The sequence below is a fragment of the Antennarius striatus genome, chromosome 15, assembly GCF_040054535.1.
Source record: "Antennarius striatus isolate MH-2024 chromosome 15, ASM4005453v1, whole genome shotgun sequence".
In the NCBI taxonomy this organism is placed as follows: Eukaryota; Metazoa; Chordata; class Actinopteri; order Lophiiformes; family Antennariidae; genus Antennarius; species Antennarius striatus.
The window spans coordinates 20,420,855-20,559,329 of NC_090790.1; the positions used below are offsets into that span (position 1 = coordinate 20,420,855).

Genomic DNA, 138,475 nt, shown 5'->3' on the forward strand with positions numbered 1-138,475 from the left:
CCGGTGCAGACCCGGCAGGGGGCCGGGCAGCGCCCACAGCTGCTCTCTGCGGTGTGGTAGAAGGCCTCAGGACAGGCGTTCACACATCGGCCATCATGCAGGTAACGCTCAACCCCAAACTTATCTACAGGAAACCATGGCAACAAGTCAAAGGTGGTCAACGCTCCGATTGGTCCCCACAATATTACCCTCATCAGTGGATACTTTGGGCCGTGTAGCCGTTGGAGTCAGATGGAAGTGCGGACCAGATCCGAGCCAAACCCAGAGTAAATATTGACCTGGGTTTGTCACAAGGCCAGAACCACCACTGTAAATGAATACTAATGCGTCTGAGGTGCCTGGATGCCGACCAACTCAAAGTGCTTTTCCAAAACACTCCCACCTGCCATGGTGTTTTGTTCCACATTACCACCAGGGGTCGCTAACACCAAAAATTGTAAAAATTACGATTTTTTAAAAATTGTTTTCCTTTGGGGCGGCACGGTGGCGCAGTGGTTAGCGCTGTCGCCTCACAACATGGTGGACCCGGGTTCGAGTCCCGCTCTGTGTGGAGTTCTCATGCTCTCCCCGTGTCTGCGTGGGTTCTCTCCGGGTTCTCCGACTTCCTTCCACCTCCAAAAGCATGCGCTTCAGGTTGATTGGCCGGTCCCAAATTGACTGTAGGAGTGAGTGTGTGTGAGAGTGGTTGTATGTCTTTGTGTGTGGCTCCGTGGTGTACTGGCGTCGTGCCCGGAGTGTCCCCCGCCTCACGCCCTATGCCACTGGGATAGGCTCCAGCTCCCCGTGACCCACTGCGGCTGATGTAGCGGTGGTAATATGAAAATGACTGACTGACTGTTTCCTTTGTTGTTTTGTCTGTTAGCAGGATTAATGATTAATTCATTCATAATTTGAGAAAATTGGATGACAGGAAGAATACGAGTCACAAAACAATGCATTGAATTTTCATTGTGATCTGGAACTTTATCTAGATCCAGATTTTTGTTGTTATTGTTATTATTATTTTTACTATTACTGTCATCATTACTATCATATTAGTTATTATTATTAATTCATTCATTTTCCTGACCGCTTCATCCGCTTGTGTGGGTCACGGGGAGCTGGAGCCTATCCTAGCTGTCTTAGGGTGTGAAGTGGGGGAAACTCCGGGCATGACGCCAGTGCACTATTATTATTGATATTATTATCATTATTATAATTAATTTTATTATTATTATTATTATTATTATTATTATTATTATTATTATTATTATTATTATTATTATTATTATGGGGCAGAGAGCTTTGCCTCAGACTTTATGGAATATCCCTACAACACAATTTCATCTCCGTAAATGTGGGCAGCCTGGTTAAAAATTACACATTAAATTAGTTTGCTTGTCATTAATAAACAACTAGTTATTAAATAAAATTGTGGATAAAAATGAATGTACTTTTTCACATTTTAAAGTTCATGTCCATGTTAACACGTTAAGATGTTTATTTCATATTTACTGAGTGAAGGACGTTGTTCGTGTGTTCGTTGTGCGCATGCGCAGAGAGGAGAACTCAGCCGCCGTAAAGTTAAGCTGAGATGCGCAGGAAGCAGACAAACGTCGAGTTTAGCCTCTAAGACTTTAATTATATGTTTCAGATATTCAACCAGACCCTCTATGGAGGAACCAGCGGTTATTTTAGGGAAACAACAACAGAAAAGTGTTTTAAAGCGATTTTGTTCCACCTGTTGTTAATTCAGGCTAAGCTAATTGGCAAACATGGCGGATTTAGCCAAAGCAGCTAATCCAGTATGGTACTTCCGGTTTTGGAAACAACGTGACGTCACTCGTGTGGCGCTCTGGGCCACGGGGGTGGGGGGGCGTGGTGACAGAGTGTTACCGGTAACACGGAGAACACCCCCCCACTCCCCACCCGAGGACGCCGGTGTGCCGCCCTCCCTCTGCCCGGGGACCGAGGCTGGAGGACGGGCAGGAGTCCAGGACGATCCGGTGCTCCGAGAAGAGGTACCACTGATCGATTCAGCTGTGACTCACCAATGTTAGTATCGGTATTAGTATTGATCATGATTGATTTGTGTGTTTGGATGCTGATGAACAAACAGAGAATGTTAAATACCCTCCAGCCCTTGATTTTAATGAGAAATCAGAGGAATTTCGATTTATTTTAAATTTCATCTCCCCGTTTACTTTGAGTTAATTAAAAGGGGGAAATATTTTCACTCTGCTGAACTCAAAATATGTTCTTTTAATTAATTTTATATGTATATACTTTTCTAAATAGTCCTATATCTTTTTTTAATATATTTATGTACAGTAGAGTGTTACTTAGTGAGTATTATCTAATAATCTCGGCCTCTTGTTGGTCTGTTGATAGACGCTCACCGGTGTCACAGCTGGTACAGTTGACCGGTCCTGTGTCCAGACATGAGGCACAGGTGTGGTCACACAGGTGACACCGGCCTCCCGACCGGTACTGGCCTTTGGGACATTCCGTCACGCAGCGGCCCCCATCCAACACCCTGCAAGGTAAAGCCGGCGTTTAGCTGAAGAACCACAAAGTGAACGGTTTGAACGGCGTGGAGTCACACAGAGGAGCGGACGGCGTGGAGTGTTTAGAGCAGCACTTTTAACACCTTAAAAAGAGTAAAGATGTAATCAAGTTATAACCTTTAACTGTTTAGCATTTTTTAAATTAATCTATTGCTAAAAACATTCAGTGAGTCTCACAGGTCTGTAGCAGTCAGTGGTTTTTCTTCTTATCTACTCATCACCTGGTGATTTCAGGACGTTTCTTTAAGCAGAGCTCTAAATATGAACACGCTGCAGCGTGAATGACATCACAGTGGTGTGTGTCAGTGAGTTCAGGGCAAACTCGTTTTGCTCCAGGCCTTGAATCTAAAACCTCACCTTGAGGAGTCGCAGCTGATGCAGTCGTCTACCTGTGGCCCCGTGCACTTCAGACACGTCGCATCACATTCGTAACACTTTCCCTCAGCATCCTGGTACCGTCCTGAAGGACATGCACTGACACATTAATATACCACACACACACACACACACACACACACCATATCCATGTATTTATCACCCTGGTGTGTGGAGGTAAACATGCATATTTGATATTTATTCGGTTACAGCGACTATAATAAATCTAACAGCTAGACTCAACAAGAGGATGGCTGACTGACCCTCTGTGCACTCCGTGTTAACAACACACACTCCCCCCTGCAGGCTGTAAGCGCTGGAACAGCTGCTGCAGTCCCCCCGGCTCGCCCCCACGCAGGTGAGGCAGCTGGCGTCACACCTGAGGAGCAGAGCAACGAGCCTGAACACACGCGTGTGCCGAGATCTGCACCCAAACAGACACGCGGCGACAAATAGCAGTGCGCAAACACACCGCGAGCAGCCGGCCACCAGAGAGACGCCTGCTATCAGCAGATAAACACACCGCCCACACCTGAACACACACCGGCGGGCTCACCTCCTGCACACCCCGTGGCCGTCGGCTCGCTCTGGGTGGGGCTGAGTGGGGTAGAAGCCAGAACTACAGGAGGGCACACACCTCCACTCCTCCATCAGGAAGCCCTCTGCGCAGCGGTCGCACGCTTCAGCGCCGGCGCCTGACGCCGCGAGGAGGAGGAAACAGATTTAGCAGACGCCACGCACCCGCCTGGCTTCCTTTGCGGCGGCCTTTGCTCTCACCTGCACAGGTAGAGCAGGCCTGGTGGCAGGGCTCGCACGTGCCTTCCTGCTCGTCGTGGTAGAACCCAGCGGTGCAGCTCTGCTGGCATCGATTCCCCTGCAGACTGGAGCATGTAGCACGTCTGGTCATGTGACCCGATGCTACTCCACACACTCCTAACTTTTTAACAACGTGCTGTTTGGCAGACGCGTTTTCTACTTTGCAAAATGGAAACGATCCATTTTTGCTTCTCAGGGATGTGCTGAACAGGTTGGTTTGAGTTAAAATCGTCGTGGCGTTCTCTAATTGTTGTGGCGCTGCTGTGTGTGTGTGTGTGTGTGTGTGTGTGTGTGTGTTTGTGTGTGTGTGTGTGTGTGTGTGTGTGTGTGTGTGTTTGTGTGTGTGTGTGTGTGTGTGTGTGTGTGTGTGTGTGTGTGTGCAGAGGGAATCAGTATTCTTGGCGGAGGGAAGAGGAGAGACGGAGCGGTGTTTACCGAGCAGTTCATTCCAGCGCCTTCAGAGAATTTGCCTCACCTCGTGTCTGGTTTGCATTCCGTGCAGATGCTGTAGGAGGTGCACTTAAAGCAGTTTTCGCTGCACCTTCTGCACATATTTGCATCTGTGGTGGGGGGGGATAGAAAAACGAAACGCACAGAATACACATCAGAGCGATCCATCTCACCCACACACCCCCCTCGACTGCAGTTCCAGCAGCTGACTATTCATTAGCAGGCTCGCGCGGAGCTGCTTCCAAACAATGATCCTCTACGCGTCCCTCCCCAGTGTCGACTGCACGTTATCGTGCATCAAAAGTGACAAGAGTGTGAGGTGATTGGGCGGATTGGACCCGATAAATCTGACCGTGGTCCAGGTAGTGGTCGTCCCCGCAGACAGCCGTGCAGGTGTTGGTGCCCTCGGTCAGGTGGAAACCTGGCTGACAGGAAGTGCACTGGTCGCTACGACTCCCCGTGCAGCTCTCACAGGAAGAGTAGCACCTCTTGCACCGCCGCCGGTCCTCCCAGAAGCCTCTGGGGCACTCAGACACGCACATCCTGTTTCACAGACATGGACCGGAGCACATAAAGGACAGGAGGTGTGACCATGTGAAACCACAGGACACTTTCTAGCTTCTCACCGATGTACCACAACACAAACACTCGGTTAAACGACAGCTGATTGTTTATGTGTGTGTGTGTGTGTGTGTGTGTTGGTGTGTGTGTGTGTGTGTGTGTGTGTGTGTGTGTGTGAGAGCCACACGCTTTGTCTCATGCAAATGCTGCACAGTCACATCTGGATCTGTTGTGTGCGTGATCATGCTAACCTTGTGCTGTTCTTGAACTTGAGAAAAAAGTGTGAACACGTGACGCACCGCTGCGGGCCGGGCCCCTCGCACCCGTCGTCACTGCATTCTGGGTCACAGGGTCCTGCAAGGGCAAACGCTCGCAATGTCACAGCATCGTCATGGCGACAGCGGAGATGCTCTTGAATCTGAACTGCCTGAACTCGCCACCGCTCGGAATCTGCATCAGGAGCGAGCGTTCGATGACTCACCGCTGAATTCCTCCGTGACGTCACCGTCCGGCGGCGTCTCGACCGATCGGGCTCGCCGGCGACGCGCGGGGTACGGCGGCTCGGCTGTACCGTAAATCACCAGCGACCAGTCCTGGAGCGTCCCTGAGGACCCGACGGGCAAACGGAAAGGGAGCGAGATGAGAGGCCTGCGTTTATCTGCTGCTCTGTGACGTCACAGAGAGGAAGAGCTGACCTCGACCAGCGCCGGCTCGCTTTGGGGACGGAGTATCCTGGATTTTCAGAGTCCATTCTCCCACTGCCTGCTCCCCCCAGCAGTGAGTAGTCATGAATTCCCAGTTCCGAAATCCCTTGGTGGAATCATCAAGAGGCCTACAACACAACCAGAGGACTCAGGAATATCAGAGGCATCTAGACACACGTGCTAGCAGCGCTAATGCTGATCCTTAAACTTTCTTGTCCTGTGACTGTCAGTGCATTGAAGTTATTCATATTTTGAGCGTCCTTTTTTAATTTGTGGTTAATTGAAAGTAAGCAAGTGCAGAAACTTGGCTGCTAATTCTGCAGTTGCCTGATTCCCAGTGATTTTCTACTGGTTGTTACCAAAATCATCAGTTTCCCTCAAAACGAAACAAGATGCCAAATTGCAACGTTTAGTGCTCGGTTGTTGTGGAAACAAACAAAAGTCTCAGGATCCGAACACACGGACATGCAGACATGTGGTGAAGGATGGGGAAGGATGGAATATCTGACTTCACAAATATTGTGCTGGTGATTGAGCATCGCTCTGAGTTACCTGTTATCTAGCAGCTGCGACACTGTGCCGGAAGGTGATGTGAGTGTGATGGAAAGGTCGCCGCGGCGACAGTGAGCGATGGTGACACGAACGACGACATGCTCTACGTAAACAACGTGCTGCTGATGCTCGTCAGCGCAGCCCGAAGTCTGGAAAACGGACGTCACCGCCGAGCCAGGATGGATGGTTCTGTCAGGACAGGAGACGAGGAGGCAGGAGACGAGGAGGCAGGAGACGAGGAGGCAGGAGACAAGGAGAGAACAAGGAGGCAGTAGACGAGGAGACAAGGAGAGAACGAGGAGGCAGTAGACAAGGAGGCAGGAGACGAGGAGGCAGGAGACGAGGAGACAGGAGACGAGGAGGCAGGAGAGGAGGAGGCAGGAGACAAGGAGAGAACAAGGAGGCAGGAAACGAGGAGGCAGGAGACGAGGAGGCAGGAGACGAGGAGGCAGGAGACGAGGAGGCAGGAGACGAGGAGGCAGGAGACAAGGAGGCAGGAGACGAGAAGGCAGAAGACCAGGAGACAGGAGACAAGGAGAGAACGAGGAGGCAGGAGACAAGGAGGCAGGAGACAAGGAGGCAGGAAATGAGGAGGCAGGAGACGAGGAGGCAGGAGACGAGGAGGCAGGAAACGAGGAGACGAGGACAGAACGAGGATGAAGAAGACGAGGAGGCAGGAGATGAGGAGGCAGGAGATGAGGAGGCAGGAGACAAGGAGGCAGGAGACGAGGAGGCAGGAGACAAGGAGGCAGGAGACGAGGAGGCAGGAGACGAGGAGGCAGGAGACAAGGAGGCAGGAGACGAGGAGGCAGGAGACGAGGAGGCAGGAGACGAGGGGGCAGGAGACGAGGGGGCAGGAGACGAGGGGGCAGGAGATGAGGGGGCAGGAGACGAGGGGGCAGGAGATGAGGGGGCAGGAGACAAGGGGGCAGGAAGGACATGACGCCTGTCAAAGTGTGTGAGACTCTCAGAGAGGAATCCTCTGAGATGTGAGGCAGGAACGGATAAAAGGAGGAACAGGAGGAAGCTCGTCTTCAAAGTGCAGTCGGTGCCATACCTGCTCAGGTGGGTGGGGGCCTCCTCTGCACAAACATGCTGGGGAGGGACTCGTGTCCAACGCTCAGCCTCCTTCACCATCCTCTCAACATCTAGCAAGCCAAAGCCGTACAGATGGCTCACTAACACACACACACACACACACACGTAAATACACCACATTAGCTGGGGCATAAAAGGTGCTCGCTTATGAAAGACATCAGACACTCCTGGGATTCGTAGGCGTTTATTACCGCTCTGCTCTCAGTCTCTCATTATTCTGTGTTCGCTGTTTGATAGTCGCCCAAAAAAGAAACGAAACAAAATACGCCCGTCAAACCTAACTTAGCTTTGAAAAGTTATTTTTTTGCGGGGGTGTGTGTGTGTGTTACATTCAAAAGTGACTTCATGCAATTATTTGGGTTCCGGACAGCCACCTTTGTGTCCCGCTCCGTTAACATGCCAGTCCAGAGCGCTGAGACGCTGAGCTCGTGATGTCCGGACAATAATGTGCTGCACATCCCTCCAGGTTAGTAATGGGCTGGGGAAAGGTCAGACAGAGAGAAACGTATTTTCGTTAGCAGGCTGTCTGGACTGTGTGTGTGTGTGTGTGTGTGTGTGTGTGTGTGTTTGTGTGTGTGTGTGTGTGTGTGTGTGAGAGCTGTTTACTTGGCCTCCAACATGAGCGCGATGGCGCCGGCAGCCGTGGAGGAGGAGAAGGAGGTGTGAGGTTTAGCCAAGCTGCAGCTCCGCTCCGGACCCGGCGTCACCTGTGGACGACACCAGAGCGTTTTAACGGCGTTCACCTGCTGGGGTGTTAACCTGTCCTGAGTCGACACATGAGCTTCAGCTCCACAGCGCCGTCGTCTGCCCTCATATTAGGAGGCAGGATCATAAATGTGAGGTGATGAAGGTAGCTCCAGTTTCCCCTTCGAAAAAAGTGTGATTTGATTCTATTTGAGGCGTGTGATTATGAGTTTATTGTTTTTATTTCCTCATAACTATTTCTGCACAGCAGCCTGCATTAGCCTCAAGCTGTTGTGTTTTGTATTCTGGTCGAGCAAAGCTAACAGACTCAATAAGAGTTTAAATGGACGAGATATTAGTCGATGTGTTTTCAACAGTGGCAGTGGGGGTGGTGTGTGTGTGTGTGTGTGTGTGTGTGTGTGTGTGTGTGTGTGTGTGTGTGCTGATTTTGTTTAATTTTTTTTAACCTTAATTCTTTTTTACATACTTGCTGCTTGTAAACCCAGTAGTCATGGTAAAGTGTATTGTGGATAGTATTGTATAGATATGCTTACCATTGCATTTATATGGCAGCACATGACAATATACTATAGGATTGTAATTGTATAGTATAGTAATAGTACAGGATAGTATTAGCATCTTGTAGTATTAGTGTAGTATATCGTAGTGTTAATATAATATTTAATATGAGTTTAATATTTGTACAATAGCATACTATAGTGTAGTGTTTGTGCACTATTAGTTTAGTGTAGTATTTAGTGTAATGTTTGTATAGTATAGTGTAGTATTACTGTAGTGTAGTGTTACTATAGTATAGGGCAGTATTAGTATAGTGTAGTATTAGTTTAGTGTATTATTAGTTTACTCTAGTATTAGTTTAGTGTAGTATCAGGTTAGTGTATTATTAGTTTAGTCTAGTATTAGTTTAGTATTAGTTTAGTCTAGTATTTAGTGAAGTATTAGTTTTGTGTATTATTACTATAGTATAGGGTATTGCAGTAGTGTAGTATTACTATAGAATAGGGTATAACAGTAGTATAGTACTGCTATAGTATATGAAATTTTTATCACAAATTTCCGCACTGAGGGATGATTAAAGGTTATCTGATCTTAGAGTATTACAGTAGTATAGTATTACTATAGTACAGGGTATTAAAGTAGTATGTAGTTTATAGTATTACAGTAGTATTGTCGTGGACATTGTGTGAAACCCTGACGATCTTTCTTTGTGACTGCGGATCACATTTATTTAAACTGGTCTTCTCAGTGATCAAAGGTGTGTGTTCCTGATGGAGGTGTGAGTCGGTGTGTCACGTATTCATCCACCCAGAGTCCACAGAATCACACGCTGTGCAGGATCATTACTGTCCGTCTTCCTGCTCACGCAGAAACCCTCCTACCAGTGAAGACAGTCCAAAGTCGAGCAGGAAGAAAGCTGCTCACCGTCCAGTTGGTGCTGCAGGCCCCTAACGCCGCAGGAGTCGTTAAATCTCCTTCAAAGGAAGTCTTCTGATGTGGTACAAACTTTATCTTTGTACCACAAACTTCCTGTTTGTCCGGGGCATATTGGCGTGATTGACACGTGTCTCACATCATCACACTCAACAGCAGATGTTGTTGCTTGCAGCTCCTACCTCATTTCTCAAATGTGTATTTTCTGACTTTTAGCAGCTGGTTTTCACGTCTAAAATAAACTCTCCTGACATTCCTGAAAGTTCAGCCAAAGTCAGGAATGTTATCCAGTCATTTAATGAGATTAAAACATCAACGAGCCTCCATCTCTTATCATTTATTTGTTAAAGTAATAGCCTTTCTGTGGTCACATTCTATTTAACCCTTTGTCCAGCGGGGTGTTGGATAACCACAGTGTCGTTCACAGCTGTACTCACTATTTGCGTCTCCTCGGCGGTGAGCGCTGCCGCTAGCGTGGCGGCGCAGCGCTCCAGGTGGCCCTGCTGGCCTCCACGCAGCGCACCGCTGCTGATGGAGATGGTGTAAATGCTGCTGCCGTAGCCGTCACAGGAACAGTGGTCGCCTCTCTGCCCTCCATTCCCCGATGCCCAAACGAAGATGGAGCCCCTCCCACGCCGGCCCTGCAGCAGACGGCGGTGATTCATGTATTAATGGCATTTGCGCATCGCTCAGGAGGAATAAACAGCCGCGGGGGGGGGGACACAGATGCTAACAGCATCGACATGCTTCTTTCACACGCCAGGTCGTCGTCGATGTTTGTTCCTCACTGTTTTGATGCCGCTGCGTAAAGCGAGACGAGCCAGCGTCCCGGGCCCCTCCACAGTGGCGCCGTCATCCCGCGGCCCCCAGCTGGCTGAGTAGATATCAATATACTGCTTTCTGAAGCTGAGTGATTGGGCTTCAACCATGTCTGTCACGTCTCCATCCAGCATACGGATGCCTACGAAGCAAATGAGGGGGCATACGAGCAATTACAATGTTTGGATCCATTACGGGGACAACTCTGACCTCCAAAAGCTCTTCCGGCGTTCCGGCTCGGCGGCGTCACGTGAACTCACCGCCCAGCCGAACCTGGAAAGCGACGCCGACCGTGCAGAGAGAGTTATTTCCAGCTGCAGCAATCACTCCTGCACACTGAGTCCCATGGCTTTGAAAGAAAGGAGGAGAACATCACAACGTGAGGTTAGATGCGTATGCATGAGGAGAAGATGGGCTATTTCCATCACATCAAACCAGAGAAAAGACGGATTTCTGACTGGGGAATTTGCATATCCATACATGCACGTAATTACTGAAAAAAATTGAAGGGAAAGTGTGCATTAAGTAAGACTACGAATACGAGGAGGAAAGGAAACGGGACTAGAAGTAAGAAGTACTCACAAGTTGGAAATATTGGAATAATCGGGAGAAGGGTCCGGGTCGTGTCCGTTCACATCATAGCTGGCGAGAGGATCCTAAAGCAGACGGATGGCAGAAGTAGCTCGTAACATTGTGAGACACCAGCAGCTATCCGTCTCCGTTCCATCAAGCGGAGCACAAAGAGCCTTATTGAGTGGATCAGACGTCTAATGTCCAGTCCCATACTCTTGGCTGGCCTTTGCAAATCTTTGGCCCAAAAGCTTTGCCTGCAATATCTGTCTGGGCTCGGCGCTCCGACATGGCGAGCGCTGCCAAATGACTTATGATTAATGTCCCCGTCCCCAGAACGGCGTCCCATCCCAGAGCACTTACATAATTTGGCTTCAGATCTGGATGTTCCGTCTCAATTCCGTCATCCAGGACAGACACCACCACACCCTTCCCAGTGTAACCCCTCCTCCAGGCACCAGCGACGTTCATACTCGCCGGGCAGCGCTGGGACTCGTCGCTGCAGTCCTGGGGAGCAAACAGCAGGACGTTCAATTCAGCCAATGGGGGAAGAGAATAAATCGGGGGCTATTTTAGTTGTTGTCTGTCTGGGTTTATGTGTCCATGTTTCAGACTTGGGTGTAGTAAAGGGAAGAACTCCCGACTCACGATGTACCAAAGGCTGGTCCGCATGGATCCGTTATGGAGCGGCAGCTGGAGGCGGCCAGAGGGGGGCTGGGCGGCGTGAAGGTTTCTTGTTTTTGAGTGAATGGAGACAATGTTTCCGAGTCGGGGGTTCCTCTTCACTCTCTCAAGAACCACCTGCTGTTGGAGCCAGTCCACCTTTACAGGAACACATTGGGGACAGGTGTAGGTGGAGTTTGATTACCGTTACCTCCATACTATGACCTACTGGATGCTTCCTGTAACTTATCCTTGTTAGCGAGCACACCGCTAATAAAAATGGAACGTTTTCACAGCATTAACTAGAAAACTCTGCATGGAACTGTGGTGGTAGATGTGTCTACGTTGGAGTCCTATACTGCACATTCTGTTCTTGTTCGCAGCTTGAGGTCTTGTGGTTGTGCCAGTGTGTGTAAAAGGTCATGATGTAAGATTAATGTGTGTGTGCTTTGGTGTATACATCTGCAGGCAGGCCTGATCAATTATCCAGTAGTCTCCTGGCGCCCCCATATCCTTTTACTTTACCTCTGCCTCCTTGGCGATGGCAGCGGTCACCTCTTCGCTGGGCGCCGTGGATCGCGTCATCGTCCTCTGGTGTCGAAAACTGTAATAACTCTTCAGTGTTCCTATCTGGAGAAAGAGATGCCAAATCCTCTATATCAGCATATCTTCTTCATGTCTCAGGTGAGGGCGTCGCCCCTGCAGCATCATCACCTCTCTGAGCAGCTGTTAAATTATGGAGCTGCCTTCGGTGTCTTTCATGAAGGCGGCTACCGGACACCCGTGATACCTTTCCAGGCAACGCGATCTGGCTGTGGCGCCGCCGCCGCTCACGCGTGTCTACAAATCCATGACGTCAACCCATTCCGTTTAATAAGATGAGCTAAAAGTGTTGTCGCTTGGACTTTTTCTGTCACAGGCAAAAATAATTTATGGCCTTAATTTAGTCACTGATGGCTCTGTTATGGAATTTGCTTTTGACCTCTGACCCCTGCAGTTTAAAGCGTCTTTGCAGGGTCTTCGTGGTTCATTACAGCCATGATGAAACAAGGACCCGGGACAGACCTGGACTTTATTACAGCCCCAATCCCCAGAGAGCCGGTGTTAGAATTTTATGAGAATTTTCCTCTGTATTATTTATTTGCTTTATTATTTATTGACTTGCTTTAATTTGTTGTTTGGAGGCGGTAAAAACATTCTGACCCCATTGATTTTCTGTTTTTATTTCATCTTCACGTGAGTTTTGACAAATTCTCTATAACCTGTATTGACGTGGCAATAAAGTCCTGGATCGGGTTTCTGGGATACACGTGGAAATGTATTTAAATCCAAACACAAGTACAGCGGACCGCCTGGGAGTGTTTGTCACCTACCTGACCCATGTTGGTGAATCCATACTTGTGGGCTATCCTGTCGACGGACTCGCGGCCGGCTCGTATTCTGACGGCCCAGTCGTTGGTGTAAACGATGGCGTGGCAGAAAGGGAGCAGGGTTCCCATCCACAGTAGGGACGCACACAGGTGCCTCATCGCGGCTGACCGGATCATCCTCTAATCACACACCGCTGTGGAGTCTTGACAAGCAGCCGGCGCTCCTGCAGGGATGGGTTCGCATCACAGGAGAGGTTTCAGTCCGAGGTCCACCGCCATAGAGAATGAGACGCTCTGAACCTGAGGGAGTGCCGCTACCTGAAGCCGACTCGACTGTCCTCACGGGGAACGGGCCGCGATCAGATTACAGCTCAATATGGGAGCCGGGGATCAGCTGTGGGCGTCTGTTAAGATGCTGTAACATGTGTTTACGGCCCCAAACGTCTCCGTGGCCGTTCCAGGGACAACAGCCGTCACAGTTCTGATGGAAGGCTGCGGCGTCGCTGTCGTCCTGCTGGGACATAGAGCCCCCTATGACTCACTATATTTTCTTTTTTATATGCTCTCTGATTAAATAAATGTTCTGCTAAACACCCCGGATGGTATCAATGTACAAGTGAACCTCGGCCAACACCGTTAACTAGTTCCAGGAGATGTTAGTTAAATTAACTAGAACCCATACTAAACTGTAGATAAACATTCAGTTCTGTACTGACCTTTAGTCATGAATGCATTTTAATAATATTAACATGAGCCTATTTGAAGCTGACACTAGTAAACCATTACATGCACATAATATAATGGTGTACAATATATCACAATAAAATATATACTATTGGCCCGTAGCAACCCCTGTGACCCACAATGAGGAAGAAGCAGCTGAAGACGAGACAGAGACATTTTTTCTGGACTACATTAAAAAATGAAATGTAATTGATGTCAGGTGGAAGGAAATGACGTCAACTTGATTTTTATTTATCCGTGGATAATCTACGTCGAATCGAGAACGACGTGATCCAAGGTTTACCTGAACTTTACTCGTTGTGACTTCATAGCTGGAGTAACTCTGGTTGCTTTTGGGACATGACAGAAGGAAGGAAAGTCATTTCAATCAGACTAATGAGAGTAGAAGAGCGACAGAACTGAGATGAGAGACTTTGGCTTTCCAAAATAAGAGCTGGAGACGGAGCGCCGGCTGGGATGACGTCTGATTGGAGGATCTGATTGGAGGCTGGTGGAGGAGGGTTTACTTCCTAATGTTTATTCCTTCTTTTGCACTGTCATATTGGAAGTCTGGGCTTTGGTGGAGGAGAGTATTTCTCTCATGTGTTTGATGAGCAAAGGATCCGAAAAAACCAAATAAATGATTCCAAATTTGTGGAGCAGAACTTCAGCTGCATCTGGAATCAACAATGAGGTGCTAACAAACAATAAAACACGTCCAGGGGCCCATGTTTGGGGCCCATCCCTCCTTTTGGTTGTAATAGAGTATTTATAGACTGGTTCCTTTCATGAAGTTGGCTTCAGTCAGAAGAGCTGATCACTCTTCTCTTCTATACACTCTTCTCAACCATCTGAAATGTATACATAATGAGATGTTCAGTCTTGTTCTGTGTGTGTGTGTGTGTGTGTGTGTGTGTGTGTGTGTGTGTGTGTGTGTGTGTGTGTGTGTGTGTGTGTGTGTGTGTGTGTGTGTGTGTGTGTGTGTGGGAGGGGGCAATATTCCAGGAGGCAATTGATTTTTTAAATTCCCTTTTTATTAGACTTTCTTTGGCCGAACGCCGCTCCTCTTGGCACGGCGGAAGTCAGTGCATTGTAAAGCAACACCCCCCCCCCACACACACACACACATTTAACAATTCACTGCTTTAACTGGGTCAATATGAAGCAATCAGAAAAAAATCCTTCATGGTGTTTAAGAAGGCCGTCAACTTATTTTGAATTTTTAATGTTGCAGCTCTGCACTGAACTCGAGTGGTGAAAATGAGCGGCGAGCAAACGGAGAAACAACCCAGAGCGTGTTTGTGCAGGAACGTAACGATGCAAGGCGGTGTGAGCTCGTTAACAATCCAGTATTTTAGAGAACGCTCGCGTGCTAAACAACTTGTTTTGCATGCGGTTTCTGGTAAAGAAGAGCTGTGAGGGAAACTAGAGGAGAAAGCCAAGCCTTTGTGTGATCTGTGAAGCTGGCTGGATTTTCTTCTTCTATTTATGATGCAGAGAATCCCAGCATCAGCTCTTCGCCCAGTCGTGAAGCTCATCTGAGGCGATTCACGCCTGCGATGCTGCCACGAAGGGCTGGAGTCGGAAGGGATTGAAGGATGACCAGAGGATGTGATGCAACACCTGCAGGTGTTTTCAGGGTAGATTCTATGTGGACCAAACCTGGTGACTTTATTTAACTAATAATGGTGACCGGTGACAACAAACGATCATGTGATCAATGGGGCGGAGCTTAAACATCGTGAAAAATCCTCCCAAAAAACAAGAACCAAGGCAGTCATAGACTGCAACATCCCACAACACCCCTGAATTCAAAATTTTACCCTGACCTACTTGCATAGGTCAAAGATCAAAGCTAGTGCTCTGACCTACTGTCATTGATCAAAGCACTAGCTTTGACCTATGGTCTTACTCACACTGGCCTTCTCCCTCGTCTTTCTAATCCGGTTACTGAGTGTGCAAAAGCTAAAATTTGACCTTGACCTAGTTTTCTTAAGGTCAAGGTCATCATCTCATTTTCATCCCCTTTGCTGCCTGAGTCATGTGCTTTTTGTTTCGTCGTTCTAATGGACGGACGAACACACGAACACCGACAATTACAGTACACAATACAATACATTACATGAAGCGGAATGTAATCAAACCACGCTGGCATCTTGATGCGCTTGTTTTGTGTCACAGCGCAGCGACAGAGGGGTGGAGACCTGCCACCACCATCAACGCTTCCATACTGTTATTTTCTGGTGCGCTCCAGGCCTGAACATCCACGGGTGGTCCTCTTAGATCCTCTCCTCCTGATCTCTGGGGACAGTAATTACCGTTACCATGGCGTTGGTCTTATAATGATGTCACCAGAGACCGTCCAGATCGCAGGTGTACGACGCTTGTGCGAAATCGTGAGTTGTTGGAGTATCCCACGCTCATTAAGATAAATTGGAGATGCCAGGCTCTTGTTGGTGGTTTGATGCTGTGGGAAATAAAAAGGGAACGTTAACCACAAGGCGACAGCTGGTCGTGTCGAGCTGCGAATCATCACTCCAATAGGTACTGAAAAGAAAATCCTAAGGGCTTCCATTATCAGGAGTGGAGCATAGAAGTGTTATCCAGCCTGTTACCATCCATATGATGCTGCAGCCATGTAGCTTAGCTTAGCATGAGGACTAGAAACAAGGGGAAACTGCTAGCCTGGCGCTACAGGCATCAGAAGATGATCTGCCTGACAACACCTCACAACTGAATTCATTGATTTGTTGAATCTCCTTAATTAAATTAGGAAAAAATGTCTCAAAAAATGTTTTCCGCCTGCAGCCGCCGCCGCGCTGTGGGGAAATCTAACGTGTTAATGAACGAGCTTTAGACAGGCTGGTCGACGGGCGTGATTCGTTAGTTCTCCCCCTGCTTCCAGGCCTCAGTGGTTCAGCGGGTTTTCGATCCGTTTCAATTGATTTACACATAATTTAATATAGAGAGAACCTTTGTTCACAACAAGGACGTCCTGGAGAACGTTTCATCATCTAATGTCTAAATGATTATGGAGCGCTAGCGGAACGATGCGGCTCTGAAAAGAGCAGCCAAGGCCTTTCCTGTGAATTGCTGGTCAGAAATTGAATCCCTGTTTGTGAAAACGCCTCTAATGAGGAGGATGAACATTCAGAATCAAACCCCAGAAGGCTGGACAACCGCTTTGTGTTTGATCATACAGCAATTTATGGCTGTTATTGAGTAAGAATAACAAGAAGTCGGTGTTAAAACGGTTCCTCCGAGCTTTTTATTCGGTAGCCAAGCTTCCGTGATGTCATGTTCGATGTCCGTGTCCTTGAGTGGTGACATGATGAAGAGCAGGTGTGTGATGCAACCTGTGCTCACAGTCTTTGTCAGCGACTCCACAGCGGAGAGGAAACAAACCGGCGGAGCGAAACAAAGCGGAGAGCCGTGCCGCTTTGATGTCATCTAACGCGTCTTCAGAGAGGTTGGCTTTCATGTCGGGAGCGCTCGTCTCGCATGGCGACACGTCGCCTGAAAATAATTGTCGAGCGTGTTTGAGCGCGCTGAAGGCCCTGCAGGCGGCGCCGGATTGAACCGTAGTTTATTCTTTGTTCGACCTCTGACGGTGACGTAAACTCTCACCGCTCGGTGTTTAACAGCGTCGCTGATTTTCTTTCTTTTGCTTGCAAACTGTCGGATTTTGAACTTGTTTGTGTCATAATAAGTCGTGCAGTTTGTGTTAGCTTCTTCACTTCCGTCTTGTAAATGAGGTCAGATTTGTTACTGGTTGGTAGCAGCAGCAATAGGGTCGTACATGTAAACATCGGTTTACTAAGTTTAACTTCCATCACTATATTAATATGTTTTATTACATAGAACTGGAATACGTTGATGTTTTCAAGCGAAGCCGGATCAAACCTGGAATCTGATCTGATTCCCAGCAGGAACCAAATCTGCTGTGGGAATGAGGGACCTGACAGTTGTAGAACAGAACCGATCCACTGAGGACCGGGTTCAGAATGATGGTGTTAGATGCTGGTGTGGTCGTTGGGCTGCATCCCCTTTCGTTCAGGTCTCCGTTGGAAACGGCATCCTGTTTGCTTCTCTTCTGCTGATTCATCGTTCGATCTCTCTGAGCACGCACACAAACACACACACACACACACACACACACACACACACACACACACACACACACACACACACACACACACACACACACACACACACACACACACACACACACACACTTCCTTCCCATCTCAGGTGTTTTTGGTGTTTTTGTGGCTGTACGGTGAGGGTGTAACCATGGCGACGTTCTCCTGCGGTGACGCGCCGTTTGTCCCTCATGCCAGTCTGCGGGTTGGTGCACGTCACCCCACTGTGTCCACAGGCTAAATTTAGCTTCAAGCTGCTGACCAGCTGATGCCCCTTCTGTTGGAGCCACGATGGAAAATATGGAGGACAAATCCGCTTCCTGTCAGAGACCTTCCCAAACATCTTGTCCCGTTCCTTCTAAGGACCCCCGTCTGGACGCAGCGTTCCACACCCGTCAGGAAACCGGATTTCTTTGGTTTCCGTCCTGCAGGAGAGCTCTTCTGACAGAAGGTGTGTCCCGTATGGAGAGTGCGGGTGTTCTGTGTCGGCCATGTTTCAGCCTGGCTGTCCTGTGTTCACGTGTCGCCGCCCATTTGGGGATCAGCGGTGGCGACGAGGGAGAATTTAGCTCATATTTTATTTAACAGACTCAGTAACTTGGCAGGTCGTGTGGAAATGAGTACTTTTAATTCATTATTTATACACACACACACACACACACACACACACACACACACACACACACACACACACACACACACACACACACACGCACAGCTCAAGTTCATCCTTCAGAATTTTCAGTGTCCCAAGTATTTTGTGTGTGTGTGTGTGTGTGTGTGTGTGTGTGTGTGTGTGTGTGTGTGTGTGTGTGTGTGTGTGTGTGTGTGTGTGTGTATTCCTCTTGTGTTTGGTACTAATGAGGTCCGATCCGTGTTCAAAGCACACAGAATTCTTTCAAGTATTGTTCCCACGTGTTTTTCAGCATCATTATCGAGTCGTTTAGAAGCGGCGCCGACTGTGTTGTGTTATTTACTGGCTCCGCCTCCAGATGGGACCCGTTGGCCTTCGGACTCGGGGACGAGTCTCTGCCCGTCTGCCGGTGAAACGAGGCGTCACACGGCGGCCCGAGCGGCGTTAGCTTCGCTGCTCCGAGTTGTTTTCCCGTTTGCTTGTTGACGCCTCCGGATGCGGCCGCTGTTTTTTTTTTCTCCGTCGTTTTCATCCGAGCCGCCGCTGATGTTGCGCTGAATTGCGTGAGCCAACTTTGACCCTTGATGTTCCTTTGAAGAGGCCTCTGAATGGGCTCCTTCTCCTTCTCGCCATCCCGTTCACCCCGTGCTTTTTGCTTTACACACCAGTGGCGGGGATTTCTTTTCACGTGAGTCGATGCTCCTTTTTTTTGTGTGCCAGTGTTGTTGAGCAGCAACAGCAAACCTGACAAAAACTGTTCACGACCTCGCCCTGAATCCCGGTGCTGGCATCCACACACACACACACACACACACACACACACACGTCCGCTGTCTTTATGGATTCAAAGCCCATCTTCGGCGGCGCCTTTGTTCGCCACTCCAGGCTGGCCGCAGATCCTCTCTGCTCCCCGTAAACCCGCTCTGCTCTGTCATCAGGATTACAGGCTGTGCTCCAGCAGATTAATGACTGACAACACACTCCTCTCAGCATCGGGAGGCGCTGCTGGGAGGAGCTGCTTGTGAGGAGAGAGGAACAACGGCGGGGGAGATAATGCATTGTGTCGCCCCGGGAACAATATGTCAGCCGTGCGATGGTTTGCGTGTAAAGACGGTTGTTACGTGCAGCCAAAGCGATTTCCACCACGGCCAAGTTGAGACATGCAATGCCTGGGCCTAATCCCAACACGCATGTGTGTTTAGACACGGATCGGTTCGCCATCCAGCAGATCAACCAAACAGAATCCCTGAGTCGGAACCGCTCAGGAAAGTCACACACGTCCCTCCAGGGAGGCAAACAAACCGAGAGCCAACGCTCCCCAAAGTCTGGAAGGGATTGGCCCGGATCTCTCAGCACCGCCGAGCCTCCTGCAGGCAGCTGATGTGTGTCATGAATCACTGAGGACTCATATGTGGGGCTTCTCGCAGCATCAAACAGCTGAGGCCTCATTTCCTGACGCCCTGAAGTGTCCAGGAAAGTGGGCGGAGCCGCCATCTGAGGCCTGACAGACATCTGTTCCTGTCTCACATCGTCCATGTTCCGCCAGAGGTCCGTTCTGTCGCTCCTTCAGAGACCAGCGGTGCCCCGGGTCCGATTGTGTTCCATCTACAGCTAGTCCTCAAGATACGAACATCTGACTTATGAACAACCGCATGCCCACAATCCCCACCGAGCATCGTAGCATCAACACCCCATAGGTTCAGATTTCACATGTCATGTTAACACGACTCAGCAGATCACAGACTCATTGACCAGTTTACTCTGACGTCACTTCCTGTGGTCTTTTTGGTATTTCCTGTTGGCGTCATCTGCAGCGTTTCATCCGTCTTATCTCCACATCTCTGTGAACTTCTGAGCAGGAAACGAACCCACAATGCATTTCTGTTCTGTGTATTTCTGTTTACTTTAGTATTTAGAGTAGTAATGACATTACTTTAGTATTTAGAGTAGTAATGACATTACTTTAGTATTTAGAGTAGTAATGACATTACTTTAGTATTTAGAGTAGTGATGACATTACTTTAGTATTTAGAGTAGTGATGACATTACTTTAGTATTTAGAGTAGTGATGACATTACTTTAGTATTTACAGTAGTAATGTCATTACTTTAGTATTTACAGTAGTAATGACATTACTTTAGTATTTAGAGTAGTAATTTCATTACTTTAGTATTTAGAGTAGTAATGACATTACTTTAGTATTTACAGTAGTAATGACATTACTTTAGTATTTAGAGTAGTAATGAGATTAAAATGATCTCAGATGGAGATTGAAGTTTAATCAATAATGACTTAAAAACAATTCATCTTATGAACAACCTCTCAGAACCAGCTGTGTTTGTAGGTTGAGGACATCCTGTATCGGTCTTGTTTTTTATTATTTTTTACATTTTTATTTTTCATACTTGTAGACAGGATTTTATAATAATTAGCTCTTACATGTGAACACGATTCACCATTATGTCAGCGTTTATATTGAAATGGAAAAGAAGAGAATTTTAATGGATTGACGTTAATTTGATGATGCATTTCAACACAACCTCACAAACTATCAGGTTCTTCCCCGCATTGAAGATAGAAGATGTATTTTTCATTGAGATTGTTGTTGAACATCCCAAAATATCAAAAAATTGTGCAGGAGGAAATATATAAATGTATGAAGTTTTGAACAAAACAAACAATTTCGTTTTTTGCGGGTGATCCTGGAACGCATTAACCAGTAACAAGGGATTACTGTGGTCCAGAAACCAGTAATAATAATAATAATAATAATAATAATAATAATAATGAAATGTCAGCTGTTTGGTGTGAAAGCACATCGAGCCAAGAATAAAAAACTCACAGCCGGTTGTGTCAAAATACTTTTATAGAGCAGGAATCATATCTGAAATATAGCTTTCAAGCAGAACGGCTCCGATATGTACAGACCTCCCTTCACGTGTGTGTGTGTGTGTGTGTGTGTGTGTGTGTGTGTGTGTGTGTGTGTGTGTGTGTGTGTGTGTGTGTGTGTGTGTGTGTGTGTGTGTATGTGTGCAGCAGTTTTTTAACAATTACAATATAATAAAAGTGTTAAATACAGCTCATAATTCTGTTTTGAAGTCTCTTATAAAAGCTGGTGTTCTGACCCTCATTATTCCAATAATGAAGATGAATCCTTCTCTTTTATTCTCTCTGCTATAAACTCTGTTAAAGTCGTCTTTGATAAATAAACTTGTATAAATTGCCTTTTGTCACGTTGCAGCCGCTGGACGCTGGAATCCGTCCGTCTCACCTGATCGCTCTCCAAGTGAACTTCAGCTTTCATTTGACTTCAGCACTTTTACTTCCCTGCACCAGGATCAAAACTAGATGTGCTGAAGAAGCGTTTTAAGAGCAGAAACGTCACGCGTGCCCCCGTCAACCGTGAGCATCGACGGCTCCGGCTGTGGCTCCTCCCCCTCCCACGGTTGAATGCTCACGTTTAAGTTCTCAGTTCGTCCCCCGGGTGTTTCTTGTGGTTTATCGGTTGTCGTGTTCCTCTTGGCTCTGTCCTCAGAGGAACCAGAAACATTTCTTCCTGTTTTTCTTGGTGGCGGGGGGTGGCGGCACCGTCAGGGGCGAGTCTTGCTCGTGGTGCGTGGCGGGCTGAGGGGCGTCTTCAGGGGGGTCGCCCACCTTCCAGGTGCGTACCACCTGACCTTCCTGCAGACGGAAGTCGTGCTCCACGCTGGTAACAGACAGAGGAGATGTGGTTTTAACCTGATGGTCAGTAAACACAACACCGTGTCCCTTTAAATGGAACAGCAGCTTTTATAGTCTTTCAGCTCTGATTTTGGTCACCACCGACCTTTGAGGTACAATGTTAAATGCTACATTAATCTAATATATGAAGAACGCAGAGCTTTGCTTCGTTTAATAAAAGGCGCAGCATAAAACCAAGATATTAATACAATTAAACCTCGACTGACGGCGTGTCAACTTCTGTCGTTCTTGATTTTACGTCTGTTTTCAAAAATACAAGGAAAAATAAAATTAATCAACTCGCCATTAAACCGTTAAAAACACGTAACATCGCGTTTCTGTACATTAAATCAGAATAAAACATGTCAGCCCGTAGCAACCCCCGTGACCCACAATGAGGAAGAAGCAGCTGAATACAACATGGAGAAGTTTTTTCTGGACTATTTTAAAAAATAAAATGTAATTGTTTGTTAGTTAAAATGGATTCACATTAATAAATATTATATTAATAAAGTTCAGTACAGAACTGCGAATGTTTATCTACAGTTTAGCCCGAAGACTAGTTAATGTAACTAACTTCACGTCTCCTGGAACTCATTAACGACGTACGCTGAGGTTTACCTTTATTATTATTATTATTATTATTATTATTATTATTATTATTATTTTTAGCGCTACGCAGGTAGCATACGCTAAACAATGAATTGAAATCACATCAGCGCTCTATGAAGCACAGATGAGCGACGCGTCAAAGAGAAGCAGCGATCCGCCGCACCTGGAGACAAATAATGGAGCCGGTGACAAAGTGAATCAAGTGCTGAAATGCTGAGTATCACAGAATAATGCAACACCAGGAAGGACACACTCACACACACACACACACACACAGACACACACACACGCTCTGAACAAAAAGTCAGCGAGGTGCATTATCAGTCACATGACAGCAGCTGCGGGGCTTCGCCGCTGAAATGAGACGTGAACTCTGATGCACCTCGGCAGGTTCAGGTAAGCAATAATAAATGGATGCATCTGCAGTAAAAGACAGAAGGACAATATTTGCTCGCTGAATTACTTTTGTCAGCACTTGAACCTCCCCCCTCCTCCCCCATGAACTGATTCTTTTCCCCCACTTTTCTTTTTTTTATTTCTTTCACTTTGCTGCTATTCTTGCTTATTATGCGGTGGCCTAGTTAGCTGCTGTTTCTCATCTCAGCACAGATGCTGGAAGTAGAGAGGACTCCCTCGGATGCTGCAGAGGCGCTGGGAGCTCGGCAGCAACAGGGCCTCCAGTTTTCAGATAGGAACAGTGAGCACCAGCGTTAATATCCATCCGCTCCCACCGCCTCTTCACACTTCAGCCCGGGGGCGGTGCAGGTGCGGCGTGGACGGGGTTAACGGTAGAAGGTGAGTGAGGATTCCTCTGATATTAAAAGCAGGTAATAACCATCTTTTTGTGGAGGTGTTGTAGCTTTTTGTGTTGTAGTTTTAGGTGGCAGTTGACAGGAATGCTTGTTCCCCATTGGTTCCTGTATGTCAGGTGCCTCATCGCGTTCCACCGCTGTGTGATGGATGTGCAGCGGCTGCTAACGCTGCTGGTGGCGGAGCGATGGCTGACAGCTGGTGAGTGATAAAGAACGAAAAGAAACGCAAAAGTCAGGAGAACACACGAGCTACGACTTTACTCCACCAACGAGAACGAGATCCGGTCTCACTGGTGTCGTATCCATCCGCCAACACGTGGTTAAAAAATGAGATCAGGTCTCACTGATGTTGTATCCATCCGCCAACACCTGGTAAAGAACAAGATTCGGTCTCACTGATGTCGTATCCATCCGCCAATGCGCTTTGGTGACCTGAAGCGCGACTCGTACCTCGGGTCTTTGCTCTTGTGGAACAGGAACACGGACAGAGCGACGGCTCGTATCTCTAATAACTCGTGTCTCAAGACACTTCTACACTTTTAAGGCCTTGAATTTAAACAGATTCACATCTCAAGGATCTCAGGCAGCGATGATGAACTCGGGTCTATTTTGTTCATTCGTCTGAACACACACGCAGCCAGTCGTTGGTGTGTCTGATTGTGTTTCTCTTTGTGTTGATTGTTAAACTCTGACTTTCAGTGGGAGGATAAAAGTCCACACATCAGCGCCTGAGTTCACATTTGTTTCGGTGCAGCTCGCGTCCGTGAACCATCCGTTCTCACTGAGTGACCTTACTCTGAGCGGGGTTTCCCGTCCTCTGAGCTTTGGTGTATAAATCTCATCTTTTTTTAAACGTCGTGTTTGGGGAGACAGTGACCTTCACCAGGGAAGCTGCTGTGGCGCATCTCAAGAGGGGATCGAATCGACAGTTTTTCAGTTACCACATCATCCAGACTCAAGAAACTGATTTAAAATTACCAGGAAAAAGAGCAGCAGTGCTTTAAATAAAATCCTCCATACTACTGGCACTACTTCCTGTCTGTAGTGTATTTTTGTGCAGCCAGATGAACTTGAAACATTAAGATGCTGATATCAATGTCCTGAACCAGTAAGTTAATGTAATATAAGCGTAAAACATTAGGCTGTGCTGTCAGGTATTACAAACCCCCTCCCCTCACACACACACACACACACACACACACACACACACACACACACACACACACACACACACACACACACACACACACACATCCATCAATTACGTCCCTAATCTGTGGTCTGGCTGCTCAGATCCGTCTTCGATACGGCGGCAGCGACATTCAGAGTGAGACGTAAACAGACGTGTGCAGCCTGTAAAAACAGCACCGGAGACGCTGAACAGCTCCTTCCTGCAGGACGGTGAATTATCCAATCAGACGTCACTTTGTTCAGCTCGTCCAATCCAATAAATCTGCAGCTGCATGACAGACTTTAGAATAAAGATCGTCTAAAATCCTCATTCATGCGCCGCCTCACAGCGCAACACTTTAATTTGTGTTTGTACTTTTTATATTGTCATTGTGTGATTAAGTGTGTATGTAACCACGGCGACTGGTCAGCGTGCGTCGCTTTCCACCGCCTGATCATGAATGCCAAATATTTGCATTTTCACATCCATTATGCAGACGGCTTTTCCTGGAGCGACCTTATTAGCGACCTCTGCTATTTTCAACAGCGCTCTGCTTTTCCAACAAACGAACAGCGCCGCCTCTTCCCGGCGAGTGAAGGGCAGACGTTCACCTCGCTGGCGGTTCTGTCCGAGCGCGTTGATGAATGAAACCAGATCACGACCGCGGCAGGTTGGAGATCAGAGAAAACTCTGCATCAAACGGCTTCGTAAATAAAGAGCAAACGAGGTTACAATTGATCGCTGAAGATGGGATGACGGGAGAAGAGCCGATGTCGGCCAGGAGCTCACCATCCCGTCAGAGTTGGTCTGCTCCGGCTGAAGATGCAAACAGCATGTGTTCCGTCCACCGGGAATCCTCCTCCGCGCTTCAGGACGGGAGTTCCTGAGTGTCGTTATCACACAGGGTGATCAGTGGACGATACTCGATCAATATCTAACCAATAAACCCCTCATGTCTCTGGCTCCGTCCCTGAAAGGAAGTTCCTCTGTGTCCGTTAGCGAGGTGCTAACTGTTTCTTTGGTGCTGGACAGGAATTCTCCCATGGAAGTTTAGAAACGGGCTGCTTTGAAAGACGTTCAGTGATTTATTCTCAATTCTCGTTCTTTACCACGTGTTGGCGGATGGATACGACATCAGTGAGACCGGATCTCGTTCTTTACCACGTGTTGGCGGATGGATACGACATCAGTGAGACCGTATCTCGTTGTCGTTGGTGGAGTAAAGACGTAGCTCGTGTGTTCTCGTGACTTTTGCATTTCTTTTCATTCTTTATCATTGTTTACGTAACTTCTATATAATTAATTATACGCAGGTAAAGTCTGTGTGTCTGTTTGTTGATAAATTTTTTGTCAGAATTTAGGGGTTTGGTTCTTGTTTTCAAGGCTGAACGGATTATAATGATTTTAGTTATTTTAAATGGTTAAATGTTCTTTGATTTACAGCTCAGTAATGGAACAGATCCAACTCGTATCTCAGGTTCTACTCTATATAACATATATAATATAATTGTATATGATGCCTGCATTTGAAGTGGGATGACATCCTGTTATCGGTGCCACAAAAACAGATGATTTGAAAGCTGTTAATAAGGTGATTAGTTCATAACCCTAATAAAGAGCAGCCCATAAGCGCTCCTTTAGAATTGCTAACGAGGCCACAGTAAGCAGATAAATATTTCCCAGCATGCCATATCTATTTATTGATGAGTCAGGGGGGAGTGGGCGCCAGTGGAAGAGCTTCGGGGAGCTCATTTATCTGTGGGTGTGATTCTACAGTGATTAGTATTTATGTGACACATCATCCACATGAGGCTGTTCCACATGCCACTCCTGATCTTCCTCTCCTCCCCGTTTCAAAGACACGGCACATCGTTGATGGGCGCCATCTGGCACTCGCTGTTGGCATCGGATCATCCCTGTGATTATTGCCAAACAGCATGAACAAGCCCCCCCCCCCCCCAATCCGCTCACTCCGTCTCTCTCGTTTCCTCCGTTTCACACCCGGCCCTATATTCGTCCTTCCTTCATGCAAGTGGAAGGATACGCGTAGGCGAGGACGTGGTTTCCAGGTGTGTGCGCCGCCGACACTTCACCAGACACTTGATTCATTGTTAGGAGGAAAACAGACTGCACGCAGCAAATAGCACACTTGTTTTGCGTTGTTGTTGTTGTTGTAGTGTTGCCGTGACGACGCGGCGCCCCGCTGGCTGAGGGTCTCGTCCGTGAGGTTCCACATCAATGAGAAACACGCCGACATATTCTCTCCTCTCTCCTGACGTAAAGACGGATTAATGCAGAAGAGCTGCCTGCCCTGCCCTTTAACACACACACACACACACACACAGACACACAGACACACACACACACACACACACACACACACACACACACACACACACACACACACACGGCTCCGACAGGGTTGTTAGCAAAAGGTCATTGTCAAGGATCTGACAAATCTTTCTAGAGAGAATCATCATATCCAGTTAAACTGAAAACACACCGGCGTGTTTTCCTGCGTTGTTGTCTTTCAAGCCGTTTGAATTTATCTCATCGTCTCCCCGTCTCAGCTCCTCTACCCATAAATCTGTCTCCGCAGCAGGGAGGAAGGAGCCTTCTCAGATTGATGTCCTCTGTTCTTCAGAAGTTCTTCACCACGTACTGATCAATTCCATCAATTCTTTCAAAATCAAAGAATCATAAACCAAGATCTAACAAACTGCAGACGTGCGGTTGGGGTTGTTTTGTGATCAGGTTCAGTTTGCAGTTCTGATCAAAAATGTCTCTTTTCTAAACACTCAGCCACGAAGACATTTCCCTTTGGTCGTCTGCCCTTTCGTTCCTCCCGTCCTCCTGGTGACTCATCTTGCACTTCCGTCTCTTGAACGTTGCCTGGGCAGAAATTTTGCCACATGATGTTTTCCTACAAATGGCAACTGGGAAAACAATCAGGGTGATGCGTGGCGCCCAACACGAGGGTGCACCCCTCTCCTCCTGTCTGTTAACCTCGTCTTCCTGGGAATTGGTTTCCGTTCCATTCAGCGCCGTCTGTTCGCTCCCGTTATCATAATGGCAGCGCGTTGTTAATATTTGATGAACGGCTGGAGGCTGGATACAGGTTTAGAAATATCCCTGTGACCGTGAACATGAGAAGTTCATCTATAATTCGCCTGCACTTCTCCGTGTTTCTGATGGGCGGGGCTAAATGTGAGCGCACAGATTTACTTCGGCTGGGTTTCTGCTCGTTTGCACGCCGCGTGTCGGCTGCTGATGTTCGTTTCCCTGAATAAACCGCGAAGAAACGGCGGATTTGGCCACCGGTCTTCCCTCTGACGCCGCGCCGACACCCAATCCGGAGCTGCAACTTTGCACCACTTCTCATCCCCTTTTAGGTGTGAAATGTATTTATATTCCAAGTGCAGAAAATGGAAGGGGGGATGGGGGGGTGACACAAGCAATCTCCTGGAAAAGGTGCCTCTTTCTGATGTCTGTAGAGTCCCGTGTTCCTCTGAATAAAACCAGAACAATGAGGAGCTGTGGGCTGCAGGGCCCGGTCTCAACCGTTGGGGGGGGGCGTCTGAATTGGACCGCTATGCCCTTCCGGTCTGCACAGGATCGCCGCTCCATCACGAGGATCGACCTCCACCCAAACCAAGCCCACAGAGAGACGGCACCATTATTACTATTTAAAATCTTTTAAAGCCGACGGAATTCATTTTTAATGCAGGTGAATATTTCACCGTAGCGTCGAGTTGTTTAAAAAAAGAAGTGAATGAGACTGGGTGGGAGGGAGAAAGCTCCGGACATTAGGATGCATGAGGAGTCAAACCCAATCTCCATCCTGGCGCTCGGTCTCTGAGGCTCCGCCCACACGCTCACCGGTCGGATCGGTGACCGGAGTAGGGCTCCGCCCATCTGCCGCCACCTGCCATTCACACGTGAGCGAAGAGGCCTTCATCCACCGTATTTAACGTTCAGGCAGGACGAGAGACGAGACCTCCTCAGTAACCGTCTCCTCAACGACCCACCGATGACGCATCGGACGCCTCAGGACACCACCACGTGTTGGCGGATGGATACGACGTTGGTGAGACCGGATCTCGTTCTTTTACTCTAGGTTCTACTGTAGATTCTATTGTAGGTTCTACTGCACTGTATGACTATATTATACTATGGTATCCACCCACTCCACACATAGCAATACGCTAAGGATAAGCTAGTTTCTGCTTGCGCTCCCTCAGTGATACCAACGCATAAGATGCAGGGAGCTCGGCATCATGGGAGTTGTTGTCCTCATCGAGATCATTCAGTGTGTGTAATTCATGTTGGTCACAGCTTCTTTCCTCACTCTCACCTCACCAGGTAAAACATACAGGTAAACAGTTCTATTCATGTGACAGCGGCTGCAGAAACAGATCGTTTCATTTCCTGTCAGTGAATTAAAACATTGTTTTCGGAGGCTTTAGAATTCAGCTGCTGGATGATACGTTCAGTCGGGTCAAATTTTTAGTGGCTTATTTGGCGAGCAGAAAATAAATCTGCATAAATTCCCGTCTGAGCTTTTCAACTTGATTGATACCGTGTGATGTGCTGAATTGTGCTTTTCTTCAGGGCTGAGACGTTTTCAAGAGGCTTTTTAATTGATGGAATCTCGCCCGTTTGATTTTATGGCTTTTCCATCACTCACTCCTTTTTTTAGGCTTTATATATTTTTCTCTCCTCCGGTACCCTTTTCTCTCGCTGCCAAATTCTCCTTTTAAACTCCGCTCAACTTGAGCCTCAAAGAAAAGAAAACCTCTTTCCCTTTCAACGCCAGAAAATCCTCTCCGCCACACATGAAAGAAGCGTGTCGAGCTGACAGGTCGATGCAGCGATAACACCTCGTCTGACCGTCAAATGTCAAGTGTCCGTCGGTGTAATATTAAGCGACGTTACGACACAGAACGCTCATTTATCCTCCGTCACGTTAGCCTCCTCCTCTTTTTATTCCTCATTCCCTTTCTTCCAGATGAGGAGCCGTCGCTGCTTTGTACTGACATTTCTGAGCCGTAACCTCACTGTAATATTCTAATCTTTGCAGATGAAGCTGTATTTTGTTTCTGAATGACTCATTTTCTTTGTGGGCTTCTTCTCCCTCCGCTCCCATTCTCTCTTGTTCCATTTCTAAATCTCAGATCTTTCCTGGCAGATCTTTCTCCTCTCTTATCCTCAGCCGTCTTTCTTCCTGTCCTCCCCCACTACCGTCTTTGTTTCCCCCGTTGAAGACGGTTGCACGCAAGCTATGAATAAAATTAAATAATAAGCAAATTAAGACGATGGTTTGATTGAATCATTTATGTGGGTTACGGTAACTCAACCCGCAACGATAGCATTTGTTTGCTAATCTAGAGGATGTGCTGCAGCTACAGGAAACACCTCATTAGTGCTCTGAAACAAATAGATGAGTTTGGAGGTGAGCGAGCGACATCCAATCAGGGAGAGCGATCCGTCTCTGGTGTAAACACGCCACATTTCACATCTCCGGTCCACAATTAAAACAACTGATGATGAATCGGGGCCTGCTAATTGGGTTTCTCTACATACGTGAGTAACAGAACTGGGAGTAACAGTCCTAGTGAACTTCTCATGTTCACTAGGACTGAAGGTGGCCGGTTCAAGACCCACGTGGAAGTATGGAGTGTGAACTGTTCACTTCCTGAGCACTGCCGAGGTCCCCTGGAGCAAGACCCCCCACAATCTGTTCCTAAATATACAGGTTAATCTCGGCTCACGTCGTTTGGAGTGAGTCGAGATTAGACGTCGAGATTCTCAATCAGACGGCGGTTTAAAAAAAACACGGTGTTAAAAACACATAATATCATGTTACTGTACAATAAATCAGAATAAAACATATAATATCTTATTATTATCCCGTAGCAACCCCCGTGACCCACAATGAGGAAGAAGCAGCTGTACTATATTAAAAAATATATATTAAAAAGTAAAAATAGATTGATATTAACCAAATATTATTAAAATACATTCATGAATAAAGTTCAGCACAGTACTGGGAATGGTTATCTCCTGTTTATTCTGGAGTTAAATCAACTAAAGTCTCCTGGAACTAGTTAACGACGTGAGGTGAAGTTCACCTGCAGAGTGAAAAAATAATTTCCCAACTGTGAGATGAATGAAGGAACCCTCAAACACCAGTGTTACGCTGACATAATGGGATGTAATGACGTGCAGTGTAATCTAAAGTCGTGTCGGAGCAGAATGTTTTAATAATGCAGCAACGTTTCAGCTGAATAGGGACATAAATATAGATCTGCTCCTATAGGGTCTCTGTGTGAATGTATAATTAATTAGGATTAATAAATACATGTGTACGACAGCTCCTTAATAGATATCACAATACGTCCAATCACACACATACGGAGTGTGTGATATGTCTGTAGTGAGGACTGTTGCATCAAGTGTTGAGCTCCAAAGTTTAAATAATTAAAAGGCAGCGCTGAATGTCATCCACTCACTTTCCTCCTTGTGTGCCTCTGCAAGGCTTCTGCTAATAAGCCTTATTTTTTAAAATTGAAATTCTGACATTTACAACTAAGAGACAAGGAATTCAATTTCATAGTAATCCACAGTTTCCCTTTTTGCCTTTCTTCCCCTCCTGTAAAGTGTGAAATCCTGTTTGTTAATTGATTGATTTCAATTCATATCTCGAAGCGGAATGATTAATGCAGCCACTCTGCTTGTTTGTTTGTGTGTGTGTGTGTGTGTGTGTGTGTGTGTGTGTGTGTGTGTTTGACACCGTGTGTGTCTGTGTCGACAAGAGATAAGGAGGGAGGAGGAATCCGAGTGGGCACACGGGTGCTCGACTTAAAAGTGTGTTGTGTTGCTCACCTCATTAAATGTGAGAGGCAGCGCTGGAGTGTGTGTGTGTGTGTGTGTGTGTGTGTGTGTGTGTGTGTGTGTGTGTGTGTGTGTGTGTGTGTGTGTGTGTGTGTGTGTGTGTTAAGTCTTAATAAATCTTTTATAATGATGTTCCGTGATCAAACCTGCAGTGGTTTGTGCTGTCACTGAGCAGAACCGTCCTACCCGGCCGTAAAACCCAACTCCCAAAACTGATGTGATTCAAAATGACAGCGCCGATGCACACAGCGGCCCCCCCCTTGCGCAGGCGTGTAAAACAAGGGATGCATATGCAGAGTTTGTTGGAGGGGGGGTACCTGTAGATGATGCAGGCGCAGTCCCTGCAGGTGCCGCAGTTCTCGATGTCCTGTCCGGTTCTGTAAGAATGTCTTCTGTTGAGAAGCACAGAGATGACATATCAGGGGAAAACGGCGACATGGTGTGTGTGTGTGTGTGTGTGTGTGTGTGTGTGTGTGTGTGTGTGTGTGTGTGTGTGTGTGTGTACTTACAAATATATGTGTGTGTGTGTGTGTGTATATATATACACACACACACACACACACACACACACACACACACACAGTATATGTATATACAGTATATACAGTATATATATATATATATACACACACACACATACACATATATATGTACATATATATGTATATACATATTTATAAATATATATGCATGTATAGTCTGAGTATAAAAGTAATTTCCCTTTTGGGGATTAATAAAGTGGACTTTAATCTTTAATTTCTCATCCCCACGACTCCACCAACACCCCCTCCTGATCAGCCCTGATCGCTCTATAATGAGCAGTGTCCCTCCCAGCCGTTACGTAAAGCATGAGTCACGGTACGACTCCAGGCATAAAGTGATGCTTATGAGGTAGAACCAATGTCTGCACGCACGCTACCCCATCGTTCAAGTCTCACACGCAAGACGTGTCACTGCGGCGTTGCCGTCACATGTTCAAACGTGAGCAGAGTGACGTCATCGTTAAGGCCTCTGGATTATGCTGCTCAGATATCACATCCGTGTCCGTCACCTCCCGTTCGCCTGTCACATCCCTGGATCTCGTATATTCGTACGATAAGGCGGGAGGAATTACTAAGCAGCTTACGATGTAGGCAGCAGATTAATTATTGATGAGAATGGTAAAGGGTTTACACCAAGAGGCACGCCGCGTCTCAAGCCACCAACGCCGTGACAGCCAAACGATTCCGATCTGATGCCAAGTCGGCGGAGCCCGACCAGGAGCGGGTTCCAGACTTCCACCAGACTCCATGGAACCACATCGGCTTTTCTGCCGAGTTTACCCGGCGTTCTGTCCACACGGCGGTGATGCCAAAGTATTTACGAAGCTCACAATGCAGGGATTGGCTATAAATAGAGGAGCTTCATCGCAGCCGAGCTCAGGCACAACAGCCACATATCTGTAATAGTCACAGCTCACGTTATTAACGCTGGGTTGTGTATTCCCTTTCTGAAGAATCATCTGCCCACAACAACCCACTGGTGTTCTCCATTTCAGGAGCTCAATGCTGCGATCGCATCGTCACGTCTTTCCCTTCGTTTGTTTTCGTGTGGAAAGAAGCGGATTTTCGCTTGAGAAATTAACTGTCTTGGAATAAAACAGCAAGTAGTTCAGGCCGCATGCTGACATTTACTTTCCAGGTCTCCAAAATACCAGGCGCTCGTGATTTACATCGTCCCATTGTTTGTTCCCCTCTCGTCCTCCCTCTCTCTCTCTCCGTCTCCCTCTCTGCTTTTCTTTACGTTTTTTCTCTCAACACGGACTCCGACTGTGTGAATCAAGTGAAACATAATGAAAGTGCTAATTTGCTAATCTTCTCTGACATACAGTACACTCAGCTGAGGATAAGAAAAGTAACACTTCACCTCATCAATTTCATGGATTTTTAAAAAAATTTGTGTTTTTTCTGAATTTGGTGCTAACCCAATTCAGATGACAAGTCCTCTAATTTGGGTTGTAATTCCGTAAGGATTGACAGAACACGGAGATTGGAACTACAGTAGAACCTCGAGATACAAACTGCTCAATTTATGAGGTATTTGAGATACGAGCCATTCTTTACCACGTGTTGGTGTATGGATACAACATCAGTGAGACGGGATCTCGTTCTTTACCACGTGTTGGTGGATGGATACAACATCAGTGAGACGGGATCTCGTTCTTTACCACGTGTTGGTGGATGGATACAACATCAGTGAGACCGGATCTCATTCTTTACCACGTGTTGGTGGATGGATATGGCATCAGTGAGACCGGATCTAGTTCTTTACCACGGGTTGGTGGATGGATATAACATCAGTGAGACCAGATCTGGTTCTCTTTGGGGGAGTAAAGACGTAATTTTTTGTGTTTCTTTTCATTCTTTAATGGTTAAACATTGTTGACTTGTAAGCTCAGTCATGGAATGGATTCCAACTCGTATCTTGAGGTTCTACTGTAGGCCCCAGATTATCTGGTGGGGACCCCCCTTGTTGGCTCTTGCTTTGCTGCACCATTAGCCTGTAGCCGGTAGTCGTTTCACATTTTTAACTTTCACACCACATCTACATGCAGACAAACAGAAAATACTTTTAACTGTGGTGATGCAGCATTTCATACAATTACTAACGCTACCTCTGAACGCCACCTTGGACATTTGTTGCCAAGAACACTGTGATTCTTGGTCTTCTGCCCAACCATGTGGAATTCTTAAAATAAACACGAGATTCACCTTTGAAATCGGAGCTGTGGTTGAATTTCAAACTCAGGTTAACACTTATAAGAAAATGCAAGTGGAAGGTCTTTATTAAACACCCCCACCCCCCAACAGAGTGGAATCATCACTGTGAAGACTTTTCAAGGTTAGCACCACAAACATATGGACGAGGTCGTTTTGTGTTGTGTGTGCAACATTTCTCGCATCAGTTCAATGAAGATGCCAGACTCGCGGCCCAATCAAACTGCTGTGATATGTTCGCGTACTGCTGTGCCAGAATCCCTGCTGCCAAAAGAATGACAGGACTGGCTTTCACTCCAGGTACCAGCAAGGTGTGAAATGCCCTCATTCATTTTTTGACAAAACTGAATCGAGTAAAAATACATGGCTTATCTCGCAATCCTGTGGTTGTGTGTCTTTGTGTGACGGCATCGCACCTTTGGTTTTGTTGAACTGGAGCTCTATGCTTTGGCAAGAGTCCACAGAAACCAATGAAACAATGAGGGTCGGTCTAAATGTGACCTTCTGTCAGTCGGGGGGTAATCGGATGCGAGAAAAACCTTGAGAGCAACTAATGTCAGCAGTTGGGTGTTGGTAATGTCAGGTAAGCATCATGAAATATGCATTACAACCTGACGAACGCCTGTTGAGCTCAAAAACACTGGTGATTAAAATAGATTTGCAATTTGGCGTCAACGTGCATGCATTACGTTTTCGTTGTAAGCAGTCATACCACAATGAAATATTGCCTCACCCATCTCTCTCGGCTTCCTTCTTCTCAAGGTCTTGAATGACATCCAGCAAGACCTTAATGGTGTTCTGGCTGGTCTCCAGGACTCCTTCAAGGCTGTGGAGCTGGTTCTGCAGGCTGCGAATGTCATGCAGGGGTCCATCAGGACCCAGGAGCCTTTCTGTCACCTTGGAGGGGTCCAGTTTACACCTGGCCCCAGACACCAACCCTCCCAGGATTTCCTGGACTTGTCTCAAGGTGTCAGCCTGGGTGGCAGTCAGGGGCCCGGCTACAGGATGGTCCCCTGGAGCAGAGCAGCGCCTGGCTCCTGAGCAACCCTGCTGGTTTGGATGGAGCGGTTGTTGGCTGTTGGGGGTGTTGGGTCTGGCTTTTGCCCCCGAGCAGAGCATTTTGTGTAGCACGCCGAGCTGAGCCTGGGCTGAGCTAAGACAGCTGGATTTAAAACAGGCCTTGGCAGGTGATGAGGAGGAGGATTGCATCTCTGCCTTCATCATAGCAACCGGTGGAGTTTGAGCTCTGTGCTTCAAAGAGCTGGCTTGCTGGCAGTTCTTGGGAGAGTCTGTACATTTTACATTTTCCTTTTTCTCCTCTGTTTCTTTATCTTTCCTGCCTGCCTTACTGTCTGCCCTGAGCATGGGTGTTCGGATTGCAGGACCTGGCGGATCGCTTCCCTTTTTGCGTGGTGTGTAAGGTGGAGGTGGTGGAGGTGGAGGTGGAAGCCGAATGCCCCTCTTATCCTGAGCGTTGTAAGGGGCCTGAGAGGGGGGAGTATATGGGGGAGCTGCTCGAAATGTGGAAGAATAGGAAGGAACAGCTTTAGTAGGTGTTGCACAAGGGTGTGCGTTTGGAAGAGTGGTCACAAATGTTTTTACAAGTGAGGGTGGAGAAGTGCAAGATTTCAGTTGTGGGACAGGGGACGAGTAGGGAGTCATCCCTGTGGTGACAGCAGACGTGTTTTGCATTGGGATGTTGCAGTGAGAAATGGTTTGTATGAGGGTGGCGTACGATGCCGAAGCAGAGTTTTGTTGGGGGGTGTGGGGACCAATCGGATGTGTGGTCGAGTAATATGATATGGAGGTGCACGTCATTGTCGTCTGAGTTGCAAAGGTTGTTGCTGTTGGATTCACAGGAGCCGTGGTGTTGAGTGCATCGTGTGGTGGTTGTTGTGTTACATGTGGAGCAGTGGTTGGATGTATGGTGGGATCAATGGGAGTGGCGCTGGGAGGTTGAGTGGGTGTAGGGGTGGGAGAAGACACAGATCCTGAGTTGGAGATGGGGGAGGCCCAGTTTTGGGTTTGGCAAGGTGGTTCAGTCAAGGAAGGAATAGAACAGACAGCAGTGCTGGGGGTTGTCGGTGGCGACACAACGGTATAATATGGAATAGGGTTCTGGATGGCAGGAGGTGCACAAGTGGAGGAAGGAATTGGAAGCGCCTGGGGTGGAGATGGAGTGGGGCTAGGAGACGAGCCAGGTGGTTCCAAACAGTGTTCAGGGGTCTGTGTTGGTGCACTTGTGGGTGTGGGAGAAGCACAGTAAGGCACGTGAGTTTTTTGGGTGTCTGGGGGGTCGTGAGTTGCGCCTGGGGGTGCAGGACTCTCTGCTTTCAGTGGTGGTGAAGCACAAGGGCTGCCAGTTTGGTGATTTGTAGGCGAGTGACAGGGAAAGTCTGTTTGTCTTTGGATGGGGTATTGCTCAGTGTTTGGAGGTAGGGTTGGACAAGAATTTTGGAGATGAGTTTCAGTTGTGCATTGTTTGTCACATGAAGGTGAAGACTGACTCTGATGCTCTGTTTGACTTTGGGTGGTGCTATACTTTGAATTTGGAGGTGTTGAAGGGCTGTCGGTCTGAACTTGAGTGGTGCACCGTTTGGTATCTGGGGGCTGTGGTAATGAACTGGGCCGTTCAGTCTGAGTGAGAGTGGTGCAGTACTGGACTTCTTTCCCAGGATCACTTGTTGTCCTACTTAGTCGCTTTCTCCTCCTGACTATCAAGGGTGTGCTACTTCCCTGGCGTTTCGGACCATCTCGACAGGATACAGAAGAACAATGACCAGGATCCGAGCTGTGATGAACTGAAGTGGAACAGCTGTGCCTTGAGTTTTTTACAACACTAACAGCTGATTTAATGTCGGTCCTGGAGGATTTAGTCCTCCGTTCGACCGAAGTTCGATCCCCAGGTCCAGGAGGACCATTTTGATCCTTGTGCCCGGGCAATGACACTTGGTTTTGCGTAAGATACTCATCTTGGGAGTCATGTTCGTCATCCCCATCCACTCCCACTGAGTCCCCCAGGCTGTGACTACGTGTGTGCGTGGAAGTGAAGGACTGGGGCTTTTTCAGGCATGGAGAGGTTTGGATGGCTGTGCTGGTGCTAGTACTAGACCTGCGTGTCATTGGCAATGTTAAGAAGTTCGTCTGTGGTGGCGCCCAGCATCGGCGTGTTGGACCCGGGGTCAGTGGATGAGGAGGGGCCCTGGCTAAGAAAGCAGCCACCACTTCGATAGTACTTGCCATGTCCCCACGAACAGCCCCTACAACAGAGGTTTGGCCGGGCAAACCACCGGTTCGTGGCCCATCCCTGTCAATCCACGGATGGGGGGACCTACTGTTGTGTTTGCGAAGAGGATGTGGACTGTCACAATCTGTGGCAGGCCTCTGATGGCTATTGTGGTCTCCGGTTCCACTGTTGCCGCTGCTGCTGCTGCCATCCTCTAGGTCTTTGAAACGGACTTGGTGAGTGCGGTTGCGGCGCCGCTTGAGGCGGCTTTCTATATCTGGGGAGTCTCTATTGAGCAGCACAGAGCGCACGGTCATTGTTCCAGGCAACTTGTCCGCCAAAGTGCTCTTGCTGTTGGTTTGGCCTGTGAGCAAGTGGTTGGGCTCTTTACTCACCATTTCTCCTGCCTCTCTCGCCCCCCCAACATCCAAAGGCTCTAGGGCCAGGTTGATGTTGTGTAGGCTTAGCTATGGTAGTGCGTCAACAAGAAAAGTAATCTTCACTTTAAAACAACCACAGTACGCTGAAACAACGCTGTACAACCAAAGGAGTTCCAATTTGATCGTTAGCACTGTGTGAAGCTACTCGGTTCATCTCAAACCTGTTTGCCAAGGACCTGCTTTGAACCACGATCATCCTCTAGAAGGGATGGATTATCGTATTCACAGTTCAAGGTGTCGTGAAACACCAAGTGAAAATGTAGCATAGACCACAAACAGGTGAACCCTACATCTACTTTTACCCTCGTACAAAAATAAATATATGTGCAGCATCAAATATCCTCTAGAATGGGCGCGTTAGAAGTGTCCACGCATCTCCATGTCTTTCGACGCTCAGAACGTTTGCTTGTTATTTGTTATTTATCTTTAATTTTCCAGAGAGATGAACTCTTGAGGCCAGAGATGCTACAGACAAATGAGCAGGAGGGAAGAGAATTCAGCCTGTCCATCCTTTCTGTGTCCATCACATTGCCTTCCTGACTTGGCAGGCCTTCCTTCTCCATCTGCTTTGTCCCACGGGAGATTGGATGGCCGGCGTATGGGATGGGTCTTCGAAGCACCGCATAATGGCCTATCTGTTTCAATTTTTTTTTTGTTCTTTCTCTCTCTTCCATTTGATTGAATCACGATCTCAGCTTTTCTGCCGGTGACTCATTCTCTCGCAGTTGAAGGCAGGACAAACTTCTAAAAAGAGCAGAAAAGCAAAAACAGAAGGAAGAGGAGTAAGAGGCTATGCTTGTTTACATGTTCTCAGTCAAATACAATGAGCCCATACCTTGAGATAATGAGGAAGGTATGAGATAGATAGATGGATGGATGGATAGATAGATGGATGGATAGATAGGCTCTTTTAAGAAGGCATGAGAGTCGAGGTCAAGACGATGGAGAAGGAATAATGAGAAAAGGTTGAGAAAACCGCAGACATGAACAAGGAAACGACAGCAGCTATGAAAACGAGTCAAAGACGGTCATGAAGACGCATCACATCGGCTGAACGAATACCAACGGATTGGATTGTCCTCTCCGATGTCCACCTACTGCACATACGTGTATTTATCCATCGCTAACCTTGTGTTATAAAACAGCTGGACTGGTGCATACTGTCACGCAGCGTGACTCCCATCATATTCCTAATGTGCATGTGTCTCCCAGATTTTCCTTTCGCTCCGTGTTTAACAGTGTGCCTCCGTTATCGGTGGTTGATGATCTGGCGTGGTGACATCCTCTCTGATTCATCTGGTCACTGTGGGACAGTCTGTCTGCCTCGCTCTATTTAGTAGCATGTTCTCGTCAGGCTGATTCCTCGCTCTGTTTCTGAAGATCTATGGCCCGATACGTACATATATCACTTCCATTTCCCGTCGGTGCCACCGGCAGTCAGGCGTGATGCTGTCGTTCGCCTTCACACAATCTATGGATCTGCGCCTTGTTATCTCATCGTGATTGCCTCCGACATCGACGGGGCTCGGCTAATTCTGTGTGAGTGTGACTCGCCGCTACTCTGTTCCCCTGCCTTCCGTGGGAGGGGTAATTAGTGACTCCTTCACAGCTATCAGGTTATTTAGGGAGAGAGACACCCGAGGGACTGCCACTTTTATTTATGTCCACTGTTCTCCGCTCTTTCTCTGCCCGGCTCTGAACGGGAGGGTCTTTGTTACGGCTTCCTCTATCAGCTCCTCTGGAAAGACGCTGATGGGAGGTGTGATGGAGTTCCATCAACCAAACCCTCTCAGAAACATGAGCGGATTCAGAAACAAACCGCTTCCTCCATGTTTTACTTTCTTCACGAGAAACAACTTCGCTTTATTGACCCGGCTTCCTTTCTTTCTCTCTATAATCATCTTTCCACTCCTGTTTTTTCATTAACATCCCAGAATTGACTTCGTTCCTGGCATGCAGGTGCGATCTTACCCTTCTTATATCTCTATTCTATCTACCGGTTCTCTTCTTCTTTCCATCCCTAATCCCTGTTTCATCGTCCCTCTTCCTCCACCTCCATCTCTTTCTCGTCCCACATCCTCCCGGATCTGCAGACGACACTCGGATCAGAATTTACGCTGACAGTTTAATGAATCCAGGCCGTCTTAATGCTGCATGGGCTCACTCGGCTGGCTGAGGCCAGCTCTTTCCCACATGTGACATTTCCATGTTGGGCTTTATTGGCAGACCGGAGATAAATCACCGAGCAGGAGGAGGAAGGTGTGCAACAGCATAATGCCAGCGAGGGTCATAACTCTTTGTGGATATTATTTAAGATTTACTACAGCTGCCTGCCTCCCTGAGAAGGCATTACTGAGAACATGGAGTGTGTGTGTGTGTGTGTGTCCTATCCAGTGTGTGTTTGTTCCACGGCTGTCGTGTGTGTGATTCTAAAGCTGTGGTCCCTCTGTAAGCTGTGCTGACTCCCACAAACATATCTGATGCATTCATAATACAGGACCCAGGTTGTGCAGATAATAATAACAACATTCTGATCCTTCCAGGGATGCTGACAATTGCATACGTGCCAATAACACACCTTTTTTTGGGGGGGGGGTTGGATTGTTATGTAAAGGCATGTCAGATCGGATTGTCGAGCCACGCTAACATTTGTCAGACAGGACTGAGATGAAGAGGAGGCAGAGAAAGGAAGAGGAGGCAGACGCGTTGGGTTCTATATAGAGATGCTATGAGACACACCGCAAACAGAATAAAGTAGGAGGGTGGGGGGGGTAGGGTGCGACGCAGGAGGGAACAACCCCTGGCAGCAGAGGAAATGTCATCGTTGGAGTTCAGTGAAGTGGTAAATCGGGAGCATCGGCATGTCAGCGCGTTTAAGGAGGAACTGGAGAGGAACTGAGCAAAGCTAGATTATCAGTTATTGGCCTTGTGAGCAAAAGGAAGGGTGAGAGTTCTACCTGTTCTCTGTCAAAGGGATTTACAGCACAGTTTACACACACAACCTGCAGGAGGCCTGGCGGTGTTTGCATTCAGTAACGACGCCTTCAGGGTCGCCTGCAGACGGGCGTTTGGTTCAGCCAGCGTCGTGCGGAGCGGTGCGAACAGAACATATTTGGTTTTATTTGGCGACATAAAACCAGCAGGAGACGTGAGCCCGTAAAGGACAAGAGATTTATACTCAAACAGATTCGCGTGCATACATTAGCAAAGCAGGAGTCACGACACGCGTGTGAAACCAGGAAGGAAGATCTGGGAGGTGCTTCAGTCTGACTTATGAAATATTTAGCCTGATCAGACTCAACAGCAGAATTAAGCTTCACAAACAAACACAAATTAAATCAGGAGATACTGACGGTGGAGCTGCTGCTGGTTCGGTTCTGCAGCTCCAGTGAACAGTAATAAAAAAGACAGACAGTTAGCGACGAGCTGCTGAAGCATTAAGCATCTAAAGAGCCAGATATTTCCCTCAGGAGCAGCTGGGAGGGGGGGGGGAATCAGACGTCCATTCATCAGGTGGATGGATGGAGAGTCCGAATGATAGATGCTGTGTCTGCCGGACATTTGGAAGTAATTTAGCAACTGGAAGAATCAGTTGTTGGAGGTTTAAAGAGTCGTTTATGCAGCTTTTTGGTGGAAAGGGGTGAGAAGACTGGTGTGTCGGATAAATCCAACAAAATAAAACCATACGACCAGCTTTTAACTGTTATATTCTAACTATAATGATAAAGGTGAATCCAGTTTGTATCAACTTTATTAGCAGCGTCCTCGTAACGTCACACCAATGTTTGTTTCTTGTTGGTTCTGCTAGCTTGGGAGTTTCAGTTTAGCGCTAATGTATTCTGTGTTAGCGGCCTGGAGCGGCCCCTTGAAGGAGGTAGTCATGTGACCGAGGCAAGCATCTCCACAAGCGTCAAGAGTGAATTCATAGACAGATGTGCAGGAGAGAATCCATTCATTTAAAACTAAACATCGTTCAGAAAGAAAACAGAAGTAATGGAAGTTCTGGGGTCTCTCCATCCTGGTCGTTGGAGGTCGTCTGGGGGTCACTGAGGGTCGCTGGGGGTCTCTGAGACAAAGCTGACACAGAGTTTTCTTTTTAGCACTCAATCTGGTTTAACTGTGTTTGGTTGGATGGGTTCTGGCTGGTGGTATGGGAACGTGTCCCAGCTCCCGTCCCCAGAGGTTGTCATGGCGACCCGTAAAGACACCCGTGAGCCAACGGATGGATTGTCAGACCGGAAGCCACGCGTTAGTAGACGGACGGCGATAGCACGGTGATGACATCAGAGAAGATCAAGGCGATGACATCAGAGAAAAGATCACGGTGATGACATCAGAGAAGAACACGGTGATGACATCAGAGAAGAACACGGTGATGACATCAGAGAAGATCACGGTGATGACATCAGAGAAAAGATCACGGTGATGACATCAGAGAAGACCACGGTGATGACATCAGAGAAGACCACGGTGATGACATCAGAGAAAAGATCACGGTGATGACATCAGAGAAGACCACGGTGATGACATCAGAGAAGACCACGGTGATGACATCAGAGTAAAGAGAATACATCAGTGGAGCAGAGGGAAGCAGGATTAACAGCACAGCATTTCCTCACGCGATGTGTGTATGTGTGTGTGTGTGTGTGTGTGTGTGTGTGTGTGTGTGTGTGTGTGTGTGTGTGTGTGTGTGTGTGTTGATATGCATCCCTGCTCGTGTGCTGGTTCAATTACACGCGTGGCAACAACATGGAGTGTTTCTCCTGAACGAGCCAGAGCGCATCAGCGTTACTGAAACACGTTAACAAATCCCCACATTAATTAAAAGAACACACACACACACACACACACACACACACACACATCCGTACAAATGGAATTCCCTCACTCAGTGCCGCCTCCCCAAACTTTCTGCGTACACTCACTCACACACACACTCACACATACGCATGCACACACACACACACACACACACACACACACACACACACACACACACACACACACACTCCTGCTCATGACAAATATGCAATGAAAGCTGAATTGTGTGAAGCTGTGTCGCTGACGGACCGATCCGAGACTCACTCTGTCAAAAAAAACCTCCCACACCTGCAGTAAAACAAATACACACACACACACACACACACACACACACACACACACACACATCACTGCAGCCACACTGCTAGCACGCAAACACACATCCATCATCAGAACAGATATGTGTGCACACACCTGGTAAACAAATAAAATACATTGGTGCACACACACATATTTCTCTCTCTCTCACACACACACACACACACACACACAAACACACACACACACACACACACACACACACACACACACACACGCCTCTCGCTCAATCCGATGGTTTATCAGGAAGTGAAGGAGCCAAACAAACAGGAAGTAACGGAGCGGACGCGTCTGTCAGACCTGTTCTCTGATCGCTATGGAGACGCTCCTCTTCATCAGGACACACACACACACACACCTCAGTCTCACACACACACACACACACACACCTCCTCCTCTGTGTCCGCTCCTCGCTCCTTCACGTCTCCTCCGTCCGCTCCTCCATCCCTCCGCTGTGGCTGGACGCCGTTCCTCCGTTCCTCCCTCCGTTCTCCGGTCCGTCAGCGCCGCTCCTCCTCGCCGTTCCCTCCTTCCATCGGCTCCCCTCTCCTCCTCCCCTCTTCTTCCTCCCCTCTGCTGGTCTTCCTCTACCTCACCCCCCTCCTGCGTGGATCCATGCCTTCACGTGGGAACCGCTCCTCCGTTCCTGCTGATCCGTCGGAGCGCTGGGGGTGAATGAATGGAGGGGGGGGCACTTATCCTCTCGGATGCTCCTCTCGCTTCTCCCTCTCTCCCCCTTCCTCTCCGCATCTCACCATCATGACCCCCACTCGGTGTCGCCACGCACGCCCATGTATCCTCGTAAGCGGGGGGAAGCGGTGGGGGGGGGGGGCTAGTGAGTCAGTCTAATTAAAAAGCAGAGTATGTGCAGCTGCAGAGGGCAAAGTGGGGGGGGAGCCATCCAGGGGGCGGAACCAAAGCGACAGCGGCAGGCGGGGGGGGGGTAGTGAGGGGCACGGGTAGGTTCAGGGGGCTGATGGGACAGGAAGGGGGGAGGGGCGCTGGAGAGGAATGCAAAAAGGTCACGCATAATGGGGGGGTCGAGGAAGAGGGGGTTGGATTAGAACAGACAGGTGGAAGGATCGCTCCCATATGAGGAGGAGTCTGACCAGGAGGATGATAGAGACTTCCAGGGGGCGGGGCCACCTGCAGAGGCCACGCCTCTTGGTATGAATATGCATGAGTTTCTTGTTGGACCAGAACAAACGGATTGTTTTGGGTTCTATTTCTTTGCGTCCCGTCGTCTCCTGAGGGCCACAGATGAAGCGGCCCCTAAACGCCTCCAGGGCGGCGACATCCATCTTATCAGCTGCGATCAGCCCCCCCCCCCCCCGTAACATCGCACACATTCTGCTTCTACATCACTTGATTGGATTTTAGAGAGAATTTCATGGAAAGAGCAGAATTTACCCAGAAGTCTCTGCTGCGGAGGGGCAATTTAAAATACAATAAAACGACGGCATGCTCATGGATGGGGAGGGGTCCACCAGGGGGCAAGGTAGCAGCTGTTAGCTACAGCCACCCCTGACATGTATGACATGCTAACGTGAGAACGCTAGTAGCTAGCATGTTGTTCATCAGAAGAGCCAGCTGCTCTATGTGTGTGTGTGTGTGTGTGTGTGTGTGTGTGTGTGTGTGTGTGTGTGTGTGTGTGTGTGTGTGTGTGTGTGTGATGATGATGATGATGACCTGATGCTGGATGTGATTGGGGGGATGAAGGAAGGTCAGGGCAATGTTACACTAACAGAGTGGGGAGAGAAGCAGAGAAGATGATTGGCTGAGCGTCACAGCTGTGACCCCGCCCCTACGTATTTTTTATCTCCTTGGCGTAGCCTTTAGCATGTCGTTGTGGTGCAAATGAAAAGTGATTATTATTGATCCTAATAATCCATACCCCCCCGGAGAGGCTCAGTCCTCATCCAGGAGACACAGAACACATGAAGCGTTCTGATGATGCTCCAGGAAGAAGCCTCCATCGGCGCCTTCTGGTCGCCCCCCACCAGGTGGCGTCCTGGTTCATCAAGTATGGAGGGTCAGAGTAGATCTCAGAGAACATCTGGATCCTGCCCCCCCCCTGTTCTGGTCCAACCTGCATTTCGATGCTGTCTCGATTTTGTCACTACTGATAGACATCAGCTAACAAAGCTAACTAGCCTCCAGGCTAACCTGTATAATATTTGTTAATATGAATATTTGATCCCTCGTTCTTCGCCGTCAACGCGTTCCAGGAACCACACGCGATTAACGATTTCCACGATAGAGCAACAAACTATTGATCTTATTATTTACAGTAATTTAAACGTTCATGACCCCCCCAGCTGCTCATATAGCTGCTTCTTCCTCATCATGGGTCACGGGGGTTGCTACGGCGATAATAATATGAAATTATATGTTTTATTGTACAGTAACATGATATTATGTGTTTTATTGTACAGTAACATGATATTATGTGTTTTTAACGGTTTAATAGTGATTTCATGATTGTAATATTTGTGTCAGACAGACATAAAGTTCTGATTCACCTTTTTGAAGGTGTGGGTCCAAACAAACACACAAACAAGCGTCACGTGACACGCCCTTCTACCTGCCGGTCCGTGTTGACTTCCGCTCTGAGTCACGTGGGGAGGGGGGGGGGGGGACCGGGGATTAGCGGCGGGTTTTCCGTCACAACAAACACCGAAAGTACTGCAGAGCACCGCGGCTGTCCGCCTGTGGTCTCCGGTCGGAGGCAGCGCGTCTCCGGTTTCCGGTCCATCCGTCATGTCTCAGCCTCCGGCGGACGGACTCCACGGTGAGGGACGGCCCGCTGCTTCTCCCGGTAACATCACGTGCGTTTGTTTGTCGTTGCGCTCGTGACGTAGGTGTCGTTTACCCGCACGCGCGTGAAGCCGACAGGAACACTCGCGCCCGAATTTAATTTGTCAACATCGTGTGTTTGCTCATCGGCAGGTGTCGTGACGTCACGAAGGTGTGTCGTTGTTCCCTGACTCACCTGTTCATAGGCTACTTAAGACGTGATAAAGCGTCACTGAGGACGTCAGCTGAGGCGTGTGTGTGACGTCATGAAACAGGAAGTCGATCCTGTCCTTTAATTGACTGAATAAACCATCAGAAGAGAATTTAAATTTATCCTCAGATCCACAAACTGAAAGAGATTAGCGACTGATTTAAAGTAAAGCTGGTGAAATGTGTTGTTGTTGTTGTTGTTGTTGTTGTTGTTGTTGTCTTGTTTATCCCTCAGTCTGATGTAAACAAAGCAAAACAACTGGACGGTCGCCGGTTCGACTCCACGTTACGTAAAGCTGATCCAGGAAAAACACTTGTTATGTCATAACTCCCCTCTGTGCAACAAGAACTGGGGCATTGGCACAGTTTGCCCCCCCTCCCCCACCGGCTCTCCGTCCAATCACTTCACGACCTCCTGTTGTTGTTGTTGACGAGGCTTCGTAAACCAGACAACACAGTGGAATGGAGACGGCGGACGAGGACGTGTCGGCGGTTTGTGGTTGTGTCACAGGGATGGAGAGCATGATGGGGGGGGGCGAGCTAATCTGACAGAAATAAGGTCTTACGTAAGCGAGCGCGCTGTCAGCACGTGTTAGTCCAGCCTACCGGAGGAGAGCTCTTCCTGCTCACGCACCCTGTGAACCTGTGTGTGTGTGTGTGTGTGTGTGTGTGTGTGTGTGTGTGTTTCTGGTCGTGTGCAGAAGCACACGATGCAACATCAACAGAGGTTCAGTCTGAAGTCGCGTCAGGTCGTCTCCGTGTGCTGACACACCAACTTCCTGTCTGAACGAACCAATCACAATCCGTAACGGTGTTTCGCTCCCATTGGTGGGCTCAGCCCCGCCCCTCACGTGCTCTTCTGGTCTGTCCTCAGGCTCCTGGGTGGAGCTGGAGGGGGCGATGGCGGGCGTTAGCCACGGCGACGGCCAGGCGGGGCAGGAGGACGGTGCGGCCTCCAGCCTGCAGGGGGAGCTAGAGAGGATCCTCCTGGAGGCGCAGCTGGAGTGTGAGCGGACCCAAGACAGGTGTGAACCTGGCATCTCTCTAATAAACGATCTCCTGTCGCCCTTCCTCCTTTAACGTCTTCTGTCCTCAGTCCTCCTCAGTTGGGGGGGACCCCCCAGTCCTCCCAGGGACCCCCCAGCGAGACGGACGGCGACGGCGCCCCCCTGCAGGTGCATGTCGGGATCAGAACCTCTGCTGATCTGTGGAGGGTCGGGTGTTGATCTTGTGTTTTTGCTCACCTGGCGCTGCAGGACGGTGGGGGCCGGGGGGGGTTCACCGACTGGGTCTGGGACTGGTCCAGTCGACCCGAAAACGTCCCGCCAAAGTAAGAGTCCACTGCAGTCCTGCAAGGCCTTCAGTTTTATACGTCATTATGTTTGTGGAGAAGCTCTGCAGCTAAAGGAATGAACATTATTAGCTTAGCTTAGCTGACCTGTTCCCTCTAGCTTCGCCTCAGGACTCTCATACCTGCAGCTTAACCAGGGGTCATGACCTCTGACAGAGAAAACAAAATTCTTATTCCATAATAAACACGTTTTGATCTCTTGAAATTTTAATAAAAACACAGCAAGTTGAACGTCTGTTAAAAATGAATTATAAAGCTGAACTTAAATCATGTGACGCGTATTTTGAGTGATGAAAAATAAAAATAGTAAAATACAACTTTAATTGAATGTTTCAAGATTACGTTAATCTTCCAGTTTAAGAAATAAAACACACTTCAAATGTAAATTTTATATTTTATTTTCCGTTGCAGATAGAAAGATGAACCAAAAAGCACATGACTCAGGCAGCAAAGGGGATGAAAATGAGAGGATTACCTTGACCTTGAGAAAACTAGGTCAAGGTCAAATTTCTACTTTTGTACAGTTTTTTGCACATATCTGAGGAACCGGATAAAATAGAAAGGCGTTATATTCAGGTTATTTTCTCTGCCGCGCTCGACATTTAATGTTAAGTTCAATAAGTGTGTTTGAGGGGCGGGGCTGTGGGGGTCTCGTCTCCACGTTTGTCTCTCGTCGTCTCGTCGTCTCTCCTTCTCTCTGCAGAGAGTTTGTGTTCCAGCACCCGAAGCAGCAGCAGACACTCAGCATCAGGAGGACCCACGTGATGAAGAGGGGCATCTTCTCCTCTGATCTCCTCCTCATCCTCGGCCCGTCGCTGCTGGTGTCTCACCTGTTCATGCTGGGAGTCGGGTGAGGCGTGCCCCCCCCCCCCCTCCGGACCCGCTCCCCTCCGTCTGAACCTCGCTGGACGCCTTATTCATTACTTCTTCTTCATTCAGGATCTACATCGGGAAGCGATTGGCCGCCTCCACCACCAGCACGCTCTGACATCATTCACTCGTGCCCAATGAGGTCCTCCCTGCTGACCTCATGACCTCACCTGTCTGTACTGGTGTCTGTAGATGTTTTGGGCTCTGATTGGACGGACGCCAAACAACGAGGTCACTGTTGGGTAAAAGTTTGGACAACCATCTGAAAGACCGACCTGCTCCTAGCTAATGTGGGTGTGGCTACTGAATGTGGGCGTGGCTTTGTGGAGCGCTTGGCGTCCGACGAGGGCGATGATGATGTGATTAAACGTCCCTCCTCACACCTCCACCTGCCTCTGGCGTGTTCTGTTCTCCCGCGTCATGCCGGCACGCGTGTTGGTGACATCACAGCATCGGCGACCGTCTGCCTTCGTCATCTTCCTCTTCCTCGTCTCGTTTGTGGAAGCAGCTGCAGCCTCGTCCCGTCCAGGTGGGGGTTTTACTGCTTTCCCGTAAAGCAGGACTTCCTGTTCGCACCTCGTTGGGTTCTGAACCCGCCGCCGCTCCGGCTGTTTGATGCCAGGCGTCCAGCTGCGCTCGTGAACTCAACGCCTCCTGGTTCCCACTCACATTTGTCCTGGATTCACCCCCCAACCTGTCCGGTGGTGATTGGTGGGAGTCAGAACGCAGGTCGGTGTGCATTACGTCTGTGGGCGGGAATCGATCCAAACCCCTTCCTGTCCTGAAGCGGGTGAAGAAATCCCTCCACTTCCTGGACGACGTGTCAGGTTGTCCGTCTGTCTCTGGGAAAAACATTACTCCCCCCCCCCCGTGATGCATAACACACGAACTGGACAGGAGCGTTCACACCAGGATCCAACAGGATCCATTTGAACCACATGGAGCCGCTTCCCGTCCAGACCGGCGGAACAGGAGAACAGGGTGACGTGATGTCGCCACCGCAGAGGAAGTGGGTTGGCGTTTCAGACGGGGGGGAATTTCCTGCTGTAACACGAGTGGGTCTGAACCCCCGACCGCACCGTCCCGGTCCAGACGGACCCGGCCTCAGGGTGATTGATGGAGCGAGGCGGTGCTGATGACCCTGATTGGTCGGGTTCAGGTCTGACAGGAAATGAGACGAGGGAATATTTCTGACGTTTCGGGGTTGTGAGGCGTTTAAGGACCGGTCCAGGGTGAGGCGTTTAGGGACCGGTCCAGGGTGAGGCGTTTAGGGACCGGTCCAGGGGTGAGGCGTTTAGGGACCGGTCCAGGGGTGAGGCGTTTAGGGACCGGTCCAGGGGTGAGGCGTTTAGGGACCGGTCCAGGGGTGAGGCGTTTAGGGACCGGTCCAGGGTGAGGCGTTTAAGGACCGGTCCAGGGTGAGGCGTTTAGGGACCGGTCCAGGGTGAGGCGTTTAGGGACCGGTCCAGGGTGAGGCGTTTAGGGACCGGTCCAGGGTGAGGCGTTTAGGGACCGGTCCAGGGTGAGGCGTTTAGGGACCGGTCCAGGGTGAGGAGGTTTAGGGTGTTTTTGATCCCTAATAAGTACAAGGGGCGGGGTTTGATCCTAAATGAGTTGAGGGGTGGGGTTTGATTCTAAATGAGTGTGCGAGGCGGGGTTTGATCCTGAGTGATGTCACACACCCATAGTGGGGGTTGATAGTACGTCTGTCCATAAGGGGGGGGGTTGCGTGGAGGCCGGAGCAGCAGCTGCGTGAGGTTGAAGTCACGCTCCACACATGGCGAAAGCATCAGCCGCTGCTTTTACTCTCCAGGGGGTGGTGGGGGGCTCTGTAGGGGCCCCCACTGGGAACTGAAAACTTCACGCTGAAACTAATTGATGTTTGCGCCGCCGTCATCAATCAGGTCTATGTTCCAGAGCCTCTGAGTGATTCCAGAGGCTGCTGTGAAGTGGGGGGGGTCCAGGAATCAAAGAAACGGTTTCCTGTCATTTTCTGGTTTCCTGTTTGAGTGTAAAACTCTCTCTGTCTTCATGAGCCCCTCCAGGCAGACGTGACTCCATCACCATCCAGAACGCTCTGGCGGCGCCGCGTCCCTCAAGACGTCGTGCTCCCGACACATTTCCTGATTCATCGTGAACGTCTGACTTTTGCTTTGTAATTCGTGTCCATGCCCTCCGTGACGCGTTGGACGATTCCAGGAAACCCGACAGCTTCATCCAACGTGACGCCAGTCTGGCTGCGGAGCCACCATCCTGAATCCGTGAACCATCTATTCAGCTTCTGCCTCCAGTCCAGGGTTACAACCCGTCTAATGCCCCAGACGCTGCCAATTCAATGCTGTCATTGAATTGGGGTTTGGAGCGAGTTGCCCTCCTCCAAACGGGGCGGGGTTGTGATCGATGAGGTGTTGGATCGGACTCCTCCCTCCTCAGGTGAGACCGGGCCGAGCAGACTAACGGTCACCAGCTGTGGTCGTCTGGGGCTCTGATGGACGCCCTGATGAAAGGCCGTGTTGTGGCGAGCAGCCTTCACGTGGTCAGAGCCGTTTGTTTCCTTTGGCTCCAAACGGTTTCCTCAGACGCTCGGCGTCCACAAATCTTTCTCATTTATGCCAGAAAACATCACGTCAAGACGAGTTCTGTCTTTAAATCCATCGCTTCGTGTCGTTTCTGGCAGGAATCATAAACGCTGGACCTGACGTGAGCGAAGCGGCTGTTTTGGATCATATAATTACTATAATTATACGTCTGATGAATAAATCAATCTGAGTGATTTTGTTTTTGAGGCAAAACAGCAGAAGTTGATTAATTTTCTTCTCTTTCTTTCTGGATCGGTTCTAGAAGGCGTCCCTTAAACCCTCTAATCCTCCTGCCTCAGATCATCTGGGTTCTGGTCGTCGTGGTTACGGCAGAGCTAATCTTCAGAACCCTGAGGCCTGTGTGGCGGTATCACACGTGACCCAGGAGGGAGATGTCATCATGCGTGTGGGCGCGCCCGTCTGACCTCATGTGGGCCGCCGGCGCCGACCCGCAGCTGGAACGACCCGGTGGATCCAGAACCTGAATCACCGTGGAAACACACAAGGAGGGCGCCCCCGTCGGGACCTGGAGGGGGTCCAGATCGGACCGTGGGAACACCTGTGGTAAACATGTGGAAACTATGACTCATGCGCTGCTGCCTGTTGCCATGGAGACCAGTGTTTACCCCCTTAAAGTGGGAACATCGTCTGGCACCCGCAGAGCCTGGGCTTTTATTGGGGAGCGGGGAGTCGGGATGCAAACATCGGGGGTGGGGGTGGGGGGCAGACACGCTGACGACCAGGAAGTGGTGGTCTGAGGCCCCGCCCACTGCTTCACACAGCCCGTTAAAGGCGGGGCTTCCTGAACGCTCATTTCCGGAGGATGATGACGACAGGGGGGTCACATCTGATCCCTGGAAGGAGAGTGACATGAACGTTACCCCCGGCGACAGGAAGAGTGTGTTCTGAGTCCCCCCCCCCGGTCACTCCTTCTCTACATGGGGCCGTCTGAGGAAGCTTTGAAGGCAGTTTCAGGCCCTCATGCTCCTCCTTCTGCTCGACTCCTACAACCCCCCCACCCCCACCCTGTTCACACACACACACACACACACACAAAAGCAGCTTCTGTTCGGCTCACCATGACATTCTCCTCTCCCCCCTGACTGAAGGAGGACGCTCCGACTAGAGACCCGTCCAGGACGCGATCCGGAGCCGGCTGAGGACACGACATGGTGGGGGTTCGGACGGTCCTGGCTATCGCCTGGACGCTGCTGGGGGCTCTGGGCTCCTACGTGGACGCCCAGGCTCTGGGTGAGTCACAACTATTTAACGGGTCACTGGCGGGTGTTTCCACAGACCAGAACCTGTAGGGGGGGGGGGATCTGCATGCAGACAGGATCAGACCTGGGGAGGGAATGAAAGCTAGATACCCCCTTTTACCTGAGACAGGAGATAAACAACAACTTGGACCCTCCTGACCGTCTCTTTACCGCCGAGTCGACTCGTCCTGGTTTTCCCGTCTGGTCCCGGCGAGGTCACACACATGGGAACAATCAGACACACTCCGCTCCCCACACACACACACACACACACACACACACACACACTCAAACCAGCGCTTCAGAATTCACCACCTGATGGCGTCGCCTTCACGCACCCGTTTTCAGTCTGAAGCCTTTTCACCGCTTCGCAGCAAATGCTAACGGACTGCTAGCGTTTAGCGGCTGAAGCCGTTAGCGTCAGAGAGCCGTAAGTGGCCCTCAGGGGCCGCCGGAGACCGGAGCTCATTACCAGGTGGCCCGTGAACACACTGGAATGTTCTGGCGAGCCGGCGGCGGCGTCAGTTAGCGGCTAGCGGGTCCACGTGCTGACCCAGAGCTGGTCTCGTGTTAACCCTTTGGAGCTCTGCTCCCATTGGTCGGTTCCTCGTGTTGGTTTGTTTGAAGGTCGTTCTGATGCTGATGGTCGTGACATCATCGGCGTGACCAATGGAGGGTTTGGCCACACCTCCATCGATCCGCGCGGCGTGAAGGGGGGCGGGGCTGTCATGGAGGGGTTAATCAGGGGGTGTTGAACATCTAAACCCGACCGGCACCACGCCTCATGACGTCACTGGGTCACTGGCTCCTCCTCCTGAGGTGATGTCATTCACCCCCCCTCCCTCTCTCCCTCCAGTCTACGACCTGCTCACCTCCCCCGACTGCCTGCCGGACCTCCTGCAGGGGGGGCTGGCGGGACAGGGGGTGGACGAGGCCTTCATCCTGACCACCTTCAAGCTGCAGCCCAAGACCGGGACCTCGGTGTTCGGCCTGTACAACCCCCGGGACAACAGCAAGCACCTGGAGTTCACCGTGATGGGGAAGCTCAACAGAGGTAGGAGGGGCTGGGGGGCAGCAGGGGGGGGGGGGCATTTCTGTCTGAACCCACAGGAGTTAACACGAGACTCTGCCCCCCTCCCCATCTGGGCGTCTCATGTGTTTCATGTTTGCGTGTTTCTGGCTTCCAGCTGCTGCAGCTGTTAGCATTTAGCAACAACAAAAATCAAGGAGTCCACCTGATTAGCAGCTAGCTGGCTAGCATCAGATCTGAGCCCCATTGGCCGTCAGCGTTTCAACCTGTCGTCCTGTTGGAGATGCGATCAGACGAGCGTGGAGGACGACTGGGAGACGGACGGAAACAATCCAATCCACTTTCTGCCTTTTGGCTTCGCTCTAAAAAAAGCAGTTGACAAGAAATATGTGAGTTTAAAGAGACGCTTTTAATCAGGAACAAAGGGAAATGGTGATGCTGCTAGATCTGACTTCCTGCTCAGCTGATTTGAGGCTAAATAAACCAGATGAGGCCCTGCAGGACGGCCCAGGTGAGGAAATCAAGCGCTCTTTGAAGTCGAGGCAAAATGACAGGTTGTATTATTATTAGTGTGCACCAATCAACCAGTGAGTGACGATGGGCGGGACATGTGAGGAGGAGGACACGCCTTTGATCACATACCTGCTGACATATACGGGCGTTACTATGGTTACCAAAATACTCCGGTTATATCACCTCCTTAAAAGGTGATCGTGACGGTATGCTGGTTGGTGATTGGTCCGTTGGCCTTGAGTTTTATCCCACATCGACTTCTGCGTTTCCCACAATGCATTGCGGGAAACGCTGCGGGTGTTTCAGACAGTCTGAACGCTGCTTGTTGCTCACAGCCGTGTTGCGCTACCTGAGGACGGACAAGAGGATGACCTCGGTGACCTTCAACAACCTGGTGCTGGCGGACGGGCAGCAGCACCGGCTGCTGTTCCACCTGAAGGGGATGCGGCAGCAGGGCCCGGGGGGGGTGGAGCTGCACCTGGACTGCCGGCTGGTGGAGACGATCAGGGACCTCCCAGCTGCCTTCCAGGGTCTGCCTGCAGGCTACGGGCTGGTGGAGCTGAGGACCATGCAGCCCCGAGACCAGGTGACCACCGCTCCCCTCATTACCATACAATAGTGAATAGACGGGACGCGGTCCAAAGGTTCTGGACGGTTCTGACCGGTCCTATTCTCACAGGAGAGTCTCGATGAGCTCAAGCTGGTGGTGGGAGACTCGTTCGAGAACGTGGCCTCCTTGCAGGAATGCCATTTCCAACAAAGAGACTCCGTTCAGACTCTGGGTAAGGTCCTGCCGGGGGAAGGACGGCCAGATGATTCAGAGGGACGTGACCCTTTCCCCCGTTCCCTTTCTCGTAGGGATCAACACCAAGCAGCTGTCCAATCAGATGCTGGAGTTAACGAAGGTGATAAACGAACTGAAGGACGTCCTCATCCAGCAGGTAACGCCACGCCATCGCCGGTTCCTTCCTCCGGAGCTCCAGGCTTCCGGTCTGACGTTTTACGTTTGACCCGCAGGTCAAAGAGACGTCGTTTCTCAGGAACACCATCTCCGAGTGTCAGGCCTGCGGTAAGATCCCAGTCACCCACCGTCTGATGCTCCTGCAGACACAGGAGGAACTGGACCGTCTCCCCTTTGGTCTCTGAAGGTCTCGGAGGGACGGAGGAGCTGAAGCAAACCTGTGGCCCCGGCATCTGTTTCCGTGACGATATGTGCATAGAGACGGAGGAAGGCGTCGAGTGTGCGCCGTGTCCCGACGGCTACACCGGAGACGGTTTCAGCTGCGACGACGTGGACGAGGTTAGAGTCAGCGGTGCTGCCCCTGCAGGGGTTGTGGCAGAAAGAGGAACTGCAGGATGATAGTTGGATATGGTGAAGCGTGTTTGTTCTGTGTGACCAGACGACAACGACTCCAACAAGGTGTCAGCCAAGACTGCTGCAGGTTTAGCTGCAGGTTTAGCATCGAGTTTAGCTTTGGGTTTAGCCTCAGGTTCAGCTGCAGGTTTAGCATCGAGTTTAGCTGCAGGTTTAGCCATGGGTTTAGCTGCAGGTTTAGCTGCAGGTTTAGCTGCAGGTTTAGCCGTGGGATTAGCTGCAGGTTTAGCTGCAGGTTTAGCTGCAGGTTTAGCCGTGGGATTAGCTGCAGGTTTAGCTGCAGGTCCGACTGAAGACAAACTCCACTCATGTGTTTTGTTGGTGGTGCTTTCCTGTTTTCTAACCGGCGGTGTCGACGGCACCTGAAGGCGACGTGTGCTTCTTCCTGCAGTGTCAGTTTAACCCCTGCTTCCCTGGAGTGAAGTGCGTGAACACCGCCCCGGGTTACCGCTGTGAAGCCTGTCCAATGGGCTTCACCGGGCTGCCGGTTGAGGGGGTGGGCGTGCTGTATGCCCAGGCCAACAAGCAGGTAGAAGAACGGATGAAAGCTGGTTTAAACAGACCAATGAGCACTCCACTCTAACACGTCGGCCATCTTGAATCGGTCGTTCTGCTTCCACCAGGTGTGCGACGACATCGACGAATGCAAGGGACCCAACAACGGCGGCTGCACGCCGGACTCGCTGTGTCACAACTCCGTGGTAAGACCGCTGTCAGATAACCGAGTGCTAGTCGCGTCCCGTGAGGGGCCGTCCTGGAAACGGCATCCCCTCCGTCCTGCAGGGGTCGTACCGCTGCGGAGGGTGCAAGACGGGCTTCACCGGCGACCAGGTGAGCGGCTGCAGGCCGGAGGTCGGCTGCGGCAGCAACCTGAACAACCCCTGTGACATGAACGCCGAGTGCAGCGTGGAGCGGGACGGCTCCATCTCCTGTCAGGTGGGGTCACAGGTCCTGGACACACACACACACACACACACACACACGCTCTGAACGCCTCGTCTCGTCCCGTCAGTGCGGGATTGGCTGGGCCGGGAACGGGTACCTGTGTGGGAAGGACACCGACATCGACGGATACCCCGACGAGAAGCTCAGGTGCAAAGATCCAAGCTGCAAGAAGGTAGGCGGATCGGCCGACGGTCGGCGAACGCAACGTCGTTTAGAAAAGCGAGGCTTTGCGTATTCATGGGCCGTCGTCTCCTCACAGGACAACTGCGTCTACGTTCCCAACTCCGGTCAGGAAGACGCCGACCGGGACGGGCAAGGGGACACCTGTGATGACGACGCCGACGGCGACGGCATTCCGAACGAGCAGGTGGGGGGGACACGTGTTCACGCTGACTACGATAAACAATATTAATGAAATTATCGTCATGACAACAGATGCCTTTGAACCGTCTTGGGCGGGGCAGCGGGAGATCGTTCAAATGTGGACGTGAACTAAAAGTTGATTAAAAATAAAGTGGCCCTCCAGGGTCACACCTGACGTCGTCCATTCATTCACGGGGGGGTTTGCTGGAGCCCATCCCAGCTGACATTATCATGAACATATTTTAAAATCGACATTGCTCATTCATTTAATCGTAATGTTAATGTTTCAGAATGCAGGCTGGAGCGACTTTAGGTGTGGGGGGGTTTGCCTTTAAGCGCGGTGTGGGTGTTTGTCTGCAGGACAACTGCTGGCTGAAGCCCAACGTGGAGCAGAGGAACAGCGATAAGGACGGCCACGGCGACGCCTGCGACAACTGTCGCACAGTGGAGAACCCCGACCAGCGAGACACCGACGGCGACGGCAAAGGGGACGCCTGCGACGACGACAAGGACGGGGACGGTAATGGATGACGTCGCAGCGCCGACACTCGTGTGTTGTCACCGGCCTCACAGGAGGTGGCGCCCAGAATGGTCCCAGAACCTTCAGATAGTGGAGAAGCAGGCAGACGCCCTTTAAAGTAAATTAAAAATCCCTCTGAGTCCTAAAAGAGAAATATATGGCTGTGGTGTGGATGTCCTGAAAATGCAAGGTGAGGCAAGAGATGCCAAACTGAAAAAAAATATTTATTTTTTTTAAAAAGCTAAGTTCAGTGGCCGCCTGACCCAGAGCCAAACTTTAATCATTCTCCGGTGTGATTGCTCCTCAGAAAACCCCCCAGGAGAGAAGATGCCTTCTTATCGCTTCTGCTTAACCTTTATAAATTTGTGCTGCTGCTGCCTCCATGCAAAGAATAAGAAACAGCTTCTGAGCTCCAGTTTCTGCTCGGCTGCGTAGCAAAGGCAACAGTGTCATCTAGTGGCGGAAGTTGGAACAACACCGTATTCTGTTTTAATTACTATGCATCAATCAAATTACTTTAAATTCCCTGTTTGACTCCACAGTGTAAATTTCTCAACATGAAACCTACCTGAACGTAAAAAACAGATCTTGTTCGTTCTAATGCATTATTTTGATTGATTTTCAAAATAAAAGCTCAGGTGTGGTGAATAAAATCGATGAACTTTATATCTGTGTGTCGGTAACGTTTAGTGAAGGAACGTCATCACTAACTGTCTCCTGTCTTGTGCTCTGGCCAACAGGCCTGAAGAACTTCCTGGACAACTGTCCCCTGGTCCAGAACAGAGACCAGCAGGACCGGGACGCAGATGGGGTGGGAGACGCCTGCGACAGCTGCCCCGACATCCCCAACCCCAACCAGGTGGGTCAGAACCAGAACTGGAACCCGGATGAAGACATTTTGTACCATTTTAAATGAAATGATGTTACAGAGAAATATTGTTCCATTCATCAGGGGACTAATTATTGATTATAATTCAGTTGAGTTTCCATCACAAGTAGTGAAGGGTTAAACTTAATTCCATCCGAAGCTCAAAATATTTGGGAAAAATTTTGGAAAATGTGACAAAATATTTTCAAAATTTCTCCATCAATTCTCTTCCAGCTCCTCAGACCTAGAGTTATATTCTACTACTATTTATTGTTATTTTAGTTTTTTTAACCTCGATCTAGATATTTTTCATTGTTATTATTTATTTTATATACATCAGGATTTATTTATTCAATTTTTAATCTTGATATTATCATTGATATATCATTTATTGTTATTTTAGTTTTTTTAATCTAGATCTCGATTTATTTTTTATTATTATTTAGTATTTTAGTGTTTTTAATCTACATTTACATTTCTCCTGTGACCCCTTGGAGACGTCCGGGGGTCAAACTGAAGCCAACTTCACGTTGAATTCTTTCTGCTTTCAGTCGGACGTGGACAACGACCTGGTGGGCGACTCCTGCGACACAAACCAGGACAGGTGAGCGTGTTTTTTTGTCCTGGGACACGCGTGTGCTGACGTCATCTGATCATGTGACACCCCACCCCCCACCCCCTAGTGATGGCGACGGTCACCAGGACTCCAAGGACAACTGCCCCCTGGTGATCAACAGCTCCCAGCTGGACACGGACAAAGACGGCCTCGGTGACGAGTGCGACGAAGACGACGACAACGACGGCATCCCGGACGTGGTGCCGCCCGGGCCCGACAACTGCCGGCTGGTCCCCAACCCGGAGCAGACGGACGACAACAGTGAGTCCAGAACACAGAGGTGGAGCCTAACCCGTCTGTAACCGGCGGTAATGGGGAGGGGAGTGGTTTCATTTGAACGCCACGCCTCTCCCCCTCAGACGACGGCGTGGGCGATATCTGCGAGTCCGACTTCGACCAGGACAAAGTGATCGACCGGATCGACAACTGTCCCGAGAACGCCGAGGTCACGCTGACCGACTTCAGGGCCTATCAGACGGTGGTGCTGGATCCCGAGGGCGACGCCCAGATCGACCCCAACTGGGTGGTGTTGAACCAGGTCAGCTGACCCTGAGTGTTTCTGCGTCCTCCTTGGGGGGTTTTTCACACAGCTTCTGTCCTCACAGGGGATGGAGATCGTCCAGACCATGAACAGCGACCCGGGCCTTGCCGTAGGTGAGCCACGCCCCCTTCAGGTCGGTAATCACCAAATGCTCGACGGTGCGCTCGGTAACGGTGGCCTCGCTCGCCGCTTTCAGGTTACACCGCCTTCAGCGGCGTGGACTTCGAGGGCACCTTCCACGTCAACACGGTGACCGACGATGACTACGCCGGCTTCATCTTCGGCTACCAGGACTCCTCCTCGTTCTACGTGGTGATGTGGAAGCAGACCGAGCAGACCTACTGGCAGGCCACGCCCTTCAGGGCGGTGGCCGAGCCCGGCATCCAGCTGAAGGTACGCGCGGCGTCCGGTCCGACTTCCTGTTGACGTGTCGGCTCCCTGGACTCACCCCCCCTCCTGCCCTCAGGCGGTGAAGTCCACATCAGGCCCCGGGGAGCACCTGAGGAACTCCCTGTGGCACACCGGTGACACCAACGACCAGGTCCGCCTCCTCTGGAAGGACCCGCGGAACGTGGGCTGGAAGGACAAGGTGTCCTACCGCTGGTACCTGCAGCACCGGCCGCAGGTCGGCTACATCAGGTAGGACCAACCCGCAGAGCACCCCCCCATCTGGCACTGTCTGTTATTATTATTTCAATTTTTTCATCTATTTATTTATCTTTTTTTTTCATTATTATTTACATCATTTGAGTTTTTTTAATCTAGATCTCATTTTATATTTTATGATCATTTATTATTTTAGGTTTTTTTTAAAAATCTGGATCTAGATTTATTTTTTACAATCATTTATTATTTTCGTTTATTTAATCTAGATCTAGATTTATTTTTAGGATTATTTATTATTTTATTTATTTTAATCTAGATATATTTTTTATTATCATTTACTATTTTACTTTTGTACTCTACATCTAAATTTATTTTTATGATCATTTATTTTAGTTTTTTTTATCTAGATTTGCATTTATATTTTATTATCATTTATTATTTCAATTTTCAATCTAGATTTATATTTTATTATCACTATTTTAGTTTTTTTAATCTCGACCTAGATATATTTTTTACCGTCATTTATGTTGATAATAAAACCCCCCGGATCTGTCCAGGGCCCGCTTCTACGAGGGCACCGAGCTGGTGGCCGACTCGGGCGTGACCATCGATACGACCATGAGAGGAGGACGGCTCGGCGTTTTCTGTTTCTCTCAAGAAAACATCATCTGGTCCAACCTCAGATACCGCTGCAACGGTAAGCCCCGCCCATCATCACCACACCACCCCTGATTGGTTCAGGTGTGACGTGACAGGTTAAATGGGGGTGGGGCTAGCTCGCCGTGACGTTGTTCTGTCGTCACCGAGGTGTGACTCATGTGTTTACTTCCTGTCTCCGCCCACTCCCCCCTTCACCCCCCCTCCAGACACCATCCCAGAAGACTTCCAGGAGTTCAGCGCTCAACACACTGGAGACTCGCTCTAAAGAGGGTGTGTGTGTGTGTGTGTGTGCGCGTGTGTGTGTGTGTGTGTGTGTGTGTGTGTGTGTGTGTGTGTGTGTGTGTGTGTGTGTGTGTGTGTGTGTGTGTGTGTGTGTATGTGTGTGTGTGTGTGTGTGTGTGTGTGAGTGTGTGTCTTCCTGTTTAATCACCATCAGCTGTTTGTGTTCAATGTTGTAAAATATTATTTTTTAACAAACTTAGTGAAACAAAATCCAGTCACATGACCTGCGGTCACATGACCCGCGGTCACATGCTGGGTCCACCTGAACCGGTTCTCCTGTTTCTGGTCCAGCTGAGCATTCCTGCAGGTCGATGGTGAACCGTGTGGACTCACCAGGACCAGTTAGTCTCCAGGTGGTTGTGTTCTCTCTCCGTCCTTCAGCGTTTAGAATCGTAGTCGTGAACCGGGTCCAAATAAAGGCTTTAGAACCTACAGACCCTCCGTCTGAACGTGTCGCTGCTGATTTCTGTTGGTTCCTCTAACGTAGAACACAGTAGAACCACACAGTAGAACCACACAGTAGAACCACACAGTAGAACCACACAGTAGAACCTGTGAAGAATCCACACATTGTCATGTTTCAGGAGGAGATCTCATTGTGTTTTCACTTCCTGGATCAGCCTTGGAAGGCAGGAAAAGGAGGCGGAGCTTAAAGACGACTGGCACCAGGTTCCTGTCCAATGAGAGACCTGAACTGCTCAACCGGTTAACCTACCGGTAGGATACGGGTTGACAGTCTTCCTCCTCCTCCTCCTCCTCCTCCTCGTCCTGGGCCTTCGTCCCAAATGTCTGTTCTGCTTCTATTCTGGGCTCGGCTGCCAGCGCCGCCAGAAACACAACCTCCATTTGCATAAGGAGATGCGTAACGGCAGCAAGGGGGGGGGGGTGGCTTGTTGAAGGGCATCATGGGATTATGATGAAGGATTCTCAGATCGTTGTCTCCAGCCCACGGTGACGGATGACGACCTCTGACATCTTTCACGCCTCAGCGTCAGTCCAGAAGAAGAAACGGTCCTCCTGAGTCAGAACGGATCAGCGTCACTCGGACGTTCCTCGTGTCATCCGTCGTGTCGCCCGTCGTGTCGTCCATCACGCCCTCCTCTCATCCTCCATCAGCGGTTTGCACGTGGCCTTTCTGCCTGTCTGCTCTCGTCCTCCTCATTTCCTCTGAGAGCCCCGCCATCTGCTGACTTCCTGTGGCTCCCCGGGACAGGGAGCCAGAGGTCCAGATGGCGGCGGTCAGAGGGAACGCTCCCCAGGAGCGTTGGGACGATGGTCCTGATGGTGGAGCAGGTCCAGAGTGTCTCCTGTCTCACTGTCAGCTTCATGACATAAAGATGTCAGGTCTAAACGGTAAATATTCCCCCTCCAACATGCAGGAGCTTCTTTCAGCCAGCAGAGGGCAGCACCGCCCGACGAAAGGAACAACGTCAGTTCCTGCACGAAAGTCTGATGAAGCTGAGGAGAATATTGATTAGATGTGAATGATTTGAGGTTCTTATCAGATACAGCCCTAAAACAAGGTAGTGAGAGACTGTAACATCCTGCGACACCCCTGAATTCAACATTTTACCTAGTTTCCTCAAGGTCAAGGTCATCATCTCATGTTCCTCCCCTCTGCTGCCTGAGTCATGTGCTTTTGGTTCGTCTTTCTGTCTGAACGGTTGTGGAGACATTTGGTGGACGGACGGACGGACACACCAACACTGACGTTACCACACATCACTGCTGTGAAGCGGGATTAAAAAACTTTTGTTTTTTATAATCATTTCTCTGTTTCTTCTCATTTCTGGCGTCTCTCCTCACCTCAGATGTCTGCTCAACCGTTAGCCTCCACCTCTCTTCTGTCATCTCCCGTCATGTCGTCGCTTGATCTGATTGATTGATTGATTGATCGTTCGGTGAGCCCATCTGGCTCCGTTTCTTTCCACGACTACATGTTTGTGTGCTCTGGTTGTGTTGAGTGGCTCCAGTCCCCCCCCGCCCCCCCTGTGGACGTGTGGGAGGCAGAACGTTGGGTGAGAGGGTGAGAAGGTGTGAGACGACAGACTGAGTGAACCTGAAAATCAGAACGTCTCGTTTTCTGTCCAACCAGACAAACAACAAACCGACTCGTTATGAAAGACCAATCAGAATCTACTTCCTCTGCGTTCCGTCTGAACCAGAAACTCCTGAAACGTTCGATCTTTAATATTCTGAAGGCGGTGGAGAGACGGGTGGACTTTTCTCTTATCCACCAGAGTCTGGAAGAGGGTAAAATAAAATCCGTGGCTGAAATGTTTGATCTGGACAAAGAGACCATCGATGAAATGCTGTTCTTTGTGCGTAAATGGCACAGACAGCTGCCAATCACCTGTGGGATTAAAACCAGTCACGACTCCAGTGGAAACACCTGTACTGGACGCACAATGGCTACGATCGATTGGCGGGAGAAGTGCAAACTTGATGGCACACACACACACACACACACACACACACACACATTGCACTTGAACCCTGTGAATAGAAAGTGGGACACTGGCAGCAGAAAATAGTGTGTGATGAATATTTTACTGCTGGCGATGTGAGAAAACCAAGCAACACCACGGGAACACTGGGCTGTCCATCATCCTCTCAGAATAACGGTGTCAGTTCTGCTTGGAGCCTCAATTAGCATCTCTTCTCAGCGACGGGTGATGGATGGATGGATGGATGGATGGATGGATGGATGGAGAGCTCTAACGTGTGAAAGGCACAGACTGTTCCCGTGGGCAGGAAGGAGGACTTCTATGTTGGGATCTGCTCTGATTCACTCCGTCGGAGCTGGAGCTGCGATCTGACGCTCCGGGCTCGACGTGTTCCAACCAAATATGTCCCTGTTTCCTGTAAGACGAAAGGAGAATCCCCAGGAAACTCCGTCCCCCATTGGACAGTTGCAGCATCACACCAGGAAGCATGGCCATGTATGTACCGTCGCCGTGACATCGGTCCGTATCCATGGCCACCGGCGTCTCGGCGTCTCGGTCTGGTAGGATGAGGAGTTTCATGTCTGAATAGAAACATGGTGATATTCATCATGAAAGAGAGAAACGGATCCATCTATTTATTCACGTCCTGAGATGAAGATGATCAGAATCACCGTCTAGTTTCTACTTTTCCTCCTCGCTTCTGATTCAGAAAGAAATGAAGTAGAAACAGTTCATATTCATTCCTTTACTCATCCCTTCTTTTTCCTTCCATGTCAACTTTTTCTTGCGTTTCTTAACTCAAAAAAAAACAACGGAAACATCTAAAGGGAGAATAGAATATCAAATCAAAGTGTTGAGTGCTGCTGCTTTAGTACGTTAATAAAAACAGAAACACCCAAGAAGACTCCAAAGAAATTATAATAACTAGTTAGAAATAAAGGAAAAAATATACAAGATATATAAACAATAAGTGAAGTTTTCAGGGGTCAGGGGTCAGTGGTCTGGCTCCCACCTCGTCTCTGCAGGGATCTGTACTTTGAGGTTTTGGGGGCTGCAGATGAATGCATGCAGGGTTTGACGGAGATGTTTACATCTCTAAAGAACTTATACATTCACCAGGAACGGGAGGTCCGGCCTCATCCCAACGGCTCTCGTTGGCGTCCATCTGCCCCCGATGGCCCCCATCTGCCCCCGTCAGTCTCCTGTCTTTCTGGGTGAGGAAAACGGTTCCAGTAACACAACGTGTTCAGACACATGACAGGTTCAGCTGTTGGAGCGAACGACGGTCGTCTGGAGGCGGTCGCCGGGCAGAACTGTGTGGTCGCCAACATCACCTGATGGTTTCCAGGACGACGGAACGACACCGGCTCAGTGGAGCGGGTCTGGTCCAACCCAGCCCCCCTATGACCAGGGTCCGACCCCCCCCCCCCCTATGACCAGGGTCCAATCCTGCCTTTACCTCCATGAGCATCGCCCTGGAGTTCCACCTTAAACGACCTACTCCTCAGGTCATTTAAGGTGGAACTGCAGCAGCAGAGCTGAACACGGAGGGGCCCCCACCTGGAGACAACAAGGAGTCGTCTGAGGACACTGAGTCTGGTGGGGGGGGAGACGCCACCCCCCCCCAGCAGGCTCGGTACCGTCTGTGTGTTTAGACCGACCAGATGTTGTTGTTTATTATTATCATTATTATTATTATTATTATTATTATTATTATTATTATTATTATTATTATTATTATTATTATTATTATCATTATTATTATTATTATTAATATTATTATCATCATCATCATCATCATCATCATCATCATCATCATTATTATTATTATTATTATCATTATTATTATTGTTGTTGTTGTTGTTGTTTACTCGCGTGCGTCGGGACGCCGTGTCCGTCTGGTTCTGGTTCTGGTTCTGGTTCTGGGTCTGGTTCTGGTTCTGGTTCTGGGTCTGGTTCTGGTTCTGGTTCTGGTTCTGGTTCTGGTTCTGTTCTGATTCTGGTTCTGGTTCTGATTCTGGGTCTGGTTCTGGTTCTGGTTCTGTTCTGGGTCTGGGTCTGGGTCTGGGTCTGGTCGTGACTGTCTGGTCCGCTCCGTGTCCCAGAACACCGGAAGCGGTGCCGCAGATGGAGAAGAGGCGGAGTCATCCGCGTCATCACCACCGGAGAGCCAATGGCGCGCGCCGGACGCCGGTATCCCTGCAGCGCGTGAAGGAACGGGGCGGTCCCGGGAAAGCTCGGTCCCGGTGCGTGGGAGGGGGGGGCTCTAAAGGAGCCGCGGCGGCTGAGAGACGGCAGAACACCGGAGACAGCAGCGGCCCCATCCCGGACTACCCACCGGACACCGACCGCCGCCGCCATGGTTCTGATCTGGACTCAGTTCGGCGTGAAGAACAACAACGTTAACGTCAAATGCAAAGTGCGGGGCATCCACCGGGGGGACAGCTCGGGCTCCTCGTCCTCAGCGGTAAGTCTCACCCCCCCACGGAGAACCGTTTCAACCCGAACCGCATCACTCCTGCGCGTTCAACCCTCCGCTGTCTGACGCCGGTTCGGCCAATCACTGGAGAATCCCGGTCGTCGGGGGAACCTTGACCCCCCCACCCGCATTAGCGGGTAAAATGGGGGGGGGGGGTTGTTCTCCCGGGATCGGGGTTTCCGCGCGTCGTGAGTCCTGGAAACCACGTGACCCCCGGTTCCACCTGTGTCCTCAGGAGAGCAGCCGGTCCGAGCCAGACGCGCCCCCCCCGCCCAGCAAGCCCGCCGGTAAGGACTTTTACAAGGTCCTGGGGGTGTCGGCCGAGTCGGACGAGGACGAGATCAAGCGGGCGTACCGGCGGCTGGCCCTCCGGTTCCACCCCGACAAGAACAGCGACGCGGACGCGGAGGAGCGCTTCAAGGAGATCGCGGAGGCCTACGAGGTGCTGACCGACCCCCCCCGGAGGAGCGCCTACGACCTGTTTGGAGAGGAAGGTGGGTCAGAACCTCAGCTACATGTAGAGATCCTTTTCATTTCCCTATAACTTCCTGTACTGACTTATTGGAGCAAAACAGACACACAGTCAAATCTGGAAATGGAACAATTATATTTTATTTCACAAATAAACCAAAAACATGTTCATGGAACGGATTTGAGCTCCAAAAAGGTTTCCATGGGCTTCTAACATGATTATATACAGTTTGTGTCACTTATGCCGCTCTGCAAAGGAGTTTTCTGGGCCAAAATAGACACACCGTCAGTTCGAAAATGGAACAAATTGTATTTTATTGCACATAAAAACCAATTTTTTAAAATTCAATTTAATTTTAGATTTAATTTAAAAAATGTAATTTTTTTAAATAAAAAAATTTAAAAAATAAAATATTTTTTCTCAAATTTCCCCACTGTGGGAATATAAAGGATTATTATTATTATTATTATTATTATTATTATTATTATTATTATTATTATTATTAACATAACTGTATAAAATCTGTGTCACCTGTGCCGCCCTTCAAAGGAGTTTTTCAAACAAGACTCGTGAATTGCACGAATTACGAACATGTTTACATTTCGTGACAAAATGCACGAATCGCTATCCACGTGACAGAATTATTAAAAACATGTGATCTGAACGCGCAGTCGCGACCCCGGGGCTGTAAGGGTTAACCCTGTGTGTTCTCTTTGTTCCCAGGTCTTAAAAATGGAGCTCCAGTTTCCACCAATGGCAAAGTGTTCCGGAACACCTTCCAGGGCGACGCCCACTCCGCCTTCTCCTCCCGCGGCTCCGACCACTTTGACATCTTCTTCGGCCCCGACTTCGACGTAGACGACGACCTGTTCAACCCCTTCCGGCGCTTCCCCTTCAGCCACGTGGGCGGGCCTTCGTTCCACGAGGGGGGCGTGAAGAGGCGGGGCCAGCGGCGGCTGCAGGACGAGGAGGCGGTGCACGACCTCCCGGTGACCCTGGAGGAGGTGATGCACGGCTGCACCAAACACGTGAAGGTGACACGCAGCCGCCGGCACGCCGACGGGGGCGTCCGGCCCGAGGAGAAGGTGCTGAACGTGGTGGTGAAGAAGGGCTGGAGGGCGGGGACGAGGATCACCTTCCCCAGGGAGGGGGACGACACGCCCAACGGCCCCCCCGCCGACGTCACCTTCGTCCTCCGGGACAAGGAACACAGCCAGTACAGGAGGGACGGCGCCAACATCGTCTACACAGCCAACATCACCCTCAAGGAGGTGAGTCTGAGGCCCCAACGGTGGGGGGGCGGGGTCACACCCACAGGGGGAGGAGTTAGGCTTCATTTACATAACATCAGGTGATGCTTTCTGGGGAAAGATAAGAAATGGAGAAATGTTAAAGAGGAAACGGTCCGTCTGAGCATGGGGGGGGTGATCTGAGCCATCCAGCTTAAAGCAGGCTGACAGCCCCCCCCATCCACTCGGTTGCCCCCGCAGAGCGACAGAGCAGGAGCTATATTTAGCTTCAGCGCCGCCTGCCCCCGCAAATCTGAGCCACAATTCCGATGCCTCAGCCTGGCAGCCCCCCCCCTCACAGTTTAGCAGCGCCCCCCACCTCCTGGAGCGCCAGCCTCCCACACAGAACATCTGCAGCCTGTTGTGTAACACTGAAAAGTGATTGGCCTCATTCACGCCGGTTACACAATGAGCTTCACGCCTGGGGGGCTTCACGCCTCGGGGGGGCGGGTATAGAACCTATGTATAGCAGGCTGACATAACTCATGTTTTTTTCCCTGCTGTTCGTCTGCAGGCTCTCTGCGGCTGCACCGTCAGCGTCCCCACGCTGGACAGCCGGATGATGCCCCTCCCCTGCAGTGATGTCATCAAACCGGGGGCTGTGCGGCGGCTGAGGGGCGAGGGCCTCCCCCTGCCCAAGAGCCCCACCCAGAGGGGCGACCTGGTGGTGGAGTTCCAGGTGACCTTCCCGGACAGGATCCCCCCCCAGTCGCGTGAGATCATCAAGCACAGCCTGGGCCAGTGCTAGCCTGGCGTCCTCACCGGGGTGTAGCCTGTTGGCGGTGATCCAATCACAAGCAGCCCCACCCGAGGCACCTGGTTCACAGCCAATCACGGCCTCTTATTGTGTCGGGAACGAGTGAGAGGTGGTTCAGGGAGGGGCTGGGCTCCTGCAGGGCGATGGGGCCACTGATGTGGGGGCCTCACATCTGGGGGCCCCTCAGAGAGGGGTCACCTGTACTGTTCTACCTGTAGCAGGGGACCAGTGTGCTGTTCAAGTCTGTAGAGACTTATGGAAGTGTCGCCGTAGCAACGCTCCATGTGACTCTGGTTATATGTGCTCCATATGACTGATCTCTGCTTTGGTTTATTACAACAGCAACATTTAGACTTGTGTACAAAGAGTTCCTTTGTGTGCAAAACGCAAAAACATTGTCTCTAAGAGAGATTCACCCGTCAAATGTTCTATTGAATTACCTGAAACGTTTGTATAGATCCTGCATTGTTGATTATTATTATTATTATTATTATTACTTAAAATGTCTGGAAGCATGAAAAATAAAGAAAAACAGATTTTGACTTCAGTTCCCTGACTTTCTTTGTGTTTTTAGTACTTGTACTCCAATATTTGAAGATTTCTTTGCTACCCCCCCCCCCTATAAATGCCTCACATCTCCACATTTGATGACTTAAAATTTTCCAAACCAATCCACTGTATTTATATAGCACAATTTTAAAAAACACAAGGTTACCAAAGTGCTGCGCAGTAACTACATAAAAACAACAGACATGCCACAAAACCGTGAACATAATGCATGATGCAGTTAAATTAAATATCAAATAAAAATCCGATAAAATACTTTAAAATAGGTTAAAAGCGGAAATAAAATCAGATAAAGACAATTAAAATAATGTGAAAATAATACACAAAACACTCTAAAGGGTGTCAAACGCCACGGGAAATGTCTTTTATGAGTTGAAAACAGTTCAGATTAATGAACCTTGGACAGAGTAAACCGAGTCAGACCGGAAGCGGAAGTGTTTCGGATTTGTCTCGCTGCTCTGGGAGTAAAAACCTGCAGAATTTAAATCAGTAAAATGATCGCAGGACAGATCTGGCCCGTGATGAATTATTTTTGCCCCCCCCCCCGGAATGATTTTTAATTACTATTGGAACCAGCCCACAAGCCGCAGCCGCTCGCTGGTGTTTTGCACGCACCAACACTACATTCCCCACAATGCAACGGTAGCGGAAATCCTGCAGCGCAGCGAGAGGGCTTTGATTTCATTGTTGATCAGCAGTCAGAGTGGAGGGTGGATTTAGTTACCCCCCACCTCAGAAATGGATAAAAGGAAGGTGGACGCTGAGAGGAGGGGGTTTAAACCAGGTGGGGGTCAGAGTCACGTGATGTCTCCTTGTAGGAAGTATTGTTTTGTTTGTTAAAGATTCTGGCTCCGCCCACTCCACCTGTTCCCTCCCCGGCTCCTGATTGGTGCAGAGTGTTCTCCTCAATCAGAGCAGGAGTCCTCAAATCGTCTTCAGCTGTTCAGACCTGGGGGGGGGCTGTTTGCTCCTGGAGATGTTTGAACCAAACTTGTGACCACATTGTGAAGAGTGGGGCCGAGTTAGTCACTGGATTGTGTTAGCATTAGGAGTGGGGGGGGGGCTGCTCACTACTTTTTTAGTACAACTGTAATCAGATTACTTTGGGGGGGTTTTTTCACTAGTAATTTCCAGAGGACTCCAGCGGTCCTCTTGTGGTTCTGTTCCTTTGAGCAGCTTCCTTTGGTCCTTTAGTTAATCTTGAAAACCTTTACTCTGTCCAGGGATTAAGATAATCTCTGGTTTATCAAATATTTTAACGTTAACCCTTTACGTTGGTTTCTTCTTGTTACGACTCTTTCTAACGATCTGGGTCGTAACAGCGATCCGTCCTGGAACTGGTGGATCATGTAGAGCAGCGGTCCCCAAACTAAGGCCCGCGGGCCGGATGTGGCCCGCCTCCACGTTTGGAACGGGGAAGTTGAAGAGAGCTGGAGACAGAGTCCACGAGCCTCCTGGACCCGACAGAAGGGTCGGTCAGTCCAACAGGAAGTTAACGTCCAACGGGAAGTTAACGTCCAACGGGAAGTTAACGTCCAACGGGAAGTTAACGTCCAACGGGAAGTTAACGTCCAACGGGAAGTTAACGTCCAGCGGGAAGTTAACGTCCAACGGGAAGTTAACGTCCAACGGGAAGTTAACGTCCAACGGGAAGTTAACGTCCAACGGGGGGTTTAACGTCCAACGGGAAGTTCACGTCCAACGGGAAGTTAACGTCCAACGGGAAGTTAACGTCCAACGGGAAGTTAACGTCCAACAGGAAGTTAACGTCCAAGACCTTTTTCTCTGTAGATCCCAGAGAGGTTCTTTGGTTCTCATCTATGTCATCAATAGTGTCTCCATCCTGTTCATTCAGTCTACTGGTAGACGTTACTTCACCTTCATGATGGTAAAATATCAGCTGTGTTTTTTTGTTTATCACATCACAGGTTCTTCACAAAAAAAAAAGGATCATTTCCTACAAACTTCACCTCATCGAAACGTTTTTCGCCTGGCGGCAGCAAAGGGACGTTGAGACACCTTCAGACATCAGGTCAGCCTCGGAGCAGTGAGCCTCAGCAGCAGGAACGAGTTTCAACATTTAAATTCGGTTCAATTTGTACTTTTGTTTCTACAAGACGTGAATGTCTTTGAAGGAAGAACAAATGTTTTGTCTGGGTGCCATAGAGTTTAGGTTTTATTTTATTTATTTCAGTTGAATGGACTCGGGGGAAATTGCAGAGAAGAGCCATGGTAACATGTATTAATATTTATTATTTTACTATTTCAAAGCAGTGATTGGTCGGATCGTAGAGCAGCATAATAACACGTTTTCAGTTTATACCGAGTGCGATTTCATTTATGTGTTTATCTTGATATTAATGTTTCCCCTTGAAGTGACTGACATAATATTGCTTTATTCATTTAATCATTAAATAATACACACTGTGTTCAATGGGCTGTGTTCACTTCAGTATGTTTAAATAAACACGGAACCAGGAGCAAATTTTTTATTTTGGCCCTCCATGTATTTGACCTTAACACCTCTGCCTTATGTGATGGGGGGGTTTGGTTCCCTAGTGACGAGCGTTGTGACCGTTTGGGGGTGTTTTGTGTTGAACTAACAACACATCTGTGTGTGACTGTTACGGGTTTGCATGGGCGTGTGTGTATTTCTGATTGGTTCCCTCCTCCCAACGCTGCACCACCCTTCAGTCCTGGCTCCGCCCACTCCACCTGTTCCATCCCCGGCTCCTGATTGGTGCAGAGTGTTCTCCTCAATCAGAGCGGGAGTCCTCAAATCGTCTTCAGCTGTTCAGACCTGGGGGGGGCTGTTTGCTCCTGGAGATGTTTGAACCAAACTTGTGACCACATTGTGAAGAGTGGGCCGAGTTAGTCACTGGATTGTGTTAGCGTTAGGAGTGGGGCGGGCTGCTCACTACTTTTTTAGTACAACTGTAATCAGATTACTTTGGGGGGGGTTTTTCACTAGTAATTTCCAGAGGACTCCAGCGGTCCTCTTGTGGTTCTGTTCCTTTGAGCAGCTTCCTTTGGCCCTTTAGTTAATCTTGAAAACCTTTACTCTGTCCAGGGATTAAGATAATCTCTGGTTTATCAAATATTTTTACGTTAACCCTTTACGTCGGTTTCTTCTTGTTACGACTCTTTCTAACGATCTGGGTCGTAACAGCGATCCGTCCTGGAACTGGTGGATCATGTAGAGCAGCGGTCCCCAAACTAAGGCCCGCGGGCCGGATGTGGCCCGCCTCCACGTTTGGAACGGGGAAGTTGAAGAGAGCTGGAGACGGAGTCCACGAGCCTCCTGGACCCGACAGAAGGGTCGGTCAGTCCAACAGGAAGTTAACGTCCAACAGGAAGTTAACGTCCAACGGGAAGTTAACGTCCAACGGGAAGTTAACGTCCAACGGGAAGTTAACGTCCAACGGGAAGTTAACGTCCAACGGGAAGTTAACGTCCAACGGGAAGTTAACGTCCAACGGGAAGTTAACGTCCAACGGGAAGTTAACGTCCAACGGGAAGTTAACGTCCAACGGGAAGTTAACGTCCAACGGGAAGTTAACGTCCAACGGGAAGTTAACGTCCAACGGGAAGTTAACGTCCAACGGGAAGTTAACGTCAAACAGGAAGTTAACGTCCAAGACCTTTTTCTCTGTAGATCCCAGAGAGGTTCTTTGGTTCTCATCTATGTCATCAATAGTGTCTCCATCCTGTTCATTCAGTCTACTGGTAGACGTTACTTCACCTTTATGAGGGTAAAATATCAGCTGTGTTTTTTTGTTTATCACATCACAGGTTCTTCAAAAAACGACCTGATCTCGTTTCCTACAAACCTGACCTCATCCGAACGTTCTTCGCCTGGCGGCAGCAACTCCTTCCTACACACTACATCAAAATGTTGTTCATGAAAGCAGTAAAAGGTCAGCCGGTTCTGGCCCAGGGCTCCATAACCCTCTCTTTCTACACTCCAGACAACGCGGAGGGGACACGGCCCCCCCCGGGCCTCGTTACTGCGAGACACAGTTTTGATCCAGAACCTGCAGCGCTGGGTTGGGACTTGAATGTGACACCGGGGGCTCAAATGGTTATGGGCTAACCCACCACGCTACCGATTCCTTCACGCTCACACCTTTTCTCCGGGCGTATTTGTCTTCGTCGTTCAGGAAACGGCCAGAAAAATGAAGGGAGGGGTGGGATTTGAACCCATAACCTCAGGTCTGAGTTCCTCCTCTCATCTCTCTGAGCTAAACCTTCAGCTGCTGGATCTGGTTTGGAACTTGTATTTATGGGTTCACAGGTGGAGGAAACCACCAAAATGTTTGTGTAACCAGGTTTAGAACCAATTCCCACTACAATGACCCCCCAGGTGTGTCCTCACACCCTCCTTCACACCTATGACCATTTTAACTATGCGCATGTTTTTGGAGCCACCAGACACGTGGAGAACATGCAAACTCCTCACAGAGAGGCCCTCAGTGGGGTTTGAACCCCAGACCTCCTGGCTGTGAGGCCACAGCGTTACCGCTGCGCCGCCGTGCTGCTCTGGTGAGAGGACGAGGACGACTACCAGAACAGTTCACGCTTCACACAAAACCTTCTTTTACCGCCTGAACTCTTTAACTGGACCAACTTCTGCTTTATTTGAAAATATCTGGACCTTCTTGGTTCTGACCAAGCATAAAATTAAGTGAAATAAAATAACAAACAAAAATGCAATTGAAAAGTAGCAGGAGGCCCACACGGTGGGTAAGGTGCACCCTTCTTACAATGTATGGCATGTCACTATCTAGTGTCACATCATTTTCACTAGTATGACAACGAAATTAACTTCCCTGAAGGAAACCCCTTAAGGGATCAATAAAGTTATACTCTACTCTTCTCTCTGCTGCCATCCGGCAGACAGCACGGGTAACATGTGGTCTGCTCTCTGCTTCCCACTAGTGGACAGAAGTGGTAAGACGTGGTCTGCTCTATACTGCCACTCAGCGGCCTGCAGTGGTAACACATGGTCTCTGCTCTCTGCATTCCCCTAGTGGACAGCACTGGTAAGACGTGGTCTGCTCTATGCTGCCACCAGCGGCCATTAGTTGTAGCACATGGTCCGCTCTCTACTGCCATCCAGTGGAGAACAGTGGTAACACATGGTCTGCTCTCTGCTTCCCACTAGTGGACACAAGTGGTAAGACGTGGTCTGCTCTCTGCTTCCCACTAGTGGACAGAAAAGTGGTAACACATGGTCTGCTCTATACTGCCACTCAGCGGCCAGCAGTGGTAGCACATGGTCTGCTCTCTACTGCCATCAAGAGGAGAATAGTGGTAACACAAGGTCTGCTCTCTGCTTCCCACTAGTGGACAGAACAGTGGTAACACATGGTCTGCTCTATACTGCCACTCAGCGGGCAGCAGTGGTAACACATGGTCTGCTCTCTGCTTCCCACTAGTGGACAGCACTGGTAAGACGTGGTTTGCTCTATACTGCCACTCAGCGGCCTGCAGTGGTAACACATGGTCTCTGCTCTCTGCATTCCCCTAGTGGACAGCACTGGTAAGACGTGGTCTGCTCTATACTGCCACTCACCGGCCAGCAGTGGTAACACATGGTCCACTCTCTACTGCCATCCAGTGGAAAACAGTGGTAACACATTGTCTGCTCTCTGCTTCCCACTAGTGGACAGAAGTGGTAAGACGTGGTCTGCTCTCTACTGCCATCAAGAGGAGAATAGTGGTAACACATGGTCTGCTCTCTGCTTCCTACTAGTGGACAGAAGTGGTAAGACCTGGTCTGCTCTATACTGCCACTCAGCGGCCAGCAGTGGTAGCACATGGTCTGCTCTCTACTGCCATCAAGAGGAGAATAGTGGTAACACATGGTCTGCTCTCTACTGCCATCCGGCGGAAAGCAGTGGTAACACATGGTCTGCTCTCTGCTTCCCACTAGTGGACACAAGTGGTAAGACGTGGTCTGCTCTATACTGCCACTCAGCGGCCTGCAGTGGTAACACATGGTCTGCTCTCTGCTTCCCACTAGTGGACAGCACTGGTAAGACGTGGTCTGCTCTATACTGCCACTCAGCGGCCTGCAGTGGTAACACATGGTCTGCTCTCTGCTTCCCACTAGTGGACAGCACTGGTAAGACGTGGTCTGCTCTATGCTGCCACCAGCGGCCAGCAGTGGTAGCACATGGTCTGCTCTCTACTGCCATCAAGAGGAGAATAGTGGTAACACATGGTCTGCTCTCTACTGCCATCAGGTGGAGAACAGTGGTAATACATGGTCTGCTCTCTGCTTCCCACTAGTGGACACAAGTGGTAAGACGTGGTCTGCTCTATGCTGCCACCAGCGGCCAGCAGTGGTAGCACATGGTCTGCTCTCTACTGCCATCCGGCGGAAAGCAGTGGTAACACATGGTCTGCTCTCTGCATTCCCCTAGTGGACAGCACTGGTAAGACGTGGTCGGCTCTATACTGCCACTCAGCGGCCAGCAGTGGTAGCACATGGTCTGCTATCTACTGCCATACAGTGGAGAACAGTGGTAACACATGGTCTGCTCTCTGCTTCCCACTAGTGGACAGAAGTGGTAAGACGTGGTCTGCTCTATACTGCCACTCAGCGGCCAGCAGTGGTAGCACATGGTCTGCTATCTACTGCCATCAAGAGGAGAATAGTGGTAACACATGGTCTGCTCTCTACTGCCATCAGGTGGAGAACAGTGGTAACACATGGTCTGCTCTCTGCTTCCCACTAGTGGACACAAGTGGTAAGACGTGGTCTGCTCTATGCTGCCACCAGCGGCCAGCAGTGGTAGCACATGGTCTGCTCTCTACTGCCATCCGGCGGAAAGCAGTGGCAACACATGGTCTGCTCTCTGCTTCCTACTAGTGGACAGAAGTGGTAAGACGTGGTCTGCTCTATACTGCCACTCAGCGGCCTGCAGTGGTAACACATGGTCTGCTCTCTGCTTCCTACTAGTGGACAGAAGTGGTAAGACGTGGTTTGCTCTCTACTGCCACTCAGCGGCCATTAGTTGTAGCACATGGTCCGCTCTCTACTGCCATACAGTGGAGAACAGTGGTAACACATGGTCTGCTCTCTGCTTCCCACTAGTGGACAGAAGTGGTAAGACGTGGTCTGCTCTATACTGCCACTCAGCGGCCAGCAGTGGTAACACATGGTCTGCTCTCTACTGCCATCAAGAGGAGAATAGTGGTAACACATGGTCTGCTCTCTGCTTCCCACTAGTGGACAGAAGTGGTAAGACGTGGTCTGCTCTCTACTGCCATCAGGTGGAGAATAGTGGTAACACATGGTCTCTGCTCTCTGCATTCCCCTAGTGGACAGCACTGGTAAGACGTGGTCTGCTCTATACTGCCACCAGCGGCCATTAGTTGTAGCACATGGTCTGCTCTCTACTGCCATCCAGTGGAGAATAGTGGTAACACAAGGTCTGCTCTCTGCTTCCTACTAGTGGACAGAAGTGGTAAGACGTGGTCTGCTCTATACTGCCACTCACCGGCCAGCAGTGGTAACACATGGTCTGCTCTCTACTGCCATCCGGCGGAAAGCAGTGGTAACACATGGTCTCTGCTCTCTGCTTCCCACTAGTGGACAGCACTGGTAAGACGTGGTTTGCTCTATACTGCCACTCAGCGGCCTGCAGTGGTAACACATGGTCTCTGCTCTCTGCATTCCCCTAGTGGACAGCACTGGTAAGACGTGGTCTGCTCTATGCTGCCACCAGAGGCCATTAGTTGTAGCACATGCTCCGCTCTCTACTGCCATCCAGTGGAGAATAGTGGTAACACAAGGTCTGCTCTCTGCTTCCTACTAGTGGACAGAAGTGGTAAGACGTGGTCTGCTCTCTACTGCCATCAAGAGGAGAATAGTGGTAACACATGGTCTGCTCTCTGCTTCCTACTAGTGGACAGAAGTGGTAAGACCTGGTCTGCTCTATACTGCCACTCAGTGGCCAGCAGTGGTAGCACATGGTCTGCTCTCTACTGCCATCAAGAGGAGAATAGTGGTAACACATGGTCTGCTCTCTACTGCCATCCGGCGGAAAGCAGTGGTAACACATGGTCTGCTCTCTGCTTCCCACTAGTGGACAGCACTGGTAAGACGTGGTCTGCTCTATACTGCCACTCAGCGGCCTGCAGTGGTAACACATGGTCTGCTCTCTGCTTCCCACTAGTGGACAGCACTGGTAAGACGTGGTCTGCATTATGCTGCCACCAGCGGCCAGCAGTGGTAGCACATGGTCTGCTCTCTACTGCCATCAAGAGGAGAATAGTGGTAACACATGGTCTGCTCTCTACTGCCATCAGGTGGAGAACAGTGGTAACACATGGTCTGCTCTCTGCTTCCCACTAGTGGACACAAGTGGTAAGACGTGGTCTGCTCTATGCTGCCACCAGCGGCCAGCAGTGGTAGCACATGGTCTGCTCTCTACTGCCATCCGGCGGAAAGCAGTGGTAAAACATGGTCTCTGCTCTCTGCATTCCCCTAGTGGACAGCACTGGTAAGACGTGGTCTGCTCTATACTGCCACTCAGCGGCCTGCAGTGGTAACACATGGTCTCTGCTCTCTGCATTCCCCTAGTGGACAGAAGTGGTAACACATGGTCTCTGCTCTCTGCTTCCTATTAGTGGACAGAAGTGGTAAGACGTGGTCTGCTCTATGCTGCCACCAGCGGCCATTAGTTGTAGCACATGGTCCGCTCTCTACTGCCATACAGTGGAGAACAGTGGTAACACATGGTCTGCTCTCTGCTTCCCACTAGTGGACAGAAGTGGTAAGACGTGGTCTGCTCTATACTGCCACTCAGCGGCCAGCAGTGGTAGCACATGGTCTGCTCTCTACTGCCATCAAGAGGAGAATAGTGGTAACACATGGTCTGCTCTCTGCTTCCCACTAGTGGACAGAAGTGGTAAGATGTGGTCTGCTCTCTACTGCCATCAGGTGGAGAATAGTGGTAACACAAGGTCTGCTCTCTGCTTCCCACTAGTGGACAGAAGTGGTAAGATGTGGTCTGCTCTCTACTGCCATCAGGTGGAGAATAGTGGTAACACAAGGTCTGCTCTCTGCTTCCCACTAGTGGACAGCAGTGGTAGCACATGGTCTGCTCTCTACTGCCATCAAGAGGAGAATAGTGGTAACACATGGTCTGCTCTCTACTTCCATCAAGTGGAGAATAGTGGTAGCACATGGTCTGCTCTCTACTGCCATCCGGCGGAAAGCAGTGGTAACACATGGTCTGCTCTCTGCTTCACACTAGTGGACAGCACTGGTAAGACGTGGTTTGCTCTATACTGCCACTCAGCGGCCTGCAGTGGTAACACATGGTCTGCTCTCTGCTTCCTACTAGTGGACAGAAGTGGTAAGACGTGGTTTGCTCTATACTGCCACTCAGCATAGTGGTAGCACATGGTCTGCTCTCTACTGCCATCAAGAGGAGAATAGTGGTAACACATGGTCTCTGCTCTCTGCATTCCCCTAGTGGACAGCACTGGTAAGACGTGGTCTGCTCTATGCTGCCACCAGCGGCCATTAGTTGTAGCACATGGTCCGCTCTCTACTGCCATCGAGTGGAGAACAGTGGTAACACATTGTCTGCTCTCTGCTTCCCACTAGTGGACACAAGTGGTAAGACGTGGTCTGCTCTCTACTGCCATCAAGAGGAGAATAGTGGTCACACAAGGTCTGCTCTCTGCTTCCTACTAGTGGACAGAAGTGGTAAGACCTGGTCTGCTCTATACTGCCACTCAGCGGCCAGCAGTGGTAGCACACGGTCTGCTCTCTACTTCCATCAAGTGGAGAATAGTGGTAACACATGGTCTGCTCTCTGCTTCCTACTAGTGGACAGAAGTGGTAAGACCTGGTCTGCTCTATACTGCCACTCAGCGGCCAGCAGTGGTAACACATGGTCTGCTCTCTACTGCCATCCGACGGAAATCAGTGGTAACACATGGTCTGCTCTCTGCTTCCTATTAGTGGACAGAAGTGGTAAGACGTGGTTTGCTCTATACTGCCACCAGCGGCCATTAGTTGTAGCACATGGTCTGCTCTCTACTTCCATCAAGTGGAGAATAGTGGTAACACAAGGTCTGCTCTCTGCTTCCTACTAGTGGACACAAGTGGTAAGACGTGGTCTGCTCTATGCTGCCACCAGCGGCCAGCAGTGGTAGCACATGGTCTGCTCTCTGCTTCCCAGTAGTGGACACAAGTGGTAAGACGTGGTCTGCTCTATACGGCCACTCAGCAGCCAGCAGTGGTAGCACATGGTCTGCTCTCTACTGCCATCAGGTGGAGAACAGTGGTAACACATGGTCTTCTCTCTGCTTCCCACTAGTGGACACAAGTGGTAAGACGTGGTCTGCTCTATGCTGCCACCAGCGGCCAGCAGTGGTAGCACATGGTCTGCTCTCTACTGCCATCCGGCGGAAAGCAGTGGTAACACATGGTCTGCTCTCTTCTTCCTACTAGTGGACAGAGGTGGTAAGACGTGGTTTGCTCTATACTGCCACTCAGCGGCCTGCAGTGGTAACACATGGTCTGCTCTCTGCTTCCCACTAGTGGACAGCACTGGTAAGACGTGGTCTGCTCTATGCTGCCACCAGCGGCCAGCAGTGGTAGCACATGGTCTGCTCTCTACTGCCATCAAGAGGAGAATAGTGGTAACACATGGTCTGCTCTCTACTGCCATCAGGTGGAGAACCGTGGTAACACATGGTCTGCTCTCTTCTTCCCACTAGTGGACACAAGTGGTAAGACGTGGTCTGCTCTATGCTGCCACCAGCGGCCAGCAGTGGTAGCACATGGTCTGCTCTCTGCTTCCTACTAGTGGACAGAAGTGGTAAGACGTGGTTTGCTCTATACTGCCACTCAGCGGCCTGCAGTGGTAACACATGGTCTGCTCTCTGCTTCCTATTAGTGGACAGAAGTGGTAAGACGTGGTCTGCTTTATGCTGCCACCAGCGACCATTAGTTGTAGCACATGGTCTGCTCTCTACTGCCATCAAGAGGAGAATAGTGGTAACACATGGTCTGCTCTCTGCTTCCCACCAGTGGACAGAAGTGGTAAGACGTGGTCTGCTCTCTACTGCCATCAGGTGGAGAATAGTGGTAACACATGGTCTCTGCTCTCTGCATTCCCCTAGTGGACAGCACTGGTAAGACGTGGTCTGCTCTATACTGCCACCAGCGGCCATTAGTTGTAGCACATGGTCTGCTCTCTACTGCCATCCAGTGGAGAACAGTGGTAACACATGGTCTGCTCTCTGCTTCCCAGTAGTGGACACAAGTGGTAAGACGTGGTCTGCTCTATACTGCCACTCGGCGGCCAGCAGTGGTAACACATGGTCTGCTCTCTTCTTCCCACTAGTGGACACAAGTGGTAAGACGTGGTTTGCTCTATACTGCCACTCAGCGGCCAGCAGTGGTAGCACATGGTCTGCTCTCTGCTTCCTATTACTGGACAGAAGTGGTAAGACGTGGTCTGCTCTATACTGCCACTCAGCGGCCAGCAGTGGTAGCACATGGTCTGCTCTCTGCTTCCTACTAGTGGACAGAAGTGGTAAGACGTGGTCTGCTCTATACTGCCACTCAGCGGCCAGCAGTGGTAGCACATGGTCTGCTCTCTACTGCCATCAAGAGGAGAATAGTGGTAACACATGGTCTGCTCTCTACTGCCATCAGGTGGAGAATAGTGGTAACACATGGTCTCTGCTCTCTGCATTCCCCTAGTGGACAGCACTGGTAAGACGTGGTCTGCTCTATACTGCCACCAGCGGCCATTAGTTGTAGCACATGGTCTGCTCTCTACTGCCATCCAGTGGAGAACAGTGGTAACACATGGTCTGCTCTCTACTTCCATCAAGTGGAGAATAGTGGTAACACAAGGTCTGCTCTCTGCTTCCCACTAGTGGACAGAAGTGGTAAGACGTGGTCTGCTCTATACTGCCACTCAGCGGCCTTCAGTGGTAACACATGGTCTGCTCTCTGCTTCCCACTAGTGGACAGCACTGGTAAGACGTGGTCTGCTCTATACTGCCACTCAGCGGCCTGCAGTGGTAACACATGGTCTGCTCTCTGCTTCCCACTAGTGGACAGAAGCGGTAAGACGTGGTCTGCTCTATGCTGCCACCAGCGGCCAGCAGTGGTAGCACATGGTCTGCTCTCTACTGCCATCCGGCGGAAAGCAGTGGTAACACATGGTCTGCTCTCTACTGCCATCCGGCGGAAAGCAGTGGTAACACATGGTCTGCTCTCTGCTTCCTACTAGTGGACAGAAGTGGTAAGACGTGGTTTGCTCTATACTGCCACTCAGCGGCCTGCAGTGGTAACACATGGTCTCTGCTCTCTGCATTCCCCTAGTGGACAGCACTGGTAAGACGTGGTCTGCTCTATGCTGCCACCAGCGGCCAGCAGTGGTAGCACATGGTCTGCTCTCTACTGCCATCGAGTGGAGAACAGTGGTAACACATTGTCTGCTCTCTGCTTCCCACTAGTGGACAGAAGTGGTAAGACGTGGTCTGCTCTATGCTGCCACCAGCGGCCATTAGTTGTAGCACATGGTCTGCTCTCTACTGCCATCAAGAGGAGAATAGTGGTAACACATGGTCTGCTCTCTACTGCCATCAGGTGGAGAATAGTGGTAACACATGGTCTGCTCTCTGCTTCCCACTAGTGGACACAAGTGGTAAGACGTGGTCTGCTCTATGCTGCCATCTGGCGGAAAACAGTGGTAACACAAGGTCTGCTCTCTACTGCCATCAAGAGGAGAATAGTGGTAACACATGGTCTGCTCTCTACTGCCATCGAGTGGAGAACAGTGGTAACACATTGTCTGCTCTCTGCTTCCCACTAGTGGACAGAAGTGGTAAGACGTGGTCTGCTCTATGCTGCCACCAGCGGCCATTAGTTGTAGCACATGGTCTGCTCTCTACTGCCATCAAGAGGAGAATAGTGGTAACACATGGTCTGCTCTCTACTGCCATCAGGTGGAGAATAGTGGTAACACATGGTCTGCTCTCTGCTTCCCACTAGTGGACACAAGTGGTAAGACGTGGTCTGCTCTATGCTGCCATCTGGCGGAAAACAGTGGTAACACAAGGTCTGCTCTCTACTGCCATCAAGTGGAGAATAGTGGTAACACAAGGTCTGCTCTCTGCTTCCCACTAGTGGACAGAAGTGGTAAGACGTGGTCTGCTCTATACTGCCACTCAGCGGCCTGCAGTGGTAACACATGGTCTCTGCTCTCTGCATTCCCCTAGTGGACAGCACTGGTAAGACGTGGTCTGCTCTATGCTGCCACCAGCGGCCAGCAGTGGTAGCACATGGTCTGCTCTCTACTGCCATCAAGAGGAGAATAGTGGTAGCACATGGTCTGCTCTCTACTGCCATCCGGCGGAAAGCAGTGGTAACACATGGTCTGCTCTCTGCTTCCTACTAGTGGACAGAAGTGGTAAGACGTGGTCTGCTCTATACTGCCACTCAGCGGCCTGCAGTGGTAACACATGGTCTGCTCTCTACTGCCATCAAGAGGAGAATAGTGGTAACACATGGTCTGCTCTCTACTGCCATCAGGTGGAGAACAGTGGTAACACATGGTCTGCTCTCTTCTTCTCACTAGTGGACACAAGTGGTAAGACGTGGTCTGCTCTATGCTGCCACCAGCGGCCAGCAGTGGTAGCACATGGTCTGCTCTCTACTGCCATCCGGCGGAAAGCAGTGGTAACACATGGTCTGCTCTCTGCTTCCTACTAGTGGACAGAAGTGGTAAGACGTGGTTTGCTCTATACTGCCACTCAGCGGCCTGCAGTGGTAACACATGGTGTCTGCTCTCTGCTTCCTATTAGTGGACAGAAGTGGTAAGACGTGGTCTGCTCTATACTGCCACTCAGCGGCCAGCAGTGGTAACACATGGTCTGCTCTCTGCTTCCTATTAGTGGACAGAAGTGGTAAGACATGGTCTGCTCTCTACTGCCATCAAGAGGAGAATAGTGGTAACACATGGTCTGCTCTCTACTGCCATCAGGTGGAGAATAGTGGTAACACATGGTCTCTGCTCTCTGCATTCCCCTAGTGGACAGCACTGGTAAGACGTGGTCTGCTCTATACTGCCACTCAGCGGCCTGCAGTGGTAACACATGGTCTGCTCTCTGCTTCCCACTAGTGGACAGAAGTGGTAAGACGTGGTCTGCTCTCTACTGCCATCAGGTGGAGAATAGTGGTAACACATGGTCTCTGCTCTCTGCATTCCCCTAGTGGACAGCACTGGTAAGACGTGGTACTGCCACCAGCGGCCATTAGTTGTAGCACATGGTCTGCTCTCTACTGCCATCCAGTGGAGAACAGTGGTAACACATGGTCTGCTCTCTGCTTCCCAGTAGTGGACACAAGTGGTAAGACGTGGTCTGCTCTATACTGCCACTCAGCGGCCAGCAGTGGTAGCACATGGTCTGCTCTCTACTTCCATCAAGTGGAGAATAGTGGTAACACAAGGTCTGCTCTCTGCTTCCCACTAGTGGACAGAAGTGGTAAGACGTGGTCTGCTCTATACTGCCACTCAGCGGCCTGCAGTGGTAACACATGGTCTGCTCTCTGCTTCCCACTAGTGGACAGCACTGGTAAGACGTGGTCTGATCTATACTGCCACTCAGCGGCCTGCAGTGGTAGCACATGGTCTGCTCTCTACTGCCATCAAGAGGAGAATAGTGGTAACACATGGTCTGCTCTCTACTGCCATCAGGTGGAGAACAGTGGTAACACATGGTCTGCTCTCTGCTTCCCACTAGTGGACACAAGTGGTAAGACGTGGTCTGCTCTATGCTGCCACCAGCGGCCAGCAGTGGTAGCACATGGTCTGCTCTCTACTGCCATCCGGCGGAAAGCAGTGGTAACACATGGTCTGCTCTCTGCTTCCTACTAGTGGACAGAAGTGGTAAGACGTGGTTTGCTCTATACTGCCACTCAGCGGCCTGCAGTGGTAACACATGGTCTCTGCTCTCTACATTCCCCTAGTGGACAGCACTGGTAAGACGTGGTCTGCTCTATACTGCCACTCAGCGGCCTGCAGTGGTAACACATGGTCTGCTCTCTGCTTCCCATTAGTGGACAGAAGTGGTAAGACGTGGTCTGCTCTATGCTGCCACCAGCGGCCATTAGTTGTAGCACATGGTCTGCTCTCTACTGCCATCAAGAGGAGAATAGTGGTAACACATGGTCTGCTCTCTGCTTCCCACTAGTGGACAGCACTGGTAAGACGTGGTCTGCTCTATACTGCCATCAGGTGGAGAATAGTGGTAACACATGGTCTCTGCTCTCTGCATTCCCCTAGTGGACAGCACTGGTAAGACGTGGTCTGCTCTATACTGCCACCAGCGGCCATTAGTTGTAGCGCATGGTCTGCTCTCTACTGCCATCCAGTGGAGAACAGTGGTAGCACATGGTCTGCTCTCTACTTCCATCAAGTGGAGAATAGTGGTAACACAAGGTCTGCTCTCTGCTTCCCACTAGTGGACAGAAGTGGTAAGACGTGGTCTGCTCTATACTGCCACTCAGCGGCCTGCAGTGGTAACACATGGTCTGCTCTCTGCTTCCCAGTAGTGGACACAAGTGGTAAGACGTGGTCTGCTCTATACGGCCACTCAGCGGCCAGCAGTGGTAACACAAGGTCTGCTCTCTGCTTCCCACTAGTGGACAGCACTGGTAAGACGTGGTTCGCTCTATACTGCCACTCAGCGGCCTGCAGTGGTAACACATGGTCTGCTCTCTACTGCCATCGAGTGGAGAACAGTGGTAACACATTGTCTGCTCTCTGCTTCCCACTAGTGGACACAAGTGGTAAGACGTGGTCTGCTCTATGCTGCCACCAGCGGCCATTAGTTGTAGCACATGGTCTGCTCTCTACTGCCATCAAGAGGAGAAAAGTGGTAACACATGGTCTGCTCTCTACTGCCATCAAGAGGAGAATAGTGGTAGCACATGGTCTGCTCTCTGCTTCCCACTAGTGTACACAAGTGGTAAGACGTGGTCTGCTCTATGCTGCCATCTGGCGGAAAACAGTGGTAACACAAGGTCTGCTCTCTACTGCCATAAAGAGGAGAATAGTGGTAACACATGGTCTCTGCTCTCTGCATTCCCCTAGTGGACAGCACTGGTAAGACGTGGTCTGCTCTATACTGCCACTCAGCGGCCTGCAGTGGTAACACATGGTCTGCTCTCTGCTTCCCACTAGTGGACAGCACTGGTAAGACGTGGTCTGCTCTATGCTGCCACTCAGCGGCCTGCAGTGGTAACACATGGTCTGCTCTCTGCTGCCATCCGGCGGAAAGCAGTGATCACACATGGTCTCTGCTCTCTACATTCCCCTAGTGGACAGCACTGGTAAGACGTGGTCTGCTCTATACTGCCACTCAGCGGCCAGCAGTGGTAGCACATGGTCTGCTCTCTACTGCCATCAAGAGGAGAATAGTGGTAACACATGGTCTGCTCTCTACTGCCATCAGCTGGAGAACAGTGGTAACACATGGTCTGCTCTCTTCTTCCCACTAGTGGACACAAGTGGTAAGACGTGGTCTGCTCTATGCTGCCACCAGCGGCCAGCAGTGGTAGCACATGGTCTGCTCTCTACTGCCATCCGGCGGAAAGCAGTGGTAACACATGGTCTGCTCTCTACTGCCATCAAGAGGAGAATAGTGGTAGCACATGGTCTGCTCTCTGCTTCCCACTAGTGTACACAAGTGGTAAGACGTGGTCTGCTCTATGCTGCCACTCATTGGCCAGCAGTGGTAACACATGGTCTGCTCTCTGCTTCCCACTAGTGGACAGCACTGGTAAGACGTGGTCTGCTCTATACTGCCACTCAGCGGCCTGCAGTGGTAACACATGGTCTCTGCTCTCTGCATTCCCCTAGTGGACAGCACTGGTAAGACGTGGTCTGCTCTATGCTGCCACCAGCGGCCAGCAGTGGTAGCACATGGTCTGCTCTCTACTGCCATCAAGAGGAGAATAGTGGTAACACATGGTCTGCTCTCTACTGCCATCAGCTGGAGAACAGTGGTAACACATGGTCTGCTCTCTTCTTCCCACTAGTGGACACAAGTGGTAAGACGTGGTCTGCTCTATGCTGCCACCAGCGGCCAGCAGTGGTAGCACATGGTCTGCTCTCTACTGCCATCCGGCGGAAAGCAGTGGTAACACATGGTCAGCTCTCTGCTTCCTACTAGTGGACAGAAGTGGGAAGACGTGGTCTGCTCTATACTGCCACTCAGCGGCCAGCAGTGGTAGCACATGGTCTGCTCTCTACTGCCATCAAGAGGAGAATAGTGGTAACACATGCTCTGCTCTCTACTGCCTTCAGGTGGAGAATAGTGGTAACACATGGTCTGCTCTCTGCTTCCTACTAGTGGACAGAAGTGGTAAGACGTGGTTTGCTCTATACTGCCACTCAGCGGCCAGCAGTGGTAGCACATGGTCTGCTCTCTACTGCCATCAAGAGGAGAATAGTGGTAACACATGGTCTCTGCTCTCTGCATTCCCCTAGTGGACAGAAGTGGTAAGACGTGGTCTGCTCTATGCTGCCACCAGCGGCCACCAGTGGTAGCACATGGTCTGCTCTCTGCTTCCCACTAGTGGACAGAAGTGGTAAGACGTGGTCTGCTCTCTACTGCCATCAGGTGGAGAATAGTGGTAACTTATGGTCTGCTCTCTACTGCCATCAGGTGGAGAATAGTGGTAACACATGGTCTCTGCTCTCTGCATTCCCCTAGTGGACAGCACTGGTAAGACGTGGTCTGCTCTATACTGCCACTCAGCGGCCAGCAGTGGTAGCACATGGTCTGCTCTCTACTGCCATCAAGAGGAGAATAGTGGTAACACATGGTCTGCTCTCTACTGCCATCAGGTGGAGAATAGTGGTAACACATGGTCTGCTCTCTGCTTCCTACTAGTGGACAGAAGTGGTAAGACGTGGTTTGCTCTATACTGCCACTCAGCGGCCTGCAGTGGTAACACATGGTCTGCTCTCTGCTTCCCACTAGTGGACAGCACTGGTAAGACGTGGTTTGCTCTATACTGCCACTCAGCGGCCTGCAGTGGTAACACATGGTCTCTGCTCTCTGCATTCCCCTAGTGGACAGCACTGGTAAGACGTGGTCTGCTCTATGCTGCCACCAGCGGCCAGCAGTGGTAGCACATGGTCTGCTCTCTGCTTCCCACTAGTGGACAGAAGTGGTAAGACGTGGTCTGCTCTATGCTGCCACCAGCGGCCCATAGTTGTAGCACATGGTCTGCTCTCTACTGCCATCAAGAGGAGAATAGTGGTAACACATGGTCTGCTCTCTACTGCCACTCAGCGGCCTGCAGTGGTAACACATGGTCTCTGCTCTCTGCATTCCCCTAGTGGACAGCACTGGTAAGACGTGGTCTGCTCTATGCTGCCACCAGCGGCCAGCAGTGGTAGCACATGGTCTGCTCTCTACTGCCATCAAGAGGAGAATAGTGGTAACACATGGTCTGCTCTCTACTGCCATCCGGCGGAAAGCAGTGGTAACACATGGTCTGCTCTCTGCTTCCTACTAGTGGACAGAAGTGGTAAGACGTGGTCTGCTCTATACTGCCACTCAGCGGCCAGCAGTGGTAGCACATGGTCTGCTCTCTACTGCCATCAAGAGGAGAATAGTGGTAACACATGGTCTCTGCTCTCTGCATTCCCCTAGTGGACAGAAGTGGTAAGACGTGGTCTGCTCTATGCTGCCACCAGCGGCCAGCAGTGGTAGCACATGGTCTGCTCTCTACTGCCATCAAGAGGAGAATAGTGGTAACACATGGTCTGCTCTCTGCTTCCCACTAGTGGACAGAAGTGGTAAGACGTGGTCTGCTCTCTACTGCCATCAGGTGGAGAATAGTGGTAACACATGGTCTCTGCTCTCTGCATTCCCCTAGTGGACAGAAGTGGTAAGACGTGGTTTGCTCTATACTGCCACTCAGCGGCCTGCAGTGGTAACACATGGTCTGCTCTCTACTGCCATCAAGAGGAGAATAGTGGTAACACATGGTCTGCTCTCTACTGCCATCAGGTGGAGAATAGTGGTAACACATGGTCTCTGCTCTCTGCATTCCCCTAGTGGACAGCACTGGTAAGACGTGGTCTGCTCTATGCTGCCACCAGCGGCCATTACTTGTAGCACATGGTCCGCTCTCTACTGCCATACAGTGGAGAACAGAGGTAACACATGGTCTGCTCTCTGCTTCCCACTAGTGGACAGAAGTGGTAAGACGTGGTCTGCTCTATACTGCCACTCAGCGGCCAGCAGTGGTAGCACATGGTCTGCTCTCTACTGCCATCAAGAGGAGAATAGTGGTAACACATGGTCTGCTCTCTACTGCCATCAGGTGGAGAATAGTGGTAACACATGGTCTCTGCTCTCTGCATTCCCCTAGTGGACAGCACTGGTAAGACGTGGTCTGCTCTATACTGCCACCAGCGGCCATTAGTTGTAGCACATGGTCTGCTCTCTACTGCCATCCAGTGGAGAACAGTGGTAACACATGGTCTGCTCTCTGCTTCCCAGTAGTGGACACAAGTGGTAAGACGTGGTCTGCTCTATACTGCCACCAGCGGCCAGCAGTGGTAGCACATGGTCTGCTCTCTACTTCCATCAAGTGGAGAACAGTGGTAACACATGGTCTGCTCTCTGCTTCCTACTAGTGGACAGAAGTGGTAAGACGTGGTTTGCTCTATACTGCCACTCAGCGGCCTGCAGTGGTAACACATGGTCTGCTCTCTGCTTCCCACTAGTGGACAGCACTGGTAAGACGTGGTTTGCTCTATACTGCCACTCAGCGGCCTGCAGTGGTAACACATGGTCTCTGCTCTCTGCATTCCCCTAGTGGACAGCACTGGTAAGACGTGGTCTGCTCTATGCTGCCACCAGCGGCCAGCAGTGGTAGCACATGGTCTGCTCTCTACTGCCATCGAGTGGAGAACAGTGGTAACACATTGTCTGCTCTCTGCTTCCCACTAGTGGACACAAGTGGTAAGACGTGGTCTGCTCTATGCTGCCACCAGCGGCCAGCAGTGGTAGCACATGGTCTGCTCTCTGCTTCCCACTAGTGGACAGAAGTGGTAAGACGTGGTCTGCTCTATGCTGCCACCAGCGGCCATTAGTTGTAGCACATGGTCTGCTCTCTACTGCCATCAAGAGGAGAATAGTGGTAACACATGGTCTGCTCTCTACTGCCACTCAGCGGCCTGCAGTGGTAACACATGGTCTCTGCTCTCTGCATTCCCCTAGTGGACAGCACTGGTAAGACGTGGTCTGCTCTATGCTGCCACCAGCGGCCAGCAGTGGTAGCACATGGTCTGCTCTCTACTGCCATCAGCTGGAGAACAGTGGTAACACATGGTCTGCTCTCTGCTTCCCACTAGTGGACACAAGTGGTAAGACGTGGTCTGCTCTATGCTGCCACCAGTGGCCAGCAGTGGTAGCACATGGTCTGCTCTCTACTGCCATCCAGTGGAGAACAGTGGTAACACATTGTCTGCCCTCTGCTTCCCACTAGTGGACACAAGTGGTAAGACGTGGTCTGCTCTCTACTGCCATCAAGAGGAGAATAGTGGTAACACAAGGTCTGCTCTCTGCTTCCTACTAGTGGACAGAAGTGGTAAGACCTGGTCTGCTCTATACTGCCACTCAGCGGCCAGCAGTGGTAGCACATGGTCTGCTCTCTACTGCCATCAAGAGGAGAATAGTGGTAACACATGGTCTGCTCTCTACTGCCATCCGGCGGAAAGCAGTGGTAACACATGGTCTGCTCTCTGCTTCCCACTAGTGGACAGCACTGGTAAGACGTGGTTTGCTCTATACTGCCACTCAGCGGCCTGCAGTGGTAACACATGGTCTCTGCTCTCTGCATTCCCCTAGTGGACAGCACTGGTAAGACGTGGTCTGCTCTATACTGCCACCAGCGGCCATTAGTTGTAGCACATGGTCTGCTCTCTACTTCCATCAAGTGGAGAATAGTGGTAACACAAGGTCTGCTCTCTGCTTCCTACTAGTGGACACAAGTGGTAAGACGTGGTCTGCTCTATACGGCCACTCAGCGGCCAGCAGTGGTAGCACATGGTCTGCTCTCTACTTCCATCAAGTGGAGAATAGTGGTAACACAAGGTCTGCTCTCTGCTTCCCACTAGTGGACACAAGTGGTAAGACGTGGTCTGCTCTCTACTGCCATCAAGAGGAGAATAGTGGTAACACAAGGTCTGCTCTCTGCTTCCTATTAGTGGACAGAAGTGGTAAGACGTGGTCTGCTCTATACTGCCACTCAGCGGCCAGCAGTGGTAGCACATGGTCTGCTCTCTGCTTCCTACTAGTGGACAGAAGTGGTAAGACGTGGTCTGCTCTATACTGCCACTCAGCGGCCAGCAGTGGTAGCACATGGTCTGCTCTCTACTGCCATCAAGAGGAGAATAGTGGTAACACATGGTCTGCTCTCTACTCCCATCAGGTGGAGAATAGTGGTAACACATGGTCTCTGCTCTCTGCATTCCCCTAGTGGACAGCACTGGTAAGACGTGGTCTGCTCTATACTGCCACTCAGCGGCCTGCAGTGGTAACACATGGTCTGCTCTCTGCTTCCTATTAGTGGACAGAAGTGGTAAGACGTGGTCTGCTCTATGCTGCCACCAGCGGCCATTAGTTGTTGCACATGGTCTGCTCTCTACTGCCATCAAGAGGAGAATAGTGGTAACACATGGTCTGCTCTCTGCTTCCCACTAGTGGACAGAAGTGGTAAGACGTGGTCTGCTCTCTACTGCCATCAGGTGGAGAATAGTGGTAACACATGGTCTCTGCTCTCTGCATTCCCCTAGTGGACAGCACTGGTAAGACGTGGTCTGCTCTATACTGCCACCAGCGGCCATTAGTTGTAACACAAGGTCTGCTCTCTGCTTCCTACTAGTGGACAGAAGTGGTAACACATGGTCTGCTCTCTACTGCCATCCGGCGGAAAGCAGTGGTAACACATGGTCTGTTCTCTGCTTCCTACTAGTGGACAGCACTGGTAAGACGTGGTCTGCTCTATACTGCCACTCAGCGGCCTGCAGTGGTAACACATGGTCTCTGCTCTCTGCATTCCCCTAGTGGACAGCACTGGTACGACGTGGCCAGCAGTGGTAGCACATGGTCTGCTCTCTACTGCCATCAAGAGGAGAATAGTGGTAACACATGGTCTGCTCTCTACTGCCATCAGGTGGAGAATAGTGGTAACACATGGTCTCTGCTCTCTGCATTCCCCTAGTGGACAGCATTGGTAAGACGTGGTCTGCTCTATGCTGCCACCAGCGGCCAGCAGTGGTAGCACATGGTCTGCTCTCTACTGCCATCCAGTGGAGAACAGTGGTAACACATGGTCTGCTCTCTGCTTCCCACTAGTGGACACAAGTGGTAAGACGTGGTCTGCTCTATGCTGCCACCAGCGGCCAGCAGTGGTAGCACATGGTCTGCTCTCTACTGCCATCAAGTGGAGAATAGTGGTAACACATGGTCTGCTCTCTACTGCCATCAGGTGGAGAATAGTGGTAACACATGGTCTCTGCTCTCTGCATTCCCCTAGTGGACAGCACTGGTAAGACGTGGTCTGCTCTATACTGCCACTCAGCGGCCTGCAGTGGTAACACATGGTCTGCTCTCTGCTTCCTATTAGTGGACAGAAGTGGTAAGACGTGGTCTGCTCTATGCTGCCACCAGCGGCCATTAGTTGTAGCACATGGTCTGCTCTCTACTGCCATACAGTGGAGAACAGTGGTAACACATGGTGTGCTCTCTGCTTCCCACTAGTGGACAGAAGTGGTAAGACGTGGTCTGCTCTATACTGCCACTCAGCGGCCAGCAGTGGTAGCACATGGTCTGCTCTCTGCTTCCCACTAGTGGACAGCACTGGTAAGACGTGGTCTGCTCTATGCTGCCACTCAGCGGCCTGCAGTGGTAACACATGGTCTGCTCTCTGCTGCCATCCGGCGGAAAGCAGTGGTCACACATGGTCTCTGCTCTCTACATTCCCCTAGTGGACAGCACTGGTAAGACGTGGTCTGCTCTATACTGCCACTCAGCGGCCAGCAGTGGTAGCACATGGTCTGCTCTCTACTGCCATCAAGAGGAGAATAGTGGTAACACATGGTCTGCTCTCTACTGCCATCAGCTGGAGAACAGTGGTAACACATGGTCTGCTCTCTTCTTCCCACTAGTGGACACAAGTGGTAAGACGTGGTCTGCTCTATGCTGCCACCAGCGGCCAGCAGTGGTAGCACATGGTCTGCTCTCTACTGCCATCCGGCGGAAAGCAGTGGTAACACATGGTCTGCTCTCTACTGCCATCAAGAGGAGAATAGTGGTAGCACATGGTCTGCTCTCTGCTTCCCACTAGTGTACACAAGTGGTAAGACGTGGTCTGCTCTATGCTGCCACTCATTGGCCAGCAGTGGTAACACATGGTCTGCTCTCTGCTTCCCACTAGTGGACAGCACTGGTAAGACGTGGTCTGCTCTATACTGCCACTCAGCGGCCTGCAGTGGTAACACATGGTCTCTGCTCTCTGCATTCCCCTAGTGGACAGCACTGGTAAGACGTGGTCTGCTCTATGCTGCCACCAGCGGCCAGCAGTGGTAGCACATGGTCTGCTCTCTACTGCCATCAAGAGGAGAATAGTGGTAACACATGGTCTGCTCTCTACTGCCATCAGCTGGAGAACAGTGGTAACACATGGTCTGCTCTCTTCTTCCCACTAGTGGACACAAGTGGTAAGACGTGGTCTGCTCTATGCTGCCACCAGCGGCCAGCAGTGGTAGCACATGGTCTGCTCTCTACTGCCATCCGGCGGAAAGCAGTGGTAACACATGGTCAGCTCTCTGCTTCCTACTAGTGGACAGAAGTGGGAAGACGTGGTCTGCTCTATACTGCCACTCAGCGGCCAGCAGTGGTAGCACATGGTCTGCTCTCTACTGCCATCAAGAGGAGAATAGTGGTAACACATGCTCTGCTCTCTACTGCCTTCAGGTGGAGAATAGTGGTAACACATGGTCTGCTCTCTGCTTCCTACTAGTGGACAGAAGTGGTAAGACGTGGTTTGCTCTATACTGCCACTCAGCGGCCAGCAGTGGTAGCACATGGTCTGCTCTCTACTGCCATCAAGAGGAGAATAGTGGTAACACATGGTCTCTGCTCTCTGCATTCCCCTAGTGGACAGAAGTGGTAAGACGTGGTCTGCTCTATGCTGCCACCAGCGGCCACCAGTGGTAGCACATGGTCTGCTCTCTGCTTCCCACTAGTGGACAGAAGTGGTAAGACGTGGTCTGCTCTCTACTGCCATCAGGTGGAGAATAGTGGTAACACATGGTCTGCTCTCTACTGCCATCAGGTGGAGAATAGTGGTAACACATGGTCTCTGCTCTCTGCATTCCCCTAGTGGACAGCACTGGTAAGACGTGGTCTGCTCTATACTGCCACTCAGCGGCCTTCAGTGGTAACACATGGTCTGCTCTCTGCTTCCTATTAGTGGACAGAAGTGGTAAGACGTGGTCTGCTCTATGCTGCCACCAGCGGCCATTAGTTGTAGCACATGGTCCGCTCTCTACTGCCGTACAGTGGAGAACAGTGGTAACACATGGTCTGCTCTCTGCTTCCCACTAGTGGACACAAGTGGTAAGACGTGGTCTGCTCTATACTGCCACTCAGCGGCCAGCAGTGGTAGCACATGGTCTGCTCTCTACTGCCATCAAGAGGAGAATAGTGGTAACACATGGTCTGCTCTCTACTGCCATCAGGTGGAGAATAGTGGTAACACATGGTCTGCTCTCTGCTTCCTACTAGTGGACAGAAGTGGTAAGACGTGGTTTGCTCTATACTGCCACTCAGCGGCCTGCAGTGGTAACACATGGTCTGCTCTCTGCTTCCCACTAGTGGACAGCACTGGTAAGACGTGGTTTGCTCTATACTGCCACTCAGCGGCCTGCAGTGGTAACACATGGTCTCTGCTCTCTGCATTCCCCTAGTGGACAGCACTGGTAAGACGTGGTCTGCTCTATGCTGCCACCAGCGGCCAGCAGTGGTAGCACATGGTCTGCTCTCTGCTTCCCACTAGTGGACAGAAGTGGTAAGACGTGGTCTGCTCTATGCTGCCACCAGCGGCCATTAGTTGTAGCACATGGTCTGCTCTCTACTGCCATCAAGAGGAGAATAGTGGTAACACATGGTCTGCTCTCTACTGCCACTCAGCGGCCTGCAGTGGTAACACATGGTCTCTGCTCTCTGCATTCCCCTAGTGGACAGCACTGGTAAGACGTGGTCTGCTCTATGCTGCCACCAGCGGCCAGCAGTGGTAGCACATGGTCTGCTCTCTACTGCCATCAAGAGGAGAATAGTGGTAGCACATGGTCTGCTCTCTACTGCCATCAAGAGGAGAATAGTGGTAACACATGGTCTGCTCTCTGCTTCCTACTAGTGGACAGAAGTGGTAAGACGTGGTCTGCTCTATACTGCCACTCAGCGGCCAGCAGTGGTAGCACATGGTCTGCTCTCTACTGCCATCAAGAGGAGAATAGTGGTAACACATGGTCTCTGCTCTCTGCATTCCCCTAGTGGACAGAAGTGGTAAGACGTGGTCTGCTCTATGCTGCCACCAGCGGCCAGCAGTGGTAGCACATGGTCTGCTCTCTGCTTCCCACTAGTGGACAGAAGTGGTAAGACGTGGTCTGCTCTCTACTGCCATCAGGTGGAGAATAGTGGTAACACATGGTCTCTGCTCTCTGCATTCCCCTAGTGGACAGAAGTGGTAAGACGTGGTTTGCTCTATACTGCCACTCAGCGGCCTGCAGTGGTAACACATGGTCTGCTCTCTACTGCCATCAAGAGGAGAATAGTGGTAACACATGGTCTGCTCTCTACTGCCATCAGGTGGAGAATAGTGGTAACACATGGTCTCTGCTCTCTGCATTCCCCTAGTGGACAGCACTGGTAAGACGTGGTCTGCTCTATGCTGCCACCAGCGGCCATTAGTTGTAGCACATGGTCCGCTCTCTACTGCCATACAGTGGAGAACAGAGGTAACACATGGTCTGCTCTCTGCTTCCCACTAGTGGACAGAAGTGGTAAGACGTGGTCTGCTCTATACTGCCACTCAGCGGCCAGCAGTGGTAGCACATGGTCTGCTCTCTACTGCCATCAAGAGGAGAATAGTGGTAACACATGGTCTGCTCTCTACTGCCATCAGGTGGAGAATAGTGGTAACACATGGTCTCTGCTCTCTGCATTCCCCTAGTGGACAGCACTGGTAAGACGTGGTCTGCTCTATACTGCCACCAGCGGCCATTAGTTGTAGCACATGGTCTGCTCTCTACTGCCATCCAGTGGAGAACAGTGGTAACACATGGTCTGCTCTCTGCTTCCCAGTAGTGGACACAAGTGGTAAGACGTGGTCTGCTCTATACTGCCACCAGCGGCCAGCAGTGGTAGCACATGGTCTGCTCTCTACTTCCATCAAGTGGAGAACAGTGGTAACACATGGTCTGCTCTCTGCTTCCTACTAGTGGACAGAAGTGGTAAGACGTGGTTTGCTCTATACTGCCACTCAGCGGCCTGCAGTGGTAACACATGGTCTCTGCTCTCTGCATTCCCCTAGTGGACAGCACTGGTAAGACGTGGTCTGCTCTATGCTGCCACCAGCGGCCAGCAGTGGTAGCACATGGTCTGCTCTCTACTGCCATCGAGTGGAGAACAGTGGTAACACATTGTCTGCTCTCTGCTTCCCACTAGTGGACACAAGTGGTAAGACGTGGTCTGCTCTATGCTGCCACCAGCGGCCAGCAGTGGTAGCACATGGTCTGCTCTCTGCTTCCCACTAGTGGACAGAAGTGGTAAGACGTGGTCTGCTCTATGCTGCCACCAGCGGCCATTAGTTGTAGCACATGGTCTGCTCTCTACTGCCATCAAGAGGAGAATAGTGGTAACACATGGTCTGCTCTCTACTGCCACTCAGCGGCCTGCAGTGGTAACACATGGTCTCTGCTCTCTGCATTCCCCTAGTGGACAGCACTGGTAAGACGTGGTCTGCTCTATGCTGCCACCAGCGGCCAGCAGTGGTAGCACATGGTCTGCTCTCTACTGCCATCAGCTGGAGAACAGTGGTAACACATGGTCTGCTCTCTGCTTCCCACTAGTGGACACAAGTGGTAAGACGTGGTCTGCTCTATGCTGCCACCAGTGGCCAGCAGTGGTAGCACATGGTCTGCTCTCTACTGCCATCAAGAGGAGAATAGTGGTAACACAAGGTCTGCTCTCTGCTTCCTACTAGTGGACAGAAGTGGTAAGACCTGGTCTGCTCTATACTGCCACTCAGCGGCCAGCAGTGGTAGCACATGGTCTGCTCTCTACTGCCATCAAGAGGAGAATAGTGGTAACACATGGTCTGCTCTCTACTGCCATCCGGCGGAAAGCAGTGGTAACACATGGTCTGCTCTCTGCTTCCCACTAGTGGACAGCACTGGTAAGACGTGGTCTGCTCTATACTGCCACCAGCGGCCATTAGTTGTAGCACATGGTCTGCTCTCTACTTCCATCAAGTGGAGAATAGTGGTAACACAAGGTCTGCTCTCTGCTTCCTACTAGTGGACACAAGTGGTAAGACGTGGTCTGCTCTATACGGCCACTCAGCGGCCAGCAGTGGTAGCACATGGTCTGCTCTCTACTTCCATCAAGTGGAGAATAGTGGTAACACAAGGTCTGCTCTCTGCTTCCCACTAGTGGACACAAGTGGTAAGACGTGGTCTGCTCTCTACTGCCATCAAGAGGAGAATAGTGGTAACACAAGGTCTGCTCTCTGCTTCCTATTAGTGGACAGAAGTGGTAAGACGTGGTCTGCTCTATACTGCCACTCAGCGGCCAGCAGTGGTAGCACATGGTCTGCTCTCTGCTTCCTACTAGTGGACAGAAGTGGTAAGACGTGGTCTGCTCTATACTGCCACTCAGCGGCCAGCAGTGGTAGCACATGGTCTGCTCTCTACTGCCATCAAGAGGAGAATAGTGGTAACACATGGTCTGCTCTCTACTCCCATCAGGTGGAGAATAGTGGTAACACATGGTCTCTGCTCTCTGCATTCCCCTAGTGGACAGCACTGGTAAGACGTGGTCTGCTCTATTCTGCCACTCAGCGGCCTGCAGTGGTAACACATGGTCTGCTCTCTGCTTCCTATTAGTGGACAGAAGTGGTAAGACGTGGTCTGCTCTATGCTGCCACCAGCGGCCATTAGTTGTTGCACATGGTCTGCTCTCTACTGCCATCAAGAGGAGAATAGTGGTAACACATGGTCTGCTCTCTGCTTCCCACTAGTGGACAGAAGTGGTAAGACGTGGTCTGCTCTCTACTGCCATCAGGTGGAGAATAGTGGTAACACATGGTCTCTGCTCTCTGCATTCCCCTAGTGGACAGCACTGGTAAGACGTGGTCTGCTCTATACTGCCACCAGCGGCCATTAGTTGTAACACAAGGTCTGCTCTCTGCTTCCTACTAGTGGACAGAAGTGGTAACACATGGTCTGCTCTCTACTGCCATCCGGCGGAAAGCAGTGGTAACACATGGTCTGTTCTCTGCTTCCTACTAGTGGACAGCACTGGTAAGACGTGGTTTGCTCTATACTGCCACTCAGCGGCCTGCAGTGGTAACACATGGTCTCTGCTCTCTGCATTCCCCTAGTGGACAGCACTGGTACGACGTGGCCAGCAGTGGTAGCACATGGTCTGCTCTCTACTGCCATCAAGAGGAGAATAGTGGTAACACATGGTCTGCTCTCTACTGCCATCAGGTGGAGAATAGTGGTAACACATGGTCTCTGCTCTCTGCATTCCCCTAGTGGACAGCATTGGTAAGACGTGGTCTGCTCTATGCTGCCACCAGCGGCCAGCAGTGGTAGCACATGGTCTGCTCTCTACTGCCATCCAGTGGAGAACAGTGGTAACACATGGTCTGCTCTCTGCTTCCCACTAGTGGACACAAGTGGTAAGACGTGGTCTGCTCTATGCTGCCACCAGCGGCCAGCAGTGGTAGCACATGGTCTGCTCTCTACTGCCATCAAGTGGAGAATAGTGGTAACACATGGTCTGCTCTCTACTGCCATCAGGTGGAGAATAGTGGTAACACATGGTCTCTGCTCTCTGCATTCCCCTAGTGGACAGCACTGGTAAGACGTGGTCTGCTCTATACTGCCACTCAGCGGCCTGCAGTGGTAACACATGGTCTGCTCTCTGCTTCCTATTAGTGGACAGAAGTGGTAAGACGTGGTCTGCTCTATGCTGCCACCAGCGGCCATTAGTTGTAGCACATGGTCTGCTCTCTACTGCCATACAGTGGAGAACAGTGGTAACACATGGTGTGCTCTCTGCTTCCCACTAGTGGACAGAAGTGGTAAGACGTGGTCTGCTCTATACTGCCACTCAGCGGCCAGCAGTGGTAGCACATGGTCTGCTCTCTACTGCCATCAAGAGGAGAATAGTGGTAACACATGGTCTGCTCTCTGCTTCCCACTAGTGGACAGAAGTGGTAAGACGTGGTCTGCTCTCTACTGCCATCAGGTGGAGAATAGTGGTAACACAAGGTCTGCTCTCTGCTTCCTACTAGTGGACAGAAGTGGTAACACATGGTCTCTGCTCTCTGCATTCCCCTAGTGGACAGCACTGGTAAGACGTGGTCTGCTCTATACTGCCACTCAGCGGCCAGCAGTGGTAGCACATGGTCTGCTCTCTACTTCCATCAAGTGGAGAATAGTGGTAACACAAGGTCTGCTCTCTGCTTCCTACTAGTGGACAGAAGTGGTAACACATGGTCTGCTCTCTACTGCCATCCGGCGGAACGCAGTGGTAACACATGGTCTGCTCTCTGCTTCCCACTAGTGGACAGCACTGGTAAGACGTGGTTTGCTCTATACTGCCACTCAGCGGCCTGCAGTGGTAACACATGGTCTCTGCTCTCTGCATTCCCCTAGTGGACAGCACTGGTAAGACGTGGTCTGCTCTATGCTGCCACCAGCGGCCAGCAGTGGTAGCACATGGTCTGCTCTCTACTGCCATCAAGAGGAGAATAGTGGTAACACAAGGTCTGCTCTCTGCTTCTCACTAGTGGACAGCACTGGTAAGACGTGGTCTGCTCTATGCTGCCACTCAGCGGCCTGCAGTGGTAACACATGGTCTGCTCTCTACTGCCATCAAGTGGACAATAGTGGTAACACAAGGTCTGCTCTCTGCTTCCTACTAGTGGACAGAACAGTGGTAACACATGGTCTGCTCTTTACTGCCGTCCAGTGGAGAATAGTGGTAACACATGGTCTGCTCTCTGCTACCCACTATCGGACAGCACTGGTAAGACGTGGTCTGCTCTCTGCCTCCATCTAGTGCAGTGGTCCCCAAATTTAAGTTTGAAAAGTGACGTCTGTGTTGAATGACCCGCTGACTAATTCATGCGTCTGTCCCTCTTGACGGGTCTCGGTCACGTGACAGGTCATCAACACACACAATGAAGGCCCATAAACGCACCAGAGTTCTGGATTAAAGTCCAGCCAGATTATCCTGAGATCGCCCTAAAAGGATGGAAAACCCTGCTTCCATTCCAACCTCCTGTCTTTGTGAAGCGATTTTCTGCTGTGACCGAAAACCAAACCAAACTGGAGTATAGCAGACCTATGGAACACACTTCAGGGGTCATTGTCTCCGTTAACCCTAGACCAGCGGTCCCCATCCACTAATTCTCATTATTGTTATTACTATTATTTGATTGACTTGTTCACCTTTCTATTGGAAATGATCAATAGTTCTCCTGCGTTGAATGCACTGATTGTAAGTCGCGAAATTTCAAAATAAACCTCATCAGTGCCGTCACTTGAATCGAGTTTTTAATGTAATTATTTCTTATAATTATTACTTATAATTATTTCATTTACAGAGACGAAACAGAGATGTTGATTATCAATTTATGAAAAAAAGTTTGTTTATTGTTTGTTGATGTCTACATTTTACAGAAAACCACTGATGATTTATTATTAGACTACAGCTGTCCTGGCGTCATTAACGATTATCGAGCAAATGAAGACCGGTCCGTGAAAAAATTGTCTTAAATGGAAACGGTCCGTGGCGCAAAAAAGGTTGAAGACCGCTGTTCTAGTGGACAGCAGTGGTAACACATGGTCTGTTCTCTGCTGCCACCCAGTGGACAGCAGTGGTAACACATGGTCTGTTCTCTGCTGCCACCCAGTGGACAGCAGTGGTAACATGTGGTCTGCTCTCTGCTACCACACAGTGGACAGTGGTGGTAACTTGGAGATATCTGCGTTAATAGTTCACACCCGTTCACTTGGAATTTCGTGGCGTGTGGTCCAGCTTTGCCCCCGGGGTAACAGTCTGCGGGAAGTCGGGGGTGAGTTCCGTTACCCGGAGCAGCACGGTGGCGCTCTGCCGTCTGGTAGGACCTCTGCGGGGCACCGGGCGGGTCCCGTTGATTGGAGCACCGGAGCAGCTGCGCGTTCAGGGACGACGTGAATCCAGGAATGTCTCACCTGAGCCGGGGCTCGTTACCGGACGCGGCTGACGGTCACCCGGTGACCAGCCTGACCCTGGTCGTCCTGCTGCTCGTCCCCTGCGTGATGGTCCTGCTGCTGCTCCACTGCCTCTTCCTGGGGTACCAACTGGTGCTCCTGTCCCGGAAGAACCGGCACCGGCACCGGGGCGACCCGGAGGCGGTGCTCCTCCGGTCCGTCCTGCAGCGGGTCCGACGCGGGTCCGACGTGGCGTTCCCGCCCCCGCGGGACGAACGGGCGACCTACGCGTCTCTGTCGGAGCCGGTGCCGGCTCACCCCGTCACGTCCTCCAGGGCTTCGTCCAGGGAGGGGGCCGGGCTGGACCACCGTTTCCGGCTCCTCAGGCCGGACGGGGCGACCCGCTCGGGGTCCCTCCGGGCCCCCAGTACCATCCGGGCCATCTCCACCGCGGCCGACTCCGACTCCCCCGCGCACAGCGGACCCAGAGTGAACCCGGTTCCGCCCAACTCCCCAGCGGTGAGTCTGAGTGGGGGTGGGGGGTGGGGGGGTTTATTTTAAAGCGTTATTCCAACATCATGAAGACGAATTAAAAGTCAGTAAAAAGTCAGAACCGGATCAGATCGGTTCAGGACCAGCAGCTCATGTTTCCTCTGACTTCATCAGACGGGGTTATGACGTTTTGTGACGTAATATGTGAACGATCACAACCAGGAAGTTTAAGACAAAGTGGGCGTGTTTGTGTTCTGCATGTTATTTGTTCGTCATGTCATTTTGGCCGTTTTGTTGAGCATTTTTATAAATAAAGTTTTTTTAAGCAGTTAGCTCATTCCTCTTCCTCCTCCTCTTCCTCCAGTCGGGACACACAAACCCTCCAAACTCCTGTTCGCAGCGGGGGGGGGGTCACATCTGTCGGGGCAGCACGTTCGAGGCGACCGATGAGATCAGCCCCGGTGTTCCGGTGCGCGTCTTTGACACAGTTGCCATGGAGACGGAGTACACCACCCCTCCATCGGGGGGGTCACAACTGAACACGTCAGCAGTGGGTCCCGGACTGGACAGCGACTTTGGAGCGAGTGCAGGTGAGCGTCGCATGTTAGTCATTAGTACTCTAAATACTACAGTAATGTCATTAAATACTATAGTAAATACTACAGTAATGTCATTACTACTGTAAATACTAAAGTAATGTCATTACTACTGTAAATACTATAGTAATGTCATTACTAATGTAAATACTATAGTAATGTCATTACTAATGTAAATACTATAGTAATGTCATTACTACTGTAAATACTATAGTAATGTCATTACTAATGTAAATACTATAGTAATGTCATTACTACTGTAAATACTATAGTAATGTCATTACTAATGTAAATACTAAAGTATGTCATTACTACTATTAATGCTTCCAGCAGAAACCTGAGCCGGACGACATTGGTTCCTACATCATTTAGTTCCTACTGGAGGACAACATTGGTTCCTACATCATTTAGTTCCTACAGGACAACATTGGTTCCTACATCATTTAGTTCCTACAGGAGGACAACATTGGTTCCTACATCATTTAGTTCCTACAGGAGGACAACATTGGTTCCTACATCATTTAGTTCCTACAGGAGGACAACATTGGTTCCTACATCATTTAGTTCCTACAGGAGGACAACATTGGTTCCTACATCATTTAGTTCCTACAGGAGGACAACATTGGTTCCTACATCATTTAGTTCCTACAGGAGGACAACATTGGTTCCTACATCATTTAGTTCCTACAGGAGGACAACATTGGTTCCTACATCATTTAGTTCCTACAGGAGGACAACATTGGTTCCTACATCATTTAGTTCCTACACGAGGACAACATTGGTTCCTACATCATTTAGTTCCTACAGGAGGACAACATTGGTTCCTACATCATTTAGTTCCTACAGGAGGACAACATTGGTTCCTACATCATTTAGTTCCTACAGGAGGACAACATTGGTTCCTACATCATTTAGTTCCTACAGGAGGACAACATTGGTTCCTACATCATTTAGTTCCTACAGGAGGACGACCCCGTTAATAATGAATAAATGTGAACTAACAGCAGGTGGTGACAGTTTTCTAACAGTTGGTCTATCGTCTACATCGCTGCTCTAACTTGAACCTGCTCCATGTTGGTAAATCCTGCATCCACTCAGAAATCAGGTTGTGTGGTTTGGTTTTGCACGAGTCCAGCTGTGACTGTAAATATTAAAGTGGGCGTCGTTTCAGGTGTGTCTCTGCGGATTCTGTCTGCAGACAGCGACGGGCTGTCCAGTGGAGTTCTGGCGTCGGCGCTGGAGTGGGATTATTACGACCCGTGCTACGTGAGGCAGAACAACGTGCCCAAACACCAACACAGACCTGCAGTGAACACCAAGCAGTACTGGGTCTGACCGGCTCTGACTGAGCAGTGCTTTTAATGTGTCTCTTTATTACAGTATTTATTTCATATAAATGTTTTATGTATTTAATGGTGATCACTGACCGTCACTGACCTCACGTCTCTTTATTACAGTATTTCATGTTTTATGTATTTAAGTGCTCACGGACAGTCACTGACCTCACACCTTGTTCATCTGACCGCTCCACCACTGAAATAGTTCACTTTAAAATGTCAAATCAGCACATTTTCACCTTCCCATTCAGATGGAGTTACTGGTTTGTGTTAACGCCGTTCAACATTCACCTTCACACCTGTTGTTTTAAGTGTTTTCATCCACTCTGAATAAAGATTTGATTCCGTTCAGTGATCGTCTGTGAAGGTTCTCTTTCATCCAGGTCAGTTACCCACGGTTACCCACAGCCGTGACATCAGACCCACTGGACTTGAAGACGTACCTCTCATCCAACAGGCTCCTTCAGTTCTGGTTCTGGTTGGTGTCTCCTCAGCTTTGGACCTCTGTGAGTCACCGGAAGTCATCGTTGAGTCTTCCTCCAGACATGTTGTACTGTTTCTGGCCACTAGAGGGCATTCACTCTTTCACTACTGTATACTGTAGATCACATGTCAAACTCAAGGTCCAGCGGCCAAATGTGGCCCTCTACATCATTTATGTGGCCCGCAAGAGCATAAAGGGTCAGTGTCTTAAAATATGTCAAAACTACATTTCCCACAATGCAGTAGTTCAGCCCATTTTAACTGACTAAACGTGAACAAAGTTAATGTCCTAACTTGTGTCTGATGTTATTTTTCTTTATTGATAGTTTGATCCTTGATTGATGGAGTTCTGTGGGTTTAATAACCTGATGAATTAAAAGGATTTATGTTAGAACAGAGAAACAAACATGTTTAAACTAATATTTGTAAGTTGAATAAGTAGTAAAATTAAGTTATTTAACATTAAGGAGTAGTTACGTTAATTTTATATTAAATTTAGTTACATTTATTAGTTTCATCTGGCCCTTTGAGGTGAGCCGTTATGCCAATGTGGCCCTCAGTGAAAATGAGTTTGACTTCCTGCACACTGGGAGATGAAGCAGTTCCATGATTCCTTGTGTGAAAACGCCACCAACCAAATGAAAGGCAAACAAGTGAACGAGTTGGAATACTTTATTCTCTTCAGATATCTGTACATTAAAGATCAAGCGCCACTTGAATTTCATATTCATAGAAAGTAACACACACGACGCAAACATGACGAGCAGCTCAAGAAGCGTCGCGTCACTCGAAGCTGGAGAGGAAATTGAGCACAACCTGCTTGAGTTTGGCGTCTGAAGCCTCGGAGATTTTACCGTCCGCCCTGGAATCAGAAGAAACGTGACGTGAACACACATGACTGGTCACGCATCGCCGCGCCGGGGACCTGGGACTTACTTGATGGCTGCCAGCAGGTCTTGTTGCTGGCTCAGGATGTGCTGCAGGAAAGCCTTCTCGAACTTGGTGATCTTGCTGGGCTCCATCTTGTCCAGGTGTCCCCTCACGCCGGCGTAGATGACCGTCACCTGTTCCTCGATGGCCATGGGAGCTGAAAGACGACGGCGTGGAGCCCGTGAGGAGCTGAAGGCACCGCGTTCGGAGAGGTGTGACGTCATGGATACTCACAGTACTGTCCCTGTTTGAGGAGCTCCGTCAGTCGAACGCCGCGGTTCAGCAGCTGCTGGGTGGCCGCGTCCAAGTCAGAACCAAACTGAGCGAAGGCGGCCACCTCGCGGTACTGGGCCAGCTCCAGCTTCATGGTTCCAGCCACCTGAGGGGCAGGAAGCAGCGAGTCAGCATCGGATACCCGCTGCGATGAAGGAGGAGGCGGGGCGGCGAGCGGCTCACCTGCTTCATGGCTCTGGTCTGGGCGGCCGATCCGACCCGTGACACCGACAGGCCCACGTTGATGGCCGGACGGATGCCTTTGTAGAACAGCTCCGTCTCCAGGAAGATCTGCGTGAGAGAAGACGCTCAGTGCGCGGGTCTGGGTGGGAACGGGGCCCCAAACTGCGCCCCCCATCTTACCTGTCCATCCGTGATGGAGATGACGTTGGTGGGGATGTAGGCAGACACGTCTCCGGCCTGTGTCTCGATGACGGGGAGGGCTGTGAGGGAGCCGCCGCCGAAGTTGTCGTTCATCTTGGCGGCTCTCTCCAGCAGACGGGAGTGCAGGTAGAAGACGTCTCCCGGGTAGGCCTCACGGCCGGGGGGGCGCCGGAGCAGCAGGGACATCTGGCGGTAGGCCACGGCCTGACCAGAGGGAACACCGCTTCAGTCCACCTGACCTGACCCCCATCTCCCCCCAACAACCAATCAGATACCTGCTTGGACAGATCGTCGTAGATGATCAGCGCGTGCTTGCCGTTGTCCCTGAAGTACTCCCCCATGGAGCAGCCGGAGTAGGGCGCCAGGTACTGCAGCGGGGCGGCGTCGGAGGCGGTGGCGGACACCACGATGGTGTACTTCATGGCGTCGGCGTCCGTCAGCCTCTTGACCAGCTGGGCTACCGTGGACCTCTTCTGGCCGATGGCCACGTAGATGCAGTACAGCTTCTTCTTCTCGTCGGTGCCTTCGTTGAAGCGCTTCTGGTTGATGATCGTGTCGATGGCGATGGCGGTTTTGCTGTAACACAGATGGTGAGGTGAGCAGCGTGGATACGACAAACTCCTCTGAAGTTCTAGGGACCAAAACCGCCTGAACAGGAGACTGAACGCATCGGCTTCCCGGCCTCCTACCCGGTCTGCCGGTCTCCGATGATGAGCTCACGCTGCCCGCGGCCGATGGGGACCAGGCTGTCCACGGCTTTGATGCCCGTCTGCATCGGCTCCCTCACAGAGATGCGGGGGATGATGCCGGGGGCCTTCAGGCCCACACGCCTGCGGGTGCTGGAGCCGAGGGGCCCCTGTGAAGGACGCAGCAAAACAAAAACATCACTGTAAAACCCAAGGGTAAGGTTTCCTGAAATACTGAAAACGATTTAAACTTGTGATGAATGTAATTTGTCCATAGCTACACATCCCAGTATGGCCAGTATTCTTTCATCACAACCAGCGTTTACCTTTCCATCAATGGCGTTACCCAGAGCATCAACCACACGGCCCAGGAGCTCTTCGCCGACCGGCACGTCCACAATGGCGCCGGTTCTCTTGACGATGTCGCCCTCCTTAATTAGCTTGTCGTTTCCGAACACCACAACTCCAACGTTGTCGGGCTCCAAGTTCAGAGACATGCCCTGGAGAAACGAGATCATTTAAACTGTTTCAGATCTGCTGGATTCATTAATTCATAGGCGACGTGTAAATATCTGTCCAATCAGAGGAGCCCTAGAAACACAGGCCAGGTAGGCTTTACTGGAGATGGTTGATGAAGGACGAAATAGATAATGAGTGATTCGATCCTAATTTGTAGTACATCTTGAGGTTTTTATGACATCAGCCTTACCTTCAGCCCGGAGGAGAACTCCACCATCTCCTCGGCCTGGACGTTCCTCAGACCATACACTCTGGCGATCCCGTCCCCGATGGACAGCACACGCCCGGTCTCCTCCAAGTCTGCACTGGTGTCAGCACCCAGGATCTTCTCCTCCAGAATGGACGACACCTCGGCTGTGCCTGTAATCCCATAAAATATTAATTCATCTGATTGTTTGCTCTCACTGACACAGTTAATTCATGAGGAAGAAAACCACTAAAGGTTTCCTGAAACTGACCTGTTTTCTGCAGCGACGGACGGGCAATGTGCAGATTCCTGACCCCCACACATGCGGCAGCAACATTTTTGGAAACCTTTCAAAAATGGGGATGGTTGAAGAAGTCAGATTTATTCAGACTGAATGAGCTTTAGTGCAAACATCAGGCAGCAACATGCCTCTACCGTCAATGTGGGTCAAGTTAGACATGGTGGTGGAATATCTCTCATCCATGTCTTGAGTATTTTTATTATAATTACATCGCACTTCAAAGCGGTGATGTATTGTAATTGTCAGTGTTCGTTAGTTAGTCCACCAAACATCTTCACAGTCATTGCAGATAAAAAGGATGAAAATGAGATAATGAAATTTGACCTTGACCTAGGTTTCTCAAGATCAACTTTTGTACATTCTCGAACCATTTAAGATTGAAAGATTTACAATTTACCTTCAATGTAAATTGTAAATAGTGTTTTTTTTAAAGACATATTCTTTATATTTTTATTCCTTATTGCTTCCTTCAACCTTTTAATGCAGCCGACACCGTGTCAAATTCCTCGTGTAGTAAACTTTACTGTACCTGGCAATAAACTATTTTCTGATTCTGACTTTGAGAAGGCCAGTGTGAGACCATAGATCCAAGCTAATGCTTTGATCAATGACAGCAGGTCAGAGCACTAGCATTGATCTTTGACCTATGCAAGTAGGTCAGGGTAAAATTTTGAATTCAGGGGCGTCGCAGGATGTTGCAGTCTGACTGCCTTGGTTCTGGCTAATACTGTAATTTGTTTTGGGTTTTTTTAATACTGTGAAAATAACCCCATTTCCAGTGACAGCTTTTTGAAATGTCATGCAAACATAATCAGATAATTCTCTAATGTAGATTTGTAACAGAAGTTACTGAGGGATCTGTCGTGTTATTCAGCACAAGACTGACAGTTTCCCTGGGCTAACGCTTTGACCGTGAAAGATAGCTAAATAAAACCAAAGTACATTCATTTCCGTCCGGTCATTTAAACACAAACACCATAGGTCAAGTTAGTTTTCACGTATAAACATGCTAAATATGCGAACTGTTTGTTAGCTAACTGGAGTGAAGGGCCCGGCGTCCTCCGCCACAAAGGTCTGAGCATGCGCAGTACCTCCTCCGGCTTTTATCAGGATTAACGGCACACTTTTGAACACGGTCGACATTAATCGGAAGAAGAACAATTAAAAGTTTCTTACAAATCCAGCCCGCCGAGGCAGGGAGCGGGCGAGAGCCGCAGCGACGCGTACCGACAGCATGTTGGTGTCCTCCCGGATGAATCCTGCTCCGCAGCTCAGAGAGAAGGATGGCGGACACGGAAGCGATCAGCAGAAAGGTCATCGTGACCCGGAAGTACTTCAAAAAAAATACTTTTACTTTATTTTTAAAAAATACGCAAACATACAAATACTGTAAAGAGAAATGTATTATAATAAGCAGAAATGAAAATTAATTATTAGTATAATTTTCTCTCCGATCTCTGTGTGGGTTTGGATTTTGACAAGGATTTGATCATTCCAGATTAGCTGGATTGAATTACCATACTATGATTAACGATATAAAATTTTTGACTGACGTCTACACAAGCCTTTTCATTTTTCTGTTTTTTACTTACTATGCTTATGAAACACATAATACTGATTGCATCTGCCGGATTGGAGTGTGAAAGACTCTCCAACAGGAAGGAACCTGAAAGGGTGGGTGGCAGTGAATGGTTCAGGGATGCTGATGTGGCGACGGCAGTTCTGGAAGAAATAGAGGAGGATAAACAGAGTTCAAGGTCCATCCAGACAGGAGTCATAGACTTGATCAGACAGCTACTCTGGATGCAGCGACAGCATATGATGCACATGTAAAATGTTCCTCGTTATCGAAGGTTGGAGGACGGTATCACTGCATCGTTTCTGAGGTGATTGGGAATGCTGTAAAATGAAGAAGAGATTTTAAAAAAAATCACATTTATTCATAAAAGCCAAATTACAAGATGATCATGTTGACACAAAATCCAAAAGGGATTCACGCAAAAAGGAATTCACATCTCAAAAACAAACAGTGGTAGGATTTTCAACACTACTGTGTGTTTTTCTGGAACAAAGGGGAGGCGAGGGGTTCCAGAGGTTCCAGGTTCCCCCAGGGGTCAGTGTTGGGGCCAAAACTGTTTAATCTGTACATAAATGATATATTTAACACAACCAAAGTCCTGAAACTCATACTATTTGCAGATGACACAAATATATTTTACAGTAGTGATGATTATTTTGAGCTTGTAAACACAGTAAACAGGGAACTAAACCAAGGTAATGATGTTTGGAAATCGCAACATAATGTCTGAACAGAAAATAAGTATTGATGGCAATCAAATTGAATTTTTAAGTGAAAATAAATTTTTAGGAGTTATAATTGATAGTAAATTGTCATGGAAACCCCATGTCAGACACATAAAAACAAAAATCTCCAAAACCCTCTCAATTATAAATAAAGCAAAACTATACCTTGATGGAAATGCACTCCGTACTTTATACTGCACCTTGATCCTCCCATACCTGACATATTGTGTTGAAGTTTGGGGAAATACTTATCAGAACACAATTAATCCTCTGATCATACTACAGAAAAGAGCAGTGCGGATCATTCACAAGGTTGGTTTTCTTGAACATACTCATAACCTGTTTACGCAGTCAAAGTTGCTAAAATGTCATGATCTTGTACAATATAATACATCAATAGTTTTATATAAAGAATTCAACAAATTATTACCACCAAACCTCCAACGATTCTTTATAACTCCAGTCAGGGCTCATCACTTGAGAGGTTTTGGATATTTTTCATTGCCGAGAGCTCAAACCACACGTAAACGTTTTAGTGTGTCTGTGTGTGGGGTGAAACTATGGAACAATCTGGACTCACAACACAAGAAATGCCAAAGTATCTCATCTTTGTGATTAACTAGACTTAAAAAAACTTCAATGTGATTTAAGATTCATAATTTGTTTTCTTGCAATTTTTTGCTTTTTTTATATACGACGATATATTTCAAGTATTTAACATTCAACATGTGAAAATTGGCAAAATTAGCATCACTATGATAGTCCAGTTCAACTCATAGCACTTAGTTAAATCAATATTTCATCAACAAAGAATCAAGAGTCAGCCTCTATTAAAACATCTATGTAATACAACTTGGTTGCATTTGTGTGTCTTTCAGCTCATTTTGGTTTTCTGTAACTTAACTGTTTTGCCTAAGTTTTTTAAATTTTTGCTTGACATTCTCATTTTCAACATTAATCTTCAAGGAAACCTATGAAACTAATCTGTTCTTGCTTCAGAACATTAAACAGCAGAAAGACACAATTAGCAACTAGTTAACACCGAAGCATTTTCAATCCAAAGAGTGCTAAAAGCGATAAATGTCAGTTTTCGTCGAGGTTGTGTTCACATTTCCGTCCGGTATGCAAAGCGAACGAATGAACGCATTCATCTAGAAAACATTACTGTGACTTCATTTTATAGTCTGTACAGTATGGTACACACAGCTGTGTGTGTTTCAAAGCTGATTGAGGAGACATTTTGCTACTGAACAGGTTTTTCATGTGCTGACAAAGACACAACTGTAAACAAAACCGGCGCGCTGAAAACCGCAAAGGGTACATTTGAGTTCTTTTTGCTTTGCCTTTTTATCACACCATAATTGAAAATTAATTGTCTTTATTGCTGTTGTTTTTCTCTCTCCATCCTATTGTTTGTGGTTCTATTGATATATTGACTATTATTCCAAACCACCCCGGTCTTGTAATAGTTCTACGTTGGAGATTGCTCCCAGCTACAAGGAAAACATGAAACCAAAAATCCAAGCTAAGAAAAGATTGTGTTCATCTACATGAAGGTGTGAGAATCATCGGGTTGCGTGCATAGAACATGATGAATGAAGCATGAATGAATCAGCTGATGCTCATCAGTCTGCTAAAAAAGCAACCATGTCTCTTTGTGATCATTGCTCATCTTGTGTTTGGATGTGTTTTCATAAGTCTTTGGTTGTTTTTTTTTCTAACGTGACACATCGCTTCTGTAGATTTTTAAGTAACACCACGCTCACAAGCAGCTGCATAAAGGAGTCTTATCGGGCCGAATATCAATTAGAAGTGTGTGTCAGCTTTAATGGTGTTTTTGGTAGTTTTCAAGGCCACATAACTCAGCCTTCAAACGTTCAAAGCGGCCATAGAGAGGTAAATTATGCGAGATGACACAGGGAACGGTCCACAATTGTTACAAATGGCATGCAATTTTGCATTATATAGTGTACATTGCAGTGCTGTGCAACATTTTTGCTAGCCTGTTGTTGACAGGTACACACTGCCGGTACGACTGCTAACTGGCTTCGTCCTTGGGGGAATCATGCACCTCACAGCTGGGCCGAGCAAGGTCAGATCTCTCCCTCAACTCCCAGAGGTGTTGCTGCAGTAGTCCTGATGCGTAGAGGACAACGCATGAACAAAGTCATTAGCCTATTGCACTTATTAAAGTGTGGAGTAAATAATCCATTGGTGCAACAACGACAAGAGAGATGACATGTGAAATGATGAAATGAAATGCAACTGTCAGGTTCACAGGCATGGCTGTGTCGGGAACTGAGACGAGAGGGTGCGCTTGTGTCCTGATGCGCCAATCAACGTTTAAATATGTAAAACTATTCCACCGCTGACTGACAGCTCACCGTGTCATCCGCAGCAGGACCTTCTGCAGAGCATGTTTATCTCCCTCTGTTTTCTTCTTTTATTTAATCTTTCTGTTCTTCTTTTCCTTTCAACTTTTCCCTTCAGGGGTCTCCACAGTGAATCAGTGTCAGTTTAGGACAGATGTTGAAGGAGGCCAGCCTCCTCAGGAAGTACATCCTGCTCTGCCCCTTCTTGTACACACAGTCCCAGTTGAGTGACCAGTCCAGTCTGCTGTCTAGCTGCAGTCCCAGGTACTTATAGTTTCCTACCACCTCCACCTCACTGCCCTTGATGATCACTGGCTGTGGAGAGGGAGGTGCCCGCCGGAAATCCAGCACCATCTCCTTGGTCTTGGAGACATTGAGCTGGAGCTGGTTCTGCTGGCACCACTCCACGAAGTCAGCCTCCAATGCCCTGTACCCCCCCTCATCACCCTCCCGGGCACATGCCAGGTGGGATGGTGCAGATGATGAGGCTGCAGGTGAGGATGAAGACAAACTGAAGCGATGCATGTGAAAGTGGCTGCGAATTAGTCCGAAAGTGGATCGGGATACTTTTATTTGTCGTATAAAGACTCATTAAAAGCTCTTGTTTTTGTGTCACCACAACAACCTTTCCTACACAAAAGCCCTTAAGCAACAATCAGACAGCCAATCAGCAGCATTGTCAAATATTCAGAGAGTTTGATTAATGTGTAGTTTTTGAAGTAATCAAGTAATTTGATGATATGGTCTGGAGGCAACGAACCCCGAACTGTTGTGAGAACGCCCCCGTGTGGCCATTAAGGGATCCCTCTGCTTCAAGTCATGCATGTGCAACACATTTTTAAATACAGAAAATAATTTGAGACAAAAATTTGGAACCGTGTTTTTACATCCATTAGCTGTAATTCTGTTTGTAATATGGTGGAGAAGAAAAACTGTAAATTGCAGCATATACAGTAATTAAAATATTAAAGTTCAGTTTGATAACTACGTGCTGTATTTGGTGAATGTACTTTTTCCTGCCACTAGTGGTGAGCTCAGACATCTTTATACACTTTTATTTGTGTTTCTGAAATGTGACCTTAAAACATAACTAGACACCATTTTCCAGCCGCCTCATCTCCGTCCTGCGGCAGTCATATGTGACCCATAGGGGGCGCTGGAGTGGCGGTGAACACCGGAAGTGACGCATTTGGCTTTGTGAAAGACGAACGACTGATGGAGACATTTTAAAATAAATATGCAGCTAGCGTATAAGGGCTAACAGGGCTAGCGAGCTGACTGCGCCAAAACACATTCAAATTCTTCCAAGTTGTTAAGAAGTTGATCGCATTTACTGAAAACTTTGTTAATGCGTCTAAAAATAAAGAGGCTACAAATTACGGAAGATGTCGAAAAGTCTGACACTGGAAAAAGCGGAATTTAAGTGACGCCGCGGTAAGTTCCAACTGTTAGCTAAGTTAGCGTTAGCCGCTAGCTGCTGCCCGTTAGCCTCCGGGGGGTGGACACGGGTTCCATTTTTAGGGACTGGGGGGTAGCTGACCGGCTGGCCGGAGTCTCCCCCGTGACTTGTCGTCTTCTGGCCAGGTTTGCGGTGTGTGAGGTTAGGATTAAGATTAGCTTCCCCCCGCAGCTAAAAGTTGGATGTGAGTCGAGCCTGTTAGCTCCAGCTAGCTAGAGACAACTGACTGAAGTCACCCGTCGGTTTAACCTCCAGTAGGTTTCCTTCACTGCCCTCCGAGGTCAGAAAAACACTCCAATGTCCGCGGGATGGAATAAAATGTAGCAGCAAAACAGTCGTGAATATCAATCTCTTTACAGAGAGCCAGCCTTTAATACGGAGAATATCTGGCCGTAGGTTCGTATCAGATTTATGTTGTTTATTGTCTGACATGTGAACGTTCAGCGTCTGTATTGAATGTACAACATGAGTTAATACTTATGCATGAGTATTCACTGGAAATAGACATGATCGCAAATAAATAATGGGTAAATAATATGTTACCCTCACTGTCAACAAGTAGGAATTTAAGGCATTAAATACAGATTTACTGTTCAATCTGTCGTGATGGTTGTGTTTGAGATACTCCAGTCAGAAGTGCTGCAACATTTCTTTGAATACAGTTAAAGAGCATTTTTGTTTTTATTAAAAATCTCACCTGCTTCCAGTGGTTGAAAAAGTTTTGGGTTAAATTTTTTGACTAATGCAACGCTAAAGTAACTCCTACTAGGACAGTTAAAGGATCCATTTGCTGTAGCATTCAGGTCCTTTGCTGTTGGATGCAGGCTTGCTAACATTAGTTGTAGCTATTAAACAGGATAAATGTCATGTTTTCTCAGGTGTTTCCTCAGTTTGCATGTGTTGGATAATAATGCTATTAGAATCTGTGTCCTGGTATGAAGTTTAATCACAGCAGTGCATCAGTATTTGTTCAGCCATGGAAATAATACAAGTATGTATATATGATGTGCTTCTCTTCCGGCAGGTGAGCTCCGGTCCAGACACGTTGGTCCAAGCTGCTTTGGACCTTTGGACTGTGTGCTCAATTGGCATGAAGATGGCCGACTCAGAGAAAACAGAGGAGTTTGTGGATGCTGAGTGCCCATCTGAGTTTCTTGATGAAGCTCAGTCCGCCACAACCTCTGTTCAGGGAGAGCAGGATGAGCATCTGAAAACGGAGACCACCACGAGCACCAGCTCACCACCGAGAGAGAAGGCCGACAGTCCTTTGAATGCAGAGAGCGAGCAGAGTCTCCTTTCTATGCCGTTTCTGATGAAGGAGCTCCGCAGAGACTCCCCGGAGTCCCAGCATGCGTCCACAGGGAGTGACAAGCCTGTCTCTCATCACATCTACGAGAGTGACTCCTCAAACCCCTGCATGCTCTCTCCCTCTTCTAGTGGCCACCTCGCCGACTCAGACACACTCTCCTCGGGTGAAGAAAGGGCCGCTCCTCACACAGGAGAAGAAGAGGGAAGCATGGAAGGAGCAGACGCTCCTGGACAGGCGACAGGAAATCAAACATCCGCCACGGCCTCTGGCGGGAGGAAGTCCCGGCGGTCACATTCAGAGAGCGAGATGCCGCATAATGCAATGGCTGCAAAGAAGAACCGCTGCCAGCCCACTGCGGTAGCAGCGGTGGGGCAGGAAAAACAAACCAATGGCAAGCTGACAAAAGTGAAAGGTCACCGGAGCCAGAAACACAAAGAGCGAATGCGTTTGTTGAGACAGAAACGAGAGGCAGCGGCTCGAAAGAAGTACAACCTGCTGCAGGACAGCAGTACGAGTGACAGCGAGCTGACGTGCGACTCCAGCACCAGCTCCTCGGAGGACGATGACGACGACACTTCAGGAGGGAGCAAGACAATCAAGACAGATATATCAGGTAACATCCAGTGTTGATCACACACCCTTACTGCCACAGGATCGTAGAAGCAGCCACTTAGCTTTACCCTTCACATCACTGTTAATGAGAGACTGTTAGCCGTTGGAGTTAATCACAGATTTTCCAATAAGAAGTTGCCGACGTGAGCTAACATTTCCCGGCAACCCAAACCACACACAGTAAGAGCAGTCAGAACATGTAACGCTGCAGTGCAACGGGTCTGATCAGGACAAGCACTGTTTTGTTTGTGTTGTGTCACATTTGTGCTCGTTTCTCACTCGTGTGATGTAGATGTTGTATCTAGATGGGCTTGTTCTTCTTCACTCGCAGTAGCTCCATGTGTTTTGTTGAAGTCTCGTATGCATGCTGTGTGTAGTGGACATTCTTCAACTCATCGAACGACTCAAACTGACTCGTGTTAATCTAACTTACAATTCGACGAGTCCGTCTTCAGACTTGCTGTTAACGGTGTCACTTCGCCGTTCTGCCCTGAGACTCGTCTGATGTATCCTCCTCCTGTCGCCGCCTGTGGGTCCTTCATATTTCCTACATCTATCGTTCCTTCACTCGCATACACTGGAGGTGATGGTGCTTTGTAGCTGTGGAAACCGGTGCTGCTTTTCTCTACACTGGGTTCTGTAGCACCTTTGACGAGTCAGATCTTACATCAATAACTAGTTAATGTATTTACATGGGTTGTACAAACATAACTGAATATCCTTGGTCGCTCCCTGATTTAATCTAATATTTCCTGTTGATTTTATGAATCTTAGTTGAGCTAGCGAGGAGCTATCTACAGGCTGTTTTCTGTTGGCTGGTCTTATTAGCGAGACAAGAACCTGTTGGGTTACGCAGTTTGGCTTTTCCATGAAATTCCATGAAACACAGCTCCTGCTGTGTCAGTGCTTGTTAAATTATTGTGTAGTGTTTTTTTGGGTTTTTTTTGTTCTTTTTCTGAGTGGCTCTAGTGTCACGCCGGTCACTACATCGCTCATGTGAGACATCCATATACCTTACGTTAGAGACATGTACAGCATTGAGTATTTCCAACCATTTTTACATCCCACACGCAGGTCTGATTGCTATAACTGCATGATTTAGTCCATCAGCATGAACGAGTCGATCTGCACGTAACCAAAACCAGACTCATTTCCTCTTTAATACAAACGTCCACCTCCAAAGCATGAGAGTGCTACTGTATTTTCTTATGGCTTGGCCTCAATGTCTTTTCAAGCTGGCTTCAGACGTGCGTCGGAGAGATCCAGAGTGGGCGCCCACATTCATGGGCTGCTGGACAGCGGCACGTGGGACAGGAATGGCATCGGCAGTGTTCTGGAGGAGGCCATGACGCGCTTTGCTGTGATGCAGCGCCAGACCGAGGAGCGTTTCCGCGTCTGGATGGAAAAGCTGGCCCACCTCGACTCAGACGACTCGTCCAAGCGCTCGAGCGACGCCCCAGAGGGCCAGCAGCATCCCTCCCAGGTCGCACGCCCATCCCCGCCCACTTCCTACTTGCCATCGTCGGAGTCTGCAGAGACGATGGCCGCCTACATCTTGGCCCGGGAGAGCAGCAGTCTGGCCCCCAACCCCATAAACAACAACATCCTACCTGAAGTTGTCACTCAGAACGGGAATCTGAGTGGGCCAGACCCAGGGGTCTTGAATGTTTAGGTGACACTTCTGCCCCCGCCTCGTTGTTGCTGTTACTCTGATCCGAGTTCGTGCAGAAATCACGATGACTGAAATGGATAGTGACAACAAATCCTGGACGTCAGCGGGGCCGGATCAGGTCTGTGGACTGTGTGCAGACCTACGGCCTGGTGGCACTGAATCACTGTGAGACTCACCTGATGGACCCCTGCAGCATCCAACACCAGGCCTATCAATAAACTGGAGTCAGGGCTTCTAGTGTGTGGCGTAGTGTAAGGCTTGTTGTTTCTGTTCACCAGCTTCACACACACACACACGCACACACACACATGGTTGAGCTGGTTATGTCCTCTATACAGACTGTCCTCAGTAGCATGTGCCTTGTCTTTCTGACTTCATGCTGGGAACGATGGAGCAGCACAGGAACATTTCTTCAAAACTCAGCCCCCCCTGAACATTTTTTGCATGTTATTGGTAAATAGTTCAGGAATTTTTCAGATCTTGTGACAACCTGTGTTTTGGTGACATAGCTTTACTAACATGGAAACATTTGAGAACACAGATTTGCCTATAAATATGAACGCCACATTGTAAGGTTTCTGGTTCGCGTTTTAAAGCCTGTTAACATTGTTTTATGCTCACATTTGTCACGTTTGCTGCTAACACTGCCTCGTGCAGGAAAGAGAAACAAGTGAGGGAGGTCAGACTCCCAGTGTTTATTTTTAATATATGTACAGAGTCCGGATCAGAGTAGGCGTCCTGCTGAAAGGTCACACATGAGCCCCTCACCCGGTTGATCTTTTATTCTTTTATTCTCGGCCCCGTTCTCATTCTACAGCTTGACGTCAAACTGAAATGCGGGTGTTGAACGTCAGTATTTTCCGCACTATAAGGCGCACTGGATTATAAGGCGCACCCTCAACGAATGGCCTATTTTTAAAAACTAACCCCAACCCTAACCTTATCCATATATGAAACGATTTTGATTAAAAGGCACACCATCAGTTTTTGAGAAAATTATAAAGGCTTTTAGGTGCGCCTTATAGTGGGGAAAATACTGTAATGACACACTACATGTTGGTGGTGTTGACTGACCTGAAGGACTAACCTTCTCTGAGTTGTTAAACGTCTTCCTCAACCCTTTAACCATCCTAACACAATCTAACATGAAGTCATCTTTGGCTCCGTTGTATTTCTAATTACGATGTGTTCCACTTCCTGTGTGTACACATTTCCCTCTGACTGACCTCCTCACCTGTTTGCATGCGATTATATTATTACTACATAGAGCGTGCGGGGCCAGACGAGTTCCCTTCAGCAGCATGTGTGCGACGTGTGCATCGCTGATACGAACATTTTATCGGTTGGTTTGGATTCTGTTGGTCCGATCGGTTTTCAGACTGTGTGAATATCTGTGTTTCTGTTTCTACTTCCATCCAGTCACTTCTGAACCTGTTTTTTCTGTGTCTTTTATTTGTCTGAGCTGAAACGACCCTTTAAATCTCACCTGTTTTCACCTGGTGGTAACGGAGCCCTGTGTGGATCACTACCTGTGTGAGTGTGAAGCAGCACTAATTCTGTGTGGACTTTACTGAAGAGGCTCTCCCGGTTTACATTCTCCTTTTTCTACCTTTTTAATAAAAGGCCTTCATGTTAACACGTCGCTGATTAAACCGGTCATCTCAGTGCGACTTTCTCTTGCTCTACAACCTGTACACACACACACACACACACACCTAAGCTTCTATGGATAGCAGTGTGTGTTTCCAACTCAGATGTTTCTGCTCTTCCACAGAGGAATCTATTGTTGTCTTTTTTTTTTTTTATCCCACTGAATTTCATTGACTAAAGTAATTCTGAAGTGTTTTGTAACGACCGTGTTCTCGTGTAGTTTTTATGTGAGTGGCTGTCATTTTAAAAGCAATAAATGGACAGCAATGAAATGGTTGCTGCAAACGCCGTATTATTACACCACAAAAACAAGCGAACAATAAAAGCCTCATTCACCACCGTCAGCTGAAGCGTCTGGGACTCCAGGCTGTGTTTCTGTGTGTGAACAGCGTCCTGTCTGCTCCAAACAGGCCTAATAATGAAGTCTTCTCTTTCTTCTGCAGACGGGCCTCCAGTAGTGGGCCACTATGATATTTCAGACACTGATTCTAACCAGGGGAGTATGAGTGTGGAGACAGTCCGGCCCACGGTGATAAAGCGTGAGCTAAAAACACACCGAGGCCAGGCTCTGGCAGCTCGCTCTGGGTGTATTAAAGCTCTGAGCTCTATCGCAGGTCAGTTACACACCCGGTAAACCCAAACTGATCACTTCCTCTCCCCTCAGTGAAGACAGGACGTTTAGAGCGCGGGTTGCGTCAGTACGGAACACGCTATCACAACGCGGGTGCTGCACATTCTTTCCTCCCTTGGTTGTAGACATGAAGAACTGACCTTTTCCATCTGACTATCCAGAGTGTGTGTGTTTGGTCCCGTGTGTCTCTATCAGTCAGCATTCAGAGTGACGCATCGCTTTCTTTTTTTGTGCGACGGCAGCTGCAGGGTGTGTGTGTGTGTGTGTGTGTGCGTGCGTGTGTGTGTGTGTGTGCGTGATCCTCCTCACGTGTGATTGTGTTCTTCTGGTGTGTTTCAGGTCACATGGACACAGAATTGATGCACAAGGAGGGCGCTCAGACCAACAGGGGTCACATCCACATTGCCTCCTCTGACAGCGAGGTGGAAATAGTCGGGGTGCAGGAGAAAGCACGGTAAAGGCTTCCAGTGAGGAAGATTAATCTTTACGCTGTCTGGATGCCCCCCCCCAGCCCCCACCCCCACTTCTTCTCCTTCCTGGTTTTGCTAAAAACAATTAACGTGTGTTTCCTGTCCCTCCAGATGTGCACACCCGTGTGGCGGGGTGATCAAGAGTCTCTCCTCCTGGAAGGAGAACTCTGTGGACGAGCTGAACAGCACAAATCAACCCCAGCTCTGGACTACTGCCCCCCCCCAGCCCAGCTGGGCGTCTCCCCCTGAAGTGGTGGACCTCACACTGGACGAAGACACCGGACACAAATGCCTCCTTTAAACAAGCTGCTCACTGAAGACTGCTTCTCTCGTCTGTCGCCCCCCCATCCATCCCTGCCTCGTCTATTAGCTTCCTCCTCTTCCTCTTCCGGCGCTCCGTTTGTTTTAACCTCGCTGCTGGGAAAGATACCGACATCTCCCCCAACCCCCGCTCCTGCCCCCTGAATCCAGACCCAGTGACACAGCGCAGGTAGGATCGGTTTACCTGGTAATGACGGCAGCATCCTGTCCTGCCCTTAAGCCCCACCCCTCAGTAACGGACCAACAGCTGGTGAAATCTCCCCGTTGCTCCAGAGCAGCTCGGTGTCATGTTATGGCTGCTCAGCTCCAAACGGCAGCTGCGACTCTTTCTGGAGGAATGTCACCCCCACCTGTCAGGGGTCGTGTGTTCAAGTCTCACCACTGGGGTCACCCTTAGCCTGCGCCAGCAGCTCCCCTGCTCTCAGGCCCCTGTGCTCTGGTGCTGACAGGGGGGGCTCTGCTTCATCCACACCTCAACATCTAGACACACACGCTCATTCGCTTTTCCTGCAGGAACCCCTCGACTTCCACCGGAACATCAACACCTTTAAGTTAAATATGAGACGACAGCCGACACGGGATGTGTTAGCACGACTAGCTTAGCACAAAGAAACAGGGAAACAGGGAGCCTGTCCAAAGGTCATGATGGCCGACCTGCACCTGTTGTTACACATCTCAGTGGTCCCCAACCCCCGAGTCGTTGGTCAGTACCGGCCTGTGGGTCGGTCGGTTCCGGGTCACACAGAGAGAATCCAGAACTTCCATTATTTCTGTTTTCTTTCTCATCTGAGTCTGAACGATGTTTAGTTCTAAATGAGTGGATTCTCTCCTCCACGTCTATGAGTCACTCTTGTGGAGATGCTTGCCTCGGTCACATGACTACCTTCTTAAAGGGGCCGCTCCGGCCGCTAACACAGAATACATTACCGCTAAACTGAAACTCCCAAGCTAGCAGAACCAACAAGAAACAAACGTGTTTGAAATTGTCTTTGCACAGAGTAAAAGAGTCAGTAGGAGACGGAAGAACCGACGACTTCAAAGAATAAGAGTTTTTCTGCTGGTCGTTTTATTTTGTTGTATTTATTGTCCACACCTTAAAAGCTGGGCCGTTAAAATATTGTCTGACATTAAACGAGAACAACAATCTTGGGGACCACTGATCATCTTTACCCAAATTAAAGCCACAAGTTGTTGGACAGAGTGAAGCTAGTGCTTTTGCTAAGCTAACATGCTAGCTTATGTGGTTTCATACGTACTGGGTGGAGATCTTTTTATTTAGTGTGAACTGTTCACAACAAAACAAATAATTTGTCACCATAGCAACAGGACTTCACTGCGTGCGTGCGTGGGGGGAGAGGGGGTCACCAGTACAAATGATGCATCTTTTGTTTTCTGTGGACACCAGAGTGTCCTTGTGATCTGTGAATGTACGCCCCCTTCTGTTTGCACACCAGCGGATGCACACACCGTTAAATGTCTTCAGATCCCTTTAGCACAAACCAGAAGAGGTTTTCCACACAACACTGCAAAACAAGACGGCTTGAATGCCTTGAAATGTGCACTATTTTCTTTCAGAATCTTATAATGCGTATTCTTTCACTTTACAAGCAGTGGGTTTTGCTATCAATAAGTATTTTAATAATAGATGTGAATATAGCACACATTTAAGGAGAATTAAAGTGCTGCTGAATTCATCCTCTGTGGTTTTCTGGTCCTCGTGCAGTTTTTAGCAGCTATCCAACTCGATGAGCTGTTTTCTTTAAGATTGGATTTGCGTGTTAACAAAACCTAATTTTGTAAGTGGTCTTAAGAATTTTAGAATTAAATAATTGTACTTCTGCTGGAAACAGAAGGGAAGGGAAAATGGTAAATATAAGGAAATACAAAAAATAACCCAAAGTCTAAATGGAATTTATCAGTTTCTCTGTTGCCAGATGCTTCCGGTATGTTTGTACGTCTGAACCGTTTGTACGTCTGAACCGTTTGTACGTCTGAACCGTTTGTACGTCTGAACCGTTTGTACGTCTGAACCGTTTGTACGTCTGAACCGTTTGTACGTCTGAACCGTTTGTACGTCTGAACCGTTTGTACGTCTGAACTGTTTGTAAGTCTGAACCGTTTGTACGTCTGAACCGTTTGTACGTCTGAACCGTTTGTACATCTGAACCGTTTGTATGTCTGAACTGTTTGTACGTCTGAACCGTTTGTACGTCTGAACTGTTTGTACGTCTGAACCGTTCGTACGTCTGAACCGTTTGCACTTTGTGGACGTATTCGACATGAACGCCGTTTCAGACAAAAATCAGCACAATGATTTTTTGAGTTTTCCTTTGTGTGATTATTTTGGTTTTCTTTTGGCCAGTTTCTCCTGTATATTCTGCTTTCAGTCAGGCTTGCAAAGTACATTTCGCTGCCGTTCCTTCATATTATTCTGAACTGTTAGAACAACTCGAGTCTTTAGCGACGGAGATCCTCAACTGTGGGTGCAAATAGTATGTTTGGTCACATCTTTAATCTCACGTCAGATATTATACTCAGTACCAGTCATTTAGCTTTGCTCTGATTTCTGTTTCATTTTACTGTCAGTATTTCAAATTAACACAAAAGTGGTCATGTTTGTTGCTTTTGCAAGTCTTTGACTTCCTTCAAATTATGTACGTAGAACAAAAAGAAACTATTTTAAGACTAAATAAATAGAGCGTTATTTAAGGACTGCTGGTGAATTTTTGTGTGGCTTGATGAACTTTTACTGAAAACAGTGGAATTTATTGCATATTTATCATCTTTAAGTGACTTTAAATCCAGTTAAGTGTCTTAAAACGATCATACAAACTTGGATCAGTGACTCGTCTCCTCCTTGCAGTCTTGATGCTATCGCCTGCTAGCTCTTTATATATCAGTTTAAATAACAGATTTAATCAATTTATTTAATGCTGTTTTGACCTTGTCATATACCAGAAAAAATAGTTTGTCTGGTGCTCTTATTGACTCCTGTTTGGTAGTTACGGAGACCTTTTCATTGTTTGGAGTCCCCAAACAGTCTAGACTGCTGCCTCGCTGAGAACAATGGCTCCTCACCCTCGCCCATAAAAGTAGCACGCCGGGTCAAAGGTCACGCTGTGACACCTGCCACTAGGGAGACATGAGGAGTTCACATGAAGAAGACAAAGGCCGTGTGGAGAAACTCGGGCCCTTCAGCTGGCTCCTTCCACCGCGGGTCGGCGCTCCAGCTGTATGCTAATGTTCCCCGGGCAGCGGCGGCGAGGCCTCCTGGAGCAGTGAGCGCCTCCACGGCTGAAGCGGCAGATGATTCCTCCTGCAGACATGTTTCAGCTGCCGATCCAGGTTTATTCAAAGTGACAGCTCGCTTGTTAACAACCTCCTGGAGGGTTTGACAACATCCGACACAAACACGGCATCGATCAGACACCAGCTCTGGAGGGCGAGTCTAGACTCACAGGGTTTACCTGAATGGAAGCGTCTTAACATGCAGGAGGAAGGAGGTTAAAGGATCATCTGGAACACGGTTGATCAGAAACAGCACTTACACGGTGAAGAATTGGTGTCATAACAGGAGTGAAATACATTTATTTACTGGTCTTTAATGTATTCTTTTGACGTTTGGTGTGGAGATGTTATTATGGGCTCTGGAAAGTTAAAGACATGTATTTCATATAATTCCTGAATACAAGGAACTTAAGGTAGTAACTTGACCTACACTGGTAGTAAATGGCTGAAAGGCTCTTTATGTGGCACGGCAGGCTTAGAGCATTAGGGTGGTGGGAACTGGAAGACGACATATGGGAGGGAGAGTTTTGTGACCCCCTCTGCCTCCCCACTCCCATCTGTTCCTGCTCCTTAAGGCTTAACACTGAAGGCAGAAAGGTTTTCAGGACACAAATTTCTGCATATCTGCTGTACAAAAAACTTCAACACAGGAACTCTGACGAGAAGTTGATATAATTTAATGATATGTGTCTGATCACGCAGCTACATTTTCTCCAGTGGCTGGTTTTTGTGGCCAGAACAAATGTTCTCCTGTGCCCCAAAGGGAAGTAGAAAAAACTATCATTGTAATGTTAATAATTGTAATAATAATCTGACTTTTATATTTAATGAACATTGAAAACATTGACCTTATACACTAATTATTTGTTAATTTAAAATGAATTTATGTTTACTTGTATTTTTGGTCCGTAAATGGATTTGTTGCCCATATTTAACGTCAAATATTTGAAGATTATTACTTTAACTTTTACAAACACTCCTAATATTTCCACTCCACGTCTTTATTTTAATTCCTCCAGGACTTCGGGCTACTTTTACGACCCTGTCAGCTGCAGGGTCGGCGGAATCTTCTATTTGAGGCTGTCCTATACAGAGATAGCCCCGCCCACGCACTCACCCCATTGGTGGAACGGGGTGCCAAACTCGGAAGTGACTGGTGCCAGGGCTCCAGTGATTGGCTGCTGGTGTGTGTGTGTGTGTGTGTGTGTGTGTGTATGCGCTGCCAGTGCAGCCTGTCCGTTTGAATGTGCTGGGGACTGGAGGGGATCATTTCCATGGACCATCTGTCTCACGGGCGACCCGCACAACAAAGACGGACCCAGGATGGTGTTGGTTCATGTCGGATATCTGGTTCTTCCCGTCTTCGGCTCGGTTAGAAACAGAGGTACGGCTTCCTTTACCTATTTATTCACACATTTGTTGGCATTTGTCCTCAAATGACGTCAACAGAGCTGACACCTGCTAGCAAAAACAGTCGCGGCGGCGCGGCAGCCTGGACCGCGTTAGCCGCCGCGTCGCGCGTCAGCCGCCGCGTCACGTAGGTTCGCTTCGTAATAATCCGTTAGAACGGAGACCTGTAAGCGCCGCTTTTCGGGGGCCGTTAACCGGACCGGGTTGACGCCAGCTGTCAACCGACAGCTCCGCTTTTCTCCTCGGTGCCCCGCGCGGTGTTGACGTGCAGTTTGCACCGCTTACCGCTAGCTAACGTCACCGGCCGCTAGCGCGGCGTTAGCCGCGTCTTCCAGCTGGACTGGCGTCAAAGATCGTCTCCGGACGACAGAGGCGGACTCCTTTGTGTTCGCCTGGCACCGAATCTACCGATCAGCCCGTTGGAGAGGCTCGGTAACGGTTCGCGGGAGGTAACGTCCGCCGGTGAACGGGATGTAAAATGGTGGCATTTTCTCCTCTTTTTTTTTTTTTCTTTTTTTTTAGAACTACAAAAATCGTTCGTGCGACGTGAAGTGAAATCGCGGCACTGAGACCTGAACACACCACATAACGTCACCTGCATCGCAGCAGGCTGTGTGTGAGTGTGTGTGTGTGTGTGTGTGTGTGTGTGTGTGTGTGTGTGTGTGTGTGTGTGTGTGTGTGTGTGTGTATGCTGATGATGATGATGATGTGACGTACATGCAGTAGCACCGATGATTTCATTGTGCTTTTATTTGTGTTCTCTTTTCCTGTTCCATAGTATCGAGGCTGGCTCCACATTCCGCCTTTCTCAGACCTTTGCCCCCTCCATTGTGTAGCTAACGATCATCTGCTGCTGTCTGCCGTAGCCTCTGCCTGCTCTCTGCATCTAGCTGTATTGTGAACCCTTCTTCCTCATTTCCTCTTTCCATCTGAAGACGACATTGGCATTAAACCCGAGTTCTCTCTCATACCGTATCCTTCTGTGTAACCGACTAAAGAATAACACCTTCTGTCCTGATTTGAACTGTCAGTGAATAACCCATGCTGTAGCGATAGCCTTGACAACAGACTGTCGTTGTGATTCTCCCATTCAGTGTGGATCGATTACATTCTGCTGTAAATTTCTGTAAAGTGGATGCATTTGGAGACTCGATCACAGCCAGGCTTGATTGAACTCCTCAAACCGTCTCCATCCCCCCCCCTCCCTTTTTTTTTTCTTCTTATAAAGGTGCATTGTGCCAGCTTTTGTCATGCACTTTGATCATCTCCTCTAAATCATTTTTGATCACTGATTCTCGATCCCCACCCTTTACGGCCCACTGCACCTGTTCCAGCGGGTCCAGATGGCTGCTCGTAATCCCGTCCGTGTCAAAGCCTTTGTTCTTGGAGCTGAATTGATTTTGTCTGTCACAACTAATTGGCCCGACTCAGGTCTAACTCATTTTGCCATCTGAAACCCCCCCCCCACGATCATTTACACCCCCACCCTCCAGAATGCTATCCATTTTACAGGGATGTCTATATCCTTGCACTGCTGTAGAACTCCTTGTAGAATGAAAATGTCTTATTGTTTGGTTGTTTTCCTGCTCATGTTCTCGTGTTAGAACCTAAAGCATGCTCATTTTCTGCTTTTGTTTTTCCACATTGAACAACAGGTTCTAATGTAAACTCTGATGTCCATTCTGTACTGAAACGCGCTGTAAGCACACACATCTACTCATTGGATGCTGCTTCTGTTCCGTTAACCCTACAGAGAGCATGGCCGGGCCTCGCCTCGGCTCCTCGTGTGCATGGGATTATTCTGGGATATCACTCTGTTTATGACGATTATCACACGCTGCCACACGGACTAATATTTTCCAATAAAGACTGTAGTTTTCTTTCTAACCTTCAGTGTGCTTTTTGCTGACTTTCCATCTTCCTCCCTTCACTCTCTGTGCTCTCATTCCTCAGCTGTCTCTGACAGAGTTCCTCAGTTCTGAGTCGGGGGGGGGGGGGGGGGGGCAGATTGATATTTAATTTGACCTGCTGTCATTCCCTCCCCATCCATAAGCTGCTGCTCAGAGAACCAACAGCCTCCCTCACGTCCACCCATTGGTGTTCATTCACTACAATTATTCATGCTAGCGTTTTAATGTCAGTGCATGTGGTGACGGTCGCTTCACTGAACCAGTGGCTTCTGGGTAATTCTGTCATTCAAACAGTTTACCATCACTCCAACGTGATTCCAGTCTCCCCCCGGTCTGAACTATCTGACCTGTGAATTATTTAAATCTGAACTTTTACATTGCAGTTAGCAGATGGTTAGCATAGCTTAGCATTACACCTGACTAAATAGTCATTCCTGTCTATTCACTCCAAGCACGATGCTAACGTTAGCCTCATTTAGGGCCTGAAACTCAACCCTGTTTCTGGCTGATCGGGGGTGCGATCCGTCGCTATGGTTACGTCTGATATCAGGAGGCGCACAGAGACCTTTGATGTCGAGACAATCTCAACACTGATTGGCTTCCGCAACAACGTCTCACCAGTGTTGAGCCAGAGCTAAAAGATCTTTCTTGCAGCGGTGCAACACATTTTCACACCTGGTGCACGTTTATTGGCTGCTGGTGGAGGTTCACCAGGAGGGTTCCTGTTCCCTGAGTTTATGCTAAACTAAGCTAAGCTAAGCTAGTGGTTTTAGCCAGAATGACATGACTGTTATTCTCCAAACCTGCAGCAGGATTACAAATGGGTTCACCACAGGGTTCACCACAGGGTTCACCACGGGGTTCACCACGGGGTTCACCACAGGTGTTGGTTGGGCCTCCTGATTTTAAACCAATCAGAGGGCTTAAACCTGCTGGTTGCCACTCCCCCGGTCTCACACGTGTTCTAAAGTGGTCAGACTCCCGGTGATGCGTTAAAAAGAACCAACAGGAAGTCGGTCCTGACCTGACCGACGCCCAGCATCAAGGTCAGCCGGCGGCGTGCAGACGTACTGTAGGGGGGAAGGGGGCAAATGACCCATGGTCACATGACCATCACCACCGCACCAAGCAGAGGATGGGATTATGTGTGAGAGCTGCAGTGATGGAAGCAGGGGGGGGGCACAGGTTCCATGTCAGACTGCTGCAGTGGCTGCTGGGTAGGGCTCACTGGCTGTCACTCACATGGGGACAGCGTGCCGCAGCCACACCGGGGGGGGGAGGGGCTGCAGCTGGAGGGTGAGGTGCGTGTGTGTGTGCGTGTGCGTGTGTGTGTTTGTGTGGATGGGGGGGGGTCCTCACTGCAGCAAACAGGCATTTTCTGACTCCTAAGTCGAAGCAGAAGCGACAGATCCGTCTGTTGCTGCCCCACACATGAACGTCACCGCCTGAGACTGGGCCACGCCCACCAGGCCACGTCCACCAGGCCACGCCCACCAGGCCACGCCCACCAGGCCACGCCCACCAGGCCACGTCCTGTAGCATAGCGTGTTAGCACAGCAATGTGTTGAGATTGAGTTTCAGTCCTGGATTCTTCCTCTTAAGTTGGGCAAATAACGACTTTCAGCCGAGTGACCCAAAGGTCCCCCTTTTAAAGGGGCCAGATAGAAGTAATAAATGTAACTCAGTGTAATGTAACTCAATGTAACTACTCCTTAATGTAACTAATAAATGTAACTAAATGTAACTCAGTGTAATGTAACTAAATGTAACTACTCCTTAATGTTAAATAACTGAATTTCTGACTGATTCTAGTTCCAAACATTACAGTTAGACAGAAAAAACATGTTTGTTTCTCTGTTCTAACATAAATCCTTTTCATTTGTCAGGTTATTAAACCCACAGAACTCCATCAATCAAGGATCAAACTATCAATCAATAAAGAAAAATAACATCAGACACAAGTTAGGACGTTAACTTTGTTCAATACGTTTAGTCAGAGTTAAGATGGGCTGAACTACTGCATTGTGGGAAATGTAGTTTTGATTAAAGCACACTTTTGACTTATTTGTTTTAAGACGCTCTGACCTTTTATGCGCTCCTGGGCCATATTAAATGATGTGGAGGGCCACATTTGGCCCCCGGGCCTTGAGTTTGACACGTATGATTTAAAGCAAAGGTAAGAGGGGAAAAAAAGCAAAGGAAGTAAAAGATCCTCAGCCAACATCTGATTCTGGATTCACACCAGAATTTATCAGGTTCTATTCTGGCTCCAGAACTCAGGCTCTGATTGGTCGAACCGGTCCATCTGACTCCTTTAGTGGAACCGTGACCAGATCCTCTCCTGCTGCTGCCGTGGAGGCTTTTAACTTGAGATCTGCAGCTCCTTCTGACACCAGAAGCGTCTGAGAGCCGGAACCCACGGAGCCGACCTCAGACGACCTTGTGGGCTGAAGGTCGTGATGGAAACCCGCCGTCTGGTTGTGGACGGATGATAGAGGCTGCTGGGTGCAGTCTGTGGGTGGATGTGTGCCTTCAGAGTTTGTGTGTGTGTGTGTGTGTGTGTGTGTTTGTGTGTGTGTGTGTTTGTGTGTGTGTGTGTGTGTGTGTGTGTGTGTGACGGCGGCGTCTGAGTGAACGTCCTCTCTGATCTCCTGCAGGAGCACACTTCACCAGGCACCAACACAGCCACGCTACCTCCTGCCGACACTTTCACCTGGGCTCCCCCCAGGCGCCCCTCTCAGCAGAGTTCCCTCTGGGACACGCCGGCCAGCCGTCTCAGAGCGGCCTGGCCCCCCACCTGCCCCCGGCGCACCACCCGCCCCTCACTGCCCTGACCGCGCCCCCTCAGTTCCAGGACGTGCCGGCTCCTCCGTTCTTACCTCAGGCCTTACACCAGCAATACCTCATCCAGCAGCAGCTCCTGGAGGCGCAGCACCGCAGGCTCCTCCCACACTCCAGGTACACACACACACACACACACACACACACACACACACACACACACACACACACACACACACACACACACACAGGAAGTGATGACACACCTTACATCTCCATCGCAGGAGGACCCCGGAGCGGATTCCCCTGAACCCCCACCGACTCCGCTCAGGCTACGAGTACTCCCCTCCCCTCCACGTCCCTCAGCCAATGACGACGCAGCAGCAACGGTACCTGGCCGAAGGCACTGATTGGTGAGCGTCCGGTCCCGCCCCCTCTCCCCTCTATCCCCGCCCCTCTGCACCCGTTACCCAGGTGACGCGTCCTCCATCCGTCTGTCCCGCTGCAGGGATCTCAGCGTGGACGCCGGCCTCCCCCACCACCAATACCAGCTCCAGCAGCTCCCCCAGCACTATCAGCATTACCTGGCCACTCCCAGAATGCACCACTTCCCCAGGAACACGTCGTCCGCACAAGTGGTACGCTGGTTCACCTTACGATCATTTGGTTTTGATGAATCCAGATCTGCAAATATTAAAGTTCTGTAACATCAAAATATTAAAAACCAGAACAAAAGCAGCAGAAGCAAGTTAAGTTTTTTTTATAGCATGCATTCTCCATTACCCATAATTCAACTTGACCGCCTACAATTTAGTAGCAGAATGGGGCGGGTTACACCTGAAGGAGGAAACGATGTAGAAACCGTTAAAATGTTTTAAAAACCAGCCACAGGATCCACTTTGATGTTGTATGATGATGATGATGATGATGGTGATGATGATGGTGATGATGGTGATGGTGATGATGATGATGATGGTGATGATGGTGATGATGATGGTGATGATGATGATGATGATGATGATGGTGATGATGATGATGATGATGATGGTGATGATGATGATGATGATGATGGTGATGATGGTGATGATGATGATGATGATGATGATGGTGATGATGGTGATGATGATGGTGATGATGATGATGATGATGATGATGGTGATGATGATGATGATGATGATGATGATGCAGGTCGTGCATGAAATCAGAAACTACCCCTACCCCCAGCTGCACCTGCTGGCCCTGCAGAGTCTCAACCCTTCAAGGCACGCCGCCGCCGTGCGCGAAAGTTACGAGGTAAATACCCTGAAAAACACGCCCACCTTTCCTGAGAGGAGTGGAGCTGACAACCTGCCCCCCCCCCCCCCCCCCCAGGAGCTGCTGCAGCTGGAGGACCGGCTGGGGAGCGTCAGCAGGGGCGCCGTTCAGACCACCATCGAGAGGTTCACCTTCCCCCACAAGTACAAGAAGGTAGGTCCGGCCGCACCTCACAGCACCCCCGCCCCGCCCCGCCGCTCTGACCCGCCCCCTGGTTGCCCACAGAGGAAGCCCATGCAGCTGAAGATCGGGGAGGAGGAGGAGACGGATGTGGATGAGAAGTGCACCATCTGTTTGTCCATGCTGGAGGACGGAGAGGACGTCAGGTCAGACGCTGGACACACCACACACCGCCACGCTAACGCCACGCTAACGCCACGCTAACGCCACGCTAACGCCACGCTAACGCCTAGCCTTAAAGGTGGAGCCAGGGGGACGTACTGCCACCTAGTGGCATGGTTCCACATTGAAACAAACCCCACTCCAGCAGGAGGCGCTCTGCAGAGGTGTGTCCAATCTGGGCTGACGTAGAAACATGGTGGACTGTCCAGATAACGTCCTCTCGTTCACATCATGAGTGTTAGATTACACGTATGTCCATAAAGCCGTCATGCTGGACCTTCAGTGTCTCATCAACAGACAACTTATTGATCTCCTCATCAATTTCATATCATATTTAACCAAACGTAACCAGATTAGCTGCTTCTACCTGTACAGGAAATCCTCAACATACCAACACAACTGCTTCCTAGAGGGTGTTCTGAGCTAATAGTTTGTAAGTTGTTATTTATCAATTTTCAATCAATAATTTCCATTTGAGGTCATTTAAAGGTCGTTAATACTCTAAATACTAAAGTAATGTCATTACTACTGTAAATACTACAGTACTGTCATTACTACTGTAAATACTACAGTACTGTCATTACTACTCTAAATACTACAGTACTGTCATTACTACTGTAAATACTACAGTACTGTCATTACTACTCTAAATACTACAGTACTGTCATTACTACTGTAAATACTACAGTACTGTCATTACTACTCTAAATACTAAAGTGATGTCATTACTACTCTAAATACTACAGTACTGTCATTACTACTGTAAATACTACAGTACTGTCATTACTACTCTAAATACTACAGTAATGTCATTACTACTGTAAATACTACAGTACTGTCATTACTACTCTAAATACTAAAGTGATGTCATTACTACTCTAAATACTACAGTACTGTCATTACTACTGTAAATACTACAGTACTGTCATTACTACTCTAAATACTAAAGTAATGTCATTACTACTCTAAATACTACAGTACTGTCATTACTACTGTAAATACTACAGTACTGTCATTACTACTGTAAATACTACATTACTGTCACTACTACTCTAAATACTACAGTACTGTCATTACTACTCTAAATACTACAGTACTGTCATTACTACTGTAAATACTACAGTACTGTCATTACTACTCTAAATACTACAGTACTGTCATTACTACTCTAAATACTACAGTACTGTCATTACTACTGTAAATACTACAGTACTGTCATTACTACTCTAAATACTACAGTACTGTCATTACTACTCTAAATACTACAGTACTGTCATTACTACTGTAAATACTACAGTACTGTCATTACTACTGTAAATACTACAGTACTGTCATTACTACTGTAAATACTACAGTACTGTCATTACTACTGTAAATACTACAGTACTGTCATTACTACTCTAAATACTACAGTACTGTCATTACTACTGTAAATACTACAGTACTGTCATTACTACTCTAAATACTACAGTACTGTCATTACTACTCTAAATACTACAGTACTGTCATTACTACAGTATATAGTAATGTCAGGAAGGGGAACTAAAGGAGTTGGACATGGCAGAATGGTTGTTTGTATCTATGGTTGTTCGTATCTTGAGGACGAGCTGTCTTCAGCCTTTGCGCTAAACTAAGCTAAGCTAAGCTAAGCTAAGCTAACAGCTCCAGGCAGCAGCCTCACATGGATACGAGTGTGTCACCAGCAAAGCGCTGATCTGTGGAACAGATGAACCGACACGTGTTGGAAACCGAGAAGAGGGTGAAGTTTACGTGTAGAAAACCACTCCCAGGGATGAGGGGGGAGGGGCTTGGTTCACGGGGGCGGGGTTACCGTTAACGGGTCTCAGCTGTCAGAGGAATGCAGGAATGCTGACTCGACAGGAGTCCCGTCAGCGAGTCTGACACCGAACCAACGCTCAGGTGCTCTCAGGAGTTGGTGAACCTTAACGAACGTCGGCTTTGTGTGTCTCTGTCTTCCAGGAGATTACCCTGCATGCACCTCTTCCACCAGGGCTGCGTGGACCAATGGCTGGCCACCAGCAGGAAGTGTCCAATCTGTCGAGTTGACATCGAGACACAGCTGAACCCCGACAGCTGCTGACATTCCACCGCCGCCGCCTCCCGGTCGTCACTCCCAGCTTGCCAGCCCCGCCCCTGCCTCACCCGTCGGTGGGGGGAGGGGCCTCGCCAAATGTCTCCACGCGTCATGTGACATCCCCACCCACCTGACTCACGCTTTACTGAGCCAAGCCAAGATATAACGAACTGCACGAGCGGCCGCCGGGGGCCCTCTTTACGTAGAAGCACACCCCCCCCGGCGGCTGCACACACACTCTCTCACACACACACACACACACACACACACACACACACACACACACACACACACACACACACACACACACAGGGTTTCCTCTCAGCTTGCTGATTGTAAGTCGGGTGTTGTTGCTGTTGTGGTTGTCGTACCGTAGGTCGCCCCCCCGGCTGTGTAGCATGTTCTCAAAGCCATGACGTGACGTCCTGTGGGTGGAGAACCCGTGACCCCCCCCACTGGGCTGCATCCTTTCTCTTTATATCTATTAATATTCATCTATATTTCTGTCTTTTCAGACACACTTGGTACAAAGTGAATATCATGACGCTAACGCCGTGACGCTAACGCCGTGACGCTAACGCCGTGACGCTAACGCCGTGACGCTAACGCCGTGACGCTAACGCCGTGACGCTAACGCCGTGACGCTAACGCCGTGACGCTAACGCCGCGGCGCCACGTGGGCCTGAGGGTCCTCAGTGGTGGTAGAGTAGCAGAAACCAACACGTGACGTCTGCTGTGCTTTGAGCCCCATGGGGGGGCCGAGCACCAGCGATCAGTGTTTTAGTTCCATCATGCAGCTTTTGACATTTTTGCAATAGAGCGTTAAGCTTTGGCTCGGCGTCATGTGACGAGTTCGCCGCCGCCGAAGCCGACCATCGAGTCGTCGTGTTTCAGATCAGCAGGAAGTGCTTTTACTGAAATGCTTTTTATTTTTTAGTTGGTTCTTTTTTGTCTTGTTGTAGCTTGAGCCTGGTACACAGGTTTGTGTGTGTGTGTGTGTGTGTGTGTGTGTGTGTGTGTGTGTGTGTGTGTGTTTGTCAGACTAAAAGAATGTGTCTTAACAAATGTGAGCACGTTTCAAGGGTTCAAAGCTAGGCGTTAGCTCGCCGTGGCGTTAGCTCGCCGTGGGTTCGAGTCTCGCTGCTTCTACAACAAAAGCCAAAAACAAAAAAACAAACCAGATGATAAAAGGAACCGATCGTGCGTTCCAGAGCGAGGCGGGAGGAAGGGGAAGATGACCTTTAACCTCTACTGTACCTTCACCTGGCGCCGGTCCACAGGCAGAACAGTGTGTGCTAAAAACGCATGCTAGGGCCGTTAGCTCCGGTAGCGTTCCTCCACGGCGTTCACGTCGTAGTCTGAGCCGCGGCTCCTCCCCCCGACCTGTAGCTCCTCCCCCTGACCGTCTTGATGTTTACCTTATTGCCTACAGAACAAGCACATGTGACAACAGTTCCACCAACAGGAGCGTCTGATTGGTTGGTGTTTGGGTCTCGACCCGCTCTGCTGCGGCGTGTTGATCTCGTGTATTCGTGCGACAGACCTCCCCTCGTGGTTGCTATGCTGGTTGCTATGCTGGTTGCTATGCTGGTTGCTATGCTGTATTGCTAGAACATGTAGAACGTGGTGGTGCGACGGGGGCAGCCTCGCGCCGGCGGTGCACACAGACGGGAGGCGGCCAATCAGAGGCGAGCATTCAGGCCGGGGGAACCTTACAAACACCGTCTCCCGCCCCTTTTTTCTTTTTAACCCTTTGTGTTCTGGTAGTTGGGTTCCTCCGCCTGCAGGGGCCCCGCTGTACGATGCACTGTGACATTAACGGGGTAACGGGGACGACGTGCCCCCGCCGTGTGCACCGCCGGCGCAGACGCTGCCCCCTGCTGTAGTGGAGTCATCCGTGATGAAGTCTTCATAGTTTACACAGGGTGTTGTCAGTTGAAATGCCTTAAGTATTTAACAATCATAATTTATTACTAACTGTAGATATTGTGGGTACGTATTTAATTTTATATATTTCTTTTGGGTTGGGGGTGTGTGACTGAATCATAATTTATTTATTTAGAAATAACACAAAAATGCTATGAAAAAAACTATTACCTCATTTTTGCATCGTTTTAATGGGAATGCTTTGCATGCAGTTGTGATGTTCTGAACTCTGACGTCAAGAAGAACCCGGGTCTGAAGCTGGCTGTGAGACGTTTACCGAGCTCCTGAGCCCGTCTCGCTCTCTCTCATGTGGTGCTGTGGATCTTGGGTTACATTCCATTCAATGCATTTTCTCTGACCCCCCCCTGCTGTGATGTAGTGGACAAACTGGGTTTAGTCTGTGTGGTTTCTTTCCTTTGCACTCACGCGTTCTATAAGGGAACCCTCTCACTGGCAAAAAAAACCTTCGTTCAGGACATTCAAGGCCATCACAAAGATCTATGGCTTTTGTTTTCTATCGCTCTGCTTCCCACAATGCACTATGGGTCTTAATAACGATGGTCTGTGACACAGATTCCTTCGCTTTGTGTTTTAATCTTTTCTTTTTTTTTCCAGAATAGTTTGTAGATCAAGCATAAGTGCCTCGTTTTACACGTTCGATATTTCCATATTACTGAACCCATTAATAACAATCAGCTCATGAAGCCATCCTGCCTTATTGGTTGCTTAATCAATTAAGACTGAATCCTGACGGAGAGAAGACTTCTGACAGCGTCTGCAAAAGCCATTATTTATCCTCTAGATCCACGTCACACTGACCAAACGTTGCTCATATTTTCACAATGAATCAGTTCCTACAGAGAACTCTTCCTCCGGTCATTCTGTCTATCTCCTCCTCTTCGTTTATTTTAGTCCATCTCTCCTCTCAGACTCGATCCCGTTTCCTTTTTTTGTCTAAAAAAAGGAAGGCGAGGACTTTAAAGCACAACCTTTTCTAAAACTGCATGTTTTCTCAGGTTTCAATAGAGACTCAACAGCTGATAGTATGTTAGGAATATATACAAAGAATATAACAGGAAAAAAAAAAGAATTTTGTTGCTGTTTGAAACTGAAAAACAAAAGGTGGAGAGAAAATATCCCAAAAAGTGCCAGTGAAAGGGCTGCCGCCATCCCGTGTGAAAACCTGCTGTTTAGTTGTGACTACGATGTTTTTCACTATCAGATATTTTATCTGGAAATAGAACTATTTATCATTAATATTAAAGCAATAGCGCATTAATGGTGACGAGTGTTGAAGAAATGGATGAGCGTATTATGCGTAAATGTTAGTTTCACATGTGGTGGAATTTTGTACTTAATTTATTATTACTACTACTAATAATAATGATTTGCATTGCTAAACCCAAACTGTTCAGTTTTGTTTTTTAATTTTAATTTTATTTCATGGCTTGTATATTATCCTTTTGTATGTGCTCTTTTTGTAATAAACAGGATAAAAAATGTCTGAGGTTCATAATCGGGAGTTTAGCGGCTAACGGCTAACCTGCCTGCTAGTGTGTCGCTGGCAGGCAGGTTTGAAATGAAATTTATAAAACCAATCAAATAAAGGTGTAAAAGATGCTGAAGGGATGTAAGAACTGCAGTCAGCTGATGAACGTGAATCACAAAAGGATTTAATGTGGTATCAAAGGCCCGCGGTGACAAACCGTCCCTGATGCTGGGTAAAGACTGGCACATTCTGCTTCCTGTCTGCACAGGAAACAGTCACATCGTTCTGCTGACGTCAAATATGGAACTGCAGTGGAGTAAAAACCGAGAACACGTCTGAGTTCCTGAGATTAAATCTCACTCGCTCTAGTATTTTGGGTAGAGGAGCCGGGCGATCCGCCCGTCAGCTTTCTTGGTGTCCAACCACTTCCCGCAGAGGAAGATGGTGGTGACCCCGTTGGCGGTGTTGGTCACCTCCACCCGGTCCAGCAGCCACCCGGGGTTCACGCCCGAGTTGTCGTGCTCCACCCGGACCTTCTGCAGCTCCCCCATGTCCAACATCTCCAGCAGGAAGCGGTCGGTCTGCTCGCGTTCGAAGAGGTTCCGGAGCTTCTGTCGCAGCTGCCGGCGACCCGAGTCCCCGTTGGAGCCGTAGATGGTGATGAAGACGTTGGCGTCGGTGCCCGCTCCCTTCTCGTCGCCCGTGATGACGATGATCTCGTACTTGACGGGCACCAGGCTTCGAGCTTTACTGGCAAAGCTCTCGATGGACTTGGTGCACTCGAAGGTCAGGAAGTCGTCCCTCTTTGGGGACAGAGGGATGAGGGCGTTGCAGACGAAGATGTACCTGAAGGGGAAGATGGGAACCAACAGGAAAACCACCAAAACCACCAAAACCACCCAACACAGACCAGAAGTCGCAGCCGCCTTACTTGTTCCCCAGTTCCCTTTCGGTGACGACGACCCGGTCCACGTGCCAGGAGAAGTCCCCCTTTGGTTTCTTGCCGTCTTTGGGGGAGTGTCCCAGACAGATTCCGGCGATGTCACCCAGGTTCTTGGAGGAAAACTCGAACCGGTCAACGTTCCCCCTGGAAGAGAAGAAAGAGAGTGGATCTTCATTCCACAGAACCGGTACTGAGCTAAGGGACTCGGTTCTGGTACTCGTGACCTAATCATTCACGATTAGGTCACGAGTGGAGACGGAGTCTCACAGGGACCAAACACCCACCGCAGGAACCTCTTCTTCTTGGAGTTCTCCATCACCAGCTCCTTGGATCGACCCTTCCTCCCCTCCAGGATGATCCAGGCGTTCTCTTTGGTCTCTCCTTCGGCCGTGTCTCCAGTCGTCACACAGACTTCGTACTCTTTCAGGACAGAGCAAAGGAAGCAGCTCATTCAGACGTCATCGTCTCACTTCTACACACAAACGTCTCTCCATCCTTTACTTGTCTTCTCGTCCAGGTCCAGGTAGTCGTTGTTGGCGCAGGCCAGCTCCCTCATCAGCTGTCCGTCGTCGTCGTTCTTGGCGAGCCAGCGGTCGCAGGGAAAACGGAAAGTTTTGTCCATGAGCTCGTCCTTCACGTCCACGTAGTCCAGGTGCCATCCTGGGGCCGGACCTGGGCGTATGATCGCAGCGTGACCTCAGAGCGTTCGCCAACCAGCACCTCCACGTGTCACACAGAGGGGTGTTGGGTCTGAATGACCTCTGACCTGTGTTGTCGTGCCAGACCCGGACCTTGGAGAGATCGCCCAGGCTCAGGATGTCCGAGAAGCAGAACGTGTCCAGCTGCTTGCGCTCAAACTTGTTGGACCTGTTGCATTCCTTCAGCGCCAGCGTCCCCGAGTCGCCGTTCTCCCCAAAGATGATGATCCACACGTTAGCATCAGTGCCGGCCCCTGACGAGAGATTGGATCAGATTAAAACACACTTTAGATATGAAGTTATAGATGACAGGTAACTTCTAACAGCTCAACCAGGACAAAACAGAAGAACTTGAGGCCTCCTGTGGAGGTCTGTGGAACCGTTTACCTGCTCTGAAGATGAAGGCTGGACCTTCATCCTATTCTTTAGTTTTTACCCGACAACGATTGATGGATTAAGATGAGGCGAGTCTGCGTGGCGTTCAGAAGGTTCACCTGAGATGTCGCTGGTCTTCACCTGGATGACGTAGGTGGTGAGCTCCACCATCGTCTCCTCGTCCACCACGGCTGCCATCTCACAGATCAGGGTCCTCCTGGGCCCGCGGGTTCTGGACAGCCAGTCCTCGTAGGTGAACGCTGACTCCTCCTCCATGGTCAGGTTCCTCATGATCACCTAAACGCAGGGCGGCACCGGCTTCAGGTGTGATGTCACGCGTGAACACCTGACATGAAGACACACCTGAGCGTCTGATGGCGGCTCACAACGCTGGAGATCACACTAACAGACGCTGGAACGTTCCTGAGTGTGTGTGTGTGTGTGTGTGTGTGTGTTTGTGTGTTTCTTTGTAGGTGGGTGAATTATTGACAATTCTCCTGCAGGCACAGATCGGTGTGTGTGTGTGTGTGTGTTTGTGTGTGTGTGTGTGTGTGTGTGTGTGTTGATTCTGCGACCTGCAGCCTTCATTCCAAGGTAAAAATACACGCGTGTGCTCCTGTGTACTATTGATTTTTACATGCAGTTGTGTTCTTTGTTTTGAGGTTCTTCTTGAACGCGGAGCAGAGACGACGTAAACAGAACCATCGGCGCCTCAGCCTCTGATGTCCTGGAGTCGGATCGGTGTGTTCACTGACCGGTTTAACCTGAGGTCCACCAGAGACCCGCGGACACACTGACCTGATCCAGGAACCAGTCGGGTCGACTCCCAGAGCCGTCGATACGAATCCTCATCTTCCTCAGGGGGGCGATGTCGTCAATGTCCATGTTGAAGGTGTCCTCCTGGCCGCGTTCAAACCTGGACCAGCAGGTAACCAGAGGTAAACCAGTGGATAACCAGAGGTAAACCAGTGGATAACCATTGGTTAACCATTGGTTAACCAGCTGACCCCAGACCTTCACCCAC

At 49.4% G+C, this 138,475-nt stretch overlaps 10 protein-coding genes across 20 annotated transcripts in view; 6 read left to right on the top strand and 4 right to left on the bottom strand.

Moving 5' to 3' along the window:
* pcsk5a (proprotein convertase subtilisin/kexin type 5a) overlaps positions 1-11,875 on the bottom strand; it is a 20,584-nt gene extending 8,709 nt beyond the window's left edge. Inside the window, exons 1-22 of the mRNA XM_068334079.1 lie at positions 11,816-11,875; positions 11,276-11,449; positions 10,991-11,134; positions 10,640-10,713; positions 10,318-10,406; positions 10,027-10,199; positions 9,676-9,879; positions 7,709-7,809; positions 7,477-7,580; positions 7,062-7,182; positions 6,005-6,193; positions 5,444-5,580; positions 5,230-5,352; positions 5,000-5,102; positions 4,540-4,730; positions 4,213-4,297; positions 3,699-3,802; positions 3,478-3,616; positions 3,185-3,300; positions 2,904-3,006; positions 2,379-2,515; positions 1-124 (exon numbers count right to left, since the gene is read on the bottom strand). The exon at positions 1-124 is cut by the window's left edge and continues 77 nt beyond it. Of these exons, the coding sequence (XP_068190180.1) occupies positions 1-124; positions 2,379-2,515; positions 2,904-3,006; positions 3,185-3,300; positions 3,478-3,616; positions 3,699-3,802; positions 4,213-4,297; positions 4,540-4,730; positions 5,000-5,102; positions 5,230-5,352; positions 5,444-5,580; positions 6,005-6,193; positions 7,062-7,182; positions 7,477-7,580; positions 7,709-7,809; positions 9,676-9,879; positions 10,027-10,199; positions 10,318-10,406; positions 10,640-10,713; positions 10,991-11,134; positions 11,276-11,449; positions 11,816-11,875 (2,795 nt within the window). The remainder of the gene's footprint in view (positions 125-2,378; positions 2,516-2,903; positions 3,007-3,184; positions 3,301-3,477; positions 3,617-3,698; positions 3,803-4,212; positions 4,298-4,539; positions 4,731-4,999; positions 5,103-5,229; positions 5,353-5,443; positions 5,581-6,004; positions 6,194-7,061; positions 7,183-7,476; positions 7,581-7,708; positions 7,810-9,675; positions 9,880-10,026; positions 10,200-10,317; positions 10,407-10,639; positions 10,714-10,990; positions 11,135-11,275; positions 11,450-11,815) is intronic.
* A 9,300-nt stretch (positions 11,876-21,175) lies between these two features.
* On the bottom strand, positions 21,176-37,960 carry LOC137608708 (mucin-2). Of its 2 annotated transcripts, none has more exons than XM_068335251.1 (3): positions 34,858-37,960; positions 31,686-31,757; positions 21,176-21,865 (listed from the first exon to the last, which is right to left on the bottom strand). In XM_068335251.1, exons 1-3 carry the CDS (start codon positions 37,746-37,748, stop codon positions 21,691-21,693), a joined length of 3,138 nt encoding a protein of 1,045 aa, XP_068191352.1. In that variant the 5' UTR covers positions 37,749-37,960; the 3' UTR covers positions 21,176-21,690. The 2 variants fall into 2 exon arrangements, with proteins under 2 accessions (XP_068191352.1, XP_068191351.1); XM_068335250.1 differs by having other exon boundaries at positions 31,686-31,760.
* Positions 37,961-45,591: 7,631 nt separating this feature from the next.
* zgc:73226 (uncharacterized protein LOC402792 homolog) lies at positions 45,592-51,618 on the top strand. The gene is made up of 6 exons (XM_068335532.1): positions 45,592-45,747; positions 46,810-46,960; positions 47,032-47,110; positions 47,192-47,265; positions 47,990-48,136; positions 48,226-51,618. The coding sequence occupies exons 1-6, from the start codon at positions 45,690-45,692 to the stop codon at positions 48,272-48,274; spliced, it is 558 nt and encodes a 185-aa protein (XP_068191633.1). The 5' UTR covers positions 45,592-45,689; the 3' UTR covers positions 48,275-51,618.
* Positions 51,619-51,773: 155 nt separating this feature from the next.
* Positions 51,774-60,749, top strand: thbs4b (thrombospondin 4b). Of its 3 annotated transcripts, none has more exons than XM_068335529.1 (22): positions 51,774-51,986; positions 52,851-53,048; positions 53,873-54,123; positions 54,217-54,319; positions 54,396-54,478; positions 54,555-54,606; positions 54,686-54,837; positions 55,304-55,441; positions 55,536-55,613; positions 55,696-55,848; positions 55,925-56,224; positions 56,581-56,740; positions 57,481-57,599; positions 58,160-58,212; positions 58,292-58,485; positions 58,584-58,762; positions 58,830-58,878; positions 58,962-59,158; positions 59,232-59,404; positions 59,929-60,068; positions 60,238-60,301; positions 60,605-60,749. In XM_068335529.1, the coding sequence occupies exons 1-21, from the start codon at positions 51,905-51,907 to the stop codon at positions 60,294-60,296; spliced, it is 2,913 nt and encodes a 970-aa protein (XP_068191630.1). In that variant the 5' UTR covers positions 51,774-51,904; the 3' UTR covers positions 60,297-60,301; positions 60,605-60,749. The 3 variants fall into 3 exon arrangements, with proteins under 3 accessions (XP_068191630.1, XP_068191629.1, XP_068191631.1); XM_068335530.1 differs by having other exon boundaries at positions 51,776-51,986; positions 55,925-56,029; positions 56,117-56,224; positions 60,238-60,749; XM_068335528.1 differs by having other exon boundaries at positions 51,775-51,986; positions 60,238-60,749.
* Positions 60,750-64,790: 4,041 nt separating this feature from the next.
* On the top strand, positions 64,791-68,287 carry zgc:122979 (uncharacterized protein LOC641576 homolog). Its single transcript, XM_068335531.1, has 4 exons — positions 64,791-65,227; positions 65,475-65,733; positions 66,435-66,982; positions 67,515-68,287. The coding sequence occupies exons 1-4, from the start codon at positions 65,120-65,122 to the stop codon at positions 67,746-67,748; spliced, it is 1,149 nt and encodes a 382-aa protein (XP_068191632.1). The 5' UTR covers positions 64,791-65,119; the 3' UTR covers positions 67,749-68,287.
* Positions 68,288-99,377: 31,090 nt separating this feature from the next.
* On the top strand, positions 99,378-102,658 carry hwa (huluwa). Of its 3 annotated transcripts, none has more exons than XM_068335215.1 (3): positions 99,378-100,411; positions 100,749-100,974; positions 102,179-102,658. In XM_068335215.1, exons 1-3 carry the CDS (start codon positions 99,905-99,907, stop codon positions 102,313-102,315), a joined length of 870 nt encoding a protein of 289 aa, XP_068191316.1. In that variant the 5' UTR covers positions 99,378-99,904; the 3' UTR covers positions 102,316-102,658. The 3 variants fall into 3 exon arrangements, with proteins under 3 accessions (XP_068191316.1, XP_068191317.1, XP_068191315.1); XM_068335216.1 differs by lacking the exon at positions 102,179-102,658 and adding an exon at positions 101,311-101,466; XM_068335214.1 differs by having other exon boundaries at positions 99,400-100,411; positions 102,152-102,658.
* A 799-nt stretch (positions 102,659-103,457) lies between these two features.
* atp5fa1 (ATP synthase F1 subunit alpha) lies at positions 103,458-107,379 on the bottom strand. Its single transcript, XM_068334545.1, has 11 exons — positions 107,257-107,379; positions 106,051-106,126; positions 105,783-105,952; positions 105,400-105,573; positions 105,077-105,243; positions 104,663-104,963; positions 104,367-104,591; positions 104,187-104,294; positions 103,965-104,109; positions 103,737-103,887; positions 103,458-103,662 (listed from the first exon to the last, which is right to left on the bottom strand). Exons 1-11 carry the CDS (start codon positions 107,314-107,316, stop codon positions 103,584-103,586), a joined length of 1,656 nt encoding a protein of 551 aa, XP_068190646.1. The 5' UTR covers positions 107,317-107,379; the 3' UTR covers positions 103,458-103,583.
* A 4,613-nt stretch (positions 107,380-111,992) lies between these two features.
* On the top strand, positions 111,993-121,615 carry ark2n (arkadia (rnf111) N-terminal like PKA signaling regulator 2n). 5 transcript variants are annotated; one of them, XM_068334757.1, is made up of 5 exons: positions 111,993-112,190; positions 113,240-114,137; positions 117,902-118,072; positions 118,429-118,543; positions 118,671-121,615. In XM_068334757.1, exons 2-5 carry the CDS (start codon positions 113,306-113,308, stop codon positions 118,858-118,860), a joined length of 1,308 nt encoding a protein of 435 aa, XP_068190858.1. In that variant the 5' UTR covers positions 111,993-112,190; positions 113,240-113,305; the 3' UTR covers positions 118,861-121,615. The 5 variants fall into 5 exon arrangements, 4 of the variants coding, with proteins under 4 accessions (XP_068190858.1, XP_068190857.1, XP_068190855.1 ...); XR_011038184.1 differs by lacking the exons at positions 118,429-118,543; positions 118,671-121,615 and adding an exon at positions 115,372-116,261 and having other exon boundaries at positions 117,902-117,958; XM_068334756.1 differs by lacking the exon at positions 117,902-118,072 and having other exon boundaries at positions 118,671-121,612.
* Positions 121,616-123,361: 1,746 nt separating this feature from the next.
* On the top strand, positions 123,362-135,441 carry ark2ca (arkadia (RNF111) C-terminal like ring finger ubiquitin ligase 2Ca). Of its 2 annotated transcripts, XM_068334974.1 has the most exons (8): positions 123,362-123,552; positions 128,146-128,446; positions 128,554-128,682; positions 128,778-128,907; positions 129,458-129,562; positions 129,641-129,736; positions 129,809-129,909; positions 131,906-135,441. In XM_068334974.1, the coding sequence occupies exons 1-8, from the start codon at positions 123,492-123,494 to the stop codon at positions 132,024-132,026; spliced, it is 1,044 nt and encodes a 347-aa protein (XP_068191075.1). In that variant the 5' UTR covers positions 123,362-123,491; the 3' UTR covers positions 132,027-135,441. The 2 variants fall into 2 exon arrangements, 1 of the variants encoding a protein (XP_068191075.1); XR_011038195.1 differs by lacking the exons at positions 128,146-128,446; positions 128,554-128,682; positions 128,778-128,907; ... (2 more) ...; positions 129,809-129,909; positions 131,906-135,441 and adding an exon at positions 124,357-125,465 and having other exon boundaries at positions 123,411-123,552.
* Positions 135,442-135,642: 201 nt separating this feature from the next.
* loxhd1a (lipoxygenase homology PLAT domains 1a) overlaps positions 135,643-138,475 on the bottom strand; it is a 14,662-nt gene continuing 11,829 nt past the window's right edge. Inside the window, exons 29-35 of the mRNA XM_068333948.1 lie at positions 138,250-138,367; positions 137,571-137,748; positions 137,145-137,330; positions 136,880-137,050; positions 136,663-136,798; positions 136,367-136,522; positions 135,643-136,281 (exon numbers count right to left, since the gene is read on the bottom strand). Of these exons, the coding sequence (XP_068190049.1) occupies positions 135,801-136,281; positions 136,367-136,522; positions 136,663-136,798; positions 136,880-137,050; positions 137,145-137,330; positions 137,571-137,748; positions 138,250-138,367 (1,426 nt within the window). The 3' untranslated portion in view covers positions 135,643-135,800. The remainder of the gene's footprint in view (positions 136,282-136,366; positions 136,523-136,662; positions 136,799-136,879; positions 137,051-137,144; positions 137,331-137,570; positions 137,749-138,249; positions 138,368-138,475) is intronic.

Excerpts from the sequence above, each read along its gene's own strand:
- ark2ca (XM_068334974.1), top strand. The coding sequence starts at position 123,492 with ATGGTGTTGGTTCATGTCGGATATCTGGTTCTTCCCGTCTTCGGCTCG. Across the intron at positions 128,908-129,457 it reads ACACGTCGTCCGCACAAGTG|GTCGTGCATGAAATCAGAAA; the intron begins GTACGCTGGTTC and ends ATGATGATGCAG. Across the intron at positions 129,563-129,640 it reads CCGTGCGCGAAAGTTACGAG|GAGCTGCTGCAGCTGGAGGA; the intron begins GTAAATACCCTG and ends CCCCCCCCCCAG.
- atp5fa1 (XM_068334545.1), bottom strand. The coding sequence starts at position 107,316 with ATGCTGTCGGTACGCGTCGCTGCGGCTCTCGCCCGCTCCCTGCCTCGG. Across the intron at positions 104,964-105,076 it reads ATCGGAGACCGGCAGACCGG|CAAAACCGCCATCGCCATCG; the intron begins GTAGGAGGCCGG and ends TCTGTGTTACAG. Across the intron at positions 104,295-104,366 it reads TCTCCATCACGGATGGACAG|ATCTTCCTGGAGACGGAGCT; the intron begins GTAAGATGGGGG and ends TCTCTCACGCAG.
- zgc:122979 (XM_068335531.1), top strand. The coding sequence starts at position 65,120 with ATGGTTCTGATCTGGACTCAGTTCGGCGTGAAGAACAACAACGTTAAC. Across the intron at positions 65,734-66,434 it reads CGACCTGTTTGGAGAGGAAG|GTCTTAAAAATGGAGCTCCA; the intron begins GTGGGTCAGAAC and ends CTTTGTTCCCAG. Across the intron at positions 66,983-67,514 it reads CCAACATCACCCTCAAGGAG|GCTCTCTGCGGCTGCACCGT; the intron begins GTGAGTCTGAGG and ends GTTCGTCTGCAG.
- LOC137608708 (XM_068335250.1), bottom strand. The coding sequence starts at position 37,748 with ATGGTGAGTAAAGAGCCCAACCACTTGCTCACAGGCCAAACCAACAGC. Across the intron at positions 31,761-34,857 it reads AAGGAAGCCGAGAGAGATGG|AAGACATTCTTACAGAACCG; the intron begins GTGAGGCAATAT and ends GCTTCTCAACAG. Across the intron at positions 21,866-31,685 it reads TGCGCCTGCATCATCTACAG|CGTGGAGCACGACTTCCGTC; the intron begins GTACCCCCCCTC and ends GTCTGTTACCAG.
- zgc:73226 (XM_068335532.1), top strand. The coding sequence starts at position 45,690 with ATGTCTCAGCCTCCGGCGGACGGACTCCACGGTGAGGGACGGCCCGCT. Across the intron at positions 45,748-46,809 it reads ACGGCCCGCTGCTTCTCCCG|GCTCCTGGGTGGAGCTGGAG; the intron begins GTAACATCACGT and ends GTCTGTCCTCAG. Across the intron at positions 47,111-47,191 it reads GCGACGGCGCCCCCCTGCAG|GACGGTGGGGGCCGGGGGGG; the intron begins GTGCATGTCGGG and ends CTGGCGCTGCAG.
- thbs4b (XM_068335529.1), top strand. The coding sequence starts at position 51,905 with ATGGTGGGGGTTCGGACGGTCCTGGCTATCGCCTGGACGCTGCTGGGG. Across the intron at positions 51,987-52,850 it reads CGTGGACGCCCAGGCTCTGG|TCTACGACCTGCTCACCTCC; the intron begins GTGAGTCACAAC and ends CTCTCCCTCCAG. Across the intron at positions 58,763-58,829 it reads ACTGGGTGGTGTTGAACCAG|GGGATGGAGATCGTCCAGAC; the intron begins GTCAGCTGACCC and ends CTGTCCTCACAG.
- ark2n (XM_068334757.1), top strand. The coding sequence starts at position 113,306 with ATGAAGATGGCCGACTCAGAGAAAACAGAGGAGTTTGTGGATGCTGAG. Across the intron at positions 118,073-118,428 it reads AGCTCTGAGCTCTATCGCAG|GTCACATGGACACAGAATTG; the intron begins GTCAGTTACACA and ends GGTGTGTTTCAG. Across the intron at positions 118,544-118,670 it reads GGGGTGCAGGAGAAAGCACG|ATGTGCACACCCGTGTGGCG; the intron begins GTAAAGGCTTCC and ends CTGTCCCTCCAG.
- hwa (XM_068335214.1), top strand. The coding sequence starts at position 99,905 with ATGTCTCACCTGAGCCGGGGCTCGTTACCGGACGCGGCTGACGGTCAC. Across the intron at positions 100,412-100,748 it reads TTCCGCCCAACTCCCCAGCG|TCGGGACACACAAACCCTCC; the intron begins GTGAGTCTGAGT and ends CTCTTCCTCCAG. Across the intron at positions 100,975-102,151 it reads CGACTTTGGAGCGAGTGCAG|GTGTGTCTCTGCGGATTCTG; the intron begins GTGAGCGTCGCA and ends GCGTCGTTTCAG.